Source organism: Opisthocomus hoazin, chromosome 2, assembly GCF_030867145.1.
Source record: "Opisthocomus hoazin isolate bOpiHoa1 chromosome 2, bOpiHoa1.hap1, whole genome shotgun sequence".
NCBI classification, from domain to species: Eukaryota; Metazoa; Chordata; class Aves; order Opisthocomiformes; family Opisthocomidae; genus Opisthocomus; species Opisthocomus hoazin.
Genome location: NC_134415.1, coordinates 33,418,754 through 33,560,733, shown reverse-complemented (window position 1 = coordinate 33,560,733; position 141,980 = coordinate 33,418,754). Strand labels below are relative to the sequence as shown.

Genomic DNA, 141,980 nt, shown 5'->3' with positions numbered 1-141,980 from the left:
ACCAACAGCATCCTGGGGTGCACGAACTGCAGCGTAGCCAGCGGTCCAAGGCAGGGGATCCTTCCCTTTTGCACAGCACTTTTGAGACCATATCTGCAATACTACGTCCAGCTTCAAGCTGTCCAGTGTAAGAAGGACAGTGAAAGTGCAGCAAGTCCAGCAGAAACCCACTAAGATGGTCAGGGGACTGGAGTACACATGAGAGAGAACAGGCTGAGAACCTGATTTCAGAAACCTAAAGAGACCGAACTGCAGTCTTCCACAGACTACAAGGCAATTACAGAGAAGGTGGAGCCAGACCCTTCTCAAAAGTGCACAGCAGAAGGACAGAGGCAATAGGCACAAGCAGCAGCAAGCGAAATGCATCTGTGTAAATTAGAGCAAAACCTGCCCCAGAGAGCAAAACAGGTGCGGTTTTCCTTTAAGAGCCATTTTCCAAAACCGCTACATAAATAAAAGCTGATTGCACTAGAAGCAGGGAGCAAAGATTTCCTTCATTGCAGGAAAGGAGCTCTGGGGTGATAAATGCCAGTGCTGCTAGCTCATCTGACAGCATGCATGCTGTTAATCGCTTCCTCTCTGGGGAAACGGCAGGTATATTCCCCTCCAGGTATGGTGATTCATTGTCTGGAACCGATATCTCTGCTTAAATAGTGGATTAACATGATTTAAGAAATATTCATTGCAAAGTTGATTAGAAAGCACCATCACCAACCTGGCAGGGGATTTCAGTTCTTGCAGCATGACACCATTTTGAGATTGCCAGCTTTTCGGCAGAAGGCTGTATTGAGGTGTCCATTTTCACAGTGGCTTCAGAGAAGGAAACCCACAAGGTTCAGGGATTCATGCGCAGTAATGAGCCTTTGGATTATTCGCTCTCCAAAGTGTTTGTGGAATCCTGCAAGAAAAAAAAAAGGCGTTTGAGTGAAAAGCCCAGGGCTGTGAACTGGGAGAACAGGGGTGTTTTCAGCTAGCGGCACCCTGTGAGATTGTGGCAGGTGCAACATTGCCCTGACTTGAGGTTTGCTTTTGCAGAGCGGCGACAATAATCCACCTCAGAGTAGCTATGCAGTTTAATCTATTCATGAGCAGAAGATGCTGAGGGACCACTGGAAACTCACAACTGCTTCTATGCTGTCAGCTACAAACTCAGGGCTGTTAAACACACTGATAAGGGAGGGCCCCTACACTTAGGGCCAACAGCTGCGATCCGTTCCTTCCTCTGGTCCAGCAGGCACTGGCACCAAAGGGCAAATGCCAAGAACTGCTGCTGAACCCGTGTTTTCTGTGAAGCGAGCACGGCTTGCAAGGTCTCAGCTGGCACCACAGAATTTAATGTATTTTGAGATTTAATGAACCTTTTTGCCCTGGAATAAAAATACACAAAAAACGCACAAACTCGGGGCTTCTTTTAAAGGAGATTTTAAACTAAATATATTTTTCTTCCAACTCCTTTGCCCAGCTTTCCTCAGGGCACACTGTTCTGCATAGCCAGCAGCCTCTCTGAAGCAGTGAGTTTTGTGTTATGCTTGAGGGGCCAAGGGGGGGAAAAACAGTGTAATTTTGTCCAAGTACTGGTGGAAGCTTTGGCATTAAGAAAGGCAGCTCTCCTCACTCCGCCCACAGAGCTTATGTGCTGAAGTATTAAGACTGCTACCTTTTGCAACTTTTCAGACATGTGTCTTCAATCCTTACTTCCGCTGCTTTTACCCCTGTGAAGATCACACTCTTTTTAGGAGAAATACTCCTAATTTACACCAGGGAAAATAAAAGAAACAGGCTTGGAATTTTTCCAAGGTAGTGAACACAACAATGTTTTGCGTAAAGGAGGAATCTTCCTTCAATCACCTTCACATTTCCTGCAGTGATTGGATGTCCCACTGTTTTCACATTACAGGATTAATTGAAGAATGCTATCAATCCATTTTTTTTTCCTCATTCATAATTTTGTATGTAGGTCAAGTGTTACCATTTATTTCCTTCTCTTAGACAAGATGCAAGGACGCTATGAATAATATTATTCATAGACAATTTCCTTTGCTCTAAGTTTTTGCACTCCTATTTCTGGCAGGACCTGCCCTTTTAGAGCACAAACTTTTATGACTGTATAAACTGTTAGGCAAATAGCAAAGTCCTACTTCAACATCTGTTTTTACCCAGTCCTCACCCACGAGCTGCCCCTCAGTGCAAATTCACCATGAGTTGCAGCACTTTGCCATATTCACATATGAATAATTTTGCTCACAAATGAAGTACAACTGCTGCTGGAGTGAAATATGGCAGCTGTTTAACAGTACATAATGAATCCACACAGTTAGATCCTACTGCCACTTGACGGAGGGGGGATTTGGTGTGAAAAATATATCTCTCTGAAGCCCTATTTTCAGAATAAATATCCACCGACTTCAGGACTAGAGTGGGAATTCTTGAAGAATAAAAATACAAAGAATAAAAAATCCCAGACAGCCTGCTACCAACACCCATATTAGCACTAGAATTTCCCAGTGGAATATTTTTCCTTCAGAAAAATGCCAGTCTGTCAAACATGAAAGCCATTAGCAATGAATTTTCACTATGAGAAAAACACAATGCATGCCACTAGGCTCCATTTTGATTTCAGAATGGTCTTATTTTTTGCTTATGAAAAACCCATCACTTCTGGATCATCTCAGCATTATCCAAAGGGTTTACTATTGCAATGTAAAAAAGATTCCAGGTGTTACTGCAATAGCTCACCACATCCAGTCTGACATTGTTTTTCAGAATGTGGTTACCCAGGAAATTCAGACTTTGTTTTTCATTCGAATGAGAAACAGAACATGAAAGCACTTTGAATGTACTGAACCTCCACAAAACTGAAAGCCCAGTTTGGCCCACAGGGGCTAGCACTGAAACTCTCCATGAGGATGATTCCATTCCACCATCATGAATAACAGAATCATCACAGAATGGTAGGGGTTGGAAGGGACCTCTGTGGGTCATCTAGTCCAACCCTCCTGCCGAAGCAGGGTCACCTACAGCAGGCTGCACAGGACCTTGTCCAGGTGGGTCTTGAATATCTCCAGAGAAAAAGAATCCACAGCCTCTCTGGGCAACCTGTTCCAGTGCTCCGTCACCCTCAGAGTGAAGAAGTACTTCCTCATGTTCAGATGAAACTTCCTATGCTCCAGCTTGTGCCCATTGCCCCTTGCGCTGTCACTGGGCACCACTGAAAAGAGTCTGGCCAATGAGTAACTTTGGAACATTTTTTAAACAGAGCCGTCATGACATTATCCTTGCATGTGACATGGATATCCTTTTATCTCATAATAGCACTGCTGTTTTGCTTTACCAGACTCTGCTGACAACTGCTCAGTAAGGCCAGGAAGTTCACTGAGCGAAGGAGCTCTTTCCCCCTTCTTGCCATGGCATCCCTCATCTGCCTCTTCATACACAGGTATTGGGTGCCATGAAACAGCAGGCACTTCGTTAGCACCAGATCTTTGTGGAGTTCACATCAAAATGAAGTTCTTGTTTTCATCAGCATACTAGCCCCTGTTTAGCATTTCTGCATCCAGCCCTTGTTAAAGCCCTGTAGGCACGAGATAATTTATTTCACACTTTTTTGTTTTGTTTTTGTCTTAGTGTGAACAGATTGCGACAGTCTCACATTTGTTTGTTGTTCAGAAACATTCCTGCCATCCTCTAATGAAGAATCCTTGGCCTGCAGATCATTCACAGACAGTTTACTAGAAATATTTGCAGTTCACAGTCCTTGGCTCAGTCTTTGCTGACTAGTGGCATATATTGCACAGAGCAGCTTCTTCTTCCTTGACATCTTTTGTAAGGTACCAGCAAGGATGCGTTGCTGGTATTCCAGTCAAGCAGGCAACTTGCTGTCCACCTTTCCTCCTTGCTCCCACAAGACATCCAACACCTAGAGATAGTAAAGGCTGCAATTTGAGATAAGACAAATATCTGCTCTGGTATTCCATGTTCTTTAGCATATACTCAAAACCTGAAAATGGGGTTACTATCCGAATTAGGGCAGGGGAGAGGAAGTGTTGGGGTCGATGTAGCTTGAGAATTAGCACGACTAGGCCGTTTAAGTAAAACAGCATAACTGAACAGGCCGCTGGAAAGGGCAGCTAAGAATAGCAGTTGATAAAGTGCTGAGAGTGTACATGATGTGGGTTAGCAAAAACAAGATGTATTCAAGGACATGGAGGCACTCTGTTGCTATTAGCATTAGTGCATAGTTACCAATCATAAGGGAATATGGGGTGCGTGAACAGTGCGTGATTTACGGCTGTAGCCTATCCGAATAAGCGTGATTGCGTGTGCAGGTATGAAAAATGTATATAACCATGCAAGCGGAGCAATAAATCAGATCGACTGTGCATTGTATCAATGTGTGAGAGTCATACCTGTCCCTGCATGGATGTTGAAACTCAGCAAGGAAGGATCTGAAGCTAATTGTGGCAAGCCCTAATACAGTCACAGTGGAACTAAGACCATGAGGTGGCTAGAAGTCACAGACTTAACATTTTAGCCTTGTCCTGGGAGAAGCCCTCATGGAGCTTCTCTACCACACAGTAAGTGTGTTTTGTGCAGACAGCATTCATAATTGTTGGAATATATTGGTTCCATGAAATACAAACAATTCAGTTTCTCCTTCTCCTTTACTAATTTCTCACAATAGCACTCCCATCAGCAAATTCCTGAAAATTTAAAAGATGAAAAAGACCAGCAAGCAGATGTTTTGGATGACTCTGGCTTCATCTTCTCTTGATCCAACAGAAACGACCTTGTCTAAAGCAATAATACGCAAAGTTACATACCTGCAAGGTACCAAGAACTTTAAAAAGCAAATGGAGAGCATGCCAAGGAACAGAAACCTGCTGGTGATGTCCGAAGAAACCATGCTCATCTTGGGTACCGTTAGGTAAGACGGGCACAAGTCTTTCTGCCTCTGGGACAGGGCGGCAGACAGTTCTCCTTGCAGCCCCAGGAAGCACAGGCGCAAGGCTCCCAGGATCATGCTGCATTTTCCCTGGAACACACAGGGTGCCTAAAACAGGTGTTTGTAGCATTTAGATAAATTCTGAATGTGCCCCACTGCAACCAGGAGTTGCTCTTGACAACTGACACTCCACAGTTCTTCTCACATACACTGAGCCCAAACCCGCTCCCATCCCACAGCAGCTCCTGCTCGGCAGAAGATGAACTGCAGCACAAGGTGGATTGAGGCCACTGTCATAGCCCTGCATTCAGCTGCTGCTAGAGCTTTCTGTGGAAAAAAAGCCATCCACGTTCTGTATCCCCTCTCACTAGAGACCCATTTCATCTCTCTCTAAGAATAATTTTGGCCAAGACAAGAGTCATATCACAGCTTTTATAACAGCATCAGCACTTGCCAGCATCACAGGGTTAGACGGTTAAATGAAAATCTAAAGTGTTACCAGCCTAAGTACAACCATGTTCCTTCATCCTAATGACTTTTTAGGCAGATGCCTCTGAGCTTGCTCATCTGACTGACAGCAAGTAAAAAACCACTGCCCATAAAGAGGGCAGGTCAGCTTATTCTTGAGGCTATACCTGTGTAACACTGCTCAGTGGTGTTGCTTCATCTCAAACCAAAGGAGAATATGACCCATTATTTGAAAGGTACAGGAAGGGTGGCAAAGCCATAGAGAAAAGCTCCAAACAGAAGCAGGCTCCTCCAGTTATCGAGACAGTTCCTCTGCTGAGGGTTGCAGTCAAGGGAGGAGGAAAAAAGCAAAAAGAAGATTTTGTATAGAAAGATTTCAGGGATTTACCTGGGTGAACATATAATACTAGTACAGCCTTAGAAGGAAAGAGTCTTTGTTCTTTAGCAGTATGGCTCTGGTGGGTGCTCTAGTGCCTAGGACACAAGAAAGACTCCAGCCCATCCAAGCCGCAAAAGAAGAAAAGACTACGTGGTGAAGGTCTACAGAGCAAGTACAGAATTTAAGGCACAGAGTCTAGCGATGACCTCCCTTGGGCAGTCATCCTGAGCAGCACAGCGTCAGGACTCAGCCTGGGTTCAGACATTCAAATGGCTAAATGCCTGAAGGAGAAAACTGTCCTCCCCAAATGCCACTTTCCAAGAACCGCAAGGGGCCAGCTGTGATCCGCATGAACAAATATATCCACATATGTCACTGCAGCACCCTTGAAAAGAAGGAGTTCACGTGTTTCCTCTCATTTCCCAGCTTGTTGTCACATGCCTGTGCTGTGTCAGGCACAGTGGCTGGCATGCCGTTTCCCACGCTGGCCCTTTGCTGTAACCTCTTTCCCCGCGCTGCGCTGGCAGCAGGCTCCCATTACGTGCATGAGCAGCTTCAGAGCAGCTCCAGCCCTGAGCTCTTTTGTCAGGATGAAAGTCTCCTCTCAGAGCTGCATGACATGATTTGTTAACTCAGGTCTGCTCCCTCGGCTCTGCTCTATCAGTATGCAGAACAATGAGGATAGGTACTATACCTCAAGTATTAATTAAATACCTTAAATAGATAGATAAGGCATTTAGCTAGGGCTCCGTGCACATAAGGAGAGCAAGATATCAGTACAGAGAACAGCATCTGGCACGTAGTGAACATTTCTGACACTTTTCATTGACATTTCAACTAATGTTCTTCCCTGGTTACATATATTCTACAATGTATTAAGGAAGTGCATCACAGATTGCATTTAATTTCTCCAGCCAAACTGCACTATGTTTCTGAACACCATCTTCTTCCTGGGGGAGAAGGAAGCGGAGGACTACACCCTAAAAAATTTCTGTGGTCAAGCACAAGAGGCTATGGGTAACAGTCACAAACCAGGACAGAAACAGGGTCAAAATACAGAACAAGAATGTAAATAGAAAGGCAAATTCTCGGATGTTTTACAGAGGATCACTTCTGTGATATTATTCCATCCAGTAAAAAAAACTGTAAAATGCAAGGCAATGCCTGAAAAGGAAGAGGGACACTGTAGGAGCAGCAAGGCTCAGCAAGACTGGCTCCAGGGTGAGACAGACTTGGAAATAGCTGCTCCTCATTGAGGTGAGCAAAACTGGTACAATATCGTGCTAGGAAGCACCTAGGAGTGTCTGAAAGTAGACTAGAAAACAACAAGATAGCGCCTCAATTCCTGATGCATTTTTAGTTTTAACTTTTTCTGGAACAGAACACGTTAATTTTAAATTTGGTGAGCTTATTAGAAAATTCCAGATCAAATTACGAATGTCACTACACCAGCACTAATATAAGAGAAGGTTTAAGATGAAGCAAGAGCTGGATGAGACGCTGTCACATCCCCCCCAGCCCATCTAATGAGAAAGATCTTGTCGTCCTCCCAGTTATCCAATTTTCTCCAGCTACTCTGACACTGGTGAGCCATGCAGAGATGCAGAAAGGGAGTGAGCACGGAGCAGAGCTCAGCGAAGCAGCTCTCCTCACTCACTAATGGAAAAGAAAGGGCAACACCATCCCAGCAGCTCCCAAAAACAAGTCAGGGACCTTGACTCCATTACAGTGAAGTATCAAAAGTTTGTTCTCCTGAGGAAGAATATGAGACACTTCGAACTTAAAAACAATCAATGCTGGCACCTCTCTGTACTGTCACATTTTGTTCACTAATGTGAGACAAGACTTTGAGGCAATACTGAATCCAGCCCCTTGTTTACTCTGTCCAAGAGAAAACTCTGTATTAGCATGTGTGAGATGTGCTGAAATGAAGAGTAAGCTATTTCCCTCCTGCAGTCTGAATTTCAATTACTGTGCTTGTTGCAGCATACTGAGACCAGGCCTCGGCAGCCATTAGCTGGAGAATCAAACTATAACGTGTTTGACCCAATATATGTCCTAGTGAGTGACAGAGAATGGTATTGAGGAGAAATACTATGGGCTGTGATGGATCGGATTCCTAGAAAAAAGAATTACACTCCTCCACTCCCTTTACATCTTCCTTCCAAAGCACCAGGGATGGTCCTATTAACTATGGGCTGGGGAGAGCTTTGCAGCATCTTGCAAGGAAGTCATAAAGATGGGTTTCATACTAAATAACTGGACTGTCAGAGAGAGAGAGAGAAGAGGTCACTACATTGCTGGGACACAAAACCTGAAAATAATGTAGATACCCCAATTCTGCAGCTTCTCTGGGGCCGCAGGCTGCTATTTATTCTGTGTGCACAGTGCCTCACACAATAAGACTTTGATCCCCGACTTGAGCTTCCAGGCACTCTGTAATCCATACAATAATAACAAACAATTACTCCATGTCAGAATGATGAATGATTAACAACATTTTATTGCGTTTTAACAATTGGGTACATAAAAAAAACAAAGAGAAGTTTTAGAACAGTTAATCTTTAATTGTTTTTTTATTAACCAAACCGGCTTAATAAATCTCTGGGCATTTTGACAATAAGCACAGTTGCGTGCTGTGGAAAAGCCAAGTGATCATCATAAAAGTTATGCTTTATGAAGATTTCTATGCCTTTGTTTTACCTGCTGTGTTACCAGGCCAGCAACACAGGCCACAGAGCTACAGTGTGCATATACAGTCAATTTTTTAATTCCCCCACCTTTCAAGCATGCATCCTTTGCCCTTTTACCACTACCACTGGTGGCAGTTTAGAGGCAGGTTAGATCCTGTTAATGCCATTCAAAACTGTGCAATAACTGAAGAGCAGAGTTCAAAAACTCCTCATCGCTACTTACTGCTACTGTAAGTGGACAATACTAAAGTCAGTGGCTGGGACTGCCAGGGCTGTGCCCCACCTTTTGTCACCTCGCCACCACGAGGTGTGCTTTATACCCCTTTGCATTTGTCAGAACTCCAGAGAGAAAAATTTATGCATGAAACAGAGACATCTAAAGTGAAATCAGAAAGCATTTAATTGGAAAATGAACTCCCATTTATAATTCAAGAGTCCGGCTCAGAAACTTACCTGTAATTCTTGTTCCTCTAACCAGGGATTAGCTCAAGGCCTGGATTTCCCAATAAAACCATGCACAACTGCCTGCTGGCTTCAGGATCTAATCCAAAAGCCATTGACTTTGACAGCATGATTCAACAACCTCAGTGTGCCTTGAAGCACATCTTTTGGGACAAGGCAGCAGCACCCTAGCCCTGCCCGAGGTCAACGGCCACATCATGAACAATCCACAGACACTGAGGTTTCATCCCTACTGTTAAATTCAATGGGAGACGCCAAAGGCCTGAGTCCGGCCTTAAGGCTGAGTGGCATGTGCCCATACCACAAACGTACTTTCTCCTCAAAAGAAGGCAGTCTGATTCAGGCTGGCAGGCTATCAGCATCTGCAGAGCAGACTGCCATATGGTAAATAATAGTGCTTCTTTGCTGGCCAGCAAAACCAACCTTTTTGGATTGGTTTCAGACCTGAAGAAAAGCCCATATGCCTGAATGTTTCCCTGTTTCTTTTCATCTGCATCTATATCAATAGATGTAACACAAGATGCTACATCTCCCTGTTAGCCTGACCTTGCTCTTCATTTTCATTTTTCCTCTCCGGCACTTCCCTAATGCCTGCCCTCACACCTGCATCTGCCCAAAGCCATTTGTCAAAACTTGTGTCAAAAGTGCTTGAAAAGTAAATACTTGCAAAGACCAGGCCCACTGACTCTACCTGCTGACTATTACCTGGGGCTGTGTTCCTCACAGACAGCAAGTTGGGTGTCACCAAAGCACAGGGAAGTTGACTTCTGTTGCTGTCGTCACCTACAGTAGGTGTTAGAGCCTGAACCGCGGTGGCCAAAGAAGAATTATAGCTAATGCAACACCCAGAAAGCCTCATTAGCACCAAACCAACACCAGGCTTCAGCCTGAGCTCTGATTTGACTCACACATGGATCTGTTTACTCTTGATTAAACCACTTACAAACACCTGCAATCAGCCCTGTAGCCTAGAGAGCAGGGCAGAGCCAGGCCACAGGGTGCTCTGCCCCAAAGTCACACCAGGTCTGAACTCCACCCTTGCAGATAATCAGGCATCTCCCATTGATATCTCTGCCTCTTCCCCCACTGACCAAGAGGACACATTGCCAGGAGCTGATCGGGTGGTGGTGGCAGTCTGAGCGTGCCTTTCATAATGGCAACAGCAGGGTAGTTCAGCAAGGCTGTGGACATCCCTGTTTGAAAGATAGGTCAATGGAATGGCATTCAGTGAAAGTGACTTCTAACCTCTGTGTTGTTTTTTTCTGAGGAATTACATTTCCTCTTTTTCAAAGGCTTTGTTTTTTCCAGGTTCCTGCTACTTTCATGTTACTCTTCTACAAATATGCTTCTAAATAATTTTACTGGCAAGAATCTGCTCAAAAATAGTATCCTGAGCAAACCTTCAAGTCACAGAAAATAGACTGAGCATTATGTAGACTGAGTCACTGAAAACAGACTGCATTTCTACCATATTTGGTGAAGAAGACACAGAATTTCCACAGACAGACTAGTGCAGTGCCTAGTCTGTAACTAACCAGATGCAGAAAGCTTTGCTAGGAACAGTCCTTATTAGAGAAGGCATCCATACCAAAACAAATCATCCCATTCCACCTGTTCTTTTTCTGGGAAAAGGAAAGAATTAATATGACAGATGTTGCTGACTTCACTCAGGATGCTTCTGCAAGATACTCGGATATGGCACGGCCATGCACGGATCAAAGAGCTATCTCCCTCGAAACAAGCTGGAGGAAAGTCTATTGCTACCATTTGTCAATAAGCAACCCACAGCTGTTTCTTCCTAACTCTGGATCATATTCTTAAGGCATAGGCCAGCTACTAAGGATTTTAATGACTTATTATTTTTAGTAGTAAAAAACATTTAAAGGTCACACTCATTTTAGTCAGCAGCTAGAAACACATTGAGTACCTTAATGCATTCAGACCAGCTAATCAACACATCTACACAGCCAGAATTTCGAATCTCAAATACCTTACTTTGAGCTGCTCACAGACTGAAAAATTCATAAATCAGAAGTGACTAATGGTCGTATTCAGCAAATAATTTCAGACAGCGAATGCATTTGAGAAGCCCTCAATCTGTCCATAGGAAGATTAGAAATTATAAGAAGAGGCGACTTTGGCTGTCCTCCTCTGGGAAATGATTTACTCACAGAAAACCCAGGATGTCTGGCTCCCAAGACAACAGCCCTGAGGAGCTGAGCAAGCCTGGGCCAGCTCAGGGCATGCTCTTGGCAGCAATAGCAATCACTCTACAGAAACCCTCAGGTAAAAGTTTGCAGAAGATCTCATATTTATTAAAAACGAAAAAAGAAAACCAAAAGGAAAACCACACCAGGAACTCTATCACTCCATCGCCTGTGTTGGCTCAGTCCATCAGGAAAAGAAACATCTGCTCCTGCAGTGGCTGGCTGATCTCTCTGCTGAACCACACGCATGGCAATAACAAAGCATTGTGAGGTTTTAAAATTAAATTTGCTATGAGATTGAAATCGGGCAGATCTGCAGCAATTACTGTAAAGCCATATATGCCCATTTAACAGCCAGCCATCAGGCAGTCGCAGCATGGGCACCACAAAGTGACTCCAAACCAAGGGGCCCGTTCCCTGGCTGTAGAAGAGCTCCCATTTGGGTGTCCACACCACTACTCCCCTAGACCAGGCTGGTGGCTGGACTCAAGGCATCAGCCATCCCAAGGCACGCAGGCTCAGGGTATCAGCTCGAGGATTTCACCTTTGGCGTGACAGCACATCTCTGCTGCATCAAGAGAAGTGTGGCCAGCAGGCCAAGGGAATTGATTCTGCCCCTTTACTCCGCTCTCATGAGACCCCACCTGGAGTCCTGCATCCAGCTCTGGAGCCCCCAACATAAGAAGGACATGGATGTGTTGGAGTGGGTCCAGAGGAGGTCCACGAAGATGATCCGAGGGCTGGAGCACCTCTCCTACAAGGACAGGTTGAGGGAGTCAGGGCTGTTCAGCCTGGAGAAGAGAAGGCTCCGGGGTGACCTTACAGCAGCCTTCCAGTACCTGAAGGGGCCTACAGGAAGGATGGAGAGGGACTTTTCACAAGGGTGTGTAGTGATAGGACAAGGGGGAATGGCTGTAAACTAAAAGAGGGCAGATTTTGATTAGACATTAGGAAGAAATTCTTCACCATGAGGGTGGTGAGGCACTGGAACAGGTTGCCCAGAGAAGCTGTGGATGCCTCCTCCCCGGAAGTGTTCAAGGCCAGGTGGGATGGAGCTCTGAGCAACCTGGTCTAGTGGAAGATGTCCCTGCTCATGGCAGGGGGGTTAGAACCAGATGATCTTTAAGGTCCTTTCCAACCCAAACCATTCTATGATTCTATGATAGACACCAGCCACGCGCATGCCGAGTAACACCGCTCCAGACACCTCAGCTCATCTTCCTGCTACCCTGGGAGGCCTGCAGGCAGCTGAGAGCAGAGTTACAGCTCCCAGCTCCCTCTGACCCAGGGGACATCACTCTCTTCCCCCATGCAGTGAGTGCCTGGGGTAAGGTGCTGGTGGCAGGCGGCCACCAGCCGTGAGGAGAAGCTGGGGCTGCTGTGAGGAGAGGCCAGGGCTGCCCCGCAGCAGGGCCCAGCCCTGCTCTTCAGCCATGGTGGTGGCACCCTGGGGAAAATGAGCTTAAGGAAGGGCGAAACACCACAGAGAGGTGTGAGGAAAAAAGTGAGAGAAGTGGCCCCACAGAAAACGATCAGAAAAGGAGGAGGGGAGGAGGTGCTGCATGTGCTGGGAGCAAAGATGCCCCTTGTCTTCACCAGCTCCCCTTCTCCTGTCCCACATCACTCAACAACGAGAAAGCCTTTTATCAGCCAAAATCCAAATCCCACCAGCTCTTTCCCTGGCTCTCCAGAAGGGACTGTCCGGGAGGAAGGGAGGCCATGGCACCCCCACCACAGGGCAGCTCAGCACCCAGAATCCTCCTTGTGGCTTCCCCCTCCGCCCAGGGCAGCCCCTGCAAACTGCCACGCACCATATCCCTTCCTGGGGACAGAAAATGGCTTTTCGTTTATGCATGCACGTGACTGCACAATTAAATCCTACTGATGTCCGTCTACGCCGGTCACAGGAAACCTGCCTCTTGAAGCAAAGGAGATTGCGCGTGCAAGAACATGGGAGAGCCAAAATGTGTGAGAACATGAGTACCACAGCACAGCCACCAGTGCCAGCTCTGAACACCTTATTCTTTGTCAAAGCACACGCCAGATCCACTCACTTTTTCCCCTCCTGCACAGATCTAATTAAAAGTAAAAGAAGCTGCCACTCACGGCCAGCGGATCAGCCGAAGCCAGCCGTGCGGTTCGATGATGGGTATAGACTTTACTGTCAGATACTCTCTAATCAGTTGAGCTGTTTTGCGGGCTTTTGGGGTTTTTTTTTCCCCTTTTTGTGGTTGTTTTGTTCAGGGCTTCGCTGTGCTGGCAGACTTCTGCCAGGCTCCTGGGCAAATCACTCACACTGCAGTCCGTGCATGCCACAGACAGAGGGTTTTCACTGGAGTTCAATGTAATTGCTAGCATTTATCACTTTAATAGCCTAATGAAGGTGAGATGTAATTAGAAAGGGTGTCAACTGGAATACGGAGTTTGTTTTACAATTATCTATACAGCGGGTAACCACTGGCACAGAACAGTGCCTTTTAAAAAGCTGGCATAAATGTTCATCACGGGGTGACTTAAAGTGACCCAAAGCCACATTCTGTAATTGCTGCCTTTCTTCCTAAGTGCTTGAAAGCAAACACGAAAAGATTGAGCCCCTCCCAAGGCGGTTTTTCCAACCAATGAAGATAGCATATATCCACACAACAGAGCCATATAACTGTCACTTCAACATCATTCCCACTTGCAGAGTGATCAGCAGTGATTTTGCTTGAGTGATTTCTGTCTGTGTAAGCAAACTCAAATGAAATGAATGCAACAATAACAAGAACTCCCAGCAGAGCCATTGCCATTGGAAAAAAAAGGTTTCCAGAAGCAATACACAGCCTTCTCATCACACAGACAAAAAAAAAAGATATTAAAAAATAAAAAATCACTGATAATTTAAAGTAGCTCAGGAAGTTGCATTTGTTTCTGTTTTACTAAGGTTCATATAGTTTGATAAGGTTCATAAGGTTCAATAAGTGTTCACACTCAGGGTAAAGTGGGTTTTATGCAGTTGGCAGGATGGCTGACCCTTATTTAAGGCAGAATGTCTAAAGGCACGAAGAACACTTCTCCTGGATAATGATCTCCTGCTGCTAAACAAATTCCAGGGTTTGTTGCTTGATGGATGTTGTGCAGTAAAGTAATGATGGTTGCAGATAGCTAAATACTGAGTGGGAGACTGGAGATTCAGACAGTCAGAAACCTCCTGAGCCCAACAACGATAGTACAAAGTATAAGCCTCCTTAACGAGCTAATCTTGTTTCTGAATAAGAGAGTGTAGTTTTAATTTGTATCATCTCTTAAGGGCTGGTCAGATTATTGGGAGAGCAGTTACTTCAGAGAAACAAGCCCTTTCCTCTATAGAATGGAAGCATGGGCTTTGGTAGTTGGCTAATTATCATGAGTGTACTCTAGCCCCAGTAGCTTTCTCCAGATATTATAGAAGGATTAATAACCTGTTGTACTGGCATCCTTCTGACATTATCTAAAATGGATTTTAGTTTAGTGCAGAAGACTGACAAGAGATAATGTTGAAACTTATAGCTCAAAAAGTCAGTAAGACTGAAGATGCAGCCTGCAGCTGTAACAGTTTGGATTTCACCCAGTCCTGCTGTAAGATGCAAGCAGAGGGTCTCATGCCTGCCTATGAGATGCTTCCATTCAGTTCAGCATGACAGGGTTGCCCCAGGTCTTACAAATCCATAACTGGCTCTGCATAGAGCCTCCCCATTGCAGTGGGTTAGATGAGGGTAGATTCCCAAAGCACTTGCAGATGACACCAGAAGTGTTGCTAACTATTTATCAGATGACACTCCTGTCACTAGTCCACCACTTAATGTTTTCACTAGTCAGTAGGAAGCACTCAGGTCTTCCAGAAGCATCATTCTAGTAGCTATGAACTGAACTGCATTATGTGACCAGCTATAGAGCTTTGAAAGCATGTGGTCACACTCTTAACTAAGCATTAGTCTGCCTCCTGATACACACTCGCAGCCTGGTCTTCATTTCCTAGCCTAAACCACATGCATATCACTTCTGGGTGGCACTTACTCTCCTGGTGACATACAAATTGAGTTTATGAAGCTCCTTAAAATTCAGGTTGAGATCCGATTCCAGCTTCTCTGTACTTTGCGTAGCCGTCTGAAGCTACTCAAAGAGAACATGAAAAATGACCATTTCAGAGAGGCACCATCGTGCACTCACCTTGCAGGGGTTTAGGTGCCTTTATAAAAAAGAGGTGGCAGCTCAGGTACTCTCTTTCAGTCAATTGAACACAGTTCTTTGATATCCTCAGAAATAAGTGTTCCTGCTTACAGTTGCATTGCAGCAGATCATCAGACTTATCATTTGGGAATCATCTAGTTATTTTCTGTGTGGACATCCCATACATGCGAACCAGCATAGGCTGCCCCAACAGGTGGGAGCCTGCAGAAGTAAGAGCCTGCTATAATGCAGAGGCCATATGATGACAGTGATGGCTCAGAGAAGGTGATGCTGCTAACAGCAGCAATTAAACAGTAATGATATAATTAATGCAAAAATTATGCATGGCTCAAATCCAAGGTATTGGAGTGCAAGTGATATTCATCACACCTAGATGAAAATCATTCCTGTTGAGATGATATCAAATCTGCTTTTATGATTTGATCATGGATAATGGTTATGGGGAATTCAGGGAACAGTGACAGACTGTTCAGCAATAGAAGTAGCTGGTGGGAATGGTAAGGAAATACAAAACGACTTCAAATTTGATTGGGCAGATTGAGCTCTGAAGGTGAAGAGAACTGGAAAAGTCTTGCTGTAGTAAGACCATTCAGATCCATGCCCCAGACCATCAGCAGATATGCCCCACATCGCCAGATACAAAGACTGGTTTTGGTTTCCAACACATTCAAATGGACATTTGGCACATCCCCTTCCCAATGCATGACAAGAAATAGGACCAGAAAAGTCAACTAGTTCATTTTACTTCTTACAAAGCAACTTGTGGTGAAGAGCAGGTTTAAAGACCAGCATTAACTCCGAATGACCCACATCCCACGTTTCCAGTCTAGCATATTCACAAATCCCTAATATGTGAGATGAAGGAAATTAATTGTGACATGATGAAATTTTAAGAAATTTGTATGGTTTTGCTGAAACTTCAGAAATCAAGTATTCCCAGACAGCTGATATAAAAGTGTGAAAGTTAAAAGTAGCCTGTTGTGTTTGTTCCGTGCCTGCCCCAGCTCTCAGCTCATTCTGCAATTTGGCTTCTAAATTTTGAAAAACCTACCTTGTCATATTTCAAGGTATCTCCCATCAGGCCCTGTAGTAGGACATGTTAAAAATATGGGTGTAAAGGTCTCATAAACTGCAAAGAAAAGACTTTTTTAACGATGTTCAGAGCCAATTGTGGCGGCCCATGAATGTAGACAGTCACATCGGTCAGATGACTGTGTCCAGTAACTCTTTCCCACATTTAGGCCAAAAGACTATTGCCGTGATTGCCATTTGACTGTGCAGCAACAGCAGAACTGCAAAATGCTTAGAGCTGTTTGGCTGTGCTACAGGCTGAGAGTGTTGTATGTTCATTGGGCCCAACAGAAATGCTTTGGATTTGCAAAACTGGTCTGAAAATTTGGCCAGGCCTAAGCCTTTCCCACAAATCCAGCTTGAAATATTAATACTTTAAGTGGTAGTTTACTCAAACTATACTATTTACACTTCCATATTGCGTACCTTAATATAGCAGCAAATAAAACCAAAATGCTTGCTGTATGTTATCATACATCTTACTGATTGGTCTTCCTATGGACAAGGACAGGGGTCTCAAGGAAAAGGGAAGGACTCTGAGCAATTTCTAAGCTGAAATTACACACTGCATATTAGAAGGAAGCCTGAGTTGCTAGCTCAGAGTATTCTTGCATGTTTTTTTGTGCCATAGCCCATATGCAATCACTTTTAAACTTCCCCTCTCTCCTGAAAACCCAGAATCCTCTCTCCGATTTCTTTTCTTCACTGGGGCGAAGCCACTAGGGAGTGTGGAGAGTCAAAATTAGCATATGGTGTACAGCTTTGTCCTCCAGTAGCTTAACACATTTTGATTTATTTGTCTCTAGCTAAAGATAGAAAACCCTGAGGTCCAGTAAAGTGGACCCAGTATTTGTGTTCATGCAAGCGCACAATATATTTGCCATTTGGCTTTATGAACGTACCTTGTTTGGTGTCTAAGGAGGAGTAATGATTTTCCATTTAGACTGTGGAGTCTACTGCTTAATAATAAATATACTCCTGACATTGTTAAATGATAGCCTGCTTCTAATAAACCCCCTGCTGATCCGTGAGTTGGTTAGAGTGGGTAATTCATCTTTCTGGGCTGTTAAAACTTTAGCTGGGATTATACAGATGACATGAATCAGACACGATCAGCGTGTCCCCTGCTGGTTTGCTCATTTTCTTCCCGTAACGGAATACCGGCTATTTTTCCCTTTGCGTTGCAGATCTTGTTATTAGTTGATTTCATTATTAATTGCTCCTAAGGCTTGGGAAGCCTTTTCAAGGCACGTACATAAGGGATCCACACGGTCTACAGGCAAAGACCACTCTACTTTCACGCTCACACTTCTCCCAGGCTACTTGGTACCAAGTTGTAATCCTTTTGTGTTACTGAGTAAAGAGCCTGCAGCCACACTCTGACTTCACAAGAATGAACAGAGTGCTCCAAATTTTTCCTTCATTTGCTACCAGAAAGAATAAAGAAAGAAAGAGGGAAAAAAGAATGGAGGCGGGGGGGGGCGGGAAGAATCATATTGTCCTCAAATCTAATTATGTCCTCAATAGCTCCTGAGGGTTTGGCTTTATGAAGTGGCTCATAAAAGCCATCCTTGTCATCGTGCCCACTAATACCCTTTGGTCTCACACACTGATGAGGGCTTGCTTGAGTCATTTTAAATTGGCTGATAATATGCCGACAAGTAGTCTGCAGGATGCACCAGAGAGCCAAGTGCCCTAGAAAGAGCAGCCTCCAAGGAACAGCTCGGAACTGCCTGAACATGGCTTCTCACTCCATCAGGGTCTCACCAAAGGTAATTGGGCTCTGCTGAGGTTGGCATCAGTCCCCCCAAGGAGGAGGCATGTCATTGCAGGAAGGTATAGCATACTCAGGGCACGCACAGCTCACCACCAGTGATCCCACACAAGCTATCACTGTAAACCTGGGGAGACAGGGCTCCCCAGGCCCCAGCACAGCCCTGCACGCTTGAGCACAGAGGACACACAACTTAGAAAGCAGAGCTTTTAACTCCCCATTGCCTCATACTAAAACAGCTCAAGGCTGACCTTTTAAATCACAGACTGGATAGGCGTAATCCCTTCGCATCCACCCACCCACCCACCCACAGCTGCTACTATTACTATTTGCCACGAAAAGTTAAAGTCAGGTTAAGGACATGTTCTTTTTCTTCCCCCAATCCAGTTACTTCTTACAAAATCCAGTTGAGGCACCATGAATTTTTCCCTTTTCCTTCTGGATGCTTACGAACTCAGGCGCCTTTTGAGAGCTACCACTAATTATCATGATACATGAATATGGAACCTTTCATGTCCACAGCTGCATGCAGGCAAACCAACAGAAGATCTGTTTTCTGCCACCAAATACAGCAAGCTCAGCAGTGAATGTCACCCTGTCCCCTGCAGAATGACCAGTGCCTGCCCCAGATCTGGTCAGCCAGGATCTTTTTCCCTGTTGTCTCAGGGAGAACCTGAGTCAGCATCTATTGCTAGGAGTCCATCTGCTCCTGTTTGGCAATAACTTCTCAGTGTTCATGAGCCAGACTCTTCAGTCCAGCCCTGACACTCCTGCCAAGGGAAAAAGGCAATATCGGACCCACAAAATGTACCAGGTCTTTGCAGAACTGGAGCTCGCAGCCTTGTGGTGAGGTAAAAGAGGGGATGACTCCAGACAGGATTTGCACTGCAAATGCACCTCTATTTCCAGTACCAAGGTACCGTCCCAAGCCCTGATACCTCTCAGATACCCTAAAATTAGATGTTAGCACACATCAGGAAAACCTGTTACAACAGGCCAAGGGAGACTGGGAGGAGGGAGGGAAAGGCAGTGGTTTTGCTGTGGGTGTTTTTTCCTTATTGCTTTTCCCTTTAAAGCATACTCTCTGTTTTGCTGTTTTCTGTAGGTTGGCTAGCAGAGTACCTAAACAGACAGGCACCAGAGGAGGACCAGACTAGAAGGACAGAATCAGCCACAGGAGGGGAGAAGAGAGATACAAGACACTGACTCTATCCAAAGAGAAAAGCAAGCTGCACTCATGACCTTCCAGAGCCACCACTTACCTAGCAGCCCAGGTAGAACCTCACAGACCAGCTTGCTGTCTTCAGAAGGCAGGAAGAGAAGCCTGGTGTCTTATTTACAAGGCAAGTCTCTCAAAGCAGACAAAGCTGCCTCACTTGCCCTGGTAATCAGCTCTGGGTTACACCACCAGGCCTCATGAGGCTCAGTAATATGATTGGGAAATATGATACACCTGTCCTGAATTAGCGTAGATAGGTTGATCTCATTTCAGAGCCAGCTCAGGGATGGGTAGAGATCAGATCAGCTGTAAGAAATTCCTTTTATTGTGCAACTTGTTATTCATGGTAGGGTGAAAATGGCTTCAAAGGTGATCCTGTGCACTCTGCGGGATATCTTCTTATATCTAATGTAGTTTATACAAACCAAATTGGTTTTTGCTTCAAACATCTCTCCACAGAAAAAAATCAATTTCAAGATGCAATGGCTGTGATCTTTCAAGCTAAAGATCCATTGCAAACATACCAAGTGTTTAGCAATGCAAAGCTGCAGAGACAGGACAAGTAATACACATTATCAACGTAAACACCATGTCCAAAACAAGGTTTCACTTCCAAGCACTGAATAATCCACTGCCACTCTAACAACAGTTTCACTAACAGAAGCAAAAGTATGTAGTGACCAGATAAGCAAATTTGTTTTAACCTCTACAGCCTTGGGGCAGTCATTTCAAGCCACTGGATCAGTTATCAGACAAAATAAAAAAACCCTGAAAGTGCAGTGTGATGACCTCAGATCCACCCAGGCTCTCTGCACCAGAGACCAGGCATTTTCATTCTCAGATGATTCGTAACAACCCTGGTTACTCCTCAGTCTCACTTGCTGCAGCAGCATCTTCACAGCTCCACAACTTATGGAGCATCTTGTGAACACCCCTCACCTTGCCCTCCATCAGCTCTCGTGTCAGTCACAGTACCTGCAAAGTGCTTCCCACCACTGCCAAACCTCGAGAAAAACTCCCTTTCACCTCAGCTTGTGCACAAGCCTCTCCAGATCAACTCCCCAAGGATGAGTAAGGAAGTGAAAGCAGCCTCAGGATGAGGATTAGGAGCACTGTCTCCCAACACTGCATGCTCTTTTGCTTCTTGTGAAATGATCATTGCTGTGCATGCCCTTGTTGTCAGTGGCCCTGGGCAGCTGAAGTCCAGTAAAACTTGTAATAGCTAGCTAAATTGCATTGGCTTAGCCCAGGAGAGTCAGAGTTAATGTTAGTAATGCCCTTGGATCAGGTTGTGACTGCATGTAGTCTTTGGGTGTGACTCAGCGTTTAGAGAAAACAATCATCTCTGCTAGAAAAAACAGGCTGGATGTCCATAGGGGTGATCCAGGAATTGTCAGCAGGATCAGAATTCATGAAAATGCTCAAATTGCACTTAATACAGATTGATCTAAAACCACTTCAAATGCAAGAACAGCATTACTGTATCAGGATGCTGACTTACATTAAAATAGGCTCAGGCAACTTCTCCAAAGATAAGAGAAGGAGGCATGGCATTGTATCTGTCTGCTGCAGAGACACACTGATATGTGGATCGTTCTGCGTCTCCATGGTCAGAGTTAGTTGGGAGAATGTACCGTGTGTTTAATACCTGACCCAAGCACAGCTGCTCTGAAGGACCACAGGAGCACTGCAGAGTCGCTTGTTCTTTTAAGTAAGAAAACCGAGGACTGGGGGGGACTTTGCTCTGGTGCTGTGTTACAAACCTGACCCCATGGTGCAGCTCTGAGTCACTGGGGCTGAATTCGCAGCTTACTTGGACAAAGCACAGCCACTCCAGCCCACAGCCAGGAGGTCACGTTGCCGGTTTGCAGAGGGCCCTGCCACAGCATTAAGGTGCCTTGTGCCTTCCGAGTGTCCTGGCAGAAGACTCCCTGCTGCAGCAGAAACAGCTGCTTCCCTCTGGGGAAAGCAACCCTCTCCCTCACACAGGGTAGAACTAAGAAGTTTTGAAACTGTGAAGACTTGTATCAACTTGGCCTTTAGACGGGAGTTTACTTCTTCCCATTTCTCTCACTTTGAGTGGTGGGAACAGGCTAGCCAGGACACTTCTGACTGTAATCATCTCACAGCCCAAGGTAGGAAAGCTTGGGTTGCAGAAACTGCAGGAAAATGTATGTTTACAATCAGCAAATTTGTTCACATTGAAGATCTCTTTTTTCCATCCTTCTCTTAAAAGTAACCCTAAACATATTTCTACTGGTTTGCAGACTCCAAAACCTTTCTGCCTGGGAGCAGTCCTGATTTTGCAATACCCTTCTTTTATTACATGTATCACATTACATATAAGCTTTCAAAGCTCCTTTTCTTTTCCCTGTTTTTCCTTCCTTCGTTAGTTGGTTGATTGGTTTTACAAGGTTAGTTGGTTGATTGTTTGGTTTTAAAACTGAATTTAACCCTGTACAGTAGCAACATCTTGTCTGGACACTTCTTTCACACAGATCACAGAAAAATTAGAGAAAACAGTCATTGGAATGGGCAGTTGATAGTTAATTGCTAGATGAGTGATTATGCAAAACCCAAGCTTTAAACTCTGTCATGGTATTTTTTGTACATCACACACAACCAGCTTGCATTTCCTTAGTGCTCAAGTAATACCAGAGAAAACAAAACAGCCCCCTACACCACAAAAGCAGCATTCTTACCTGCAAATTTACACTTTGTTTTTTGTCAGCTCTAAGCTAATATGAAGCTCAACTCGAAACTTAATTAGATTCAGTTGGAGAGGTAACAGCTTGTAACAGGTTTTTATTCTTACAGCGTTCTGAAGGCACTTCCAGTGAGTAACAGAACAGTGGACATAAGGAGAACATCCATTAACCTGGAATAATTCCACTGGATTTCAGCTCTTAAGTCTCTATGTAAGCTGGACAACCGTACAAGACTTCGTTAAAATTTCCAGCCATCTAAAGCAGCCATGTAATATTAAAACTGGAGCTGGACTTATCATTCAAAAGTAATTTAGCCAGAACATTAATGAACTACAGTTTCCTCTGCTGTACGTTGATCATCAGCAGTTTGTAATCTGCTTGATTTTGCTTCATCTACCAGTCCTACAAACAGTTCTAGCCCACAGCTGTTCACCAGAGCTTTTAAGATCTGAAATTTGAGCAGCGCAGACCATATTGCACAGTTGTGATTAGAATCCAAGCCGCGAAGAATACCAGCCAGCTACGCTGCACGCCCTGGTTTGTTTAGGGCAGTGTGGTGGGTTGATCCTGGCTGGCAGCTAAGCCCCTACCCGCTTACTCACTCACACCCCCCTAGACAGGACGGGGACAAGAATCAGAGGGCAAAAGCAAGAAAAACCTGTGGGTCAAGAGAAAGACAGTTTAATAAGTGAAGGAAAAGGAAAAAAAAAAACACAAACCAAATAATGCAAAGGAATTTGCATCACTCACCACCTGCAGACTGATGCCCAGCCAGTCTCCAAGCAACACCTACTGTGGAAAAACTCCCCCCCAGTTTTATTGCTGAGCGTTACATTATATGCTATGGGTTATCCCTTTGGCCAGTTTGGGTCAGCTGTCCTGGCTGTGTCCCCTCCCAACTTCTTGCCCAACCCTAGCCTACTCACTGGGGCAGCAGAGTGAGAGATGGAGAAGGCCTTGACACTGTGCAAGCACAGTAAGAACTACAGCATTGTTGTGTGTTATCAACACTGTTTTGGTCACCAGTCTAAAACACAGCACCATACAGGCTGCTATGAAGAAAATTAACTCCATCTGAACCAGACCCTGTACAGGCAGATACTAAGGGACCATGGGGCTGCAGAGACTGCCAGTCCATTGCCAGTCCAGTACTGCTGGTATTCCAGGCAACAAAAACTAACACTTGGCTTTCTCTCTGTTCAAAACATTCAGTCTTCACTAAAAGTCTGGGAAACTGAGACAGGGAAATGAAGTAAGCTATCCCAAGTAGCTCCTAGAAGCAGCAAAATGGACTACCACTCAGGGCTGGTGCTTGTCTTGAGCCACAGTCCTCCAATCTCCATCCACCAGCCCCATTTTCACTGGGTGATCACAGATCTTTGAATTCAGTTTCTCTTTACTACTAACTTACTACAATGGTATGTTGTAAGCTGAGGTTCCAAGCATTGATGCTTTGTGTTATCTCATGGCACAGTGCTGGTACAGAGAGAAGATGAGAACAAAATACCTGGAAAACACATAAGCAGCAAGGTAGGGACTGCAAGACTTCTCCAGCCCAACTAAAACCAGGTAGATTTGTTCTCACTGGAACATGGATCTCCTTCAGGAGGTGCTGTTTTGGTTTTTTTTGCTTCGCCTTGGTCAGATCTTTAAAAGGCAGCAGCAGTTCTAGCCCTGAGTTTCCTGTTCTGAATCTAATTTTCCCAAGGCACAGGAAGTGACTTACCTGGAGATCTTAAAGGCTGTCACAAAGCTCAACAGCCAGGATTAGAACCATATTTCCTACTTTAGCTTCTGTCCTTTCAAGTCAGTGCAAAATGTTACCAAAAAGCATTAGTACCAAATGACACTAGGGCTTAAGAGGTATAGGCATAGAAACCCATCTAGATACACCTATCAATGTCACATATATCTGTTCGCGGCATGACAATAAATGTCTAGGCAAGTAACAAACACAAAGCAAAAAAGGTTCATCTGTCCCTAGTGTATTTTAATATGTAAAATAAACCTAGAGGTGCGAGTTGGATTTCAGCAGCAGTTAACCCTTTCCCTGACATGATGCAAGGTCTCCTTGCAGGGATACTAAGCAGATTTGCTAAATGTCATATTGGGGCTAACTTTGGCAACTAACAGTTCATTGCCTGCTTATATAAAGCTTCCCAGGAGTCAGGCTGCTACTCTCAGACTTCTCCAAAAACACTGCTGTTCCATAGGGCTAATCTCATTTCTTGGACCATGAACCCAGCTGCAGTCTAAGGGTTATGGCCAATGGATGCATGAGACACAGCCACCAGTTTGCCAAGTGGTTGCTGCTCCCCAGGTCTGTTAGGTTCTCTGTGGCTTTTGGGCCTGCAAGAACCTTAGCTGAATGATGCTACCCACTTGTAGGGGACACTATGCCTGATGTCACTTTCCCCACTGCCTGCCTTCCACTGCCTCCAAGCAAGTTCACAGAGATCACCTTAGCTCATGTTCTGGAATAGGAGGGGTTTGGTATAGCTTTTGGATTTCACCAAATGCAAGACACATGAAAAGCTGGTCAAATAACTTCTTCCTAGAACACGCCCCTGCAGGTCCCATGGGTCTGCATGCTCCAGCACACACATGTGTAGTGAGGTAGCTATTCTGCTCGAGCAAAGAAGAGCATTATCAGTTCAGAGAGCTTTGGCTCTCAGCAGAACAGATATTTTTGAGTTAGGTGGAACATAACAAAGCTAGATAGGTCTGAAGTCCTGGTCAGAAGTGCACCTGCCGGGCACCGATGCCAAGTTATTCATCTCTTTAACTTTTCAGAATTGAAGTGCCAGCAGCCAGACAGTCCTGGGCTGCAGGCATAGTGCAGGTATGCACATGTTAAGCTGCAAGCTCTTGGGAGCTGCATTCCCTTGTGAGCCCTAGACAGGGAATTACTACCACTTCCCTGTCATCACCGGTGGGAAAAGTAGGTGTGATATTTCCCGGTTCAATTAAACAGGAGCCCAAGGTCACTACCCTTCTTTGTGAAACGGCTCCATTTCAATTTAATACTTCCCGTTGTTTCCTGCGCAAAGTGTTGACATGGGAACAATGCCATCTCCCGCCACGAAATGACAGCTTACTCCTGCTCTTTCATAACAGAAGCTCTTGAGGTTTGCATCAAGTGAGCTTGATTAGGTTAGTAATTACTGCAGCACATGGAAAGCATTTATACCCTGTGACCTTTTGTAAATAAAGAGTTATACTGGTTCTGCCTCTAAAGCCAGGAAGATTTACACATACAGCTTTTTCCCAGAACTGAGGCAGGAGAAACTGAGGCAGAAAAATCCTGAAAGCCAGCAATTTATTCAAGAAGGGATGCTCAGAGCCCTTGAAGGCTCTAAGCTTGTGGTATTGTACCTATAGTTTGCAGCACAGGGAACAAAAGATAGATTTTTCATTAAACCCTAGCATTTTTAGACACACAGACTGTATTCTTTTTCAAGTCATGCTGACGGTCCTGCAAAAGTTCTCATCAAGAGCTGGTACTGCACCAGAACTGTGTGTGCAGCTCTTCGTGATTCACTGCCTGCTACCTGTTGCTGTGGTAGGATCTGCTCTGCAGAACAGGCTGGACCTTCCAGTCTTGTCCTATTCCTAAGACCCCTCCTTAGGCCTTCTGTCCTATTTTCCTTCGGCAGTCACCTTACTCCCACGTAGCAATAGCACTTGACATGACCTCTGGCTAATCACTTATCTCCAAAACCCGAAGAAATAATTTCTGCTAAGTCTGCCTATGCTAAAAGACTTTGGGAGAGAGGTACTTTGTAACCTAGGGTTCCCTGCTCACTGGCGTGACTGGGGGAATCCCAAACCTTTTCTTCAGTACTTCACATCTTGGGCTACAAGATACCTGGGAAGCAAAACCAGGTAATACCTCTTTCTCAGAGTGGTCTCTAGTTTTAAGTACCTATTCCATTCCTTCAGTAGCAGCACTTCATGGGAGTCCCCTCTTCTGTAGTTGGGAAAACAGGAAACACAAATATGATGCAATTACCTTCAATTACCAAAAATATTACTTTTATGGAAGAAAAGTGAAAATTTGGTTATTCCGGATCTGAAGCAGTGAGAGACACACAGTGAGATTATAGGGGAGTTTTCAGTGACCGAGGCTCACCCGTGGCCTTCAGAGAGGAGAGATAATCATGTTACTGCCTTTCCTCCCAGCTTCACAGCAGTTTATATCCTTTAATCTCATACACTACATCCTCTGTTTGCTTGGGCTTTGGAGATTCAACAACCCCCACGTGCAGTTAGTACAGAGCAGGACTCCCCAGTTACTTGCTGGTTTGATGCTGGCCACAGCCATAAATGACTGCCCTGCCTCTGTACACACAACGTGTACGTGGATCAGAGATAAAATCAAACGTGCAACGTGGCTCCACCCATGCTGTCTGCAGAAGACAAATTCATCCACAGCAATGAAAAGTGCAAAGGCAATTCAGTGTTTTCCACCTGATCCCAGGCGATGTTTCTTAGCATCCCTCAGCACATCCCTCCTTGCGCACCAGCCTCACCCCCCAAAAGCTATTGAGATGCTTGTTTTGCTGAGTCCAAGTCTCCTTTTCATCTCCAAGGCTCTTCTACCTGTGTCTCCAGACAGATTAATAAATATTGTGCACACTGAACTTCTCTAGGGCCCATCACAGGAGGCCCGGTATCCCTCTAAAACCTTTCAAGTTTGTTTTTTTGCCATCCCTTCTCTTTGGATGTATGACCGCCAACAGGCCAATAACAGCTGTAGGCCTTGCAGACAACATCCATTGTTCAACCTGGAGTGCCATGTCCTTATTTTTATTTGAATGATTCTTCTCCTGTCCCATTACACACAAGGACCCCCAACGGTTTGGCATTTGAGCTCCACCTGGTGCATCTTGGCTGTGTGAAGCAATGTCTCAGTGCCTGTTTCCACCATGTAAGTCCTCAAGCAGGTCAAGACATCACCATGTCCCAGCGCTGACTCATGGCTGTGCTCTCGCAAGGGTTGATGACAAGCTCTTTGGTGCTCTCATTCGTGTCCCCAATCGTCTCAGTGTCCAAACAGAAGCGTGAAGCTATGTGTTCAATGTGTGACCCAACTTTACCCCATCGCTGCAGAGAAATACACACATGAGAGGAGAAACAGGGGTGAACAAGCTTCCTCCTCATTATGCTTTTACTGCACTGTTCCAGCACCCAGAGGACAGTAATCACTAAGCCTTTGTGGCCTGATGCTGGGAAGTACAGGGTCCCCCAGCCCCCACCCAGCAGAGCACACGCTGAGCATTTCTCTCATCGGAAGCACACTCATTTAAGCTCAGCCTCTGCCTGGCTTCAGTAAGATAATATATTACTAACAGCTTTTTCCCCAGGTCACTGGTTCAAATGCCAGCTCGATGATTAACTGCAGAGAAACGTTAGCATCTGCTGGCTGACTGGCAGCCCGTGTGAAGTAGATTGCCAGTTTTGGTTTGACTTTTGCAGATAAGTATCCAGATCACCACCCGCACTAATAGACATCCCTATCAACACACTCATTTAAGAGGCAAAGGTCTGAACAGGCTGGAGTCTGTACTCCCAGATAGACTGTGCTACCCAGATGAAGTCAGATCACGCGGGCGATTTGATGTGCAGTAATACTATGCTGAAAGAAAGGGAATTTCAAAGAAAATGGGGGATCAATGAAAGGGTTCACCTGCTTGTTGTCACCTTCTTTGCAAGGGGACAGCAGCACTTGGGACCCAGGGAAGAGGGTGTACACAGACAAGCACAGCTGCTGCTGGCGGACTTGGTGGTTGTATGTGTATGTCCATTCCTGCAAAGAGGAAGAAAAAGAAAGCTGGTGAGAGATCAGGGTTGAATCTTGTTATTCTTGTACACTTTGGCTTGAATCTGACACCATCGGAAACCAAGCACAAACCTTAATGACTTCAAGAGGCATCAGAACAGTTCACTAGAATATTTCAAGGCTCCCCAAAACTGCAGCTGTCATTGGGGAACTGTAGGTACCAAAGAAAATGTCTACAAAAGCTGCTGGAAGAAAATGGTTCACAAGGCAAAGGACTTCATAGCCAGAACTGGGCTCTGGTTAGGGAACACGGGGATGGAGAAATGGCAGAAGAGGCAGAAATGTGCAACCGCACAATGTGCAATCCTCTTTTTATGAGGAAGAACAGCAGAAATGCTTTGCAGCTAGCAGCGGGAGAGAGGAGGCAATATACAGAAAATGTTTCCAATTTCCCGGATTCTGTTCCCAAATATCACAAAAATCAGGGGTAAAGCTCGCTTTTCTATCAAAGGAGTGGGACTGAACTCCAAATGTTTGCTCTACTGATTTGCTATGACCACTGCTATTCCTGCTTCCCTGGGCTCTCCCGGAGTTTTTTTCTTGTGCTGCTTTTGATGCTCACCAGTTTATTATCAGCTCCTCAGCCCAAGAACTAACCTTTGGGGGAGCAGAGACTCTTTGTCCTGTGTAAAGCTCTCTGGGATTATTATCTTTTCCACCCATGGATGTTTTTGTTGGGAGAAAAAGACAAGAGGCTGATAGTTTGACCAGGATTTCCAAAGGTACTGGACAAAGCATCGTAGCATTTCACAAAGGTTTATTCCAACCTTCATTGAATGCTTTCTGTCATTCACCTGTGCTCATATTACCCAAGAGCACCTCCTGAGGGGCTAAGACTGTCCAGGCAGGGACATCTCCCTGCTATTTGCATGTGGACACAAGCAGACAACAGCTGCTTTGGCTTATGAAAAACCACAAAACATACTTTTATATAACCCCGGAGAGCGACTTCTGGAACAAGTTTTTTTGCTTATAACTTTGTGAGAGTATTAAAATTTGGGCTTGAAGGGGTTTCTGAGGGCCTCTAGCCAGGGTGCAAAGCAGGATCATCTCCTGCTGTGTAAAGAGCTCTGAGACAGGAGTCAGGCGAGCAGCAGCAGGAGCACACGGAAAGCAGGCTGCTGAGCTGTGGCAGGGCAGGTGAGCAGGACTGGGGGACAAACAGCAGGCTGGCTTCACTAGCAGGGGGCAATAACCACACTGGAGACAGCAAGGCCAGGGAACAAGACGGTTTCCGCAATAGGCCCCAAGAGCCAAGGCAAAGGCTTTGGCAGGGTACAGGCTATGAGAAAAAGCTGCTGTGAAAGCAAAGGTGCAGAGAGAAAGCAAAACAGCTGAGAGCTCACATACGGAGTCAGAGCTCCAGGAGGAGTGAAGTGAGCAGAGGTCTTGGCAATAGAGTGGAAGGCAGCGCTCAAACACGTGGCAGTTTAGGCTGGGTGTGGAAAAATGAGGGGTAAGAGCTGCTCCTGGGAGACTGCAACCGCTTCCAAGTGCTGGAGGAGGAAGTGAAGAATGGCTGCTCTGATCTCAGTGCTGGGATGCCTGCAGCTCCCCCTGACTTTGAATGGTGGAGGCTTTGGGTTGTATTAGCATGAATTATTAGAGCAGGGAAACACTTCCACCCCTTTGGTATTTGTCACCGTCAGCAGCTTTAACTCCTCTCCCCAGCTTCAAAACAGACAGCTACAGGCATTTAAATCCTGGGAATATAAATCCCACTTCATTCGAGTTCTTAGCCGCCTGGAAGGGAAAACACGCTTTTGCACAGCAAACCCAGATCCACAAGGACTTCACACTGTGATCCTCACACCCCACGTTTCTCAGCCTACTACTCCCCACCAGCTAATGGAAATCAAACCTGGCTTTCTGAACAGCCTGCCCACAGGCTTTTCAGCGAGAGCTGCCCAGGATTTCAGCACGTAACAAGCACTAATTTTCAAAGCCGTAGTCTGCACTCAAAGGGCCTTCTGGCAACTACTTCTTTGTCAGATGGAGCAGAGTTTACCTGATCCTACATTGAACACGTTCCAGACATCCCAACCATGCACGCTGTCAGCTGCTGTGTAAACTACCAGCCTGGGAAATCAGGTGCCAAATTAGTCCTGCATCTGTGAAGAACCAAGCCCTACGGGGCAAGCTCCAACACCTGTTCTCCGTGCCAGCGCTGCTTTGAAAACCTGCTTTACATTTTTAACCAATTGTTTGTCATTTTAGTTCAGGACAAGGCCTGAGCTACACCCATGAGGCTCCTCAGCAGCAGCAAGCTAATCACAGAATCACAGAATGGTAGGGGTTGGAAAGGACCTCTGGGGATCATCTAGTCCAACCCCCCCTGCCAAAGGAGGGTCACCTAGAGCAGGCTGCACAGGACTTCGTCCAGGCGGGTTTTGAATAGCTCCAGAGGAGGAGACTCCTGTAACTCTGGTGTATGTTGGATCCCCCAACTAACTCAGGGAGTGGGACTTGTGACCTCTTAACCTCCTTACTTCACTGAGGCACTTCATGGAGGACTGCTGCTCCCAGAGGTTCTCCATGCTTTTTCCCCCAGCCAGGCTCCATTCCAGCCTTCCTGATATTCACATCCTCTCAAGGTAGGACCCTCCTCTCACTCTGCAAGTGCCATGGAATAGACATGGTGGTGTGGTCATCATCTCTCCTAAGCTGTTCTTCATCATAAGAAGGGAGGCCTACAGTGTTAGATATACGCGTCAGTTCGAGAGCTGACATTGGATCCTCCCCTCTTGCCCTCAAGCTGTCCTGCTACTGTCTTTATCTAAACTGACAGATTTTCACGCAGCTCTTCTATTTTGGCAGAATAGATTTTTATGGAAGCCAGTCTCGTTGAAAATGTTTTATCCAGTTCTAATCATGTCTTGATTCGTTTCAGCCCTAGATGAAAGCCAGAGAAAGTGATGCAGATAATGAAGAAATTCGTAGCCGGGGAGGGGGGGAGGCAGAGAGGCAAGTCACTTGAACACCACAGAATCCACAAAAAGCTTTAAGTTCAAATACAGGCAAATGGCCATGCAAATTTTTATCTTACCCCACCTCTTCCATTATTCCTGTCAGTTGGGATGAAAATTCCTGCTTTTTTTCCCATGAGAAACTACTTTATCTTCTAAACCCTGGCACACTGAGCACTCACATGGTGAGCATAACAGTAACAAGAGCAGAGCCTCGCAGTCCGGCAGTTGTGGTGAACAGGGCAGCCCAGGGTACACCTACAAAGGCAGACCTTTGAGGAGCTAACATAGTTTCAGGGCTGCAGACTGCCCTGCAGTGATGCCAACGGGATTGAGAGCTCACCCCTGGTACCAAGGAAAAACAGACACGTGGTGAAACTGAGGTCAAGATTTCCTGCCTTCTCAAAGACAAAGCAGCTCCTGATGAAGTGGTGACAGACCAAGGTGGAAGACGGTGGACTGGGAGAGCAGAGCTACCAGCTGTACACCACAGCCAGCAATCCCCCTCCTCCAAAGCCTCAGGTGACACTAGCCCCCATATGAAGCTTACAACTATTTTTCAAGGCTTAGCATCATTCAAGCAGGCACCTGTCACTGCTACTCCGCATCATTTTGAATTGAGGAAATTATTTTAAAATGTGACCTTTGGTTTGGTATAGCCTGGCTGGCAGAAGGAGAAAGGAACACCTCAGCCTAGCAAGGAGCAGCCCCTTGGGAGCCCAGTGTTATGTGACAGAGCTGTACATGGTCTGCTGCCCAGCAAGAGGTCAGCCATACCCTCAAGCCAGGGTAGCAGCTAGAGCAAAATGTTTCTGGAGAAGCCGGGAACAACCTCAGCCCTCAATTAATCTCTTTTTAAAATCACAGGGAAGGTTATCCCAAGGCATGCAACTGCATGGGTCACCTAAGGATACCAAAGCGCTTCACCCATCAAAAGGCCTTAAGATGCAGCTAGCTCTTATGCACGTCTTGGGAGAGGGAAAGCAAAATGCAAAAGGTGCCCACGGTGGAGGTGACAATGCTTCCAGCCAGTCCCTCTGCTCTGCCACCTCAGCCTGGCTCCCTCAGCTCCAGCTGGCCTACAGCTGGGGCAGGACATGCCCATGGAGAAGAATAAAGACTTTTGAGGGGAGAAAGGTCAGAAGAGAATTTTTATCGTTAAGATGTCTCAAAATGGACCCTGTCAGGTTACTTTGGATACGTGCTAAATGTTCTCCAAAGAAAGTGCAGATCTAGTCAGCCCACAGAGGTCCTCAAGCCAACTGGGGTAAGCTTCAATGCCACATCAGACAGATTATCACATTGCATTTCCTTCACAATAAGAGTCAAGCATATGCCACCCAAATGCAATGCCAGCCACTCAGCTTCAAGGCCCAGATATTTTGGGGTGCAGGCCTGGGAAACAGATGCTTCAACCTTCCCACTGTTTCCTCGCTTGTCTAGGAGATGACTAACTTTACATTCATCTTGCGGCTACTGCTTACATGTGTGTGAGTATCCAGGCCAAAGTGTCTTCTGCTTTTTTATCTGAAGTATGTCAGGTTTTGTGGAACTGGTAATGATTTAAATAAATCCCAGACTTAGATGTCTATTCCAAAGATGTATTGACTAATAGCAACTGACACTTAGTTTGAAAAAAACCCAACTACTCACACCTTCATCAGATAGACCAGGACAAAATTACGATCAATTATTTTCCCTCAGATGCATTTCTCTTTTGAAAAGCTCAATCAACCAGTTCATTTAGCAAATGAGATGCAACAAGAGTAGAGTACCAAGAGATACAACAAGAGTAGCATACCAAGACTCCGGCAGGCAAGAGAGCAGGTAGCACCTGTTGTACTCTGGGGATGGGCAGCACTGCACAAAGATTTCTGCCAGTCACTAACTCAAGAGCAAGTCCCTCCGAGAGCCACCCCAGGAGCCAGAGCCTGTCATGACTGCTGCCAGACCTTTTGGAGAGGGAAGGGGCAAGTAGATCCCAGGGATGAGAAGACAGAGCTCTCCCACATAAAGATGAGGGGTGTACTTGTGCTCCAGTGCCCCTTTTAGCAATTCAGGACTAACAGCAGACACCACCAGGGAGGGTTTGTGAGATCTTCTAGTGGTGTAAAGCCTGTCTGATTTCACTGCAGTCTGTGGATGTGGCCAGAGGGCTTACAACACCCTTCCTCTGCACTACAGATACAAAAAAACTAAAATAAAGAGCAATTGATTGCCATCTGACAGCTCCTGTTCTTCTCTCCTCAAACCATGGTGATGTATGACAGCTCAGATCTTCCCGTACCCGGTCCCAGGACTTCATGCATGTAATGTTGGTAAAGGGCTTGGGGAGCCGACTAGGGAGACAGCTACAGCATGGCAATCAAGCAAACAAATTAATGCTACTAACACTGATAATAAAGGATCTGGATGGCTAGGATATTTCCGTAGTACTTACTGAGTGCCAGGAAAGCACAGCTTTGATTTAGCTAAGACTATTTTTCAAATAATGAAGCCTAGGGTAAACAAGATGCGACTTCAGTATGTTAAAAGTGAAGATTATTGCTCTATTATGGTACACCAAATACAAAAATAAGCAGCATTCAGGACTGCTGTATAATCTATCCTACACAACCCGATGGCTATAACCCCCAGGTCATCCATAACTTCGGGGGTCCTGTAACAATTGTCTAATTAAAATACATGTTTCTATTCACAGCGAAAATTTAAATATCCTGCTTTCATCTGAAATGTTCTCCATGGGTACAAGTAACAGAGAACTATCCTAGAAAGACAGACAAAGATAAAAGGAAAAGGTTTTTCTCTGTTCCTGTCTGTATGTTGAGTGTAGCTATTCAGCAATCTGTTTGTAGTGCATTTTTCTATTGCCCTGCAGAGTTAGTCCTAGATGTGCACAAGAAATGGAGTTGCCATCCAGTGGGAAGTGTTGGCCTATTGCAAACTGCTGCAGAATCAGAATGGGAAGATGAAAAGTTTGAAGTATGAAAAATTCCAAAAAATTACTGCACAGAAATGTCAAAACAAAACGTGTTTGATGGGAATGAAACAATCCAACTTGTTGGCATGACATTTCTCATTTTAACCTATCACATCAAATTGGTATTTCAGAAAGACCAGTGCCATTTCATTTTGAAATGCTAGCTTGCAGCAGCATTTTCCATTCTGATTTTCCCAGACTTTTTAAAAAACTTCCAATTCATTGAAAGCTGCAATTGTCACTAAAACATTTTTTTCCTTCAGCAGAGTTGACCCTGCAAAACATGATGGCCTGTTCTCATCAGCTCGCTTCTCTTGCTGTTTGTGTAAAAAGTCCATGCAGCAGTGGAAGAAAGAAAAAGAAATCTAAAACCTGGAAACCAGTTAAACTGTAAGAACTGTAGCTATGTGGTACTTGCAGTTATATTCACTATATTTTCTGAACTGACTAAAATTCAAGTAGTCATTGTTGACTTTACTAGGCTATGAAGCAGATATTATTTTCCTGACTAAAGGCAGGCATGCAACTGCATGCAAAAGAGATGCACATAACGACATGCTTCATTTGCACATACAAATTAGGGACATTTTCAGCAGCATCTCCAGGCTGGGCCTTTTATATGCGTAGCTACCTGGTTTGAATGTGTAACCATGAGGGTTAAGGATGTACAGTCAAGTGGAAGTAAGCACACTGTTGCCTATTAAATTATTTCATGGCACCCTGAAGAAGTGAGTGATTGTTATCCTCCCTGTTTTATAGATGGGAACAGTGAGAGAACTTACTGACATGCCCAAAATCACAAAGGGAGCCTGAAGCAAAGGCAGGTTTTGAAGCCGTGTCTTCAGGGTCTTGATCCAGCAACTCCACTGCAAGGCACATGTGCCTGCTCTTGGCTCTAACATTTCCTAGAATATGCTTTTGAGAACACTGATACATGCAGCTTTTTCTCATCTCAGTGAGACTGAAAAAAAATGAGATCGAAAAAACAAGAGATCATCCTCATTAAATTCTCACTAGTTTAATGGGCAATCTAATATTGAGAGAATGCAGACTATGAAGGTATAAATATCATTGCGATTCAGTGCATTTTGGAAGAAATAAGGCTGAAAGATAAGAGGAAATTATAGTTCTCTTTGTCTTTCTCTGATCTCTGCAGATGAACGGCACGTGGCGTTCCTGAGCAGCAGTAAGTGCTCAGCGCAGGCTAGCACAGAGATAAGCGATCCACCCCGTACTGTGGCTCCTGCACCAGTCCCTGCTGCTGCCCAGGGCCTCCACTGAGGTAAGAAGGACTTACCAGGCTTTAACTACATGCTACCTTAGGAAAGGGGTTGGCAGAACAGGTAATCCTCCAACTGACCTTTGCAAACTTAGAAAATCACCTTGAAGCTGCCCCAGGGCCTATTCTCTAGCCAGGATCACAGGGATAGGCAACACATCTTACCTGTGCCGATGCTGCCGTGCCTTTGCTGCTGATGCAAGGATTTAAGCTCAGGACAGGGAACTCTTGGGCTTCAGACTTGTGCGACTCCAGGCAGCTCTGCCTTTGCCTGATCATCCCAGTCTGATAGAGCGATTCCTCGGGAATCCTGCAGGAACAGCATGAAAACAACATCCCTGCTCCCCCGGGCACATGGAGTACTCAAAGGGAAGTTCAGTGGGGTAAGGAGGGTGCGATTGCACCACTTCGCCTTCAGAAAATGAGAGCGGCAAGTTCTGTTACGATACTGAACCACTGACAGCAGCACACGGACAGGGACACTGCAGAAGCAGCACTCAGAGATGGATGGATGGCCTTTGTAAGAGGAAAAACTAAATAACACTGCACAAGGCAGACACAGGAGCAAGGAATAGACTGTGAGAAGGCTGAAGGTCAGCCTTCAGCTTACAGGAGTGGGGAACTTTATAATAAACTGCCACAGAGCCCTGGCATTCCCTGTGAATGCTGCTGTGCAATGCCACACATGGCAAAAAAGCAAGAAAACAGCTATAAATCATTTTCACACTGTGATTCTGCTCTCAGCCTTTGCAACAGCAGCTCCCTGGAGGTATCTCCAAAACTTTTGCACCCTTTCTGAGCGTGGCTTCTGACAGTGACTGAGGGACTGGATGCAATGGTTTCTGGAGTAATTTTGGTGACTAAAAGGGATTTGCACAAAAGCAGCTGTGGAAGTGCATATTAAGCCAAGCATTAGGCTAGGAGTAAGCCAGAGCCACCTGAATACAGGTCACAAACTCCTAGAGTGGATGGTTTCACAACAGAGAGGTCTTGAGTATCACAGAACAGCACCACAAATTTAAACGGCTTGAATGTGAAAGGACTGGAAACGAGGTGCTTTTCCATAATCAAGAATCATTAAGTACTGAAACAACCAAGGCTATGGTGCATCTTCCACCTTGGGAAGACTGGCTATTTCTCTATACCACCTGTCCCGCAGCGAGGGCAGGAGGATAGCTGAGGAAGCCCCAGATGCTAGGAGAAATAACTGGTGCTTTGCCCCACACCAGCGCCACAGAAAAGAGCCATGGAGTCTGTAAGACTGCTTAGAGGAAGCAGGATCACAAATGAACCATGCCACACTGAGAGCAAGCTGTGTTTAAAGCCAGCATAAAATTCACTATGTCATTCTACGAAGCCCAAGGGAGGGGGTGCCTGTGTCTCTGGGGCAGGAGGGAGGTGTGGGGACTGGCGGAACAGAGGAAAGCTCTGTGGGGCAGGAGGGATGGGGCAGCCACTGGCCTGCTAGAGACAGGTGGAGATCACATATCCGTACCGAAGTTCAGGATAAACATTTTCCAGGTACCACTTGAAGCTGCGGCATTTCAACCTCTTCCGCAGCTCCACTCTGCTCTGGATGCTGCGGGAAGAAAATGTTGTAGAGATACAATGGAAATCATGAAGGTAAGACCCAATGCACTGAAAAGGGAGGCTGGGAGAAACCAAACAGATATGCACAGACAGCAAACACAAGAGCATCAACAGCTCTATTTTCTACTATCTTCTGCATGAGCTTGATCAGTCACTTTGACCTCTCCCTCTTTGGCCGTCTCACTTGGTAAAACGGCATGATGACATGATGACACATTGCCACTTTAACAAGGAGTCTGGAGTTTGATGGATGAAAGGTTCATGGAAAAGTACAGTCATTTAAAAATAATTAGTAGAAAAATGTATGCTATCTACTACATGCAATAAGCATTAGTTTAATATATTCATGTACTAGGAAATTAATATATGCTATTACAAGTTACTCTTAGTTTACAGGACTACACAAGGCCTTGATTCACAAGAGCACCTAAACACACACTGAAGTCAGCAGAAGTTACTCACACAGTGAAATATTTCTTTCTTTCCCTAACCAGGGCAAAATTTCTGCTGAGGGATGTATAGTGACTTTTTCCAAACTTTAGCATCTCTCTGGGCCAGCCTCTACCTGTGGAGCTGTTATGAGCTGACATTTAAATAGCAGTAGGAACCCTCCAGTACCTTCCCTTAGCATAGTTCATTTTCTCTACACCCTCGTGTATTTAGCAGGACAGAGCTGTTACTTCATTCTATGCTGACTGATGGGGTGAGGGTATGAATTTAGTGCGAATAGATTAGTCACCAGGATTTCAATTTATTTATCTTAGAAATTTAAGAGTAGCCAGAAGAAATTAGGAGTTGGATTTGGAACCCATTGTGGCCCAAAGGAAACTTTCTAAAGAAAAGAAGAACACAAGAAAATGAACACAAATACGTACTGTCCTCCTGACAAGGAGGTATTTCTGACTGTTCACAGAATGAATGGCAAACTCCCTGCATACAAAGCACTTGCTCCTCTCCAGCAAAGCCTTAGTGGGCCCGAAACCTGATGATTTTCCTGCCCCTCACCTGCCAGCAAGACCTCTGGACTCTCCCCCCCGCCCCCCCCACTCTGGGACCATTCGTACTTGTAGCTAATGCCAAGGGCAGGCCATAGGCAGAGGGGGTTTTCCCCCACTTCGATTCGGTTCACTCACTGGGATAAACTAGCACAGCATATAAACTAGCTGTTTCTACATTTCATTGCTGTGCTCATAGCATCTGCCTACCATTAGCATTTAATTGAGCGTTACTACAGAAACAACGCAGGCGGGTTTCCGCAGCAGGGCCACGTCACTGTGAACACCCACTGCAGCAGGCAGGGCACAGGCAGGGTACAGGCAGCAGAGAAAAACACTTACTTTCCATAAGGCCTCCCTTGGGCTGCGGGACGAGCCGCGTAGTAGTACCGCTTGAATTCGTCCATCCACACCTCCGCAGTGCGCTTGGTGTTTCTGAAGGAGGCAACAAAAGACAGGTGAAACCAAGGAAACCTCCAAGGTGACATTTTCTAAAATGCACTGACTGATCCATCTTACTCTCTTCCCATCCTCAACTTGGTCTTTGGCTTCACACAAACTACCTTTGAGCTAGCACACCCCTCCCTACCAGAGAAGGTACTCCTCCTCCTCATTACTCCAGAGACCAAACACAACAGGCCAAAGCTTGGCTGAAGAATTCACCATTTCAAATTCAGCTGGATGCTTTGTATCCACCAGACTCAGAACTGAATCTTCTCTTAAGCATCATCTCCCAGGCAGGTGTGCCTGGGGTTTTGTTTAGCAGCTGAGACAGAGCTCTGAAAAGTGGTGCAAAATTTGCCAAAGATCGAAGGCAAATATTTCCTTTGTGTCAATCCTGTATGGACTCTCCAGCTTTGCACCACTGGATTTCACTGGGGCAAATCTCAGCCCTCCAAACTTAAGAGAAACCACCCTGGCCACAGTGCTGAAGCATAAATGTCAGTCTTCCACACCAGCCAGGTGTCTGCAGAAGGTTTATGAACCTCACGAAACCTTCTGTTGACTTCAGATGGCTCTGACTCTCCTTGCAAATTGCTCCACGCCTGTCCGCACATCCCTGCCCAGGTCAGGGCAAAGTCCTCCAAGCTCCTGCTCCAGGGCAAGCCAGTGCCCCCAAGATATTGCTGTCACTCCACTGGGCTGTGGGTGCCACAGGACAGGCTCCGATCCAGCCAAGTCCCACATCGCTGGAACAGGAGAGTCTGTACATGAATCCAGCACAACACTGGAGCCTGAGCTGTCTCTCGCACTGAAGATGCAGTGTGGAAAAAAATCAGTATCTGGTAGAAAGGTGGAGGTATTTTTTACTAACATCTCTGTAAACAGAGGTACCACATTGCATCATGTTGCCAGAAGCTGTTTCTCCTGTCAGTCTATATACTAAAACATTAAGTTTAAGGCTGATAGGTACCATAATGTTAATAAAATCCCATCTTCTAATGCCTACAGATATGTTTCTGCAGACTGCTTTTCAGTCCCCTTGCTGATTCATGTTGTTTATTCCTCTCTCTCTCTGGCCACTGCAATAGCCCAAGTGCTCTTGCTCAAGAGATGCCTACACCACAGTGTCTACATCTGTGCCTAACCTTCCCCAAAGTGCAGGATTTTTTTTGCCTGGCTTCCTGATCTCATTTGGGTTTCTAGAAAATATGGGGATAAATGCTGAGGCTCACACCTGGATGTTGATTCAGACCTGCTCAAAGTCCCTGTGCCCCTGTTCTCGAGGTGCAGCCAGAAGAGCCATACCCGTTCAAGCTCCCCTTGCTTCTCCTGCAGACGCTGCCTTTTCACTCAGGTTTGCAGCGGCTCTGGCAGCAGAGATTTTGCCACATCCCGGCCTCTTCTGTAGGAGTCTTAATTCACTACTAAAAGCAAGGGCCCTCCTTGTGACTCTCAAACTCCCCTCACCGCTGTCTTTTTGAAGCAAGGTGACAAGGTCCCCTTTCTGCCCCCCACACTGCGTTGCTGGAAATCACATATTAGGTATAACCGAGAGGTGTAATTTGCACTCCCCCAGTTCATCGTCTCAAGCAAAGTGTGGCGAAGCTGCAGAGAGCCCGGGTTAGTGGTAACCTTGCTGCAGGTGGCTGGGTCTTCACAAATACTGTTGGCTCTTTATAACACTGGGAAACCCACACTAAAAGGAATGCCTGGTGTGTAAACACTCACAAACACAGTTTAGCTGAGAAACAACGCTGCATTAAGTCTCAGTGCCTCGGCTGTTTTTCCCTGGCACTTACTTAATGGACAACCTTCAGCCTCATGCTCTGAAAGAGAAGGAAACCCTTCCTGACTTCACCAGCTGCTCCTATCATCTTTCCCATGCCGATTCCCACTTCTGGACCACCTCCTCCTTTGCCTGCCGTTTCCAGGATCTTGGTCCATTTCAGCCAGACCGGTTTCAGTACCCATTTCAGTACAGACAGTCTCTGTTCCTGCATGTGAGGACAGATCCCCTTCAGCTGGGACGCCCTGGTGGCCCCACTAGCGAGGTGTGGCCCTTCACTGTCCCTGTTTGAGAGACAGCACCAGCTCGGAGACAAAGCCACCCGCTCCAGCACGCTGCTAGGCTCCCCTCTCCGAGAGGCAATGGGAACCAAATTTTCTGGTTCAGCTGAGCCATGCTCAGCCCTCAGCTAAGGTCACTGGGTACTGACAGGCATTGCCGGCAGCCTGATTTCAGGTCATTATAAATGTGTTCTGGTGACCCTAAGGTCTAAATCATTTGTTGGTACGGTAGCTAGTGCTCAGGGAGATGTTGGGGCTGTCCCTCTGCTTCCGTGCTGATGAAAGGTACCATATAAGTGTCCTATTTCTGTCATATTCTCAACATTGTAGATATCCTGAGGGAGATAGTTGTACTGGCTTGCATTTTCTTCAGCCCAGGACATTCTTACCCAGGTATATTTCAAAATTTTCCAAACAAATTTTCCTCCCCATCTTCCTCGCTTCCCCCTCCCCACAAGGAAGCACCTTATTCCACCTCATAAAAAATAAGCAAGCACAAAACACCTACTTAATATACGTATTGGCGTTTCCCTCTGGAAAGACATATGGATGTTTCTTCCGGAAGACGTGTCCAACGCGGCTGCAGGGGATGATTTCCAGGCTCCCTCCACACATCCACACACGGAAAGAGATTTCTGGAAGAGAAGCAGCTTCAGCATTTTGTCTTTCTGTCCTAGAGCAGGCTGGATCCTGGTGTTACCTCTCACTTCATCCTCTGCCACATTAAAGTGGGGTAAATCAATTACCAGAGGGGCTTTCCTAGGCACAACTCCCTTAAAAGCGCATTTCAAAGCTTCTTGCGATCTGTTTGAAGTCAATGCACTAGAAAACTGCCTGTAGCACAGCAAGTGGTATCACAACGGCAAAAGCAAGATGGTAAGTCAGTCCCTTTTCATGCAGCCCCGCTTACATTGCAGAATCTTCTTGCCAGTTCTGTGCTCCCCTAATTACTTCTGCACTGCCTATTTCAGAGTCACTTCCCTCCAAACGGCTATCAAGTTCACCAAGAGAGGCCATGAATTCTGTTTATTAATGACTGTAATGGTCATTATCTTTATGAATCTACCACTGATTTTGCAAAGCGAACACAGAGCTGTGCATCCATCACCTGTCCCGAAATGGATAGGAGCTTATGCTGCCCAGCACTTACTCTGGGTCTTGAGTGCCAATGTTGTGACCCCACCAGGCACACACCTTCACACAAGTGAAGGTCAGTGGCAGGAGGGATTATCAAAAAAATCTGGATAAGCTATCAGTAAACAAAATGTCTCCTGGTTTCCCCAAGCCACTCTGGCTGGTCCATGAAGCCCTTCTGGAGGAAAAAGAGCTTGTGGCACAATTGACACCAGGAGTTACAGGGCTCTTGGCAGGGAGCTGGATGAAATCCGAGCTGGCGAGGTAGGATGGGTGAGCAGAAAGGCTGATCTAATGGGTCCATCTGGTCCTAACGGCTGTGAAGCTATGAATCTGCACCTATATTGTCAGACAGTCATGCTTAGACAGAACCAGCACGGAAAAGAGATGAAATTAAAAAGAAAAGGCTTCTACAGTTCTTTGCATCCCGTTTTAACATTTGTTGACAGTACAGAGCTACACATAACAAGTATTTACTCCAAAACTACAAATTCCTTTTCACACACCCCACCTTATTTAAGAAGCCAGACAGGAGGAGACCCATCATCTTTGCCAGCTCTTTCTCCCGGCAGTCCCCTCACACGCCAGCACAGGGATGACTCGTCCCCAGGTCGGACACTGGCAAAGCAAGCGCCTGGAAGGCCATTTGGGCAGTGTGGACAGCGGGCACTCCTCCTCCTCCAACAGCAGGCACTGCCGGCCTGCAAAGCTGCCATCCCTCCAAAACCAACTCACAGCTTCAGGGAGTGAAGGAGAATCGGAGCGTGGACCTCCAAAGCCACCTACCCTCAGCACGCGTGGCTCAGCCATAAGGTGCAGGTCACTGCAGAGGTGGGAGCTGGCTGCACGGCGCTCCCGTTCCCGCTCCCAGCATGCCTGCCTGCTCCTGAGCTGGTGGAAATGGGAGTCTGGCACAGCCGCAAAGCCCCTTCGCCTTGATGCTTGGGTCCAAACCTCAAGGCTTGAGCCCATCCCCAACAGCCGGCCCTGGCAGCAGGGGACAGCAAAGGCTGGGGTGGGAAAGCACAGCAGGGATGAGAAGCATTTTTTTCCAGAAATCCCCTCCTGTTCCCTTCACTGCTGTGTTTACAGGCAAGAGCTGCAACAGCAGCTGGAGCGTCACCACTTTCCCCAGCGCTGGGTATTAACAGGCCAATAAAACGTGCCCTTGTGCCGTGTCCTGGTGCTATATTGGGAGCAACCTTAATCACAGCTGCAGGGAAATGAGATTACAGCAGGATGCGGCCGCTCTAAGCTGCTGCGCTCAGTTCCCCTCACACGTGGCTGTTGCTCTCATTTGCTTGTGTGTCACAGCTCTGGCCACACTGCCAGCGCTGCTGAGTAAATCAGAAGGGTGTCCAGTAAAGGGGGACAACTGGCTGAGCAGCTGTGAACTACAGCGTGGCTGCTGCGTCCTGCCTTCCCCTCCTCTGGTCCTTCTGCTCAGCCTGGGAGAAGAGCAGCTCTCTGAAGTGCTGAGGGAAAGACCTGCACCGTTCAGTCCTCACCTGCTCTTAAAGTCTAATGAAGATGTGGGCTGAGGTGATCTCTGTGCACTGCAAACTGGAATGAGAACACAGTGCTGGAAAGGCAGGGGATGGTGAGGAGTCCGAGCTCTGCTTCAGACATGTTGCACCCTGCAGACCCTGCTCCAGTCTCAGCAGAAGCAATTAAAGCACAGGTTTCTGCAGGTAGGGATGCCCCACGGAGCCATCCATGGCAGCTAACAAACAAGGTCTCCAGACAGGCAGCCAAGAGCTAAATGCCTCAGGAGGAGGTAAACTGAGGCACCAGGGAAGGTATGGCACGGGGCCAGCTCAGAGGAGCCAGGGGAGCAGGAACCGCCAGCGTGCTTCACCTGACCCTCAAGGGATGTCCCCAGTGCAGGTGGCCTCTCCAAGTGGCTCCCAGGAGAGATGCGAGCAGTGTTGGTGTGCACTGGGCTTCGCCTTAGCTTGGCAAAATACCTTTAGTGCTTCCTGCTGGTCTGCAAGTCCTTCTGCCACTACTCATCAATTCACCTACAGGGGTGAATGGCCTCAAGTTGCAACAGGGGAGGTTTAGATTGGATATCAGGAAATTTTTCTTTACTGAAAGAGCTGTGAAGCATTGGAACAGGCTGCCCAGGGAAGTGGTGGAGTCACCATCCCTGGAGGTGTTTAAAAAAAATGTAGATATGGCACTTCAGGACATTGTTTAGCAGGCATGATGGTGACGGGTTGACGGTTGGACTTCATGATCTTAGAGGTCTTTTCCAACCTTAATGGTTCTATGATTAAGCAAATCTAAGAAGTAGAACACCTACAATGTCCTCTTCCTAATCCAAATACACTTGCTTTTGTTTTGCCTGAAGTCTCCAGCTCCCTCTAGCTGCCCAGGCAACAACATTAAAGGCAGCAGTAACGCTCCCCAGAACCAGAGTCCTGCACCCCCTCAGGACTAAGCTACCAGAAAAAGCACGGTTCACTGCAAGCGCCCAAAATGAGGAGCTGCTCCGTCAGCTCCTGCCCTCAGTCACCTGCCCAGGTGTGACCAGGGCCAGTAGGGTCCCAGCTGCCCTTGCCTGTGTGCAAAGGAGAGGTGGGACATGCTGCCCTTGACTGCTGCGCCTGCAGAAGATGCAGCTTTGAGCCGGGCAAGCTTCTGCTCTCAGGGCGATGGGCAAGACGGGATCTGCCCTGCTGCTATGCAGACCTGCACTTCTTTGTTGCAGCATTAACCTGTCTGGCTTCCCTTTGCCAGGCCGATGCCCTGAGGCAGCATTACAGCCTGCAGCACAGCCAGTGGCCGTTCGGTCAGGACCAGTAAGGGAAACACTGCAGTCTGTAGGACAGGCCACAACCACAGGTGAGGAACGCAACACCTGCCATTGCAGGGCATCAGACAAGCTGTGGGGACCACGCTTCCCCAAAGGGCAGGCTGCCCCATCACTGTCCATCTCCCAGGAGCAGCTCATGCTGGCTGCTGTCAGAGGAGAGCAGCAGAGATGGACAGCGGGTCAGGCGCAGGGCAGAAGTCCCTCTCCTCCTGTCTAGTCCCTTCTTAAATGCTTTGTTTGGGCTGCTGATTCATCAGGGGAGGTGGGAGGGCTGCTGCTCCCTCCTAGGTTTCCTCAGAGCCACCCCACTCAGAGGAGCAGACACTTTGGGTCAGATCGGTGGTAAGACACACACCCACAGAGAGAAAGCATGAGGGCAAGGGATCCTACTGCATAACAAGATATAAATAAATAAAATATGCTAGAGGAAAAAGGCATGTGAAGGAAACAACAGTGCCAGGCAGCGGATGGGTTATTGCAAGGCGGCAGCATCTGTTCCCTTGGATGACTGACAGCATCGCTGTATGTGTTAAGACACAAGAGCCTTCCTTCCTTGCTAGCCATACTCCCCAGAGGTGTAAGCTATTAAGGCCAGGTTCTGATCTGCCTCCCTGACATCAAGCGCCTCCTCCTCCTTTCACGGATACAGTCTATTGCTCTGATCTGCAGCATCGCTGCGGCTTCAAAGAGAGAACAGCCCAGCCTGATCCAGCTCCGTTTGACGTGGGCGACAAGGGACAGCCTGTTACCTCTTTCATGTGCCCTCTCAAGTTTGCATGCAGGAGATTTCTTAATGTCCGTCTTGCCCCGTGATAATGGGCACAGGTGACTGAATTTTGATCAGCTCTTTTAACACTTTTTTTTCCATACAGGAAAAATGGTAGTGTCAAGGAGAGCCTGGCAGCGCTCAGCCATTTAGCCATACAGGAATGGATAAGCAGCCATGTTGCTTTGCCATCTGCTTGCAGCAAGCCGATGGAGCCACTGTTTCAGGCACTCTGCAAACTCAGGGAGGCACTGATGTCTCAGTTCATAGCTTCAAAACGCTGCCGTCAGACAATGGAAGAAGACACGTCTTTGCTTTATTAGCAAGAAAATAAGATCAGGAAGGAACAGGAGGGTGCGTGTGGCGTTCTCTCCTCTGTTGGTAACACCAAAGCTGAAAACTTGGTGGTTTAGGGTATCTACCTATAGAAAATCAAAGCAGTGTGGAAGGCTGGGAGTCCCAAGTATCACCAGTTGCTCACTTCCCATCATTCATGGTTGTTGGATCCCTTACTCACCTAAGACTGTAACCTATAAAAGTAAGTGAGGGTAACCATGCAGAGAATTCAAAGCGAAGTCCAGACCGACCTTGTAGCCATCTGGCATGACTCAGGGAGAGAAGCCAACACAGCAAGGTGTAGGAGGAAGAAGAGTGACTCACCAAAGTTCTCCCCGCCCCAGATGTCCATGGCACTGTCGTACTTCCCCAGGTGGTTGAACCAAGATTTGTCGATCACAAACAGCCCCCCGGCAATGATGGGAGTCCTGCAGAATGGGTAAGGGAAGAGGGGACACACTCTCAAACACTGCTGCAGCCCCTGGATGCACAGAAGCAGCCCTTCCCTTTTCCTCCTCTTCCATCATCAGGACATTACCTATGTATCTCCTTCTCACCAAACAAGGACGACACACCTCAAAAAGCATCTGAGACTTTCTTTCAGCTGCTTTGGTATTTTTCTGTCAATCATAAATTGCCTGGCACTTAATGACTGGCTAACGCACCCGTCAGCACAACTCCTACAAGCCCAAAGTTCACAGCCCTGATTGTAGGCTTCAGCATCAAAAATGTACTTAGCGCTCGGGGGGGTTATTCACTCAGACGGGCTTTTTGCCTGGAGCCAGCCTATTAACAGCACCATTCCGCTGGGAAGAGGAAGGCAGAGCCAATTCAGAAGGGCTTTTTAAAAGCCATCACTAGCTGTGTGATCTTTATTTCAAAACAGGGTTATTTTTCATTCTTTGGATTAGCTAAGAAAACTGCACAGAGAAGTCCATGGAGGAGGGGAAGGCAGACCCAGAAGATAGCTTGAGGAGACTCGCCATTTACTGGCACAAGTCCCATCTCCATTCAACTGCAGACAGTGCGGATGCCTTAGCACAGGCTCGGCAGGAGCTGGGTGACTGCTGCGCCCAGGCAAGTCTCCACTGTACCCTACATGGCGGGACAACCAGGAACACGAGCCTTCAGGCAGCCAGCGAGAGCTCCTGTTAACAGAATCCTAAGGAGAAACAGTGCTTTGCTCCCCTGCAAGCTTTCTGAGGCCCTGAGCTTCCCCCAACACTTGGTGTCCTCCATGCCACACACCCCAGCGCTTCATGGCTGGGGATGCAGACAGCAGCACTCGGCTTGCTGTCAGGAGAGATTTTCAGCAGAATAAGGGACTCCCTCCATCCCACAGCATGAGGACTGATGGCATCTCTCCCATCCAGTTTTGTTGTCTCTTGTGCACATCCTGAATTCCTGAGGAGCCTTCAGCGAGGTCCAGAAAAGTAGTGCTGATCTGGAAAGGCCGGACTAGACACCACATTTTATCAAACGGGCTGAGGACACTGCTAATTTTTAAGTGATAGCTGAACTGAGAGAGGCAGGAGTCTGGAGCACTGGGTTTTTCCCCTAACCATATTCAGCCTCCTTAGCACTACCAAAACACAAATAACCATAAATATACCCCTTCTACCTTTGTAGCACCTTCAGGCTTCAATGCTGGTAGGTGAAGCTGTACTTGAAAACCCAAGTGAGCCACGAGCTCGCCACAGGTATTAGTAGTTCAGAGCTGTCCTGGAAGGAATATCACACTGCTGTGGTGCATGGTGACACACATGAGGTCAGAGGAGACACCTGTCCTGCCCCACACTCCTCAAGTGCCTCATTCCCCCTCTCGACTTACTTAATGGGTTCGGTGGGATCAAGTCGTTTTGCTTTCTGCTCTGGGGTAAGCTGCTCCCATTTGAAATGCAGACTCCAGTCAAAACCTAAAACCAAAGTAGAGAAGTACCATGGAGAAATTAGAAATGGGTATAGACTGAAGGCAATGCAGGCTGCAGAAGCAGCGTTTGATGGATTATTTTCCCCACTTTCAAATTACTTAAGCCATGGAGACGCGGCTCTTGGGAGAAGAGTCAAATCACTAACACATTTTACTACTGCATATGAACAAGAAACAACATATTGCATTACAATTGCAAAGTCAAGCACTCCAAAGTCAGGAAAAGTCAGAATTAAAGCTGCTGCTGAAACCTCACTTTGTCCCCTTGTGCACACAGATACACGGTCTGATGGATATTGCGTGCTACAAATAGCACAAGCATACTAATAAGCGCCACAGTCGCATCTTCGATTTGCTGTGTAGACATTCCCCATCTCCTCTTGTCGGCCACCCAGCTTTCAGTGCTGCCAAGGGTGGCTTTACCATGACCCTTCTTTCCTGCTTGACCGCCTTATCCACTGTAGCAAACACCAATCCTCACGCCACGTTTACCTGTCCCTGAAATCGCCTGAAAACAGCCAGCGGGGAGCACTGAGCAGTGCTAATGTGCTTTTTGCAAGATAGCAGGAGCCAGCGGTGTGTTGCAGAGCCACCAGTTCCTTGGGCCAGTGCAGGTTCACAGCATAGGACAGGTCCCTACGGGGCATAAATGTGGCTTGGACTTACCTCCTCTGAGGTCTGAGGAAGCCGCCACGTAGGCAAAAGTGTCCAAGTTGATGATGTCAATAACGGGGCTGACCACTCGGGTGGGATCCTGGAAAGCAGAAGAAAGGGGACTCGTGACTTCAGATCACACTGCTCAGACCAGTCAAGAGATGCTCTAAACTCCTGGAGACAGCAGGTGGCTGGAAATTCTGGTGTCGTTCAGGTTTGTCAGGGACAAGTGCCCATCGCTTCTTCCTCCTCCTCAGCCATTGCATCATTTCATCTGAGGAATTAACGGTAGCAGCACCAAGTGGCAGAGGTATTGCTGGGAGCCTGGGAAGGCAGGCACTGTCTCTCCTGGGAAAGAGAGCTGTGTGCTGCTGGGCCGCTGAGCTAGCATCCCTCACCAGCTTTGGCTTCACCGGCAGTCTCTCCCTCCGAAGGCTGTGGATGTACTCAGCGCTGAACTCGGCTGGAGGCAAAGCTCTGTCTGCCTTTTGTAAATTCACCAAATGTATTCCCTTTTTACCTCCCTTAAATACTTTTTACTGCATTTCAGAAGTCAGACTACAAACAGGCAGTTGAAACAATAGAGGAAAAACATAGACAGTCAAGCAGCTTAAATACAGGCATTTTTTAAATGTACAAACTAAGGGGATACAGTTAGAGTTTTGCCAAAGGTGTGAAAGGGTTAAAAAAAAAGACCTGAATTATTTTAAATAGTTGATGGTGATTCAATTAACATCTTGTTATGGGCAAAGAGATTATACAAACAGTTATGAACAAAAATATCTACAGGAGGAAGAGACTCTGACAGCTTTGACTGGTCTCTTATCTCCCTTTTTCTTTTCAAAAATCCCAAACTCCAATTATAGCTCAAACTTCAAGCTTTTACCCTGGCCAGATCAAATCGTTTTTCACAGCCATGTAAAGGAAAGCATCTGAGAACACACGGGCTTGCTCTCTTGCTCCAAAAAGACGCTGTTTTAGAAATCAGTCCTGACAAAAAGTATTCAAATGCAGCTGTAGGAAGAAGCAACCAAAGGCCATGAGCTGGGAGCTGGACTAGAGCTCAGGTTTCTCAAGTGAGCATGACAAATACTTGGTATTTCCATAATAACATCAAGTCAGGAGTCTTAACATGACTTTCTGCAAGTCAAACATTGCCCAGAAAGGGCAAGGTCTGCTGTACCTACTTCCTGCTTGGAGAAAGTCAAGTCACATACCAGATGGGGAAATTTGAGTCACATCCAAGCTCAAGGAGCCTTTCATACCCATCACAGCTTCTGCATAGTACCCCCAAAACTGCCACAGCTCAATATACCTGAGCATCCTTTGGTTGCCTGAGGGTAGGGGAAAGGTTTTAAGAAAAGCATCTGCTTCGCCTGCTGAACAGTGCAGGGAAAGGATTGTATCTACTCATTTGAAACTTGCCTCTCAAGCATCTTACTGGTGAGCACTTCTAACTAGCCCACACTTGTCCCCAGTTTCAGTCTCACACCTATACTCATTGCACAGCACAACTTCTTGTAAGAAAATCCCCCTTTACCTCTTGGTTGAGCGTGCTACTGCAGAGTGCTAGCAGCCTTCAGCAGTGCAACCTTCTCCCTGCCTCACTTTTGCTGCCGTGTCATGGGGACATCTGTATTTACTCAGCTTTCAGGAAGGTCTCTCTGACCCTCAATAGAAAAGCACAGCATGTTTGAGAGCACAGTGCTGTTGCTATGATTTATTTTGGGTCGAGCACCAGATCTTATTATAGGCAGCTTCACCTTTCTGTGGTTATGATACCCTCTCATGCCAGGGCATGTTAATATTAACAATACCCAAATCTTCAATCCTCTTTCACTTGAAATTCTCAAAAACCTGCAAATGCATTTCTCAGACACATTTCTCAAATAAACCAAATTATGGAACTAAACCAACAGGAAAAAAATCCCTGAAAATGGCCCTGAAGACAATGGATATGTTTCTACCTAGGGAAAAAGACCTTGATTCCAGTTTGTCTCCCAGCCTCTACATCATGACTTTGTAATGGACAACAAAACAGGCCACAGTTGCTCCTCTGGCCCCACAGCAGTATCAGGCAAGGTGAGAGGGCCAGGCTGCCCCTCACCTGCTTCCCCCTACCCCAGGGGAGCACCAGACTGGGAGGGAATGCTGGAATTCAGGGGTCACCATCCACTGGTTCATCCCAGTGCCATTTGCAAATTCAGTTTTGGGGCGAGCTTGTTGAATCATGATGTAAAAAAGTCTTGGGCTGGATAATTACATTTTTAGAACAGTTATTCAGTCAAAATGCACCATTAATGCACTAGAGATATTTGTTCTGTAAGTAAAACACAGAGTCCGTGTGCCCACGTGCTGAACAGTCATACACTCACAAACACGCTGGTGCAAAACACCCGCCATCGCTGCCACTCCCTGGGACATGCACCCTCCCAGGCACAGGTCTGAGACCCCCTAGGTCCCCTCTCTTCCCCCCTGCACCTCTTCACTTGCTCTTAGACTCCCTAGTCCTGCTGGTTTCCAAACCCATGTGTGGGGCACACGCTGCCCACACCCAAAAGGGAGTGTGGGTCTAGGGAGGGGGGGGCGATGCCATCGGCTGCTGGGACAGCTCGATATGGGGCTCAGGGGACACCTTCATGTGGGTGCACGGTGGCAGACACAGGCTCCGGCGTTCCCCACCATGGAAAGCTGCAGGAATGGCTGCTCTAGCCAAGAAAAAAAGAAAAAGAGAAGCAGTGTGCAAGGTGGCTGGTGGTCGCGAGAGCACCGGGTGTGCTTCGAGGCAATCACCGCTTCTTTGCTTGAAAATTAAATCACATTAGCTCAAAGTAGACTGTTCCCAGGAGTAACACAGTAAGCAAATGCTCTTTCTAGGCGTCTGACCCTCACCCGAGTGATCGGCCAGGGAAGATGGCTGTTAGCACAGCCTGAAGGTGGCAGCAGTAACATTTCAGACACTTCATTGATCAATATTTTAACCCTGATGGAAAGGGGAGGGGGGGGTGCTGGGAAGAAGGAAACCGAGGACCCGTTGCCCTTACCCCGCAGCTTTTGCGAGCAGTTAAAAAGCAATCAAGCGAGACCCCGCTTTGTTTGCAAGTCCCTCAATCCTCTGCACAGAAAGCCTCCCTCGCTGCCTTCAGCTGGGCTGCAGCACGCTGGGCAAGACAAATGCAGCATGAGGAGAAGCACAAGCTTACCAACTGCCCTACTTCAGCCAGAGAAAGACCTAACCTAGGAAAGCAAGTGAAAACAAGTTCACAGAGGTGATCGGTGCATCTGGTGCTATATTCAGACCATGACGCAGTGAAACTCCTGTATCGATGCTGCACTTGGCATCCACAGTCACCTACCCCACAGGTACTGAATGTGGGGCACAGTCCCCGAGCTGTGTGGCAAAGCAGCTCTGCCTGCCCCTTCCTGCCACCACTGCTGCCCTTCTCCTGCCAAAACACCTCAAAAGCTCTGCCTGGGAAAGAGGCAATTGCTCTGGATATTCCTCGCTGAAATACATCAGGGTTTCAGCAGAGAATGAGGAATGCCTCCCTCAAAAAAGCTCAGAGAAACAACTGATACAGTAAAGTCTAGTGGTGAATCCCACCCGGAGGCAGGCCAGCTACAAGGCTCAAGTGGGGTTTCACAGCACACATTCTTGTAATTCCACCAGACCCGCGATCGATGATACGAAAAGGCCGTTTTCATTATGTTACCATTTATCAGCAGGGCTGTGGCCCAGTCTGCAAATTGAGGTTGGGGCCCCTCTGGTGCTGGCTGTGCTACAAGCACGAGCAGCACCGACTGCCCTTGCCCACAGTGGAGTGAGCTGACCCGGTGCTGCGTCCCCCTTCCCCCCGTCCCATCGCTGCTGTGCACAGGGGATGATGCACAGCCCAGCCAGCACAGCTATCACTCATTTACTAAGTAATAGAGTGAAACTTGTCAATGAACTCTGTAAAATCACATTCTCTAGGTTTTCAGTAAGATCTTTTCTTGCAAACCTTTGAGTGATCATTTAAGTGACCTAACGGCTCATTCGCGACACACGCATGGAGGCGTGCAGAGCAGGACACCCGGGATGAGGGGCACCACGAACACCAGCCGAGCAGGCTTCCCCATAACCCACTGCCTTGGCTTCCCCTTGCTCCTCAGCTGTCCCATTTCAACTGAAATCAGTAGTTTTAAAATTAATGAGTAATAAATACTAGCAACCAGAGGCATAGCAAGGGTGGGGCAACAAGGCACAGCAAAGGGAAAGGACCACGCGTCCGCAATGGAGCTGAAGGCTTCGTCCCCCACGCCGGGCCAGCAGGTCACCAGCACAGAGCTCCCTCTGACTCGAGTGACAAGGCGCCAGGAGCCTCCGTGTGCACGTCTGGCGAGAGAGTCGCCGCCGGCGAAAGGCGAATGTCATTGTCTGCTCCGAAATCAGCAGAATTTAAATCCTATTAAATCAATTTATTAGCGCTTAATTTGCATGAAATTAAATTCGGCCCCTATTCAAGGAGCCGTCACTCCCTTAAATCATCAGCACTGAGAATTTTACATCAGCCTAATTAAAAACTCTGCTGGAGCACTGCCCACCTATTCCCCTTTCACCACTCAGCCTGTGCTTGCCAGTTAGAGCCCCACTGCCCTGTGAAGCACCTCCTCCCACTCTCCCAGTCACGGAGACAACCCCACCTGGCTGCTGGGTGGAGGAAGACCAGAAAAGAATGCTTTGCACCCCAAAAGCTCATCGCTTTCTCACTCGTATGCCTGCATGCAGATGGTTACAGTTGGGTGGTCATGCCCATTGAGAGGGAAGGGGAGGTGGACATCAGCAGCTCATCCCCTGAGGATGGCCCTGGTCTCAGGAGCACTCACCTCTTTGATCCTCTGCAGCAGAGGGAGCAGCCAGTCCTTATTCACCTCGCAGTGACTGTCGAGGAAGGTCAGGACTCCTGCTTGCGCCTCATCTGCCCCTCGGATTCGGGACCGGATCAGACCTGTTCAGGGACACACCACGTCAGCTGCCGCCCAGATGGCTGGGCAATGTCCCCAGGCTCCTCCAGCAGAGTCTCCTGCACTCTCACATCTCCTGGGTTGTGGCCCATCTAAATCCCATTCGGATAAAACACGGCTTGGGTTCACTGCCCCCTTCCCAGTGCTGCAAGGCATGCCAACCATTTCCCAAGGTCACCGAAGTAAACAAATGGCTTCACCGAGATTAATGATTTATGGCATTTATGCCAATCCTTAATTTGTGCAATTATTTCTGCTGTCACCTTCTGGGGCAAAACAGGACTCGAAATGTTTCCATAACTCCCCGCAAGTAATAAAACTAACGTAGACCTAAGTCCGCAGGGAATAAGCCAAGGGAGTCGAGGGTGGGTTTTCTGTGGGAAACCACCTATTTATATAGGAATCAGCTGGCTTTGCAACACTCTGTCTGCCTATGGCCAATGCTGAACTGCAACATGAGAAAGAAGATGGCCCACTAGCAAACAGAAGGACACACACATTGCTCAAGGGGAGCAGAGCTTCTCGATGAAGGAGAAACAGCAGTAATACAAGAAGAGATAGGGGCAGATAAAGAGACACAAAAGGGTTTTGGGAGCAGCTGCGCCTGGTCCACACAGGAGGAGGTCGCTGACTTTCCTGTCAAAATTCCCTAGAGGAAAGGGGTCAAGGAACAGCCTCTGGGCAGGAGGGAGAGGGACAGGAGAACAAAGCCTGGAGCAATCCACCATTTGGCAAGGTTGCCTCCTGCAACACAGGTTGTCCCTGTATCTCTCTGTGCACCTTCTAAGATCTTGTGGGTAGGCACTGTCTGTTGTATCTACCCCAGCACTCCCCAAATCTGGGCAGGTCCTGAGGGACACAGCTTCAGTGACCTACTAAGTGAGATAAGCCCTCTAGGCTGGGTTCCCAAATCCTGACTGTTTTACAGAGCACGAATACCTGCAGGTCCATCCAGGGCTGGGGATGAGCATGTACATATGCCCATAACAGAGGGGACAAGGGTGAGAAGGAGATGCAGACCTATGGAGACTTCCTCTACCCTCTTGCCAACGCAGATAAGTCTCTTAGCCCTGCAGAGGGTAATGCCACCCTCAAACCAGACCTGTGGAGCTGAAAACTTCTGCAGAAACAATCCTCAGACTAACCTTCTCTGCTCCTCCATCTCCCCAACCCGACACACACCTGGACTCACACCTTAATTTTCAGCATGAAAAAACTTACTTGTTTGTGTTTTCCTAATAATGCAAAGCAGGACTTGAAATGACCCATTCAGACTATGGGGAGCTGGAAAATGTCTCAAAAGGTGGCCAGCAGCAGCCCAGTAGGGCATACGTTCATTCTCCATATAGCCCTTCTAAATCTTTCAAATATAATAAATTAATTTTTTAAAAGAATTCCCACAGAAGCAGCAAGAGCAGATCTCTCTTTCATTAGAGCAAACATTTTTAAAAATAAGACCCGGGGCTTTGTTTTGCCTGTTCTAATTTTCTGGCTAATAAGCTACAGCTGAGCCTCATTGGATATCTTAATACTACCATCTTTTTCAGCAAAAAAAAGAGGGGGGGGAAATCCATTTCAATTCTCAGCTCTTTATCACATCTCCTTTTATCAGGGCCCCCAGTCCCCAAGAGCCACTGACCTCCCTCATCACCCACTCCACTGATGTCTCCCCCTGCTCCATCACTTTCACCCTCCCAAAATCTGGCTTTACCACCTGGGTCCTGGACAGGCAGCTCTTACCTTCTCGCCGTTCGTTCCGCAAGCACTTCACCTTGGGGAGCTTGCCCAACAAGCGGCAGTCGTCAGCTTGGGAAACACAAAGGGAGGAGATGTCACCCTCAGCCCTCACGGTGGCACTGGCAGCAGAAATGGTCCTAGGGGGCACTGGGAGCAGGGAGAGGACCCTGTCCCAGACTGGCTGATGGCTTGTAAGGGGGATGGCACTGCTGGGCACAACAGTCTCAGCCCTTCTCTCATGCAGCGTAAATCAGGATTGGCACAGCAGCAGTTTTTGTAAAACTAGTGTAAACCCAGTGGATTTACACCAAAACCAGATGAATTATCGTACAAAGTCAGCATAGAAGAGCCATGGTTGGGGTCAGAGTCAGAGCTTTTGCACATTAATGCAAATCACTATTTTTGGTAGCTGCAAAGCGACACATAAGCCATTTGATGCATGTCTGCGTGGCAGGGCCGGACCATCCTGAGGTGACCTGTGAGCCCTCAGCAAGGAGAAAGTAACGGTCAGAGAGCCCTGTGGAGCAGCTGGGGGCTCCTCATGCCCGGGGCAGCAGCTCCACGGTGCAGAGAGGCCCCACAGCCACTCGCACCCGAGCTAGGGAGGTCCCGCAATCCCACACGCAGTTGCTGCCATTGCTCTTGCCCTGGTGCTGCCTCCAGCCCCAGGATCCCTCCCCACCTGGATTTCTCCCAGCAAGAGCTGGGTCCAGAGGCAAGTGCACCCAGCATAGCCCCCTCTACCTCCACACACCCACGCCGTGACCTCCGCAACCCCTTCATGCCTCTCACTGCTCCACGTCATCTTCTTCGGCACTATAAACGCACACGCGTGTGCCCCATCCCCTCCACCTGCCCCCTGTGCCTGCACACATCTCCGGGCGCTTTCATCCCCTCCAGCAATCTTTGCTGACAAGAGACATCTTGTACCCATATCACTAACAAGTCAGGTACAGAGCTGCGCTGCTCTGCGCACACCAGGGGAGCTGAGGTGGCAGGGGCTGGCCACGGACCTGCGATGGAGATTTGCTGCGAAGAGCGGGAACCCGCGCACAGAGCAACTGCATCCCAGAGAATAAAAGACCAGCGGGCAGGGAGAGGTGAGAAATGAGACACAACTGGGAACAAGATAAAAGCACCAATTTCTTGGGGTGGGTTGCAGGGAGAAAACTGACCGTGTGTGTATAGCGTATTATGCAAATACATGTATTTTATGTAAATACATGCAGAATAGATGCCAGCAGGCTCAGACTATCACAGGAAAGAAGATGTAAGACAGCTGAGAAGCGCTGATTTCAAGTAGCTGAGGGGCTACTCTAAGTTACACAGGAAACAGGCTCCCCCCTGGTGCCCTGGGATGAGTTGAAACCCAGCCCTGCTCCTTCTCCCAAGCACATGCTACTGGGCACGCTGTGATAGGGGAGCTGCATCTCTACAAACTTATCTCCTTTCAGGAAGGCAAGCACTTTGTTTAGCCAAATATCTGGCATTTACTTCCTCCACCCTTCAAAACGCCTGCTCTGTTGTACACCAGGGCAGCTTGAGTCCTTGCCCCTGCTCCTTTTCTCCGTCGCAGCCACTTTGCTGGTCCCCAGGCTTGCCTGCCCTGCCCTCCGTGCACTGGAGTGGCCCCAAAGCTCTCCAAAATCACTGCAAACCCTTCCCCTGGCTTCAGCAACTCCCCAGCGAGGCATCGATACCAAGAAGCGGGTCTCGTGTGAAATCTGTCCCTAACGCTCACTGAGGCATTGCCTATATATAACATCCAAGAGAAAAGCATAGATCTATTTTTTTTAAAACCTATCTGGCTTTGTTTTCACGTTTCCCAGTAAGTGGCTACTTTTCTCATCTCCTTGATATGTAAGTGCGATGGACCACGCAGCCTAGGTGTACTTTATCATCCTTTTTACGCCTGAGAGTTCTTTTGAGCGCTTACTCTCAGCACCCGGATCTTCCACTCGCCCATCTCACTGGGCAAGGTCCTTAGCTGGGGTAGTTCCCTGGGAGCCCCCAGGGCTCCAGCTATCAACTTCTGCTGAAGATCGGACCTATCGATTTCCCTTGAGTCACACTATTACTGGAAGAGAATGGCAGGAGGACATGGGCTGTCTGTGGTGTACAGCACTGTTTTCGGTGCATCTCAGAAATCGGCAACACATGCAGGAAATCCTCTTTACATTGGTGAAAAAGAGGGTGAAAAAAGAAATCAGTCAGGAGTTGCTGACCACCTACGTAAACGTATGCAGAACATATGCATACATTAGGAGGGCCAGACTATCATTATCCTGTGCAATTCCAGCGGTGTCAACCCAGGATTGCTCCTGGCTACAGCTGAAAGCCAGATCAAACATAACACAGTTGCGGCAGGATACAGCCAGGTAAGGACTGGATTCATGTCTATTAGGTATAAAAATAATTTGCCATGTGCTTTTCTTGTATTATTTTCATAAGAAGAGGTTTGATCATTTGAAATTTGAATTCTCCATGCAGCGATGCAAAGCTGGCACAACGTGGTTTGCTCTCCACACCTACAGAGCTTTATGTTCCCTTTCACTTTGACAAACTCTTCCCCCTTCTCTGCGTAAAACCCAGCCTCTCACAGTCTCTTTCGGTTTGGCCCCTCGCTTTTAAGATAAAAAGGGTCACTTACGATCATCACTGAAGTCATCCACTAGTATGATTTCACGGACGAGGTGCACCGGGGTGCGGTTCAGCACGCTAAAGAATGAAGAGAGAAAATCCATGACAGTGCTTGACCAACTCAACAGCCTGGCAAATGGTGTGGAAAAGCCTAGGAATTGATCCTTGCCAAAGCACAGAAGACCAGGCTTGGACTTGCAGAAAGGATATACGAGAGAAGACCCAGAAACCACCACCACCATCCCCCCAGTAACCTACAGCTCCTGGCTTTCAGCTCTCTGTAGCCTGATCTGAGAGCTGAGCACCTGGAAATCCTGGGAAATAGCTGAGATTCACCCTTTCCACCTTTGTGAGCAAAAGCAGAGCGGCACGTAAAGCCAGGAGAAACAGGCTTCTCAGCAACATGCGTATTGCACCAAGTTTCCCAACAGGGCTTACAGCTCTGCTGCCGTCACCCCACCACCTCTCGCTGGGCTAATGATATGGTGTCCGCAGACAGCAGGGCCAACACAGAGAAAATTACCCAGCTCAAACCCATCTTTACAGAGCTCACAGCCATGGCAGGACAACTCCTGTTTTTATCCGTGAGCTGATTGCGTTTCAGAGACTGCCAGGAGGATAAGAGCAGGGTTGGAGCCCGCCTATTTAATGAGAGAGAAAGGCTGGAGGATGTGGTTCACAGTTTCCTCCAGGTGGACAGACACTGACAAACATGGCTGAAAGCTACAATCTTCCCTTAATTAAGCCACTAATGGTTTTATTATTATTATTATTAAAAAGTCTAGACCTGTTCTTCCCCTTTCTCGCATGACTCAGAGGTTGGCAGAATTACATGTGCTTAAAATCCTGCCCCAGCAAAGGGTCAAGGATAACTTCTTGAAGCAGAAACCCCCAGGCATCCCAAAAACCTAAGTGCTAGATTTGGACTTTGATAATGCCAGTTGGGTTGTAGGGGCTTTTCCAGCATTTAAACTTCTTTGCCTTCACCCTGAGCGTGGTTCCTTTTTCACACAGGATTGAAAATTCTCCCAGATATCACACCTGACTCTGCCTTCTGGTCTGGGTTAGAAAAAACCTTCAAACCTCCCGCTGACATAAGAGGACAGACACCCTGCAGGCAAACAACCTTGAAGCCCCCGATACCTCCAGATCCTTGCTGACAGGTTTCCCCGGTCTCTCAGGCTCCCAAAGCTCCAGCAAAAAGCATGGAAGTCTAGAAAACCACATTGCTGGCCCAGAGCCTAGCCAAGAGGGCTCTGAAGGGCAGGATCTCTGGGGGATCTGGCTCCTCAGGAGCCACCAGCCCAGCTGGCAGCAACCCAGAGGGGTCTCACGGTATCAGCCCCGATATCTGAGGACATTCAGCTGAAGGGCTGCATTTCTCTGATGAAACCTTCCTGATGAGAAACCGCAAGCCCATCCCACTCAGGAGGGCTTGGAGTACCTATGCCTGTTGCCAGGTGCCCGCTGCCTGCACTGGTGTACCCCCACCCCACCAGGTGCTGGAATTACAACCCTCCAGAGAGGAAGAGTTGAGCCAGATTTTTTTGGAAGAAGAACAGGATATCTCAAGGCAGTTGCTTGAAATGGATACTCCCTCCACGTTTTGTGTGGTTGTTTTGTTTTTTTTTTTCCCCCCAGCAGAAATCCTGAAAAAAAGGGGGTTTTATCTCAGACCAGAGTGAGTAAGGCTGGCACCTCCCTTGTGGAGCTCCTCAAAAATCACTTCCAAGAATTACTTTCCCTGGAAACACAATCCCTGCCTCCTCCAGTTTCAGGATCTTGGCAAAAGCCATGATTTTCCCCCCACTTCAGATGCTTTGCATGTTAAGGTTGGGGTGGGGAGGAAGAGAAAGCCTCTGTCCCCTAAGCAACAGTCACGGTGGGAGCCCTAACAGCCAGGAGTTGCTGTGGCCACCCCAGCATCACTAAGGCTTGCACCAAGCAGGGTTAGACAACACCGCCTCGCCAACGCCCACAGCCTGCACAAAGTATTAGAAAAAGTGGCTGAACGCCTCTCCTCCTGCTGGGGCACACAGAGCAATTTAGATGTGCTGTTCCCACCTGTCAAGTCTTTTTTAATTATTATTATTAATAGGTTTGTTATTTTTAAAAAATCCCCATATGCGAGAGCTGAGTTCAGCAAATTACCACAGCTGAGCATCAGTACAGAGACAGGAGAGCAATATCATGCTCAGTGGAATATTTAACAAGCGCTGATTGCCTGGAAACCTAACTTGGTGAAACCTGCAGGAAAGAAGCAAACTTGTAAAAAAGCCAGCAAAATAAATAACCCATCGAGAGTGGGAGGGAGGGAAGCAGCGGGCAACTTGAATATTCAAAGCCGGCCTCTGCCCAGCGTCCCCTATAGATTCAGCTGCCAGAAGTCCAATGCAGGGCTCAGCTCTACAGGAGAGCGGTCACAAAGGGGCTGTTCCCTTTTTTGCTAGCACCAGCAAGAATAATGTGATTGAAACTGCTGCACTGGGCAGCAGACTCAGACCTGGGCTCTAAGCGGTACTCAGTGCCTTGGAGGAATCCGCCCCCAGGGCACCCCTCATGGAAGAAAATCCAGCATGGACCATTTTCAAGGCCCTGGGGAGCTGTGCAGCCCAGTCTCAGCTCAGCTGCAGGCTCCCGCTGCTCCCAGGTCAAGCCATTTTCTGTCAACTGTGTGCCTCAGCTTGCTACCCCATAAATCGGGGATGGCGTCTCCCGAAATGCCAACGATGGCCACCTGTGGGATGCAGAGGGTTGCCCAGAGCAAGGGGGAAAGAGCCAGCATGCTGACTGATGAGGGAAGGACCACTCCAATGCTTGCCCAAGTTGTACAAACCATCGTCCTTCCACTGGGTTAATGACAGGTACCACCATGGGTAATGCAGCATCGCCCAGCACCAAAAGCATCCTCAACCTGCACCATCGCAGCCCTCTCCCATCATTCCCTTGTGGGACTTGGCCACCGTGAAACACTTTCCCAAATCCCAAGTGAACAAAGCCCTGCTGAGGGCGGTCCAAAGGCTGGGTCTGCCACAGCTCTAAGGGACCTGACGTCCACTGATTTCAGCAGGCTTTGAGCTCATTATTGCTCTCGCGAACCTGTGCACAGACACCTGCAAGCCCCAAAATCACCGCTAAGCTACGGGCCACTTGGTACCGGCACAAAGAGATCTGCAGCAAAGGCTGCAACGCCGCGACCACAGTGCACTTCCCAATGCAGCGGAGCGCGAGCGCGCTGGCTTATCAGCAAAGCCAAATTCATGTCTGCAATGCATTTTCTACTTGGGTTCTATTAATCACACGGTAACACACCCATGCCACTGGAAACATAGGGGATTATAAACACCCCTCCTGCATTGCTCCTCAGGGAGGATGGGAAACAGAGGCACTGAATCCTGCACATTTTCAACGTTACATGGATTTTTTTTTTAAGATAGACTATGAAAGCAATTTTAAAAATTCAAAGACAGCTTTTCTATTTCTTGTGCCTTTGCTCAGCTTTGATTTCTTTTTTATACGTTCTTTTCTGTGTTTATGTGTGTGCATGGCTTTTTTTCCTTTTATACGGTTAAAATCAGAAGATAATTAATATTACAGTGCTTTGAAGTCCCTCTGTTATTTATAGATTTTTTTCCCTGAAATCAAACAGAGGTAAATGTACTGCAGTGATGGGCATATCTGAACAAATCAAAACAGCTTTTAAGTTCTGTTGAGGCAGAGATCACAACACTTTGTCCCTTAAATCACTGAAAGACCTGTTACCATTGAAATGAAAATCCTGCATCTAGTCCAGAAAGCGCTTACACTTATTCAACCCAAGAAGACCAGATTCACTGCTGAAGTACCTTGAAAAGTTAATGCTGAAATTATCATTGTTTCAATGGATTTAGCAGACATTATGCAGATGTAACCATTGAGAACTTCAATTTGCATCATAAGGTCCTTCTTCTGTCCTTCTCAACAATTTGTTGGGACCCTTTTCCACCTACCCAGAGGTAAGCATTGGACCCAACAATTTTCTCGCCAAATGAATTCCAGTGCAAAAGTCACCCTGACATGTAATAGGATTTAAGCAAAAAGCAGAAAAAACCAAAAAGAAATAAAAAAATAGTCAGCACAAAGTGCTAATTATACAGTTTCTGCGCAACACCTGGCTTGTTTTTGCTTCTTTAATCAGGCTCGTTTCAGTTATGGCACAGACTCTATACGGTGCCGCTGCTGCCTAAGGAAGGAGGCGTGCGGCTTTGTTGTTTCTCTGCCTCATATGTGTCTGGATGCAGACAAGGTAGCGGCACGAGGGGAAAGTGTGAGGTGCTGGCTGTCCGGGACATCACTCCTCTTACTTGCAAGCATTAGAAAATGAAAGGCATGATCTAAATAATTGATGTGGTATTCACAGCACTTGCATCAGGACTTTTGCTAAAGGATGTGTTTTGGTTTGTCAGTGAGAGGTAAACAACTAACTTTCCTTATTCCTGTTCTGAGCTTCGCAGCTGCAAGTCTGAAGAATAAATAAAGAACACTCAGCAGATTAAACGGGATTTTCTCACCCTCTGCCTGGCAGGTTGCTGGCACGACAGCCTCCTACGCTCCTCTCCTGCCCAGCCTGCACCAGCACTGACTGGCTATCAAGCTCCCAAAACTGCCTTGCTGGAGAAAGTCACAGCATGACGGTGTCTGACTGTTGGGGAGCAGGGCATTACCCCAGGCTGTCTGCAGCTCTGCCTCCCCCAGCCCTGACTCCAGGGCAGGCAGCGTTTCTCTCCCCACCACTCCCAAGGATGCTCCCAGGGATGGGGCACACACCAAGTCTTGCTCCCCGTGGACCTTGGCAGGGGATGCCACACTGCATCGAGACCTAAAAGCACGACTACCCACCCAGTGGTGGCCGCACCTTGGCATGCGAGTGTGCCAATGCCTGCAGAGGAGGGATGGGAAGGAAAGAGGATGATATTCTCATAAGCAAGGCATGGAGCAAATCACCCTAACTACACGGGATTACATGATGGGGAGGCACTATTACCCATCACTGTCGAGAGTCCCAGCACCCAGCCCGGCCCCGGGTGATGAGGAGCACATCTTTGCCAGCCATGCTGTTCCTTCTCCTCCAGTGACCGCTGTGGCCTTAGGGGAATCCATAAGCCCTCACTCTGGAAGAGCTGAGCAGCTAGAGCTGAGAAATGAGCTTGATTCCTTTCCTAAATCCAGGCTTGCACAGGATGGAAAGAGAGGAAAGAATAGATCCGTATTGCTTATTCTCTCTTATGCTTCTGCCTTCCCTCCTTGGGTTTACTCACATGGTCCCATTCCTGTAATGCTGGACACTCTCACCATCTTTAATGCACTGAACAAGCCTTGGAGTTTGAAATACATTAAACCAAACTGCGTGGCAAAAGAAACTTGCCCAACGTCATTCAAAAAGTGAGTGGCTGAAACAACACCACAATGGTAGTTTCTTCACTGTCTGCACAGTAAAAAAAAAAAAAAAAAAATCTCAAGAGCTACTTTGCTGTTCACCAGCTCCTCCTCTCCAGCCTCTCCTCCCCTCTTCTGTTTCCCTTTCTCATGACACCCATTCCCTACTACCTGGACACTTGTACATATTCACAAGCCTAGTTAGATAAGCATTTATAAATGCTGACTACATCATGTGCAGAGATTTGGGTATTCGATTAATTTAGCTTTTCTTTCCCCTCCCCCCCTTTTCTTCCAGCTGGCAAATGGTCAGAGAAGGGATCATGAAACTTTTGAATTAATTCATTATTCAACACAGTCCACTAGCTTTTCTCAGTAGCTCTGACAACGCAAATTCTTCATAAATGAACCATCCCAGATGCTCACAACATGATTTGCATGAGGGCTGCTGTGGAGGCCATGTGTTGGTGCTGCTGCTCCACAGGTCAGAGCACTCACATCCTCGCCAAAAGCCACATGCAACACACTGAGCCTGCAATACAGCTCTCAGCATTCGGTGAGTATTAAAGCTCTCAAGCACCTAGGAATAGTGCAGGAATAGCAAAATCGCTCCTGCTTATCATGTACATGGTCCCTTCTGCAACTGCTGATTTCATCCCCTGCTAGAGGGTGCCTTCACCAGCATATCCCTCTGTCACTTCTCCGTGTTTACATGGGGTCTTGTAGGAAGTGCTCCATTTGCGGGGACAGTGCCCCGTCACCCATGGCTTTGGATAAGCCAAGCAACGTCCCTGTTTCTTGCTCCTGCCACGATGTTTAACTGAGAACTTTCATTTTGCAATGGGGCTGGAAAATCCAACTTGTTGGAACTCGGAAAACCAGGTCTATAACCCAAAATCTTCCACTATCTTGTCCAAAGACAAATCACCCCTCAGTCTGTCCATCTGTCACCTGGGTTATACCAAGAGCACACTGTGGACATGTACTGGTGAGAACAGCGTAGAAGAGATACCCGTTTTACTCACCGCTGCACTCAAAGTGCTTGGAGACACTTGGTCACAGACTGCTCCAAAAGACACAAAGCAGTGTCAGGAGGACAGAGTTTGCTTTGACTGGCCATGGAAAACTATCCATGTTGTTACAGCCATCACGGGATGGAGTTATCTGGAAGATCTAATTAAACTAAGCATTTGCCAAACGAGGAGGGGGGGAAACAAAGCAGTCAGAAGGCACAGCAAATTAACCTACAGAGGCTGAAGAGGCATATGAGCTCTCAGCTGTGTCTAAAAACTGGCAGGGAGATGCCAATACATGCACAATCATGGCTGGAGTGGAGAAGAGCAGGAGCCACATCACCAGCACAACTTGCCACCAAGAGCTGGTACCCCTAGAGCCAACTGGATCAAAGCAAGCCTCTAAGTACTGCGTCCAGGAGGAAAACGGTGAACCCTGATGTCAGGAGGCCACCTCCAAACCATGAGAACCAGAAAAAGGAGGGTCAGCTCAGGAGAGCTCAAGATCTCAGCCCAGAGAGAGACAAGCGAGGTGGAAATCCAATGCTGCCATCTCAGTTCCTCACTGCCCAGGCTTGCTTCTGCACTGCAGCTCAGTGGGATGCTCCACGAGGCTCTAGCAGCATTTGGAGATCAGCCTACAAAAAAGAGGGCTCAGAAAGGGTCCCAGAGCTGGGGAAAATCTTCCCACAGACAAAACAAAAGCACTGGAATCACTGTGGCATCTGAGTGGGGAGGAGTAGTGTATGGGGGAAAAGCTGTGGTGGAAATCACACACAACCAGGTAAGCAAGGCAGTAAAGCCAACTAAGTCAAGAGAAGAAAAGATAAGGAACAAGGAAGGAAGTCTTTTTATAGCCAGAAATCAGAAACTTCAGAGGACAATATCCTAGAGGAAGAAGGAAAAATTCAAACTACCTGTATTTCTAACCTTGCCATCATTGCAATGAACAGTTCTATCATGAAGCCAGATATGGGAGATCCAGGCATAACAGCCATATCATGGGTCTCCTGTGACAACATCACTCATGATTGTACCTGCTAGGACGGTCAAGTGGTGAGTTATGGGGAGAAATGAGATTAAAGCCCATTACTGCACTTTACTTATTCTAAGCATCCTTTGTCTCAGGGGCTAGAGGACTTCACTTGGCTTTGCTTTGCCATCTCTGTTACAATGGGTTCTGGAGAATGATAAACCCATGCAAGGCACTGTAAAGATAAAAGGGAAGGTCCGGGACCAAGGAGCTGGTACACAGCACAAAGTGTCAGTGCTATGACGCCCAAAATCCACACACCCTAGAGAGAGAAAGCGGTGATAGATTATTAAGTGTGAAGCGAAGGAGATGGGATTGGGCATGAAACCATAAAGCAAAACAGGAATTCAATTTCAGGACTGTCAAACTCACTTGTGGCAATGGGCGCATTCACCTGAGGAAGGATGCTGTTTGCAGAAAAGAGCCCAGCGAAAATGTGACAGTGAACAAGGCACAGCTGAAGTCTCGCCCCAGCCAGTAACCCCAGTCTGACCAGTACTGATGATGGCAAGTGGTCCCTGGGGATGTTGGTTTAACTGACAAGGCTTGCAGCAGGGCGCAAACATTCACTATGTAGGCATGAAACACACCTGCAGAACACTTACTGCACAGAGCAGAGCACACCCAAGCTCACTGCAGAGGAACCCACCAGCTGAGACCTGGGGACAGACCTCTCAAATGTCACAAAATCTTCCTACAACAGGACTTGCAGATTCAAGGCACACACTGGGATTAAATGCTGATTTCAGAATCCTGTGATAAAAAGTGAAGCCTTTAGTCTATCCACTATAGGAAAACACAGCCAAGAAGAAACCGACAAATGAAGGAATGGCCACGTGCCCAGAGTGCTCCACCGCGTATCCAGAGGTGTACAGAAACTATCCTTGAAAATCTAGTCTGCACGCATACCATTAGGGCTTCTCAATTAGCAAGCCTTTCTGGCACTCTGTGGGGCACCGCAGAAGCTCAAACAGCAGTACTGGAGCAGACATCTGCAGAATAATAGCTGTCCCTAAACAACTGGGACAAAATACAGCTGAGCACTGATACCCAGCTGGATATAAAACCTCTTATCCCAGATGCTGTCTCATCTTCTGCAGCTCCCTCCCAAGAGTGCCCCGTGCTAGACCCTGAAAAGTGAGCACAGCTACTTACTTTCCTCAGCACCCCTCTGTAAAACCTACTTCTCGGAGACAAGCTTTCACGCTAATTTCTCCTGGTAATAATTTGAGACCATAGCTGGTAGGTCCCCTCCCTTTGCTGCAGCAAGTGCAAACAGATTCTGCCTTTATTCACAAAAACCTCTAGCCCGCTCACCCTTTTTTAAGAGTGTTTATCAATAGGAGTATTCCCAGCAGACTGGCAGCTCTTACCTCCGAATCGTTCTTAGCAGGGTCGACCTGGCCTCGTTGTGGAAGGTGATGATGACGCTGGTCGGCGGGAGGTCCTGGCGATAGCGCAAAGTCGTGCACCTGGGGAGGGGGGAACAGGAAAAGGCCCTTCAGGCGCTGGAATTCAAAGTGGGAGCTCACTTTCTTAACGCAGGCAGCAGAGTCCATCAGTAGATGGTCCTCCAGCCACTATTAAAAAAAACCAAACTACAAATAAGAGTTTTTCTGAGTGATTCCTTTCTGAAGGAGTCCAGAAACTGCCAAGTAAGTCACTGAGGATTAAAGCAGCAAAAAGAGCTTAACCGTCATTAATAGGAAGGGATGAGAAGGGAGGCACCCAGCTTGCAGGCCTTTTCTTTAGCCATTATTCCCAGCTGGCACACCTTCCTGGTGCCACCAGCCCGTGGGAAATTAAAGGCTCTCCCTTTTTTTATTAGTTAGGGCAATGCCACCTTCAGCAATAATACTCCTTGCTGATGTTACCACAATGGGATCAGAAAGGGGTCCTTCACACCAGAGGTAAGGCACGGGTGAGGTGCTTACAGAAGGCCAGCTGCAAGTCTTACGCTGCCTTGGTGGCATTGTGAGCTTCACGGGGCTTTTGGTGTCATTTCAGAAGTACTGGGTTATCATGATGAGGTTTTTTTCTTTCATCGTTTGAGGCAGGGGACTGAGCACTCTCGCACCCACCCAGCTGGTGGCACCGGCAGAGGTTAGAGCATCGCTGCAGCTCCAGCTCTGAGCCACCTCACTCCCACCTCCCGAGACAGCAATTTCCACCAGCCGGCTGCAAGGTAAGCCAAGTCCTGTTTCTAAATTGATTGTTTCCTTATTCATTCTACCTTAATGGCATCGCCTGACTACAGGGAAGATTGGGATTTAACACGTTCCAAGCCAGCCTGCAGAAGGTAAAAACCCACAACTGCAACCACAGGCCCTGCTGCCTCCTTCCCAGGAGGAAACATTGTAGACTCTGTAATTACTTTGACCTTTAGCTGATGAATTTTGTGGCTTTTCTAGACCCACGCCAACATATTCCCAGCTCAGGAAATCCAGATACACCTCTTACATCTGTGCTGCTCTTTCCAGGTCCCTGTCAGCCCGTGATGGCCTGCAGATGGCACACCAGTGGCAGGAGGGCACCCCGTGCCCAGCCTGAGGAGCTCCTCATCACAGCCATCATGCCCCTTCCCATCCACGCACCACCCGCCTGCTCTGGCATCACTGCCCACATGCTACCACTACTCTCCTTAAATGAAGCAGGAAAGAGAACTGAGCAACCACTCTTCCAACAAACCATCAGTTTGCTCCCCCAAAGCTCTAGACCACAGTACCTGCAAGGCAAAGTAAAAACAGATGGAAAAAATAAGGTGAGGGTGGGGAGGAGAAAGCAAGTAACAGTAGCCAAATGTTACTGTTTTAGGCTATCAGCACTGCATGTTGCACCTCAGAAATGCCAAAATGCTTGAGATAATTCTTTTTAATGAGGTTTTTCACCTTTTCATTTTGAAATGGCATTTCTGATTATTTACAAAGTGATCTAAATAAAAGGAAAAAAGAGCACGCAGGAGGTGAAATCATTCCAAAGACAAGTAAAAAAAAAAAAAAAGACATCTTGGGTGCGACAAAATAGTTCTAAACTCACACTAAATTGGTTACTGCCTCCTCTCATCAAAACCTTTCCAAAATCCGGCCTCAACTTGACCAAAGCAAATTTCTCATTACTATCCTGTTCCTTCAGCATGGTCACCAACCCCAAAATTCATTATTCAACCAATTCTAATTCTAGGTCCATCCTCAAAGGACGCTAAAGTTGCATGGCCACTCCACAGGCAGGAGAAAATTTAGTGACATTGCCCCGTGCAACAACACCCTCATTCACCAAAGTTACATGTCAGTGATGCTAAAAGGAGAGTGCTTCTGAATTACCAAACAGCACCAGGTCATACCCTGAGCTGCTCAGCTGGTCACTGCGGCCCTTTGCATCGTCCGGTAACAAACTTCAACTGAGCTTTCCTAACCTGATATGATGAGAAACAAGCTGCTGCTGCTGCTTGGTGACTGGTTTGTCGCGCTCAGGCTCAGCTCTTGCTTACTTTGTGGAGCTGCAGGGACAGACTACGATGATTGCTCTCCCTGTGCTATTTATACACCATTATCTCCTAACTGTTCACAGATGCGTGTCCTTCCACCCACTCCCAGCATGGCATCGGGAGGGGTTCTGTGGAGCAAACAAGGGAAGCTATTTCTGGAAAAGAATGAAAGAAGGTGGAAAATACAAAGTCATCAATACTTTACTTATGTTATTACAGTAGTCAAGGAGCTAATAAATGAAGCCGCAGAGGCTGTACGCTGTATCACCCACCAGTGGGAGTGCCGGAGACACTGCACGCTGGCTGAGCCTGCCAGCGGTGCCATGAAGGCTCCTCGTGCATGACAACAATTTGTTTTTAAAACTCCAGATGTCTATGCACCAGATCAGCCTAACTAGATGACGTGCACATGGGAATCACTGAAATGTCACATACGAACACCTCCAGAGCTTGGTCACTGGTTCTGCGACTCACCCCTGACTTCTGTCTAATGAGGCTCATCAAGTCCCAGAGATGGGACCGATGACTGCACTGCCACCATAGAGCAGGCAGGGACCTGGCAGGGAGCTGGCAGCACCCCCAGCCTCACTTCATCTCTGTGACCAGCACCGCGAGTGGGGCTCACCACCCCAAAAAACAGCCTGAAAAGGGTTAGGCTAAACTGCTGCATCTGCCAGGGCTCCTCTGGGGTCCCTGTGTGGCCCTGACTCTGCCCTTGCCCAAGATTTTACCCTCGGGCCCTTCTTCCAGGAGCCCTCCCAAACTTTCCTCCTGTTGGTCCCTTATCTTTTTTTTCCCTTCCACCCCAGTGTAACCGCAGCTAAACATCCTGGCTCCCCAGAAGGCAGATTTCAGTTTAAGTTGTTGACTACAAGTGGTTTTTTGGCACTTGCTTGGGTAATAAAAACCACAGCTTGGAAAAGCATTAAATCCAGCATGTCCAGAATTATTTTGTGTGACAATTACATCTGGGGTAATTTCAATTTAATACCTCACTGCAAGTGAAAATTGCAGCACGCAGCCCTAAAATTGCTGTAACAATGAAAATAAACCCACTAAGAGCTGCCTGCGCTACCTCAGGCTGTCACTGGATAAATGTTTTCTGCTGCTTCTGGTATTTCATAGGTCACCCAATTGCCAACAAGACAAAAAACAAAGCAACACCCACAACATTTTCAGGAAACCAATGAAAGTTTGAGGGGTTTTTTTAGATTGTTCCCCCCCCAAAAAAAGTTAGAAAAAAAAAAGTAATAACTGCATTGCTTATATTTGCAGTGTGTTGAAACTCACTGGTCGAAATAACTTAAAGTTTCATGCTTTGAACCCTTGCAGCAGCACCGGGGAGCAATGTTAGCACAGCAAGTGCTAGCAGGAAAGCTGCCAGGCTGAACTGCCTGCAACACGGGCTGCTTCACCAGCTCACAGCATCTGGGGGGCCAAGAGAAGACAGAAGCTAGGCTGGCCTGCCCTAAAAACCCCAGAGAGAGCATCCAGCTGGAGAAACAATTATTATTTCCTCCTGCAAACCCAGATGTCAAACTTTCACTTGATATGAAGTTTGACTTCTCTGTTTTAAGGTTAGTTGCCATTCAATTTTGAAATAATTTCAGAATAAGAAGGTTATGAAAGGGGCATTCTAGCTGCAGACACCTTAGCAATCACCCTTGAAAAATCCCAGCCTGGACTGGTGGCTCACCGTACGTCCTTCAGGAGCAGCACATCTCATCTCCGTGTACCCAACATGCCACCAACAGTTCAGGAGTAAATTACAGCACACCCATTTGCAGCGACAGGGAGCAGACAGACAGAGCCCTGCACTTGTCCCAGGAACTGCAAAGCCCTCCCACAAAGTCCCAAACTTTGGACATTCCAGTGCTCCTCACCGGCCTCTGAAGTCCCTTACTCTGAAGACTTTTTTCTTGGGTTGCTTCGATCCTTGTGCTCCTGGTGAGTGTTGGGGTATCACTCCCTGGTGGCCTCTGCACACAGCTGCCCCTGCATCCCTAGAGGTCCTCCTGATAGGGCAACACACACCCATTTCCAGGGCATTTCAACCCTTTTCACAATTAGAATGGCAGACTTCACTCATAGTGCCCCTCAGCAAACCAAAGCCCACCTTGAAAACACTGCTACGCAGCACAATGGTAAAGACTAATGGTATGAACAGAGATGGACCATGTCCCTCAGCCCCTCCTGGTCCACTCCTGGGCTCATCCAGAGTGTGTTTTCTCCTTGACATCTGCCATCACGTGCCCACAGAGCTGCACCATGTCACCCACCTCTCATGCTCATCCTCTCCTGTGCCTTGTTAACTTCCTTCAAAAGATGATTACCCTCATCCCGCTCCCCCAGCTTCCCCTGCCAGGCTTCTGCTCACTCCTCTTTTCTGCTTTGATGGCCATCACTTGCCAACAGTTCTGCTTTGAATTTTTAACATTTTCCATGAAGTCCAAACTCTCCCTTAACACAGCTCACCACTTCCAAAACACTCTGCATATTTATGTTGAACAGCCAGCTGCATCAGACAGAGCTACACCACCTTTCAGCTCCCTCCTGGCTCCTCTCTTCTCCTTGGAAACACGTCTCGTCACCACACATCTAAACCAAGAGTATTTGGGTTTGTCTCCACACTGTGCATTCACAGGCCTCTTCCTCTCACATTGACCCAGAAGACAGAGACCTGCCATCAGAAACGGTATGGGTTCACACCACCACCGATGGACACACCTACAAGCACTTTTGGTTTCAGATGACATTCCTTCAGTCTAACTAGTTCTCCAAGCTTGATGGCTCTCTTGAGTGAAGACATGTGCAAGAGTCATGTCACAGCAGTGCAACTACCATAAGCTGCATGTTATAGAATTGGATGCTCCACCAGGAGCAGAGAAGAACTTGGTGGAGAAAGAAGAAAAACATAAAAAGTCCTTTCAGCTCACAGAAAAAGTGAACTAAATTACACAAATCTCCACAGCAACTTCGAGGAAGAGTTAATATTAACATCAAAGCTCTCAGCTCACGCCCATGCTGGAAGAAGAGATCTTGCCAGCCTCATGCACACCTCTGAAGGGATTCAGCCAGTCAGGACCGGAGCAAGCCTCTGCTGCAGCCTGGCTTTGGGCTGGACCAATTCATCCACACCTGGGAGAAGCCTCTACAGCTTTGCTCAGGCTACACACCAGTCAACGACTACATCCCAGGGACCTTGCCGTCACCCCACACCCAGATGGAGAGACACAGCATCAAGGAAAGCAGAGGAGAAAGACGAGAGATGGTGAAAACAGGTCTGGATCTTACCAAAGGGACAGGAGACAGTCTGCTTCTGGAAATGGGTGGCAGTCCAGGAAAGAGAAACAAGGAGATCTTTCTTTTATAATTTTTCTTTCTTATCATGAAAACTGTCTCAGTCCTTTCTGGTTTGAGCTGCTTCACCTAGCTATTGCATCCGGGCTTTCTTGGTGTAGTCACTGCAGTTCCTCCCTCCAGGACCCTAGAGGAAACTGGAGCGAGTCTTCACAACCAACCAGGTGTGAAAAGTGACTCCCTCAGAGGAAAATGAAAATTATTGCCCTAGAGAGTGAGGAAGCCACCCATCATAGGCAAGCAAAGAGTCATCGGTGAGAAGGAAGAGTTTAGAGCCCCAGATGCCTTGCCCTGGCCAGTAGTGAACATGCCTGGGCTCCACACGCCTGCAGTCACAGCAGGACATGCGAGCACCTTGGTCATACCTCTCAGGACAACCTCTCAGGGTGGCATAGCCCCCAAACAGTGGGAAATCATTGTGCCAAAACCCTGTCTTTGAGCTGGAGAAAAAATTACAGGCAACTTCCACAAAAATACTCTAAAAATAGGGACCGCAGACATGTAGCAATTTAGAGCTATATAGCAATGTATGTATCAACTCATATGGAAGCTAAAGAGTTCATAGAGCTTACTGCTGGACAGAACTGTGCATCATCTCAGCTGACCTCTGGGTAACACGGTCTCTGGCATTTTTCCCCATTATCTGTGCATTTCTCAGTTATCCATGCATTAAGGCCAGTGACTTGTGTCTGACTACAGAGTACCTTTCGAAACATCATTCCTTCACGCCCTCCAGAGATGGAAAATCCAAGAAGCATCAGTCTCATATGACACTATAAATGGGATACAACAATTCAGTATTTGCATCACTGGAGCACATGGAGGGGTCAGTGGCCTTCCTCATGACATTCAACTCCTGCCACTACCTTTGGTTCTTCTTGGCTCTCCCCAAGTCATCTTTCCTGCACATTACCTCAAAATATTTTGTCAGTTAGCTTTAAGAGACCTTCAAAATCCTGCTTTGTCTTCCCAAGATATGCCAGAATCTCCTCCTACTTCCATGTGCATGCTTTACACCGCCTCAATCAGGATGAGGCTCACAAATGGAGGGCTGACCATGGTCTGCCCTGCTGCACGTCTCCAGCACCACCATGCACCATGTACACTGGCTGGCACCCAGGGCCATGCCAGCGGATGGCTGCTAGCAGCAAGCAGGCTGCCTGCACATCCTCTGCTTGGGGTTGGGTCTGCGACAAAGATCTACTGAGAAAGCTCTGTGGTTTCCCCCATAACACCAAGAGCTTTGATGTTGACCATTCCACTAGGACACACCACAATCTGAGCGTGAACGTCACTGCTCAGAGCACGTATGTGACCTTTGTATCACAGTGGTTGTGGGGATTGCCACCAGCTACAGACCCTCTTGAGTCTACCCTGGTCCTGCAGGTCCACCTTGGGCTGACCGTAACCGTGGGCAGGATGGTGCTAGTGAGACACCAAAAGGCCTAGAACAAAGAGAGGCTGAAAAACCAGCTGGAAGGTGGAGGACTACGGAAAGCAGCCGTGCCAAAAGGAAAGAAGAAGGGATGAGGAGTCAGATGTCAGCTGGCAATGCCACGTGATTGCAGGGAACGCCAGCTGAAGTTTGTTTGGCTTGCCAAAGTGAAAAAATACCCTTGAGAAAGGTCGGTAGGATTTCTCTGTGCTGGACTGACATCCACCTCAGGTTTGCATTCCCAAAAAGGGACAGAAAAATCCCCAAGGTGGCATGTAACAGCCTCAGTGGCTGCTGGGGCTGGGAGAAATGAGGGCAATCCAAAGAGAGGAATCCCCGGTTGAGCAGACGACTTGAGGGTGTGCAAGGGCTTGAGCAAGGGTGAGGACGCACATCTGCAACAAATACTCAATGATGGTTGACATCAGAGCTGACAAGGAATTATTTAGCAGGCTTTAACTAGACGTAATTGGCTAAAACTGTAAGGAAGACCATCACAAAAACACTGCCAGGGCGCTGAACCAGTTGTGGCAGTAGATCAGACTCCCAGAGGAATCTGTCCAAGTCCCCACCATTCTCCTCCCCAGCACATGCTACCACAAAAATACTAGAAAGTGAGCAAAAGAGAAGAATCCTCCCAAGGACAGGAGATGAAAAGAGCTGATGAAAGAGGTCTTCTCAGCGTCCATGTTCTTCTGAAATTGATGTGCTACCATGAATGTGATGGTCACAGCCAGTGCTTGCCTGAAGACAAGCAGCTCCAAGCCTTGGCAGGAGACCATCACACATGCTGCCAACCAGGGACCTGCAAATGAGAACCCGGGTTCAACTCAGCTGCAGGTTGACCTGAGAAGGTCAGCCTTCTTGGGTGGACCAAGAGGGACATTTTTCTACACAGTTTCTGGAAATTGAAACAGTGCTATATTTGGCTAGTGCACAATTAGTATTTCCTCTAACTAACTGCCTCTTTCAGTCTCTTTCTTTCTTTCTTTTCCCTGCAAGATAGATATCTAAAAAATTAATCAAACAGCTAATTTCGAAGAAAGAGGGAAATGCAAGAAGGCAAAAATAACCTTCTGTGCACATGACGTGCTTCTGCCTGCAAACCTCAAAACTGATGAGATGATGCGTTTATGATTCATTAAAAATTCACTGGATTTTTGTCTTTGGAAAAGGGGAGGGTGAAAAAAAAGAGAACCTACTAAAAAGGAAGGAGAGAATAGCACGGCTGCATTAAAAAACAAGTTAAACCAGATTGTCTGTCTTGATTTTCAAAGCAGCTCATGAATAATTCACATTTCTAGGGCCCTCCACACAGACTCAGGGTCTGTCTTGCTTCTTCACTCCCTCCACTCTTCCTTCCTCAGAACTGAGGCAAAAACAAAAAAGGAGCCAACAAAAGTGAAAACCGAAAACAAACAAACAAAAAGAACCTTCGTTTTCAGCAGAATTTTAAATCATGGCCAAATTTCTGATGCCAGTTTTACTGGAATACTAGAGCTGACATCAAAGGTTTTCACCTGGTGAAAGTAAAACATAAATCTGTCACCTTGCACCTTCCTGGAAAGCCACCAATCCTTTATTAAAGATCTTTAGAAACCAGGACAACCTGAAACTACATTTCAGAGGGTCAGAACCACAGATGCAAAGATTCGTTGGGGAAGATGCTTTGTGAGCGTCCTGGCACCATGTGGCAAATAAAAGCAGGGAAAGTCCCCATACCCACAACGCTACCTTAGTCGTAGGTGGAGAAGCACAAACCCCACTGCACACTGTGATATCTCAAAAACACTAAGCATGCAGAGATTTGCAGCACTTCCAGCAAAAATCCACCCAAGTGGCCTTGAAACATTGCCTGTATTTGCCCTTTCGCTATAGTTGATGGAGTAGGAATTCAAGGTACTGGGTTGCTGAAAAAACAAACGAGTTTAATGGAAGAAACTGTCTCATTGCCTTAATTATCAATAGTAGTGAGCCTTGGCGAATTAGTTCTATTGCTTACTAATACTTGACTTCGATTTCAGCCTAAGCAAACTTATTGGGTCAATAGAAATACAGAGACAAGCACGAAAGTTAAACAAACAACTTCATTCTGTCAGAATTACTTGGAGCAAGTTATCAAAGTAATCGATGGCATGTAATAACTATAAGACAAGTGGTCAATACGTTCTAGCAGTCAAAGGCAGAGGATGGCTCTAGCAAAGAGTGATCAATGGCACTCCAGGAAGGCTGAAGCACTTGGTGACGAAGTGATGTCCATCATGAAGTCATCAGCGCCCCCTGGTATGGTTCAGGTGGGTGCTGCATCACTCCCTGCAAAGGGCACCAGGACAAGTAAGGCTTTCTCTTCACGAGAAAAACCAAAAGGATGCTCTCTGTCCATTGAAGGGAAGGAGGCATTTGGAGTTCAAAGAGGAGACCTGATGCCTCCATAGATTGTCCAGTTTTGGTACACCCATCCTGAGGGCCATGGCCAGGGCTGCAGTCGATCCTGGTCTATCAGAGAAGCCCATCCCTCCCTGTGGTGGGAAGAACTCCCCTCCCCAGCACAGAAACCACTGTGGCAGTACCACATCCTCCCACTGGTGGTTCCTGCAGCCGCCGACGCGCGTCGCGGCATTACTTCCACTCCAGTACATCGCTTGTTCCAGAGGAGCCCAACCTGTACTTTTCATCTGACACTTGAAATCTCTTGCTTTTAAATATAGCCTGTCATTTTTAGATGACTACAAGTGTCAAAAACATTTGAGATCTAAATGAAATTTTTTCCTTTTCAAGATGAGAAAAACAGATCCCTTTCGCCTTAAATTTTCCTGTATTTTTACTTTTAGACTCACTGAGAGCTTTGGCTCTCTTCTTGTGCCCTGGCTGCCAAGAAGGCCAATGGGATCCTGGGGTGCATCAAGAAGAGTGTGGCCAGCAGGACAAGGGAGGTTCTCCTTCCCCTCTACACTGCCCTGGTGAGGCCTCATCTGGAGTACTGTGTCCAGTTCTGGGCTCCCCAGTTCAAGAAGGATGAAGAGCTACTGGAGAGAGTCCAGCGGAGGGCTACAAGGATGGTGAGGGGACTGGAGCATCTCCCCTACGAGGAGAGGTTGAGGGAACTGGGCTTGTTCAGCCTGAAGAAGAGAAGGCTGCGAGGGGACCTTATAAATGCCTACAAATATCTGAAGGGTGGGTGTCAGGAGGATGGGGCCAAGCTCTTTTCAGTGGTGCCCAGCGACAGGACAAGGGGCAATGGGCACAAACTGAGGCACAGGAAGTTCCGTCTGAACATGAGGAGGAACTTCTTCCCTCTGAGGGTGACGGAGCACTGGAACAGGCTGCCCAGGGAGGTTGTGGAGTCTCCTTCTCTGGAGATATTCAAGACCCGCCTGGACAAGGTCCTGTGCAGCCTGCTGTAGGTGACCCTGCTTCGGCGGGGGGGTTGGACTAGATGACCCACAGAGGTCCCTTCCAACCCCTACTATTCTGTGATTCTGTGATTCTGTGATTCTGTGATTTGCTTTTGGTTTATCCTGAAATTGCTGTCTCCTGGCTTTTCTTTTTCTTAAATAACCAAAGAACTGAAAACACAGTTATTGTCTCAGCTCTGCTGAGCCCTGTCCACCCGTGTAGCCTGCAAATTCAGGTTCCAGAGGTGTGACATTGACAGCATGGGCATAACCCAGGTGTGGGAAGCAGAGCAGATCCCACCACCCACTTGGTCTCCATTTCCAGCTTCAGCCTCCCGAATGAAAGCTGCAGTGCACGTGTCTGCCCGGACATCACTCACCTCGAAATGGAGCGGTTCATCCTCAGGACACAGCGACTGGCAGGTCATTGTCTTTTATTAAATTCCCAGCTATCCCCCCTCCCCGTTCCCCATCATGACAGGGACATGCAGAGAGATCACTGCGCCACAGACAGATATGTGGGGAATGAGTTTTTATCTCCGGGTGAATGTGTCACAGAAGTAGAGCTAATTAACTGGAGCTCTGTTTTTGAAAAAGGTTAATATTTTATCACATGTCTTCTGTCTTGAGGAATAATGAGCCCTGGCAGTACTAGCTCTGCTGTTTCCCAAGGGACTGAGCAAGAGACTGGAGGCTGGTGAGAGGCACATGGTATTGATGGATAGACAGTATCTCAACTCTGGGCTAACAGTACATCTAACTGCCAGTTACTTCTCAACACAGACTAACCTGTGGAGGAATATTAACCGAGGCAAAACCCTGCTCCAAAGGCTGTACATATGCTGCTCATCCTATTCTATGCCCTCAGGCACAGGGGACACTTTAAACCAAGGCACTGTGACTCAGCCAAGAGCTTCACAGCTCCGGGGCACCAGTCCAAGCCCTTTTCCCCAGGCACCACTGCTGGTGCCAGCTCTGGGGCAGGCTCTTCCCTCTTTGCTCCAATGCCCCGGTCTGCACAACCCCAAGGGTTCCCCCAACTCTTCCATCCCAATGACAAACCTGTTGTCATGGGGAGACTGACCGCTGAAGCAAATTCCTATGGAGACTCTGCACAGCAGTGCTCCTCGGGGGGTACAGCACGCTGAATTTCCCCATGAGGCTGCTAAAAACAGGGCTGGGATGCAAGCAGGGTGAATGGAGGATTTGGAAAAGGACAAGGGAAGAGCACTTCAGATCAACCCAGAACTATTTTGTGTATGCATTTTTTTGGCAAAATGCAATGGACGAGTGGGTGGGGAATTTCCAAAATGAAATCAAAACTGTCTCAAGGGGAAACAAAACCAAAATAACTTAGGTGAAGGAAATCCACCACTTGGAGAAGGGGGAGAAACTGTTCTCAGCTTTTTTTCTCTCTCATACAACAATTTTTGGCAAGCAAAACATTAATCTAACCAAAATAAAGGTGTTCTCCAGGGAAGGGACAGCTGGGATGGAGGCTGTGCCTGCTCCTAAGTGAGTTCTTCGGAATCTTTTCAGGAGGATGCCTGTCCCGTGCAGATGCTCTTCCTACCCAGCGAGGCACTGTGGGGGTAGGACAGGGAACAACTTGGAGAAACAAAACACAGTGCATAGGAAATTTAATGTTACACCATGGTGTTTGCTGGAACAGTCCAGAGTCACCCACGCTGCCAGAAGCCAGGCTCTGAGACACGGAGGTCCTATGGGCTCCCCCGGTACCCACACTACTGATCCCCTTTGCCCCGCAGACACTTATTAGCTGAGAACACAGCTCAGAAATCGTTTCTGCTCGCTGCGCAGGCAGGTGCCATAACTCACGCTCCTAGCACAGCTCTTTCAAATATAACTAGCTTTGCCCTCCAGAAAAAAATGAGTAACACAGCCACTTAACTGACACATCCTCCTGCATTCAAAACACCCGCCTATACATTTCATTCAGCTCCTCATACAGTGTAGCTCACTCCTCAGCTCCTTCCCAAGAGTCGCCCTCATCCTTCTCACTCAAGAAAAAGAAAAGCAGGGGGAGGAACAGGGCTGTAAATCCACTGCTGCAGAATAAGCACTGTCACACTTGCCATTTCCCTACAGAATCCATGATCGAGACACAACCAACCCTGCTCCTGAAGAAACACCAGCCTCCCCCTGCCCCAGCATCCCTTCCCAGCACCTTTTTTAATTAAAGCCCCCCGGCCTGCCTTGATCTAGGCAGCCCCTGGAGATGGAAAACCGCAGCATCTCACGGCACTTCAGTTCCTGCCCCCCTTGGTGGCCAGGAACACCCAGCACCAGAGCCCGTGACTCCAGTGCACAATTTGCAACCTGGGATCAGCTGAACTGTGGTCCAAAAACCTGAGGGGAGCCACTGTGTTGCCAGAGTGAGGAAGACATAATACCTCCGAAACCAGCAGTGTGGCGGTCCTTTCGCTGCGATGAAGGTAGCTGGGCGGTAATGATGACCCTCCATCTCTGCCTACAAGTCACTTTTCGGCTGACCTGACCCACCACCTCCAGCTCCAGGGAGTGATCAGGCAGGGGCTGGAGGGCAGAGCGGCACTGTAGGCTGCCTCAAAGATCAGAGCAAAACCTGGGGTTGGGTTGGGATCTTAGCACTTGGATGCCTCTCTCCTCCCCAGGGAGGTCTACGCAAGTCATGCCAGGCGGTTTGGATGTTGGTGGTGCCTGGGGAACATATAACCCCCAGGACAAGCACCAGCAGAGCCAACAAGAACCGCAGCAGAAGCCCCATTGCATCTGAGGAGGGAAGTACAGGCTCTTCATGGGGAAGAACAGGCTCTTCATAACAAGTGGATATTGGGATGATGGTCTGGCCAGCAGCATTGGCCAAGGACAGTCCCCACCCCAGACACAGGCAGCCACCTCAGGAGAGACATGACCTCTCTTAGTTCTTAAGTCCATCAGAATCCCATTTCACACAGCCCCTTTTCATCACTACTTCCTTCCCCTCACGTTAAAAAAAACAAAAACTTTCAGAAAAGGGCATTAAATAGAAAGAGGTATTTGAAAAAGATCATCGCATTCATCAACTTTCATCCCCTGAAGCCACCAGTACCTGTCTCAGAAGCCACCAGGTCTAGCTGACCTGCTCCTCAAGGCCTCCACCTCCTGGCAAGCTGCCCCACAGGCCACCAGACAACAAACATGAGGCAGCAAACATCACAGATGCTGTCATGCCTTGGGCTGGCCACAGCCATTTCTAGGATGGGGACTTGGACACACACCAGCCGATTCTCAGGACTGTGCATTTCCAGCCCAGTTTGCAGCCAGTGAGTCCCCAGAGAGACCCATCCCGCTTCTTGTGTGAGCTCTCCAGAAAGAGTAGATGCAGTTATCAGAAAGAAGCACCTTACTGACTTCTTACCAGGTGTCTCCACATCTGTGCAAGATGCCTACTCCAGCAGAAGCAGGAGCACATGAAACATTGTTTTTTTGCAGCACTAAAATGGTCCAATGAATATTTTTCTCCACTTTCAGGCAATGTCATGGAGTGGAGACTCCATGGCATTTTTGTCTCTGACTAAGTTTTCTCTAGCCTTAGGAACAAAAAAATTTTAGGAGTTATGTTCCAGCCACTTATTTTTTTCCTATTTTTTCCCTAATGTTCTCTGAGCAGAGCTCCAGACAGATCGCAGCCCTGCAGTCTAGGCAGTATTTAGGCAGGACCTTCCTCTCTTCTGTGAAGAAAGGCAAAGGAGATGGTCACGGTCAGTTCTCCAGTGAGTTCAGGCACCCCTAGCAGGAAACACTTCAAATTATGGGTCCTATTCTCTCAGAGAAATGCATATGAACAAAGAACCTCTCTACTGGAAGAAATGAAGTGCTTTTGGAATTACAGAAATGTAAAGGAAAAAAAAAAATGTGGAGTTCTGTGTGCACAGCATATTCTGAAATACCAGGGACTAAGAACCACATGGAAACATAGGGAAAACATAGGGTGCTGCCTACAACCCGGCCATTAAGGCTTTCTGCTTTGCTGGTGTGGCTCTGGCCAGCTCACATGAGAAGACTGTGTCTTTACAGTGGCCTTGGATGGATGTGGTGGCTAAGGCCACCACATCACGCACTGGATGCACTACAGAGGATGCACCGTGGAAAGCAGGGCATGAAAACAGCTGCAGAGCCCAAGCAGCATGAACAGCTGATACCGAAATGCTGTGGGAACTGTGCTGGAGTCTAAGCAACCCCAGCACTAGCAAAGCCTTTCAGTGTCAAGCCAGAAAAGTGACGGTAGTTAAGTGCACCAATTTTAGGTGATGAATCCCAAAAGCGAAGACAAGACAACTCCCCTGACCGCTGTCCCACCAAAAATGACCTGAGGCCACCAAACATGTCAACGTTGCCCGAGCAGCAGCACACACTCCTGTTTGTTGATCACATGGACAAAGGTCTCCAGTCACCTCAGCAGTCTTTCATTAGGGCAACCGCACAGTGGTACACAGATTTGAAACACAGATTTGCTACTGACATAACAATCAGTCCTGGAAAAGATGGCAGGCAGCGAGGACGGGAGGCTTTAGCAAGCATGCCTTGATGTGCACCTATCCCTCTCCTCATTTAAATGCACTCGCTATGAGTGACTGGAGAATTAGACTCAGAGTGTCTCAAGACAGGAAAGATACGGGTAATGCAAGTGCTGCAAGGACGGCTACTTGAGCAACTTCAAAGCTTGTTACACAAACACAGGCAGCTGGGAGAGAAGAACTACAAATGATGTGTGCTGCATTCAAGGTTTGTAAATTAAATCAGCACTCAAGGTTTGTAAATTATGTCAGCTCTTACAAAATGCTGGGCCAAGCCTGAGAGGCTCAGTGGTTTCTGCAACTAGAGAAAACCTGGTCTGTTTTTGCAGCTGACCCTGCTCCGAGCAGGATGCTGGATCAGAGACCTCCTGTGGTCTCTTCCAATCTGAATTATTCTATGATTTTATGAAGCACCTGTTTCTGATCAATAGGTGTCTTGGTTTCCTTGCTTAGCTGCCAACAACTGCAAATCTCAGTACTCCTTGTCCTCTGTGCTACCTGAAAACAATCTCTCTGAGTTTTGATCACATACCTGTTCCTCAAACAACCTTAGAGTTTCAAGTTCAAATTCACCCAGAAAACCAGGTGTAAAATGCCACTGTGTGGTGAGCACTCCAGATGGACCAAATCTACAAAGTACAGAACTGAGCTCTTTTGAGCAAAAGACTCCGATTTTGGCCCATCTATAGTTATAGGTGGGTCAGGTTTAGCAAATAGGCACACAAAAGCCAGTGTTGGCCCAGGAGAGGTGGGGAACCAACTGGTCGTCACAACCATGAGATGCTGGTAGAGCTGTCTGACAGGGGCTGGGAGGCCAAAATAACTAGTGCGTGGTAGTCTGGGGGGCAAAGCGCACACCCTTACTCACACTATGCCTCACCCTTACGTCTTTGGCCAGAGGTGACCTTCCCAGGTTGCGTCCTCTAAATTGCACTTTGGGCTTCATGCTTCAGTTCATTCAAAAGCCTCTGCTTTCCAGCAGCACATAGGTACAAACTGTGAGTGACAGCAGGTATCAACTCCAGCAGAAATCCATAGGCAGTGGGTTTTGGTAAGGGGAGCTCTATACTGGGTCTTTTGTTAGCAGACAGCAAATTTTCCCAGCTAGGGGAACAGGCTGCATTTGTAACCAACCCATATAGCAAAGGTCTGAATTCCTGGAGGGCTGAAGAGCTTCAAAACAGGATAACTGTAATGAGAAGAGATAATAGTGACAGTTCCTTAAAAAGTAAAATAAATCCCAGCATCACATGACAACCCCCTCTTATACGACTGGATCTCAGATCACTGGTTGGCAATAAGCATGTGGAGAGTGAGCTGGCTGCCCAAAGGTGTCTCTCTCACTTTCAGCTGCCCAACTGCGTTAAGAAAAGCTTCAAAACATATTAAGACACTTTCCTGACATCACTAACCCATGCTAGCTATTTCTACCATTGCCAAAGGGTTACCACCTTGCACAGAAGAAGAGGCACAAGATATTCTCTCTCTTAAGATGTTGTCCAGCCCGTGAAAGTTCAAACTTAGGCCACAAAAGCCAGCTGATTGACAGCAGACACAAAACCTTGGCCTCTTTGGGCAGTTCCAGTTTATCCCCAAGACACATGCCAACCCTTGCTCTACTTGATGGACTGTTCTCCTATCTTCATCCCCAGAGATCACAGACTAAGGAGATGATGGAAAAACACAGTGTTGAGCACTAACCTCTTGGGGTCTGTGTCCAAGAGATGAAAGCAATTGTGCTGTTTCCTGATGGAGATACTTTCATCTCAAATGTGTTTCCCACTATTCACTTGTGTAACTGCTTGCCTGCAGGGTCATGCTGTGCTCTTGCCTGTCATTCGGAATAAGAAGGATACCAAGACCAAAGGCAGGAGGATCTCTGATCTCCTCTTAGACAGCTAATTCAGCCTCAGAGATCTAGGGACAGCGCTCACCTGCAGGATTTTCTCCAACTGTGATAAATCTTACTTTGTAATGAAATCACACATGCCCTGACTTTGCCCAGAGAACAGAAAAGCCCTTCAGGATATTGCTGGCAGTCACATAGCAGCTAGTAACAAGCCCCAAAAGCAAGAAGAGACCTGTACCCCCTTGCATCCAGCCACCCCATCCCACACAAGGCACTGCCAACCCGCTTTCCCCTGGGCAGCACATACTTCTCAGCGGGGAGCGCCCACTCAGGGACTCCCCGCCCACATGAGAGGGTGCAGGACAGAGCAAACCCAGCAGCACACATGCATGGCAGTACAGGGACTCCTCCACTTTTTGCCAGTGCCGAGTCCAGAAATGAGGCAGCATTTGAGCGCTCCCCCTCCCCCATCCTCCTCACCGGGCTCCCTCCTTCATGTCTTAGCCTGTACAGCTCCATCCATCCTCACGGACAGAGGTCCATCCACCTGCACCGCATGCAAGGCACCTCTACTCGGACGTGCCCCGCTCCCTACTGACCCACCACCCCTCTGTCCCAACCAGATGCACCTGGCGGCATGAGGTCCTGGGAGACTATGTGCACACACACCCGTATCCGCACCACTTCTTGCCCTGGTCTACAACACAGCGCATCCGGAGTCAGCAGCTCGCAAGACACTGCCTGAATAAGCAATATTTAAAAATAACAGAATCCCTTGGGACTTAGTCTGTGTTATGCAGGAAACCGGATTAGCTCAGCTACAACCCAGAGGCCATAGTGAGAAATGTACGGAGTCAGCAGTGGGAAAGGTAACAGCAGACCAGCAAAACCCCTAGGTTCGGTTCCACTCAACTGTTCGAGGTCCGTCCGAGTAACGTCACAGCAAACCTTCCCTTGAATTCAAAGAGGTTTTCGCCACCTGCTAGGCACCTACCTGCTTCTGCATGTCTAATGTTCAGGTACTGCTGGGGACAGTAGAGCAGAACCCCACCTCTGTCCTGCCTGTGGAATAAGATGGGCTTTTCCATACATTTTGTTCTCCAGAGGTTAAGTTCCTCTTTGCGAACTCTCAAGAAACCAGGCAAGAAAGAGAAGATGTCTAAATGCCTATGTGGGGTACAGAATGTATTTCTAGCTGCTGACCCAGCGTTCACCTCGATTCATCTCAAAGTGGTTTTGGTCTAGTGAGCAAGGAAGACAAGGCAATGTGAGAAGTCCAAGGGGATCATAAACACGCTAAGCCAAAGGCAATGCTGTCAAAATCTACTTCTCTCCTCTTCGACTCTTCATTTCCAAGAAGATACTGCAATATGCTCAGTGCACTTGACTGCTTGCCACTCCTGGGATGCAATCATCAGCTCAGCCAAAACCAGAGCCACTTCCAAGCCTGCATGCAACGCAGCTGCCCTCACGCAATCTGCACATGGACATCTACGCACACTTTCACGTGCTGCGTGCTAAACGCATTTGCATGGGACATGGGGACACGGGGAAGCTATGTGGCAGCAGAGATGCCTGCTCAGCCCCACATGCCCATGCACGCAGGTACCACACCTGGTAGAGGCAGGACCACCCTCGGGACAGCATGTTCCTCCCGGTCATCCCCATACACAGCACAGTCTGGTATTTTCAACTACCCCAACTAGAGCTGCTCCAATGTAACGCTGAACGTGCAGCCTCTGCACCCTGGTGACGCACACTGCAATTAACAGGTCAAATTAACACTGCAGTGTGAAGTGCTTCGGGGCTGGAATCCTGACTTTTCTGGACCTTGAGCTCTCTGCCCCAGGGTAACATCACAGGCGTCACCGCTTGCCATCCCTCCACGAACTGTCCCCACAAGCAGAGCCACCAGCCCTGAGCAGCTCTCCCACCCAACAGACACTCTCCAGCTGGCACCACACTGCAGTCTGAGTGAGGAAATCTGGAAGAAGTCTTACAGCATGTGTTGTTCCCCGTGAAGGGAACAGGGCAGGCTACCAGGGAAGAGCTTTTCTAGGGGCATAAGTTGGCATGACCAGGCCCGCGGGCTGCCAGGATGCTCTCATCTTCGGCAGACGATGCAACGCCTGATCTTAGTATCTGCCAGTACCCCTGCCAGCCTCACATTTCAATTGTAACTTGATTTTTGCAGCTGCTTTCTTTCTCTCAGACACGCACATACGCACACAAACGCACCCCCTCAAGCAGCTGTAAAATCCAAGTTTAGCTGGGTACATAGGGCCTCTTGTGAAGCACTTGGGACTCACAGAGGGAGGGAGCTTCAAAAATTCGGAGGATTATTGCCTGATGTCAGGATTTGAGAGGGCTCCATCCCTGGCCTCCTTGCTCTACCAGCTCTTGAGACAGTACTACTAAACTCATATTGGCGCTGCGGAGGAAAAAAACAAGAAAAATAGAGGAAAATAGGCAGCAGGGGATGCTTCAGGCCAGCTGATGTGATTTGCAACAACTAGAGAAGTCTGCTGGAGACTCCTGCCTCTCCTCCAGCCACTACCCTCTCATCTACTCTCCTTGTCCCTGATTTCACCCCTCTGCGTCACCGCCATAGGCAAGCACAAACCCCAGCTCAGGCCAGTGCTGGCTGCGACTCACGGTCCCAGCCTAGCCTGGCAGCCACAACAGCATCTGCACATCTATTAAACCCAACGGAGTGTTTGGGAGGCGGAGGTCAGCCTAAGCAGCATATGGAGCAACCACATGGCGAATACCGGCCTCCCCAGGAGCCGCCTGCCACAAATGGAAAAAGCCCAGGAGCCATCATGACAAAATCTTCTGGCTGCGGGCGACGCATCTTCTCTGTCGGCTTTCCAAGCCGCTGAGCAATACTGGAAACCTCAGCTCCTCTCCTCACACACGCACGCCTGGCACTGACTCACTTGCTGCCGTTTTGGTCCTGCGGCTTGCCGGTGGGAGTTGCAGAGGGTGGGATGTGGCGATGAGGTAATCCCAATGGCATGTGGCTACCACAGCAGAGGGGGACTAGCAGCCCACTCCAGCGGCATTAGCTGGCTGTGCATGACGTGGACATGCCACCTAGATCCGGGTCCAGCTGGCTGCTGTGGTCACAGGGACTTTTTAACCTTGATTCCTGGTGGGGATGTGATATACCACCACAGGACTATACGTGGTCCTCTGCTGGAGAAAGACATCCCTTCACATTGTCCAAGGGCTTAGTCAACGTGCAACTAGGAACCCACTCTACAGCAAGGAAATGCAAGCAGGTCACCAGGAGTGATGCTCCAGCTGTGAGATCTTCCAGGGTGGGGGACATGACGCGGTCCACAGAAGCCATGGCACTTCCCTGGCTGAAATCACCCACAAACCGAGTGCAAGGTTGCAACAGCCCTGTGCTGGCTGGAGGCAGGCAGGGAGAGATACCACGGTTTCTCCAGCTCCGATTCCTCAGAACTCTGAAATTCCTCTCCATCTGAAACCATTCCACTGGCTGCAATTTAAAAACAAAATGAATCCAGCAAACATTGCTAAGCAACTGTCTGTCAGTGCCATATCCCACCCTGCTGAAAGTATTTGCCCTCTCCATGACCTTCTGGCAAGGAGTTTGCTGCTCAGCCCTTGCCAGATTTTGTACATTCAGCTATTGTTGGCAAGTGCAGATGCTTGGCTGGATTAGCAAAGAAAACTCCAGGAAATCTTCAGCAACCTTCCTGGTGGAAAACACCCCACAGAGAGGCTGTAAGGAGCAGCACTCCCATGTCCTGGGCACTAGGATCAGGACTGTGAGGGGCACTACCATGGTCTGCACGTCTGTGAGTCTTGGTGCTGCCATGCATTGTACAGATGGGAAAAGATATGGAGAGCAAACACATTGAAAACCTGGTCAGAGAGCAGAGCAAGCTGCTTTGGGCAACAACACCTGGCTGAGAAGCTGAAGGAGAGCCTGCTTGCCCATGGGGACATGCTCAAAAGGTGGGTAAGACCTCTCCAAAGTCTACTGACCCTCATGCAAACTTTCTTTGGGAATAGCAGCTGGGCAGGATCACCTCAGCATAGCTCCCTGGCACAGTGGTGCCCCTTCGTGTGGGGTCCACGCTAGGACTCACCTTCCCCCAAGGGTCAGCTGGAGCAGAATCAAGGTCCAACTTCACTATCATACAAGAAAGCCTAAGCACTTCCAGTCTAGCTCACAGAAAGCAGCCTAAGCCAAGTTTGCCGTCGAAACCAAGTCTCTAAGCAGAGCCTCCAGCAGGTCACGCAGCATGAACCCTGGGGGTTTCCCATCTCTCATGCCAGCCTGGTCTGTGGTACTCTGCTCTCCTCTTCACAGGAAGGAGCTCTCCTAGTCAACCCCATACTGGACTCACTTTACATGTTCTTCTTGCACAGCCACCAGCAATTTCTCCCTGCTACAAGAGCAGGTCATGCTCATCCACGTTTTCCCACCCAGCTCCACTGGGCAATCCAGGACATGCTCCCAGGTTGCACAGCAGTGCCAGAGCATCACCTGTGGCAGCTCCCCAGACACCTCCACCATGTGCAAGGATTTCATTCCAGAGAGGGCTTTGCAAACTCCACACCCTCCTCTCCCCCTCAGCCTCCATGGCCGGACCCTTCTCCCTCCTCCATCCCACCCATCAGCGCCTGCCTCCCCCAGGTCTCCCGGCAGCCCCATTTCCTCCGTGGCCACTCTAATGCTCGGCTAATGGTGCATCATCCGCAGCATTGTTCAGACATATTCAATAAATCAGAATCCAATTACCGGGTTAAGGAAATTGGAAGCAAATGCAATTAGCCCCAGCCCCTCCCACGTGCTGTGCCCTCGCTTCCTGCTTAATGAGAACTTTTCTTTTGCAGGAGCACTCAGTGCCGCATCTGATCGCCTGGGAACAAGGTGGCTGCCATCGCGCAGCGGCGGTACGGCGAGGGGGCAGCCGAGTCGATCTTCCCTTTTAATAGGGCAGATGGTTAATATCCCTGGCATTAATTCTCTCCAGGAATAGCACACTCCCTCTCTGCTCAGCTATAACAGGCGTCCGTCAGGGCTGACAGCTCCTCTCCGGAGAAAGGAGCATCTGGTCCTTAATACGAAAAAGAGCTAAAAGAATAAATAAATAAATAAGCATGTTGCTTGCTATAGGGCTGGGAAACTGGTGCTGTTTCAGCATTTCAGCCTAAGTGCTGCATTTGAACCGGAATAGGGGAAATTTAGAGTTGGGTCAGATGCCGGGTGTCGGGTTGCTGTGAATCACAGAGCTTCAGCAGGAAGGGTTGGATTCGGCACAGGGTTCCCACCAGAGCAGGGCTCCCCTCTGAAGGGCCCATGGGAGAAGGTGGGAGAGAATGGCTGCTGCCAGAGGGCTGGGATATACTGCCAGGCACAGCTCCTTGGGAAGGGCTTGCACTGGCTGTGGGCTGGGGACCGCTTGGGGGGGGCCAGGCATACACTATGTCCTGAGAAGACAAGGAGGAAAAAGGGTGCCGAGGGAACCTCAAAGGTATTTCCTACCCCAGCAGGACACCCCAGCATCACTCCATCCAGCAGACCAACAATCCACCCCACCAACAATCAACAACCTACAGCCGCGAAGGGCAGATTTTCCCCAAAGACTTTGGAGAGGCAACTGGAAGGAGGCTACAACTGCACTCACAGCAAGCAAGGGTGCACCAAAACTCCCACCCTGCCCTTCTCATGCTGACAGCAGCAAGGGAACACAGGTACCACAACGTAACCCTTGCTGCAATCCTCCCTGCCTTTCCCAAGAGCTCCTTTGGAAGCCAAAGGATATTTTTGACCCCGATGGTGCTGGAGCTGCTACTAACCCAATGAGTTCTTACCTTCCCTTCCTCCTCCCTCAGCAATAGTCCCACATTCCCCACATCAACTCCTCTCTCTACAGAGCAAAATAAGTGCTTAACAGCGATTTTGTCCCTCTTGCACCTTCTCATTGCATCTTCTGCAGAACAAGAGTTCCCAGCACCAGTGAAGACTTCGCCCACCGTGGAGATGCACTCTCATACATCCATTACTTATCTGAAGGAAAACAAAATGCTTTTCTTTCCCTATGATCTTGGAATAATTTATACAGGTTTTAATGAATAGATTTAGGACTGCCAGACATGCCAAGAAATCAAGCAAAGTGAAAGATTCAATCCTAAAAATACAACCCAGGCTGAACCAATCCCAAGTGCACTCATTGCACTTTGGTGAATGGCCCACACCCACCTAGCATCCCAAAATCACGGTCCTGAAGAGGAACAGGACTATCCACCCATATAATGAAGTTTCATGAGGAAGATCAGCAGAAACCCGGGGAGGGGGAGGCAGAACCTGTGATGGCGGGTGTCACGGACAGCGCGGTCACTGGGGATCCTCTCGCTTTCCCGCTGGTTAAAGGCGTGGAGCCGGTATGGGTCCTCGCCGCCCTTCCACCTCCGGGCGCTCAGGTACCTCCGCTCTTCAAACTCATCCCAAAGGTCGTCCCAGTCCACGTCCGAACCCTGCGCGCACAAAGTCAGCCCCATTAGTGAAAGGAGAAACCAGAGGACACCTGACCCCATTCCAGAGGTCCTCCAGAGCCCCAACGGAGGTGAATCAGCCCTGCGGCATCAGCAGGCATCACAAGAGCAGGCTAACAAGGAGCCTCATTAGGTCTTCAGGCTTGGTGTTTTTTTTTCCCTAGGTCTTGAAACAGCATGTCAAAGACAGCCTGCCAATTTGAATTTAAAATGACTAATAAGAAACCAAATTCAGGTCTCTGGTGGATCCCTCCTCTCAAACAGCATGGTCTTGAGAAACATAAAACCGCAAAGGTCTTGTTAGGATTTTAATTTCTCTCCAGCCAAAAAACAAAGGTTTACACCACATGCCCCATCGCCCCTGTAACCCTTCAGGTGAGAAAGGGCAATCAGACAGCAGCAGTTTCATCAAGCACAATCCCACACTTCCATGGCCATATCCTGGTCCCAGGGCCAGCTCCAGCAACGGGACCCTGGAAGAAGGGGGTCATCGTCCTCCCAGCCCAATTTTGGTCCATCTTTGCCACAACATCTCCCACTGAGGACTTCAGCCCTACTGTGGAGAGAAGAGGAGGCAAGCATGTGACCGTGCGGTCCCTCCCCTTCAAAAGGATAGAGGAACTGAATTTCGGGGTTATCAGACAGCTCAGGGGGGTTTAAGCATCCCTTGGCAGCTTGGTGCCATCAGGGGATTTAAGCATCCCTCAGCAGCGCGGTTCTGGAGCTGGCGAGCACAATGCAGCGACGATAAGATCTCATCGTTACAGCAGCACAACCTCTTTGATCTCAGCCTACATGTAACACGGAGAGATGCAAACATTTACAGACATCTCAGCCTCAAAGAAAATTGTGATCTTATCCAATAATTGATCTTTTCTACTTCTTTTCTTTTTTTTTCCCCTCCTTGGTTCACACCATCTCAAAGCCGATTTTGCCTGCTAATAGCGCAAAATGAAGCTTTTGAAACGGGCAATTTTTATCCCATAATTGATTTTACTTGCATATGGCAGCGCGTTTTCTCTAGTCATACAAAGGGGAGGAGGGAGCACCAGGTCCAGCAAGTGAACCATGGCAGGACCAAGCCGGGCACCTCCAGCCACCCAATGCCCCACACTGCCCTGGGTCACAGCGATGTATCCCCAAAAAGCCAACAGACCACAAGGATGTAGGGATTTCCAGATACAGGGTAATATTCATCCTCCCCCGTGATGTATGACCCTGTAGCCTTCTCAGGCGCTCCTCCAACACTTACCCAGTACAGAGAAGATCAGCAGAAACCCCTGAGCCACCACCCATACTGGGAGAAAGTTATTCAAGGCTGGGAGAAAGTTATGAAACCAGGAAGGTTGCTGCAGGAGGTGTACGAGGAGAATGTACATAACCAGCCTGCGGGCTTTCGGGAGGACTGACGTACACAGGGTGATAAATATTATTTATGTTTTTTCTAAGGCATCTTACAAAACGTGATTTACCGCCGCAGTAAAACATCAGTGAAAAGTGAACCGATTGCATCTCAGAGACACCAACAGCGTGATGTTTATAAGATTTCATGATGACCCTGGGGGGCCTGGTACCGTTAAAAAAACTGCTGCAGAGTTGCAGTCCTTAAATTTTAGTGCTGTGAAGAAAAGTAAAAGTTGATTTTATCAAACTTACGAAGAAGGGAAATAACTTTTAAAAGTGGTCACATACCTCTTAAGAGTGTTTGATGTATATATATATTTTAACGTCAATTAAACCTAAATAGCCTTGGACCAGGTGGAAGGGGAGCAGTAGGCCAAGCACCCAATGGCTGGAGCAGGAGGGCTGGCGGGTTCCCATGGCCAGCCACAGCTCCGGGAAAACCGGAGCTTCTGCACGTGCTGCAAGGGCAGCGAGGCTCTAGCCAGGCCAGCAGAAGCAGGGGGTCAGCACATGGGAGGGTCTCAGTGCGTGCTTCAAGGTCTGCAACAGCATTTTGCCAGCATCGATATGTCCCCACTACCATCCTGCCACGGGACGATCCCAGCAGTAAATGGATATATGGACAGATACCAGTGCCTTATCCATGGCATTTGCTTCTCATCCTGCCCTGGATATACCTTGCATCCAAGGACTGCATTCTTGGTTCCCACCACAGGGAATAACTACTACCCCCATGAAATCTCTACCTGAAAGACAACAGTTCACCTTGATTCACCCAGGCTTTCCTTTCTGGGTCAAGGAGTACTATCAGTAGGATGGTTCCTAAATATCGGGTAGTTAAATACACATCTGAGATCAAGAGCAAACAGATGCCAAATAGAGATTAAAGAGTTATTTTAACCACTATCTGGTTAAATACTGAACACAAAACAAGTCCAGGGATTGAGTTAACTTTCTCAGCCAGAAGTAGATATGTGGGTTTGGTCATTTGCCTTCAGTTCACATCTCCTGCCCAAACCTTCTGGGCATTCTTCAGCTTTCCAACCCAAGCTTCCCCGTAAGGGTAACCAAAATTGGAGCAGAATGCTCGGACACAGGCATACACCCACCTCTCAAAAAAATATCTGCACAAAGCTATGAGGGAAAGCAAGGCAGCGTCCTCGGATGAAAAGCTCCCAGCGACACAAGCGGTAGGAAGCAGCACACCTCCCCGACCTGTACATAGGGGCTCGCCTGTTTCTTGGCATCTGATCAGGGATGGGACAAGCGAGTTAAAGCGGAAGGAGAAATCCCCTTCACTCACCCAGGGACAGCACATCAGTTACAGGTTACTGGATAAGGTCTTCATTATAATATTTCCGCCATGTCTTATCACCTCTTCCTCACACCAGAATTCTGTCTTGGGAGTTATTTAACTGATGTGCAGAAATCTAAATTTAATTTATTATGATCTAACTCACTTTAGAAGCCAAATTACCCTGCACTAGAAAAGGATCAAGTCAATACTCCACTCGCCTTTCTATTTATCTTCTACAGGGCTTCTCTCTCCTAGCTTCATATTCATTTTCTCTCATGTACTAGTAATAAATTTTCATTTTTTTTCTTGGAATTAGGTAATTTCTCTTTCAACATTGCAGTTTAATGGCTGGTATTAATTATAGGAAACACAGTCAATGCTTAAAAGAGTTCGAGAGACTCAACGAGTCTGCAGGAAAGAGAGTAAAAAAATATCCAAGGGGCATCCGACCACTCTCTGCAAACAAGTGCTGCCCCTTCCGACATCACATTGGGGGTGGTCCCAGGGGGTCAACGAGAGGGATCCCCCAGGCAAAGAAACATGGACAAAACTCATGGCAGAGAGCAGCTCCCATCTCACGCTAGCATCCAGCCAAGAGCAGGCCACGCCAAGAGCCTTCATCTCACTAAAAGCACCCCCCAAAACCACCCGCTAAAGGCACCCCCTGAAAACTGCCTGCTGCCTCACTGGGGAAGGGTAAACGGCAAAGCCCCTGAGCAAGCACGGAGCCAGCTTTTCACCACAACTGTCCATTAAAGATCGAAAGCTTCTCGGTGCAAAGATGCAATTTGTCAACTGACTCTTAAATCACGGCTCAGAAACAAATAAAAAAAAAAAAGGGGGGGAAATATTTTTTTTAAAAAAAAGGAGTGGTGGTGCGGGGCGAGAGCAGGTCATTAGCAGTAAAACTACAATTTTCTGGCAGTTGCTAATGCCTTGTTGATGTGGATTTCTGCGAATATGACATTTTAATGGCACAATAATTGTGTGATTACAGTACAGCAGGGATGGCTGGAGTGGGAAGGAGGAACACGCAACCCAGCCGGCTGCTGCTGCGGGCCCGCAGCGTCCCCACGGAGGCCATGCCCCCTCCCGCCTGTGCCCGCAGGCCGGCCCCGGCACCCCTTGCCGCACAGGAGGCCAGGCCAGCATGGACGCCGGGCACGGGGCCTCGGCCGTGGTGAGGCAGCCCCGTGGGGAAACAGCGTTTTGGGTGAAAAGCCCGGCCCAGGCGGAGCCAGCGGTGACCGGGGACCGGCAGGTCACGCTGTCCCCAGGGCCAGCCTCCAGCGGCTCAGGAAGCAAAGGTGTGGGCCGCGCGAGCCAAAAGTGGACTCTGATTCACTTTCTTCTTTCATGGCACTATTTTAAACCAGAGAACTTAAGCCTTTGCTAAAATAAAAGCCATTCTCCTTTTGGGGATGCTGAGCATCGCCATCAGACCGAGGTGAATCGGACCGGCACCACGCACAGCCGCTCAGGAGGCAGCGAACCCAAGCCAGCCCGGCGGGCAGGCAGAGCTGCTAGGGTTGGCCACAGACCCCCAGTCTTTGGCCAGCCAAAGGGGTTTTGCCTGTGCAAGGGCAGTGATGACCCCAAGGGGGTCTGGCAGTGCCCATATATGCCTGTACAGCCCCTTGCTCCTCCTCACAACCAGCTTTCCCTGGCAAATCTCATCCCTGTATAATCCCTTGCCACTGAGCCTCCATCCTGCCTTTCCTGGGGCTCAGGCATCAAATAAAGAAGGGGAAGGGGAAATTAAAAAATACATCCGCTTAGCACAAGCAAAAACTCTAGACACTCAGGTGCCCCGTGGCATGTCACTGCCCGGCCTCGCCCTGTCGCTCCTCTGCTTGCGGAGGGTTGGAGCACGCGTGTGTGCTCGGCACAGCTCGGGGCCACTGGAGGCGGAGGGCAATCTTTCAGCAGGAATTGCAACCAGGCATTATACAAATGAGATTTAAACGTCTCGCTGAAGCGAAGGTCCCCTGCAAGCAGGAGGTTCAATTATAGAGCTGTTACTGGCCAAGGCACTAATGCCATCTGAAAGGATTACAATACTTCAAACAGAGCAGGGCTCATCCCTCCTCGTCCCCTGGTGCCAGTATATGCACTAAGAGGGTCAGCAGCCCCAGAGGAGAAAGAAGTGGGACAGCATCGCGCTGCCTCTGTCCTCTTTCCTGTATCCCCAAACAGCCCAGACAAAGCATCAAGGTACAAGATCCTTCTGTCATGCTTTGGTGTAGTTTTCCTGACCCCAGAGCCCAGCGGCTTGGCTTAGCAGTGCTGTGCATCCCGATGGCCTCATCCCCAAGATACAAGGGGGAGACAGACAGAGCACCATGGCCACACTCTTTGCACTGTCCGAGGAGTGCATGGCGGTGCCAAAATCAGGCTCTTGGTCTCTGGAGAACAGGCTTCATATCCATCCTGCAGCACATCTTCCAGTGTATCAAGTACTGCTTAGCAGCAAACCAGCACGGACCCTGGAAGGGTCATGTCCCACACCTCCTTTCTCTTATCCCCCTTCCTCAAATTGCACAGCCCCCAAGCCATTCAAGCACTTAAGTACAAACTTAAGCAACTCCAGGCATTTGGAGGAGCCCACAGAAATCCCGGTTTAAATGCTTGACGTTAAGTAGTTGCTTAAGTGCTTCATTGGTTCAGTGCCGCCTTCTCCAGCTTTGTGCTGACACCAACCACACATCCGAAACCGAAGTAGCTCTCAGCCGCAGTTATCATCTGCCCTTAATTAGTCTTCTGCCCCGTGGGGATTTTAGCTCCAGTTCCTTTATCTGAGGTTGCACCGGTACCTGGGCACAACACGTAGGTGCACCTTGGTGGCAGCTCTTCCGGGACCTCACAGGGATGCACAGCAGACTCATGTCTGCCAGGATCCCACCCTGCCCCACATCTCCCACTGCTTGGAGCTGATGTACTGCCTCTCATGGGAGACTTGCAGATCTGAGTCTGCTCTGACCTCGCTGGGGGAAGAAAGAACAACAAAAAAAATCAAATAAAATATTAATATGGATACCTAATTAAAGAAATGCACTTCTCCAGCAAAGTCTGTCCTGCAGCTGGGGTCCCTGGAGAAGCTTTGAGCACTCACTATTAAGCTTCTCACTGCCAATGACCTTTTCCTGCTCGTGCACATCCACAGGCACGCTGCTCCATCTTCAAAGGATGGAGCATCGCCTCCTCCTCTGCTAGCTCAGCAGAGAACATGAGTCCCTGAGGACTTTCCAGTCAGTGTCTCACTTTCTCTCTTGGCCCTCAGGCCAAAGCCACGCTATCACCACCTTTGCTGCCCTTCCTCGCCACTGCCCCGTTGTCTTTACCCATCTCTCTCCAAACTACCATGCACCCTCTAACACCCACTGTTGCATGGACAGTGTCTGGACCACTCCTGCATGGCACACGCACACATTTACGCAATTAAGACACCTACTGCATCATGCAACAGGACTGACAAAGGCTGGAAAGTGGCCATGGAAGAAGACTTGACCTTCAAGAACTACACCTGCAACCACTGCCTGTACAGTAACATCCCCTTTCAGGCCCTGGAGCAGACTCTCCAGTGTCCTCCTTTGATCCCCCCCATCCTCATCTAGCACCAGCACAGGCTGTTGGCCACTGATTCAGTTCAAGGAGCCATCCCAGGGCTAGGGCAACTGGGGCATCATTAAGTCGATCACAGCTAGAACCAGCAGCTCTTTGTGTATCTTCTTCTCCTGATCTGCAGTAAACAATACACAGGGTCCAAAACACCCTCCAGAGGTTTAGATCTGCTAAAGTCTCCAGCCAAACATGACAACATGAAAGGCTGCCGGAGAATTATTGATGCTTCTTCCAGTAAGGGCACCAAAGCTTTAATTTTAAAACAGATGGCCAGAGCAGCCACCAGAATGGGGAATTTATTTGCAAATCAGGAGCACGGGACTCTGACCTGCAAGAAGGGAAAGATGACAGATTCATCGCTTTGATGAAAGGCCAAATTTTGTTTCCAGGTCTTCCCTTAGGAGATAGCAAGTCAGCTCACGAGTTCAGGCCACGCTTATCAGCAAGAACTCACTGCACCAGCAGCAGAGCCAGGTTAAAATATACCCCCAACTCCTGCAGGCAGCCTGGGCCTGAGCTTCATGCATGGACAATGCTCCTATCCGCGGGCTGTAGCATCAGGCCACCATCCTGCCTCCATGGGGAGAGAGGCAACGCACACTGCCAGACGGCATCGCAGCCAGATCCCAAGGAATCCCCATGGTGACCCCCATCGTCTCGGATATGCTGAGGAACCTCCTGCCTCTCTGTGATGATGGAGAGGAGGGCTGGATGCACGTCACTGACCACTAGAAACAGCATCCAGCTATAAAATTCCCTGTGTTCCCACTTGGAAAGATGCTCTTCCTTCTTGGACCCCCCATATCAGGTGCATACAGAAGTGCCCTGCTGTGTAAAGAACACATACTTTAATTCTTTAAAATGATAAATTAGCCCTTAGGATAGCCCGACACATGAAGACAAATCCTGTACAATTAAAAAGGAAAGGAAGCCGATTATATCCTCCTGGAGAATATTGCTGCCTGCTTCTGTTTTATTTATACGTTACACTGTGTAATGAGCTGAATATTTAGGAGGTCAGCACAAACCAAGCTGCTGACTGGAGAAAAGAGGAGACCCTGCTCTGTCTGTGCCAGAAGCCAAGCAGGTGGATGGAGAGGATTTTTGGCCATCTCCTCCTGCCTGCAGCTCCCTCGAGATGCTACGGGACTGCTTGGTTTAACTGCTCACTCTCAACTGTTTGCACTCAGGCTGCAACGGTCTTCCCAAGCCTCCATCAAAAAAGGTCTTCTGTGGTCCCCCAATGCTCCCCAAGAAAGGAAGAGCAAGGCCAGTCCAAGCCTGTTTGCACCTCTGAACTCTTCTAATGATCTGCATACTGCAATTCTGGACAGCAAACAAGACCAAATAGGTTTTAAGAGTCTACAAGAGAGTCTCTGCTTCCTGAGAATTTTTTCCTTTTTAGATTTCAGGGTTTGGGTTTTTTTTTTAAAAAAAAGGGTGGAAAACCACTGGTCTGGCAGCAGCTCTGCTCCATGCTGAGCCCCCCAGGTTGATGTCAATAGTGCCCCACCGGTGCCCCCACGGCTGCTCCCACCAGCAGCAGGACACCTGCCCTCACCATCCTTCGCTCATGCCAGATCCCCCAGGCACCTTTGCCCCCTGCCAGAGGGAGTTCCTTTGTCACCCTGCCCTGGGCTCACCAGGGTGCCGGGAGATGGCAGCGAGCTTCTCTGTGGCGACTGCGCCGCATTAACCGGAGCACCATGGGCAGCCTCTCCATGGGCCGCCGCTGCCGCTCAGTACCACCATCCACTAGCTGCACTGCGTGGGCAAGCCCAAGAGCTGCTCCCCTGAAAGTCAGCAGCAATTACACAAGGCACTAACTGGGAAAGAAACTAAGACAGCATCCCGTGTCCCCTCCACACCAGCCAGGTTCAGCTCATTCCCAGGATCCTCAGAGGTCAAACACGTTGAGAAGAACCCAGACCCATGGTGGGTAAACAGAGTAGCGACAGGGAGCTCCTGTGTAGACAGACAGTGTTTTGTTTTCCTTCTGTGCCTCTTCAGGATGGACATGAGCTGCTTCCCAGCCATGAAGGTCAAACCAGCCTTCCCAGGCTTCAGCAGGAGCAGCAGATGATTTAGTACTTAGGAGCCCATAGCTGCACTCGGTCTCCAGCTGAGCTTTGCTCATCCTCCTGCGTAAAAGCCAAAGCTCCTACAAAACCACAGAGCTTGAGCATCTCAGAGGTTGGAGAAGGTCTCCCCCTTCCCCATGAAGCTGCAGGTCCCACGCGCCAGAGGACAGCCTGGCATGGGGCGCATCAGGCGGAAAGGGAGGGGGAAAGCGGAGCAGGGAACAAAGAGTAAAGGAGCCAGTAGCCAGAGTCCTCCTCTGAACCCAGTCCTTTAAAAAGCAGGCGGCTGATCCAAACCGCACTTCTCGAGCAAGGAAGGGGTCGTGCTGTTAATACACTTGGCACCCTTGACCTGACACAGCCTTTTTGCAGCAGCAAAGCCAGGGGTAATCCACCTGGTAATTGCTTCCATGGGGATCTTTACACAGCTTTAGAAACTAATGCTACTATCCTTCCCCCAGCAGCTGCCCTTCCAAACCGAGCAGCAACAAGGGGCGATGGATAACAGTGGTGTATTAATGTGAAGGGAAAAGTGCCTCCAAGGGAGGGAAAGTTCAGCATTTTTTTTACCTTGGTTTATACCAACAGGGGAGGAAAAAAGCCCAGAGATTAGAAAAAAAGATATTCAAGCAAAATAACATAATTGCATTTACACAAGGCAGTCATATGTATGGCTTTAGTTGTCGTCAGGAAGCCACTAGCTTGCCTTTCCCCCTCCCTCTGCCAGCTAACTGCTTTTGAGGAGCAGAGCTTTACCAAATAGGCACCTAGGCACAATCTGCTCCAAGGAAGGAGCTCATCAAGGACAAGCAATGCTGTCAGTCAAAACTCCCCGCTCCTGCACTCCATTTCCAGCTCTGGAAAAGCCCCGGCCTCAGCCCCAGTGGTGCCTCAGTTTCCCTGCTCCTACAATTAACTCACAAGGCTCCAGCTTGGTGGGAGGCTCCCCAGGAAGCATCACCTGCCCTGAGAAAGCTCCAGCACAAGGGCTTTTCTTCTCTTCCCATCTCTCACTCTTTGAAGAGTGGGAAGAGTGGAAGAAAACCCTTGCTGGTGACTAACCAAAATGCCCCAAGCCCTCTTGGAGGGCTTTCCTGGTGGATGCACACCGTGCAGTGATGTACTGTGGACTAGCGCAGCCCAAACAACGCCAAGCAGCTGCCCTGGTACCAGTGGGGAAATTCTTGGTCAGAGCATGACCTCTCCAACACATTTAAAACCACCACCAGAAAACATGTGGGCTGCCGTACCGCACACCGAGAAGATGGAGGAGCCAGGGGCAGCTTTTCTGCAGCTGGCAGGGGCAGCACAGGCTGTGGGGTACCGATCCATGGGGCACCGACCTGTGGGGCATCCTGCAAACCCTCAGTGCACGGCCACAGTGCAGGACCCGCTGGTGCCTTCCTGTCAGACACCATCCCACCATCCAAAAGCACTGGTGACCCACCTCCTCATCTCACACACACACATTTTGCAGAGGCAGGCGTTTCCGTAACTCAGAGCTGGTCCTTAACATGCAGGCGGAGGGAGATGAAGCTCAGGTCATGGTGCAGATGCTCCAGGGCGCATGTACTACCCAGCCGCCAGCCCATCCTCCCCCCAACTCTCCTCAAGGAGAAATTAGATATAAAACATTTGTGACAGCAAGAACTGATCTAAACCTTTGATCCCTAGGTACCTGCTGCTGGAGTGCCTGCGAGATCCCGGGCCTGGGAGCAACATGACTGACAGCACCGGAGATACAGCAGCATAATTTAGAACGTATGTGTCAGCCCAACCTTCTCCTATCTCAGCTCAGTAATAGGAATAAAAAAAAAAACTGGCTAGTAAGAAATGCACCATAGCAAGGTATGGTGAGTTAGAAAATAAACAAGCCTGTTGAGGAAGGACTGCAGGTCCCTGCTGGTCGCAAGCACAGGCACTGCAGGAGCCTCAAAAAAGTGCTGCACCTCGGGATGACCCTGGGCTTAGTGGGGATGGGGAGACCAGAGGCAGGACACGGCCGGTGTGACCTGGCCAGGCAGATCACAGGCAGATCTCCGGAGCCTGGATGCCTCCCAGCAGCACGGTGCTGCTGCTTGCACGAGCAAACCCTGAGCAGAGCTGTGACTGGGCACGGGAGCCAGGGCATGGGAAGTGCCAGGTCCACCCAGCAGGGACAGCCTGAGGACAACATGGGCCAAAGCTTGTATCGAGCCCTGAGCAGTATTTTTAGGATACTTTTGCCCCAAAAAATCATCCCCACAGGGAGAGAAGAGATGGTGCTGGGAAAAACCACAGCTTCTTCTGGAGCAAAGAACTCCTTCTGCCACTGCAACAGCCACCTGCTTTTCTTGAGGGACAGGCTTAAGCAGCATCGTCCTTCCCAAAAAGAGAAGTGAGCAAACAAGCGTGGAGACACCCACCCCACTGCCCCCTCCTTCTGTGCTCATGTGACAGCACAAGCAAAGATCCCCACATCACTGGAAAGGTCTGAGATGCAAAAGGAAAACAGAAGCAGGGTCAAGGGTAAACAAAATCAAAGCTGTAACTGGGCATGTAGCAAATGACAACAGCAACATCAGTGCTCAACACAGCCATGGTTTTACTGGAGGAGAAGGAAGAGCAACCCACTCTGGGATCTGGCAACCCACCAGCTCCGCTCCAGCAACTCCGTCCACGAGCACCTCAAACACATCAGAAGGAAACCAGGCAGAGACAAGGTTGGCAACATCTCCGCAGCTCTGTAACACCATCGCCTCTTCTCTCCCCTCCCTTGGCTTCACACGTAATGGAAGGGCAAACACACCAACTCAGGGAGGAGAGCAAAGCTTGAGTTTCATCACTGGTGTCCCCAAGCCTCAGGTCCCTGGCCTGTTGCACTTAACAACAGCCACAGAGGAGAAGCCTCTAGGTCCCCATTGGTCTTTCTGGCCACTGCTCAACAACAGATGCACATCAAACCAGAGGTCTAACCCGCCTCCATAGTTTGGAGGACGGCTTTGTTACAACCAAGGGCCCATCGCTGGAGCTCTTGCACCTGGGAGGATGCTGGTTCAAAAAGCACTGCTTTGTCACAGTCTGGAGACACAGTACCAGCCTCTCCTTCCCCCTCTCCCTAACACATTGACAACATCTGATCAATATTTCTGCACATTTCTAGAAGCCAAAAAAAAATTTTTTTTAAAAGAACCCCACTCAAAATAAAATTAAAAACCAAACCCGCTGCTAAGTCACTCGCTGCAGCAAACTCAAAACTCCTCTTGAGAGCATGGAGATCTGGATGGAAACCAGCAACCAGGCACTGAGCTTTGGTGTTATTACTGGAAAAAAACCAAAATCTGCATTTGGCACCGATTCTCTCTCACACATACACACACACTCCATTGCAATGGAAAAGAAGATTTTTGGAATCATCCGTCGCAAAAACATAGCATGGAAGTCCTTATGATGCTCCTGCCTGGGCATGCACCAGTCCCCTTGGCTGATGCTGGAAGATGTTTCCTCCAACGCGGAGAGGCAGTCCAGCTAACAGCTCCCAGCACGCTCCTGCTTGGCTCCACCATGACTTCACACACCGTGCCTAACCCACGCCTGGAGGCAGTGAGCCTTGCCATGTACCTCAATGCATCAAACCCCAAAACCTCGTCCTCTTCAATGCAGACAGCAAAGCGCTCCTGTAGATGGTTTTTTGTATCGGTGTACGATGCAAGGAGGCACCATGCATGCGGGCAAGCAGAGCGAGCGTGATACAACCCTGTGTCAGGGCTCAAATCAAGGCAGAAATCAGATCCCCTAAATCTGTTGGCTCTTGATGCTTCAGTGGTATCAGCTTCAGAGGGGGTCACAGCTGCGGGTATGGTACAGCTTCTCACAGGGCAGCTGGGAGGCAAGTCAACACATGCTCCACTCGCTGACCATAGCGGCAGGGAGGTGCCACCACCCAAGGCTTGCCCACCCATCTACCAGAAACAAGGTGACAGGCAATACCTCCAGGACCTCTGAACTCAAAGATTCAGCACTGAAACAGCCCGATGCTCTCTCAGACAAAGAGCATTTTGCACTGGGTGAACACGGTAGCTCCACTAGAAGCTGTACAATATCCACCGAAGGCAGAGGTCCTTGCTCTCGGAAAGGTGTGGGGGGAGAGGTAAAATGCCCCACACGAGGCAAGGAGCAGAGAGCAGTCTGGACGCAATTTCAGCCAGCCCCACCAGCCAGCTGGGCCACGGTCCATCCCGCATGCCTTTGATCGCCCTTGCTCCCACAACGACACGCTCCCCTTGCCGGCAGCGCCCTGCATTAAGGATTAGGTGGGATCAGACGCAGGATAATACAAATGAGGTCACGTTTGCTGCTGACAGTAGCTGCAAAGAAATGAGGAGCCAGTCTTCCCAGCCAGAGGGAAGTGAGATGCTGATAAACTCTGGTCAGGCAGAGAGGAAAGGAGGGGTACGGCTGAGACTGGGCTAACACAGCTTCTCTGCCCACAGGCTGGGATATGCCACTACAGTGCCCAATGGCCTCCGGCTACAGGGGGAAGGGACTCTCCTTGCAGAGGAGCCACGTCTCCAGCCAGGCTTCCCAGTGGAAAGCAGGGGGCGTGGGAAGTGGAAGCAGCAGGGAGGCTCCCCACAGCCGAAGGAAAGTCTCTCACACCACCCCTGCATGGGTCTGCATAACTGGAGATGAAACAAAACCGTTTTGTTGCCTGGATGGTCCTGAAAGCACGTGGAGTTGAGCCCCAAAGTGTTGATGCCATTTCCCTTAATGCTGGACATCCACTGGCTCATTTCTCCATCCTCATCTCCTACTGCATCCCTCAGCAGCTCTCTCCTCCCAGCCACGGGCATGCCTCTACCTCCCCTTGCTCCTCGAGCCCTTGGTACCAGCCAGGACCTGCGTTCAGAGGGGAGAAGATGGCAACACAAAGGGCTTGGGGGTATGCTCAGGCTTTGATAGGCACACCAGAGCAGCAAAAGCCACAACACCTTGTGGAAGGAAGGGTGAGGAGCAGAAACCCTGTGGATGGAGAAGTCCTGCCTAGGAGCAGACATTCTACTCCATGGACCCTTCCCACAAACACAGCAGTCAATGCAGACACCCTATCAGCCACAGAGCAGGCAGGCTTCAACATCTCAACATCTCAACCATCACCAGTTCTGATGGCTCTAAAAAAACCCCATCTGACTGCCTTTTATATGTGATTTACTGCTTGTAAAGGCACCTCTGGAGCACAAGCTCCAGCTGAGCATTTTCATACTCCTTCTGCCCTTGTTGGAGCCCAAAGAAGAAACACTTGTGAGATGTGAAGAGCTCTGGACACACCACCGCAGGCTGCCAGCTCTGAGCTGGATGACCTGCCGCCGTCTCGTGCCCAGCCCCCGGGAAGGCAGGGACGCAGAGCCCCCCCAGCACAGCAAGCCTGTGTGCAGATGGCAACGGGACCGGTCCCTCTGCAGCCGGCAGCATACGCTGCTGCTGCCCACATCAACGCAGACACCTGGAGAGACGCACCAGAAATAACTGCTTACACAAACCAAGACTTTTTCTCCCACGCAGGCAAAGAGAGTTTTAATTCCAAACTACCGGGTACAGTTGAGCATCTGAATGCATCCTCCCCTTTTTGGAGTGGAAGAAACGACATCTCAAGGGCAATGAAATGGACGTAAAAATGTGCCGAGACAAAAGGAGGCCTGCGGGAGGTACCGGTGGCTTGTGACAGCTAGGCTGGTGCACATCTCTGTGGCAGAGAGTTTCTGTTCCTGGCCTGCCAGCGACCTTTATGTCTGCTCTGCAACAGGGGCAATAATGCTCACTTATAGAGTCTCACGCTGAATTAATCATTGCAAAGTGCTCTATGGTTCAGCTATGAGAGCTAGGAAGGCAGCGCTACGTACAATCATAGCCGTACTCAGCAAGACCAACGGCGTGCGCTGCGCTACGCCGTCTCTAGCACCGCTTAATGCTTCAGAGGGGGATGCACCGCAGCCCCCGCAGCAGGGCTGCTCCCTCCTCCCTGCCCCGGCTGGGCACCGGCACATCTGCCCAGCTCCCTGCGTCAGCTGCAGGTCTTGTCCCAGCCAGGCACAGCCGCTGCGGTTGTACCCCCTTGTGTCACCCTCCTCTAAAACCGCTGAGCTGTGGAACATGGTGTTCAGAGGAGCAGGGAAAGAGAAGAAGAAAAAAAATTAAATCTAGTGATGCTAAAGGAAACAAGTTATTTTAAACGGCTTCCTTCTCTCCACTAACTTCTGACCTGCTCCTGGGCTCTCTGCCCAGCAAGCAGCATCAGGCAGGGAGAGCTGCAGGCAGGGGTTGGTATTTCTTGGGTGAGGGCCACCGCGCAGACTCAGTGCGGTGTAACGCAGCCGGCCAAAGTGGTGCCAAGCAGGGGATGAGGGCTTTGGTCCCCATCCGGCCCGAAGGCAGACTTCCCTCTTCACCCCACGTGGAAAGAACCAGCGTGCCTGCAGCCCCCTCCCCGCTGAGCTGCTTGCTCCCACACCCATCCTCAGCTTTCCACAGTCCAGCCCAGTTTTCTTACAGGGAAGTGGTAAAATAAATATGTCGGTGTCCATGCATACATATGCATGGACGCCAGGCTTCTCCTGCTCATTTTCACACACTTCCCTGCAAAGAGCCTCCAAGCTGAACTGCCAGATCTGCCCCAGGGATGTGCTGGGGTCCTGGAGCGGGAAATCTGGCCCCTGGGGCATGGGGCGACAGCCATGCACAGAAGGGCTGCTCAGGAAGGCAGTGGTGATGGGTGACATATGCCAAAATACTCCCTCTCTGATGGCAGTCTTGATGGAAAAGACCTGGGGAAGACTACAGGCGGGTGAGCAGAGGGACACCTCTTCTGAGCACCCTGCTGCTGCCAGCACACTCCCATCTTCACGTTCAATGCCTGCGTGGACCTTTCTCCCGTGTATCTGTCCAGTCACCGCTGAACCCACGCAGGCTTTCAGTGCCCAGAAGATGCTGTTGCATGGAGCACCTTGCATCCATCCACATTGAACCAGCCCCTGTCAGCTTCCTCTGATGACCCCAGCTTTTGTCTGGGAAGAGATGGGAGGTATTTCCTATCCACCCTTTCTCTGCTATTAATGATCTTCCAGATCTCCAGCACAATCCTCTGCCTCCATTCCAGGTTAAGCAGCCCAAGCCTACTTCTCGCAGAGAAGCCATCCTGAGGCCTCAATCACCCCATGTCCCCGCTCCGCACTGTTTCTACCTCTCCAAGATGGCAGGGAGCAAACAGCAGGCAGGATTTGCTGGGAAATCACATGGCAGCTCCCTGCTTTCCCTTGCCCCTTGAGGGGCAATGGTTGCCCATGGTTCATCAGCAACGCAATCGACCTGCCCACCATGCTTCGGTCCTCAGTGCTTGCTACGGTGCTGGCTGCACTCCCCGAGCATCCCTTGCCTCCACCAGCAGCTCGGTAAAACCCAAGCACGTATCAGCCGGGAGAGCCTGTTCAACAGCCCCGTCCTCTGCCTCGCTACTTAAATATCTACAAAAAGACAAGCAGCAAAAGCCTCGTTATTTTAAAACATAAGTCCAGCCTGCTAAAAGGCACAGGGGTTGTGGGAGCAAGGTACATCAGGACAAGATGCTCTTCCACACGGAGACGGGAAACAAAACCACAAGGCATTTGGCAGGGGCTCTGCTATTTCCAGCGCTACAGCTGAGCTCCAGCCCACTCGCTTTGGCTTATGCCTCACACCCTGCCTGGCACCAGCGATGCCAAACAGGAATGGGCAGCCAGCACCACTGCAGCAAGGCTCTGCCGCTGGAACCAGGCTAATCCCACCAGCCCCTTACTTTCCAAGATAAAAGTGGTGAACTCAGGAAATAAAATTAAAACTCTTATTTGTGTTTTGATTTAACAATTTATCTGTATTGGAAGCAGTGGAGAAAACACATGGGAAATGTGAAGCGAGTAACCGCCCCGGCTCAAGAGCGGGAGAAGCCAGAAGAAACACTAGCGCATCTAGGGCGAGCTCTGCAAGGCTCATTTTAAAATGTTCTCTCCGCCAACACAGATAAATATTTGACCAAAAAATATTACAGAAAAATTCAGTTGACTCACAAAGAGCAAGCACGTTAAATATAGAAAATAAAATAAATAATTAAAGGGCAATAGAAATCGGATCTGAGCCCTGCTTTGAGCATAATTCTCATTACAGCCTTACACAGGGAGCTACCAAGCTGCTTCTAACCCTCGGAGTGGGTGAAACAGGTGCCAGAGTGAGCTTTTGTCACGCTCCAGGGCCATATTTCCCCCCCGTCGGGAAGCGCAGAGCAGTGGGGCTGGAGCGGGGAGCTCCCCTTGGCTGCTGCCCTGTGCCTCCAGCGCACAGCACAGCTTCACCCAGAGCTCCCCATCCCTTCTCCACATCCTGATGGGGCAGCTAAAGTGCAGAGACAGTGACTGCCTTGCCCACAGCTTCCTAGAAACTCTCTGTGGGATGTAAACCCACCAGGAATGTACTACAAACTGTTAATGCAACCGCTGGGCTCTCCCAGAGCTGTGGGTATGTATGGCAGCTCTTTGGGTACAGTCCAATTCAAGCTTAAAAAAAAAAAAAAAAAAAAAAAAAAAATCCCAGCTCCAAACAGACTCAAAAACCTTGGGAGAGGCTGAAATTTAGGCTACAGATGTTACGGCCAGATCATGTCATTGCCAGGAGCCAAGCCTCGCAATTTAAAGCTGCCCTGGCACTAACCCAGCCCAAATGTGGCTCCTGGCCTCTGCTGCACTTGTAAATGACACACGGCAAAAAAAGACAAGCTTGAAGTGCCCGCACCGCTTTCGAGAGCCCAGTGCTGATCTGGCTTATCAAGGCTTTTACCGGTCCCTAGGCAGTGCCAGGGAGCTCCTCGTTCAGACTGGTGGGCAAGCCCGAGGCTGCCCAGGAATAGAAGAGCCATGTGCTCCTCCAATCCCAGACACTATTCCCCAACACTGAGGCAGGAAAAAACTCGTGGCAAGGCTGTGCTGGCAGGTCAGGCATCACTGTCCACCCTGATGGCTCTCACCTTCCACAGCCTGCAAGAAGCATGTGAGCAGTAGAGTAAGAGCCAGGGAGAGCATAAGCTCAGAGCCAGTCTCCTTTACTGACGTCCCTCTCCTTTCTTCCACTCACCCCAAAAAAAGGTCCTTTTCTCTTTCTGGAGTGACATCCTCAGAGTCTCCACTGCAACAGCCTCGATGCAGGGGTGACCTGGGCAGCCCACAGAGGTGAAACAGGAGAAATTACTTTAAGACCCACTTGTGTGCCTGTGATCAGGAGGCTGAACACCAGCAGCATCAGCTCCCTAAATAACACACAGCGTTTGAAGCTACACCACTGATCTTAGCAACAACCCGCTCCCTCTCAGCTACAGAAAACCTATATATAGGAAAATATACATTCACACATATATATAAAAGACTGATATTATTTTGTCTTTTCTATACAGTCTGGTGAAGCATCACAGATTCGCTTTTCCCAAGCAGGAGTCCGACGTGCCCATGGCTAAGCAGTGTCCCCCGCTTGCTGTGCCACACTCCTCTCCATCATGAGCCCTGGTCACCTCTTCTCTACCAGTGCTGCTGGAACTGGTGGAGAGGAGTATTGAATCACTACAGCAAACCAATTGAAACAGATCTGAAATATTCCTAATCTTCATCAGGTCACCTTCTTTGTATTTATCCCAGCATCATCTTCACAGGGATGGAAGAGAGAAAAGTACATGCCTAGGGCTGCCGGGGCCACAAAAGGTGCAGCCCGAGTGGCAGGGACAAATTCAAGTGGTTAATAACAGGGTTGTGGTTAATGGTTTGCAAACGTTTTATGAAGGGACTTGTGTCTTCCTCGGTCGTGAGCAATGCCTGTTGCTCACAACGGGCTCCACACCGCTATCGCACCCACCAGCGCTACTGATGTCCTCTCCAATATGTCCGTAACGTACTGCACTTGCAGCAGGACCCCAAGGAAGAGGAGGTGATGCCGGGTGGTATCAGTCAGTCCCCTCCCGGCAGAGTGAAGCACCAGGATGCCACTCTGGGTCCCAAGGACCACCGGCCGGCCGCTCCAGGTGCCCCCTAAAGCACACCTCCCCCAGCTCCCAGGGTAGCCCTATTCAATCCGAAGCATCAAATTTGCCCACTTTTCCCCAGGCGGTAGAGTGACCCTTAGAAAACTTAGTAATACCGCAAGTGTTAGCCTGTTGCTTTTCCTGCCTCGCTTCAATGTGCGCAGCTCAGTTTTGGTTTTAATTGCAAACTGAAAAGTAAAACCACCTATCGACGAAAAACAAAGCGCTGCACTGCCAAAACCAAGCGAGATGCACAAAGCAGGGAGCTTAAACAGGGAGGTGAAAAAATGGAAATTACATTAATAGCATACTTTCCTTTGTAGTAATCTGAGAGAGAGACTGGTAATGACACTGGAAGGTGAGCTATCCTCGGCCCAAGGAGACACGGCTGTTTATGAAACCACCTGGCTGTCAGCTGCTTGAACGCCGTGCGAAGGTAAAGTGTAAACGGCCACCGCGTCACGTCACTGTGCCAGCTGTGGTCAGGTAGAGCCAGACTGGCAGCAGCCCTCTGGGAAGGGAGCGGATGCTCCCTCCTCCACCTGGTGGTGGGGGGGAGGCGAAAAAAATCCAGAAATCGTCTGCATTATGGGGAGGAGTAGCAGTCTGTGATTTATAGGGTGTTTTTTTCATTGTATGTAACTTGTTTATTTAGGAAGAGGTTTATAAATCATGGCTTTCATAAAAGCCGGCAGCAAGTAACAGCTACAGGAGAGTATTTCTTTGCTTTTAAAAAAGCATTCCAGAAAAATCATCAGACCTATTTAATGGGCTGTTGAAACACTGTAATGCCAGCCTCTTACGTACCCTGGTTCCCAATGCTTTTATTAACCAAAGAGCTGGAAGGAGATCGGCTTGGCATTCCCTGTCTCTGCAATTATATTCTACTCAGACACAAGCAGGAGCTATATCCAAACAGCAACAGGTAGGATGATATTTAATGCCCACCTCTTTCCTTTGACATTGTCTGGTTTGAAATAGAGTCCTAGTTCCATTTACTGGCAGTGAAACTAATAGGATTCTGTAAAAATCAATCCGTAAACGTACAGACGCTAAAATGAATGGTTTCCTTTCTGTTCCGTTTACAGGAGGGCTCTTTTATAGATATCTTTACGCCGGTGTAAAAATTTCAGGAACAACTTTTCTAAGTCTTTATTAAATTCGAGGGGACTTTTGTGGAGAAGACTGCTTTAAAGGAAGCTGCTATTTCACAGGGCAGCTCGTTATTACCCACAAATCTAGAAGAGCGATGCTCACTCATGAAAGCAGCCCTGACCGCACCGTGTTCCTGATGGCCACGCAGGAGCCATGGAGGGAGGGAAACCAAGGTCAAGGCTAGCATGGGACACTGAGCCCCATGCCCAACACAGGAGCTATCGAACTGAAATGCTGTGCCACCGTCCACCAGCATCCTCATCCCTTCAAGAGCGGCTGCTGCACCCACAAAACAACACTGCCGACGACAAAACGCCATCTGGGCTCTTGCCCAGGGAGCCAAGGAGCACCAGCACCAGGGTCTGCTCCGCTGGTAGGGGACCGCTGTCGGTGGAGGGTTTCCAGACAGAAGTAAATTCAGTAACTAAAACTGAGTGCTTTCCGGCAGGCCAAGGTGAATGTTTCTTCATAAAATATTTAATGAAGGTGAATGAAAAAAAAGAAATATTTCTTCCTCGCCCTACCCACCATGTTAACGGCAGGGTGTGGGTTAGGGTGGTTTGGGGCTTGGCCTTTTTGGAGGAAGCAAAAAGACTGTGTGACCTGTTTCTCGCTTCTGAAAACTGATATTCACATTTCTGCCTCCGCAAGGATATTTCTTCTGAGACCAATTTCCTGAAAGCGCCGCAATAATTCCTGCCCCAGAAGTGAGGTGGCGATGCCGGGCAAACCCTGCATTGCTCACCGAACCAACTCTGCATCCCCTTCCCAGCTCCCAGCGGTGCAGGCTCTGGGGTTAGCCTGAGCTCCCATTTTGTGGTCCCCAGCCCCGCTGCTGCAGGCAGGGACGCTGCCACGTGGCCTCCCCTGGCATCAGCCCACCTGACCGCGAGTTCATCAGTACTGCTCAGATACAACGACTCTGCCAGCTCCAAGGGCTGAAAATAGATGGATGCATAAGAGCCAGGCCAGGCACACAAAAGCCATGTCTCCAATCCCTCCTGGTCCACGGGGGACATCAGCTCCCCAGCTCACCCCAGCAGAGGAGGAGGAGAAGATGGTGACCCCACAGACTGACTTCGCCACTGCCGTCCAGTAACACTGACACCCCTTGGTTAGTCCACCAGGACTGCCTCTGGGAAATGCCAAAAGGCAGAAAAGTGCTAGCACGTTGCCAGATCCTCTGCTAGGAATAATTTTCCATGGGGCTTACAACTATCTCGAACATAAATTGGGATAAAGGGAAAAATGAACATCCAAGCCCTCTGTACATCTGCAGTGATCCGTCTTGTCTCTGGCAGCTTAACATCTCCAGAAAGCTATAGCTCTGCTGTATGAAAAATAGCTTCTAAGTGCTCCTGGTTGTGATAGATCCCGAGTTGCATGGCAGAAGTTCACCACAGCCTCCTGGCTGACGGCCAGGCTCGCAGAATTGAATTTCTTCTTACCCTCTTTCACCTCTTCCTTAAGCCACAGAGGCTTTTCTTCATCTCTCCTTCCTCACTTTTCACTTCCAAGGGCACGGGACTACAACAGTGTTGGTTTTTCTCCACACCCAACCTCAGAAAACAAATCATTCCCAAACTGTCTGACCCGACATCAGACAAGAAGACACAAACCTTCTCATGTTGGTTAGCTACACCCAGTTCCTTTACAAGTCATGCTTGTCCCCAGTTTTTTGCCAGCAAGACACCATCCCAAGTCACAAGATTTTTTTTGCCATCTCTTTTCGTCCTCTTATAAAAGCTGTGGCTGAGCATGGCGATGCAGGTGTTAACTCCTCCTGCTGCCAGCTTGACCCTGCAGATGCCCAGTGGCAGCGAGGTCCACTGGTGAAATCCCTATCTCTCTCCCTGCAGAGAACTTTCCATAACTCATCTTAATTTCTTCCAACCCAGGACCCATCCCAGCGACATGCCCAAAACTCAGCAGTGCAGTCAGGGCACGAGCATGTTCCTGAATCACCAGCCAGTGTTAAAATTTCATCAACATTACTAACTCTTCGGTTTCACCTCCAGTTTCTGCTTTTTCCCCATGAAGAATGACAGTTCTTCAATGATTTTACCTGAATTTAGCTCATTTTTAGTTAATTCGGCTAGGATTTTGCTAAACTTAGCTAAGTAGCTAATTTTACAAAGCATCTTCCCATTAAATCTTCCCGTACCTCGAAATCCCTGTCTATAAAAAGCGAATCATTATCACTGGTTTGTCTCCAGATGACAGAGGCTTTAAATCACTGCCACCTGACATCTGGTTTGTGGCCCACAGGGAGCTGCCGGGCTCCGTTCAGCTCCGAGTGGATAATTACCCACCGGCGGAGATGCCACCGACTCAGCTCCAAACACCCTTCTCCATCCCTAAAGCATGGGCCAGGGCTGGGGGACACGGTCTGGGCAGCCCAGGGACCCAGAAACCAACACCACCTGCCAGAATCAGTAGAAGACTTACACCTTGGGGGCTGTCAGACTTTCACCAGCAGGAAAGTGCTTTAAAACTCGCGGGGGGTGGGGGGAACCCAGCTAAGGCAGGCTGCAAATGGAGAGGTGGCAACCTTAAGTGCTGCAGAGACATTCAAACCATAGTATCTGAGCTCAAACCTTCCCCGCAGCTGTAGACAGCGAGACTATAAATTGGGCTATGATTTAGCTCCGTTTGGTGCCCTCCATTCAGCCCCGCACCTCGGTGTATGCTGTGCATACCGGCTCTCACCCTTACCTCTGCCGCCCCTGAGCTGCTGTCGGCAAGCGAGGGGGGGAAGGAAGGTGGGATGCCAGCCCAGCTCTGCTGTCCTGTTGGGGCACCCACCAGGTCAGCACGTCATGCACACACGGCAACCCCCTTCTCCTTCCCCAGCAGGTCCCATCGCGGCACCTCGAGTTGTCACCAGGACCAGGCTGCTCTGCCGAGGGACCTTGGTCGAGGTAGACATTCCATTTCATAGCCCATCTGTTGTTGAGTACACCATTTTTTTCTCATTTTTCTCCACTTTTTTTTTTTTTCTTTTCTTTTTTCTATCTGCTCCCCCTCAGTTCACATTACAGCCATCATTTATCTCCACAGCACCAGCAAACTGATTTACTGCCTCGATCAGCACAGCTCCAGCACAGCTCCAGTGGATTGAGAACTGGCTGAATGGCAGAACTCAGAGGGCTGTCATCAGCGGCGCTGAGTCTAGTTGGAGGCTGGTAACTAGTGGTGTCCCTCAGGGGTCAGTACTGGGCCCAGTCTTGTTTAACTTCTTCATCAATGACCTGGATGAAGAGTTAGAATGTACCCTCAGCAAGTTTGCTGATGACACCAAACTGGGAGATATGGTAGACACACTGGAAGGCTGTGCTGCCATTCAGAGTGACCTGGATAGGCTGGAAAGTTGGGCAGAGAGGAACCTGATGAGGTTCAACAAAGGCAAATGCAGGGTCCTGCACCTGGGGAGGAACAACCCCATGCATCAGTACAGGCTTGGGGTGGACCTGCTGGAGAGCAGCTCTGTGGAGAGGGACCTGGGTGTCCTGGTGGACGACAGGTTAACCATGAGCCAGCAGTGTGCCCTGGCTGCCAAGAAGGCCAATGGGATCCTGGGGTGCATCAAGAAGAGTGTGGCCAGCAGGACGAGCGAGGTTTTCCTTCCCCTCTACACTGCCCTGGTGAGGCCTCATCTGGAGTACTGTGTCCAGTTCTGGGCTCCCCAGTTCAAGAAAGATGAAGAGCTACTGGAGAGAGTCCAGCGGAGGGCTACGAGGATGGTGAGGGGACTGGAGCATCTCACCTACGAGGAGAGGCTGAGGGAGCTGGGCTTGTTCAGCCTGAAGAAGAGAAGGCTGCGAGGGGACCTAATAAATGCTTATAAATATCTGAAGGGTGGGTGTCAGGAGGATGGGGCCAAGCTCTTTTCAGTGGTGCCCAGTGACAGGACAAGGGGCAATGGGCACAAACTGAAGCACAGGAAGTTCCGTCTGAACATGAGGAAGAACTTCCCTCTGAGGGTGACGGAGCACTGGAACAGGCTGCCCAGGGAGGTTGTGGAGTCTCCTTCTCTGGAGAGATTCAAGACCCGCCTGGACAAGGTCCTGTGCAGCCTGCTGTAGGTGACCCTGCTTTGGCAGGAGGGTTGGACTAGATGACCCACAGAGGTCCCTTCCAACCCCTACCATTCTGTGATTCTGTGATTCTATGAGCTGCGTGAAGAAGGGATGCATCAAGCCCAACATGCAATGGGGACCCAGCCGCAGGAGCCTGGCAGGACAAGAGGGAGAGACAGGGCACAAAATCATCCCACGAACCAAGAGCACCAACAGTACAACTTTCCTCACTCTCTCTCATTGTGGCAAATCTGCAAGGATGGAGTAATGCCAGGACAGACGGACAGATGCCCTGCCTGGAAGACAAGAGGTTCGAGGCTGAGTGCTCTAGGAGAGGAGAAGATTCAGGTGAGGCAACTTTTTCTCCCTCCTAACCAGGCAGCAGAGAAACCTGCTCCATCGGGATCAAGCTGGAGCATTTCTGCTAAGCACCTAATTCGCTCTGCCTCTCCTAATGAACAGCGTGACAAGCTCAAAAATCAATGGAGGAGCAGCGAACCCTGAGCAAAGCCTCCTGCCAGCGCCCAGCCAGGTGTCCCCACTGCGCTGCTCTCTCTAACTGAAACCGACGGGGGAGCAATTAACTGACAGGTTCGTTAATGGCCACCCCGTCAGGACTCTTCTCATTGAGGCCTCGTGAAAACAAGCCACATACAGCAGTCATCTGCAGAGGTGTCAGCCTTCTCCCTGGCAATGCCGGCGCAGAAGAGAGGGGCTGCTGAGGCCACTGTGGCCAACTTCAGGAACCGGCCTTTGAAAACCTCCCCACAGACAAGGATGTCCAGCTCAGCGCTGCTCTCCCAAACATCCATGGGCCTTTCAAAGCCCCACAAGCTAAAACTGAGTCTTTATGGCCAGACGGATGCTGGACATCTTGGGGCAGAATGGGAAGCACCAGGACACCTCCGAGACAAGCCACCCGCTTGCGGCTGAGTGGAGAAGTGGACAGGGTAGAGAGGGCACAGCCTCGAGGGACAGAGAAGGATTAGGAGCAGCCCAATGAGCGAAGCATGGTACCAGGAAACTGCTTTTGGCTCTTTTCCCCAGAACACCTGGCAGGCTGAAGCCCCCTCTGTGGCAGCTGAGGCTGCGTGCGAGGAATGAGGCTTTGATGGGGAAACGGCTGTGTCCTGGAGCCAGTCAAATAAACCCGGGAGCTGGGATGATGGCATGGGCGTGGCAGGGAATGGACACTCCCCAATCCAGCGCTGACTGACCCATAGAGAAAAAAACCACATGGACCAGCTTTTCCCCAGCACCCAGAAGAGATTAGGATGGAATGGGGCTCTTTCACCATAAGCAGCTACTGGCTTCAGCTCCAAAAGCCTCCCCATGCCACCGCTGTAGCATCCTGTGCCTCTCCCCCATTCGCTGCACTACCAAGCATATATCGGTATGTATGCACATATGTGCATAGAACTCAGTTTGCTGCTTCTCCCATCCACGCCTGACAAGAGTACGAGGAGAGTCGGCATGTACAGCATCGCTGCATCAGACATGCATCCCCCTGACGCCCTCGGCTCCTCTCCCTTGCAGCGCCCGTGCCCTGTTCTCTTAACCTCTCCGCGAGGGGCTCGTTTCCCGTCTCATTTCATGGCTCTGAACCGTTCCCTCTGTGTTTTGTTTGCTTAAAAAATTTCATTACTTAAGAGACAGAGAAAAAAAGGAGGTGGGCAAATGGGAGGGATTTAACTCTGCCTTGAATCTCCTGGCTGGAGGGGCTTCACACACTACTCAATGCAGCATCGGTGATTTAATCATCGGTGAGATGCTATTGCAAACAGCAGCAGACAGCAGAGCCTGCAGGAGTAACGCTCTCTAACAGCATGAATATTAAGGGCATTTAACAGCCCTTGTAATCACACTGTGGCTCCATGCAAGAGCACAGCCAGGCAGCATGAGGGAAGGCACTAGACCACACTGCTAGGTTATCAAACTTCGCCGTGCTCCTTATGGCATCTGAAATCAGCCCCAGTTACAGAAAAGCGAGCATTGGCTTGCCAGTACGTTCTCACAAAACCAAATCCCACACGGCAAACGCACTTAAGCACACGCTGGGATGAACCGGGTGGCTTTAAAGACTCCTTCAGTGAAAGCTAGCACCATGTGGAATTTGAGTCCCTGTAACACAGAGCAAACATTAAGACCTTCAGCAAATTAATCTCCTGTACCTGTGTTTGATGCACTGGGAAAGGATTACTGGGGGAGGAAAAGAAATCCTGAGCACAGCATGACTTTAGCTGCACCTTAGAACTGGAGATATATCCTACTTTTCAGGTCAAGCATTAGCCCATTCTCAAACGAAAAAGAACCCCAGCTTTTACACTTTAAAAACTTTCACTTTTTTATTGGACTAGCACCATTCTAAAAAAACTTCCTGTGATTTCGACGCAGCAGTGGCCAGTTATCTATTGCAAGTCTGCTGTAACAAAATGCCTGTGAGGGACAGCCACTCCGGGCCTACGGACTTGATTTCTGAAAACAAGGCAAAAAAGTGGGAACTCATCTGCTTTATCTTTCAGATACAGTAATGGCTGCTAGTTCTCTTGAAGGTGGGGAGAACATCTTGAGCTCCAAGCCTGCATTCAGAGAGAGAGATGCTGGCTTGCCCAAGGCCATATGCATGGCTGGTGCTAATGCCCAAACCAGTGTCAATACCAGGAGATATGCATCAAAAATTAGTTGATGCCAGTTGATATTTACCTATAGAAACTCAGAATTGTTTGGTTGTGAGATGGTGCAGGCAGGTTTCGGCTGGACTAACACCGGCATTGCTGGGTGCTCCCACCTCCACATTATATCAGTGCAGCCTGCGCACCAGAGGGAAAGGAAATAACTACCTGGCCCTTCATTCATACCTTTAATTATTCAGTTTATATTGATATAAAATTAATTGAAACAGAAGAAGATTTTATCCCAAGGAGAGGTGCCTGCACGCAGGCATCACTGAGATTAAAAGGTACAAATTACGCTTTATTGAACAAGCTCTTTTCCTGCTTTTGCACAGGCAAACCCCTGTGCTCGACCTGCATGTGCTGCTGAAACTGCAGCAAGTGTCTTTACAGCAGCTTCTGCCCTGGTTCTACAACCGTGGTCTAAGTACAATGCCCTGGTTAAACCGCAGATATAAAAGGGTCTGGTTAAATAGCAGAGATGTTCTTCACTGCTGGGACGCATCCAGTGCCAGGATTTGGCCACGATGCCAGCAGTGGGACCTGATCTCCAAAGGATGCACTAAAGCACTGCAAGCGAAGAAATCCTGTTTTGCAGAACACCACTCGTGCCTGTTGGGGAAGGTCAACCACACTCTTCACCTCCCAGCAGTCAGTGCCCTCGAGTGTCGACATGTTCTCCTCCTGCCTCACACTCACTAGTGGAGCTTCTGCTTCTGAAGGCCAAATTGGAGCTGACTTTCCTTTGCTGGCATTGCCTCCAGAAGGGAAGGTGTCCTCACCTCCTCAATGCCCGTGGTGCCTCAGGTGAAGAGCAACATCTGAACGACCTTCTTCAGTATTCAGATGCCTGCCAGAGCTCACTCTCACATTGCAAGGTAGATTGTGTTTGTATTTTACATTTTATTTTGGAAATGTCATGTTTCTTGAATGTGCAGGTGCATCCAGAAGGTCCTTGTTGAGGAGATCTATCCATATCTGTGCATAGTAATGCAGGCCACACCACCAGCAGCAGCGGGGACCACAAACATACCGCTGTTCTCAGCATACAATTCTCTTTTTTTGCCACTTGCAAGTCTAATTTCAAATTTCAGCTGTTTCACTCAAAAATGTCCTGGCTGGTTTTCTGCTGCAGGGGGATTGAGGGTTGGGCAGGGAGAACCAGACTCTCTTTCAAATAACAAAACCAGGGAAGAAAAAGTTGTTTTGGTCCCTTTAAAAAATCCTGGTGAGCTCTGTTTTGACACGTCCTTCCTTCTACAAGCTTTCAGGCTGGGACTTCAAATCAGGCAGACGACAGCCCCTCTAATGGGCTCCGACATTTCACTTTTCCCTCACAAAAGCCACCAAACCAGGCAAAGTGAGAAGCCTCTGCAAAATCTAATTTTGCACAAATACCTGACACTTCCTAAGACCACAGCAGCTGAAGCCTCAGCAGATTTCAGGCTGTTTGTAGGCTTGACCTTCTCACCATTTCCAGCAATGACCAAATCCTTCACGTATTGCCTCTGCAAGGGGGATGGACATTCTTATTTATCCAGGAGCTGTGCAAATACAATTATCACTGCTCGTGAATCCCCTGGATGCACGAGCATCGAGCATGACAGAACAGTCTGTGTGGAAGTGCATAATGTTGCCCTCTATCCATGGGCTCCAGGCTCAGCAGGGAGCAGTAAGGAATAAAACAGAATAGTTGCTTCAAGAGGGAGCAGAGACCACGCAGCACGCTGGGTGGTTACTTTTGTACGTCATCGCTTCGGGAAGGATTGAAGCTACACCCACTTGAAGGGGGAAATTAAAGAGGGAATGGGTGCAGCCGCACGCCCTGCTTTAAAAACCTCAGTCCCACTCTTCGAACCCACAGCACAGTATCTTTGTGGGTATTTAATTATACAGAAAAAACCGTCAAAACTTAAGAAAAGAAAAAAAGGCAAATTGATTTTTCTTTTCAGTTCCCGGGAATTTCAACCCCACAGCAGAATCACTGCTAACGGCTTCCCAAGGCATGTGCCACCCCTCTGCCACAGCGAGCTGTCTGCCCACCCCTCCCTTGCTCCATGCCATGGCAGCAGGGCAGGGACTGCTGGTCCTGGCCAGCCCCAAGCCACGCTTGTCATCTCCTCCACCCCAAAATCGGCTCCTCCGGCACCACTGCCAGCAGACAGGACTGCCGGGGCACCGCTGGGCTGAGTGGCCATCCCCAAGGGCTGCACGGTGGTTGCTTTCGTTCTTTTTTTAAGAGACCTAAACCAGAGATCTTCCTGCGGGACGGGAGGGCGGGATGGGAGGGCGCTTCACGAAGCGTTTCACAATACCACGAGGAGCGTGCCATATGCAGCCTACATGCCGAACATGGTTTAACTCTGAGCATTATACGGATATTCATCCGTTTTGCTCCCAGTTGCAGGAGCAGATGGCTGGTTAATGCATGTTTGAGTCTCTCTCCCCCCAAATTACACTGTATTATCGTGCTGGGAAAATGCAATGGGCATTATAAACGCCACAGCTCTTCCCTGCTCCCTCCCCATCCAGCTCCGCTCTTGCTGAAAGGCAGGACCGTGCGACACGACAGCTTCCCTCCCAGCTCAGCTCCCACACACCAGCTCCAGCAGCGCCCCCCCTGCATCTTCCCACTGCTCACTCCGCTGGAAAAGCCACCCACCTTCCCCAACCAGACCCTGAGTTTTGCGTCTCAGCTGGGCAAGGCCAAAGAGCAAAGGAGCTGCATCTGAAACATCCCCTGAGGCAGACCCCAAAGGATGTTAGAGGGCATTATTCCATCCTGAGTCCACCCATCCGGTAGAGCAGATTACCCTGACTCGGAGGAAAAAAACCCACTTTTTTTAAAACAAAACAAAAAAAATCAATGTTTAATAAAAAGAACTGACCCAAGCCGTTGGAAATGAGCCTGCTGTCACCTGTAAGCCCTCCCTCCTATCTTTTCTCCATCTCACCTAATAGCAAGCAACTAAAAATTCAATGCACAAGAAATAAAAGATGCACACAAACTCTCCCCGGCCCAAGGGGGCTGCAACTGAGGTCCGCGCCACTGAACATACTCGCATCTTATTTGTGAGCCGCGTGCCTCCATAATGTGTTATGAGGTGTGTTTGTAACTGGCGGATGCCGACAGTGGTCCTGGAGGAGGCAATGGTGTGTGTCTAAATGCAGGCAAAGCTATTTAGAAAGCCAGGATAAAGCAGCCTTGCTCTCCTTACTTGGGCCAAATTACATCCTTTGGACTTACTCCTTCAGTGCCTTCAAAAAAAAAAAGAAAGAATAATTCGTCTCAATTTCCTTGGCTCCGCGAACAATATTTAGAGAATAGGAGGCGATTTCGGAGCTCGTTTGTTTTTGCACCACAGGAACCCTGTTCTCCTCGTATCACTTTCCAGTCAGGTTTATTGTTGGTGTTTCCACTTGAAAACCAAGGAGGGGGAAAGGCTAGAACCCTCAGTGGCGCTTGAGACAGAGGGGGAAAAAACAGAAAATAAAATAAATTTAAAAAAAAAAAAATCTATCTTTCCCTTGTCTTCCAGCCTGATCTGAAAATGAACCTGTCTGGTTGCTGAATCAATTCTCTTCTGGCACTGCACTTCCCGCATTTCTTTCTGAGACGCGATGCAATCATTAGCTCACTTGCTCCTCCAGATCATATCACAAAGCCGGAGCTCAAGCTGCTTTGTAGTAAATCATCACTAGTTTCTGCCTACGTGCAGCAAGGCAGGGTTTGGTGGGGAGGGGAGGCCCCCTCGGCCCCATGGCTGCCACAACCAACCTCTCCGTGTCCCGTCTGGCTGCGGACAGTCCCCAGCCCAGCGTGTACCCCCCATGGAGAGGTGAAACCAGCACCGTCCCTTCCCGAAACGCTTCTCGTGACACGCAAAGGACTGCCGCACCTCTCTCGCTCCCTCAGGGCTGCAGTAAGGGTTAATTAAGGCTCATAAGGAGCTTCCGAACAGCGGGATTGAAGGCAAACCATGAGTACTACTAATGCTGCCTCCATAAACAAAGCGGTGAACTCCTCCTGAACCTGTCACCGCTGATCATTTTCCGAATGCACATGAGGAGAAATCCTCCTCCTCCTCCTCCCAGCACTCCGTGCCACGGGCACCCAGAGCCCCAGCCCCCTGAACCCTTATCCATCCCACAGCGGGCGGCTTCCCGGGTGCCCTATAGACTGAGTCAGCCGGACCCAGGGCTGCCTGCCGCACCAGAGCAGCAACTATACAGGAAAACCTAAACCTAGGCAGCCCAGCTTCCCCAGCTCCTGTGGAAATACACCGGAAGCGTGGAGCAATACTGATTTAGACAGGCAGAAGATAGGGCCCCAAGATCTCCTCCATGGCTCACTCTTCCCGTAGCGATGACTCCTGCTGAGATTTTGGAACCAAAAAGGGGAAGGAGGGTGGGAAATCAATTTAATTGCAGCTTAGTAAGCAACTGTGCTAAGTGTTGCTGGCAAAATCTGAACATTTCACTGTGAGAGAAAGGGGGGGGAAATGGCATTTTCATTGCAAGGGAAAGGGGATTGAGAGCTAAACCCCCCCTATCATCTGCTCCTCACCCCTTCCTTCTTTAAACAGGAGGAAGCCAGCAAGAAACACACAGCTAACGCCAGCAATCTCCCGCTCGCGCTGCTCCAATTAATAGTCAATCCGCTGCACCCTTTGTCGTTAGGCTATACGTAATTACCCCTTCACGCAAACGTCTTTCTTAAACAGATCCTACTTCTGCTTTCTCTGCAGATACACTCCCCATAATTGGTTTTATTGCACCAAATGCTGGGCTGCCCTCATGGAAGGGAAACGGTTATAACTGTGTTTCTCTCTCCCAGCTGCAGTAGGTTGCTTTCGCATTTCCACAGCCTCTCACAAACTTGCTTTTCCCACCAACAAAGAGACTAGAGCACCCAGAAGCACCAAACTGGCATCCCATGGGCAGCACGAGCTGGACACACACATCCACGGACTCAAGGAAAACACTCGGCTCACAACACCTCTGCTCAAACCCCATACTCGGCTACCCGGGGATTTGCCAGCCTGGGACAGCAACGCCGAGTCTGCGCTTACATGGGCTTGTAAGACAGTGCCAGTTGCACGGCTGTCCCTCCCAGCGCTGCCCTTCCAGCCTCTGTGCTCGCCCAGCGCCTGCTAAACCGCAGCAGCTCGGCAGAGCGTGCCCCACGTGCTCTGCCCTGCTCCCTAACCCTACAACCAACCTCTCAGCTTCAGGAGGGAAAGAAACACTCTGGTCTCGGTACTGTAACATGCTCCACGGACCTGCCTTCTGCAGGCACAGTATTTCCATTTACAGCCCTCACGCTGCAGCCATGCCGTGTGCCAAGTGCCCCTGCCCAGGGCCAAGAGACGTCTCAGCAGAGCCCAAGAGGAAGTAAACCCAGCCAAGACAGGCCCTGGGCGACGAGCATATCAAAATAAATCAGGATGATGTTCTCTTCTCATGGAAAGGAAGAGCAAGGAGGAGACAACAGCGTGATTTTTTGAGTAAATAATCCACCTCTGTACATATCTGAGGTGGAAAAAGGATAAATAAGAAAAAATCACCTTCTCCTGGTAGTCAGCATCTTTCTCAAGCGTGGCGATACTTCACAACATACATGCTGTGCCTACAACACCTCGGCACCCAGACACAGAGCTGATTTTGGAGACCTCCCTGCTCAAAAGCAGGACTTTCTTTTGCCAAGCCCACCCCTAAGGGTCACCAAGGGCTCAAGGGCACGAGCGAGAGCTGAGCCCTCCTAAAAACTCAGCTGCAGGGGCGAGGGCTTGGACTCCTCCCTGTCACCTACAGAGGGGCTGCTGGCACGTCGCACCAGCTGGCGAAGGACGCTGCAGCCCAGAGCGATTCCGCTGGCAGCGTGTAGCATGCTCCGCAGGGAATTTACCAGGAGAAGCGGATTACAAGAGACACCACGACACTCCTGAGCCCAGCGCAGCCCAGGAGCATCACCACCTCTGACACCCCTTCGGAGCGCAGCAGCGGGATCTTCCCAGCTCTTTCAGATCAGAATAAAAAGTATTTTTCCTCTCCTGGTGCTCAACACCTCTTGTCAACAAGACACATGCCAGCTGCATAGAAATTTATTTAGTATCTTACCAGGAGAGAAGCGTAATCTTTGCACCCCCTCCCTCCTTCCCTTTTTTTTTTTTGAAGCCCCAAGCTAGGAAAGGCGCCTGGACATCTCAACGCTCACCGTTTTGCAAAGCGAACAGGTCCTGTTCAATCAATATTTATGCCCCCATCAGTCACGGCTGCAGCACGGAGCTCTACCAGGGTGTAATGGGGGTAAAATTCATGCATTGCAATTACCAGTGAAAAATTAACAGGGTTTTCATTGACTGCTTATTGTTTCACAGGTATCTCGGAGAGCACGTTGATGTGTAGTCAGTAGATTAGTTAAATGAGACATACGAGGCAGGCTGTTGGCTGGTTGACTGGCCGAGGTGCCTGGGTGCTCCACGAGGACACAGGTGTTTGTACAAGGAGGTGGCCATGCTGAGAAAACCACTTTCCCAAGCCCACCAGAAGGCAGACAAGCACCTGAGAAAGGGAACCCATTGATGCACCAGATCTGCCCCATCTGTTCCCACAGACAAGGACAGCTTGGGCATGGTTTTCTGTTTTGTATTTCCACATCTATCACTAAATACACTGGCAGCAGACAGCAACTGGGTTCCACCCCACCTCCTGCACCATCAGAGCTTTGGACATCCTAGAAAGCCTGGGTGGACATCGTAGAAAGCCTGGGTTTGCTTCTGGAGATTTCAGGGTGGGATTTCACCAGCAAAGTATGACAGAAGTTTCCTCTTCTCTCCCATCCTGGACCTACCCATGCCCCCAGCCAAGCCCCCAGTCAGCACGAGCATCCTTGCTATTCAACACTCTGCCGTTCTGTTCCTGACAGCTTCAGCACTTCAATCCCTTAATTGTTAAGATCTGAATTTTTGCAGGATACACAGTTATTTTAATCTGTTAAGTGGCTCTGCTGCTATAAAACTGACATGAATTTAATATCTGGAAACTGTCAGCTGAGCTCCAGGTGCTGCGGCTTTCTAGACGGCAATGGTGCAGAAGGAAGCACAGGCTGGTGCGAGGCACACAGACGCAAAGCTGGCAAGCATCCCTTCGCATCGAGGCCCAACCCTGCAGGGTGCTGAGCACCCCACGGCACTTTGAGCAGGCAGCGAGGGTGCTGAGCTTCTCATCAGCTCCCAGGAGCCATCCCCCAGCTGCATGTGAACACACTTGAAAGAAGCTGTTGCATTGCAAACACTGGTACAAGTCAAGTACATCAGGTCACATTTTTAATAAAAGGAACTTATCCTCTGTAGCTTCTCTCCTGCAATCCAGCCCACAACGGACCCGCTTTCCATCCAGAGGCTGTCAGCTGTGCTTCAGCCATTTGTCAGAGCGAGCAAGCCAGCATGCAGGAGGGAATCAAGCAAAATAAAAACCCCAAACCCAACAAAACCCATCTTCCTGCCCCTCCTGCGTGCACTGCTGGTCCTGAGCATGCAGCCTAGATCCTCCACCAACCCCTCACTGCAGCAGGGCTCTGCTATGCCACCTCGCCACTTCTGTCTGATGTGGATTCACCAGGTGGAGAAGATGAGATGACCAAGGGGTTGTCACCTACCCTTCTGCTCCCTCCTCAGCATCCTCCAGGGCTGCGCGGCTGCAGCGTGGCACAGGGCACCAGCATGGCCAGGGGACCTGGCGTGCTCACAAAACATCCCTGCAGAGCCAGCTACACGTACTCCTCACAAATCAATTTGAGAATTTGCTTGTAATTAATCCTGCATATCAGTTCCTCTCATTATTTCTTAATGTAATTAAGCTATTAATTTATATGTGTGTGTCCCCCTTCCCAAAGCAAAGCAAAGGGCCGGATGAGCGGGAGGCAGCAGAGATGCCGGGTGGTAGTGGGAGGCCGTGAGCCTGGATTACCAGAGCACGTGCCAAACCCCGACACCGCCTCCCTGCGTGACTTCAGGTGGGTCACCAGCAGCCTGATTTTCCAAGAGGGCTGAGCAACTCCAGTTCCTCTGGAGTCAAGGAGACCCAGAAGGATACAAAGTTCAATTAACCTCTCCGGGTCCCAGTTTATCCAGCCGGAAAACTGCCAGGGCAGGGAGACAGGCTGGAACTAATTAATGCTTGCAAAGTATTTCGAAACCCTCCGGTGAAAGGCACGGAGGGCAGGAGGCATCCACGAGTCCCAGCTGATCCACAGCCCCGAGCAGCCCCACGTCCTCACACCCTCGTCCATCAGACTCAGCTTTCGTGCAGGCTGAGCCCCGGGCTGCTAACCAGGCACCCGGCCGGGCCACGCCGGCAACGCACCCCGGCAGAGGCAGGCACACCGCTGCGGCTCCCTTCTCAGCCGATTCATGGGACTTCATAAAGGGCAGGGAAAGGGCAAGGGCGAGTTCTGCTTACTGCGCTCATAGGGCTTGATCTGCCTTTTGGAAAAGAAAAAAAACCCAAAAGCCAAGTGACAGCGGTAATAACAGCACCAGAGGGGCCGGCAGGGGAGTTTATCTCAGGAACAGCTTCACGGTCCTAAACGGAGCAAGCTACGTTCTTCTACACGCTACCAGCCCTGCAAGGTTTCTACATCCCACACCCAGGAGAGAGCCCCACACCCTAAAATCCAGCCTCAGCCTGCTCCGGCCGCCCTGGCACGTACCGCCAGCGGCTGCAAGCGGCAGGGAGGAGGAGGAGGAGGAGGAGAAGGAGGAGGGAAAGGAGGTGACAGGGATTGAGGGGAGCAAGGGCTAGCAAGAAGTGGGGGCCCTCTGAGCCTGCCTGCCATTGGGCAGCGGTGAGAGATCCACGGAGACGGGATCAGAGGGGAAAACAGGAGAAAAAAAAAAAAAAAGGAGGTGAAGCCAAGTTAATTACAACAGACGGCTGCGCCTACCTCTTCGGACACGAGCAGCTCAGGAAAGCCCAGCTACTGCTGTCAGACCTGCCCTGAACACCCGCCTCTGCCAACAGTGTGTTTTGGGGGTAGGCACGACTCAAAGACTGCGGCGGACCCATCACGCCGAGGACCTGCTCCTTGGAGACCTTGCCAACCCCAACACAGGGTTCTCCAGCCATAGGAAAAACATCACAAGCCTTCCTTTGGGAAGCTGAGCGCTGGATCTGGCACAGGATATGGAGTAAAGTCGGGGGGGGGAACCCAGACCAAAATGACAGCCATGGATGGGCAAGCTCTCCCAGAACCAAGGGCGGCAGCTCTGCGAGCAGCAGCTCTGCCGCTGGCCCTTGGCAAGCCACCAACACGCCATGGCCAGCCGGCCGGCAAGCTCGGGCACCGCGGCCTTCCGGCATCGGACGCGTGCCATGAGCCCTGCCGGGAGGTGGGCACGGGCAGGAGGAGGCATTACCAGCTGGAGCCTAACTAGAAGGGTCTAAAGGTTAAATCCACATGAGGAATGATACATGGTGTGCATATGGCTGCAGAAATTAAGCTCAACTGAGAGACTTGGCAGGGGCGGGGGGGTGTGGAATAAAAGAAACACGTCGGAAAATGCTGCCAGGAAACTTGCTGTGGATTTTCTCCATTTCTCCACCGTAGCTGTGTTTCAAAGTTTGCACAGCCGTTAGCAACCTACTACCTCCACTTTCTGAAGGAATTCGGGAGGACTACTCCAACTGCTCAAGTTTTCATCATCGGCAGCCAGTGCCACGGGCCAGGGGAACAGGACATGCTGCCAGGCTCCTCTCGGGACCACAGCATCCCTGCCGCTGGTACCCAAGTCAGCTCTGCAGCCGTGCAGAGGGGTTAACTCAAGGGACGCCACATCCCCGTGCACCACAACCAGCTTATAATTCATACTGCTCAAAAGCGGTTTCCAAAGCCAAAAAAATATAATGCACTAAAGTAAAAAAACGAATCTGCACTCTATGGATCTCAAGGGGATGCAACTGTTTTGATGGAAAATTCAGAGGAAATGAAGGAGAGGCAATTTTAGCAGTCAAATTGCCGGAGTTATGGCAACTTGGCAGTTGCAGCTTTGAAACTCGGGGCCTGATCCTACCTGATGGGAGAAGTTCACTTCGTCAGCTGTGGGAGCCCAGCCCAGCCCCTAACAGCACCAGCAACCTGCAACCTGGGGTGGGAAGACCACTGAATGGGAGCAGAGAGTCCAAACGGGCTGCAAAGTGAAGCAGCAACTCAGATGCAGCTGGTGCCAAGCGAGAAGCAAGGTTCATTTCAAGGAGAATATAGGAGCTCGTGTCAAATTGGGGAGGTCTCAATTTGCAATTTTTAAGAATGCAGTTCTGATAGCAACCTACTGACACCAAAGCATAGTTACAGTTAGGAAAGCACTTGTCTTCTAACTCTGTTTTCAGTGACTTATTACCTTCCTCCACTCAAATAAATAAATAAATGTGTATACAATTATTTATTTTGGGGCCTGAAATTGCATAGATTCATTCCCCTGTGCTAGGACTGAAAGATTTCTGAAAGCCTGAAAAAAACCCCTCAATCATTTTTATTTAAAAAACATGGAAAACCTATAACTCCTCAGAATGAAAAAATCAAAGTAAGCTTTATGAGTTCCGACTTTTTTTTTTTTTTTTCCAGTCAGGCCGTTAATTCAGTTGCAGAGGTGACACAGACATGAGATTCTCCTGGCCAACACGTCCAGTTGCCGTGTGTCACGGGCCAAACACTCAGCTGGGTGTGACCGGTGCAAAAAAGGGGCTGAGGACTCGCACCCTTCCTCTGCCACCATAACCCTGAATCTCAGCAGATTTTCAGGACCCTGGGCTCTAACCCCAGTTAATTCATTCAAGTTTTACAACAGTGTAACTAAGAGCAGCATCTAATCTGCGTCCTTTGGCAAGCTAACCCCCAGCTATGCTGGGGCCGCTGGAGAGGAGAGGACACGGGACCTTGCTCAGACGCAGCCGCTTGCAGCTCCCCGCTTTTCGCAGCGCTTGGGCAGCGAACCTCCCGCGTTTCGCTCCCCGCCTGTCGAGCCGGATGCTCTTGGCATCTCTCCGGCCCTGTCGCTCCGCTGTGCTCCGGGGTCTCGAACACGACGTGGAACCGCCCGGTTGCACACGCACCCTTCTTCCACCCGGGCTGAGGCTCGGAGGGCAACGCTCCCACCAGCGCCCCGACTTCCAACAAAACCAGTAATTTCAGGGCCCGGCGGTTCGACCCAGCCGAGGCTCCCCACCCGCTCCCCCCTCCTTTCGGCCAGGGGACAGGTACGAGCCCTTCTCGTTTAGGGGAGCGCGCAGAAACATCGCATGACCCACGGGGCGGGGGGGAGGGGGGGAGGGAAGGAGTCGCCCGTACCCCACGCGTGACACAGACCACGCGCTTCGTTTTCTTGGGGCGCGGCTGTCTCCCTGCGGCCCGAAGCAAGGGATGCTCGGGGTGGGCGGCGGGGCGGAGGGCTGAGACCCCCGGCGGGACCCTCGACTCCGGGACCCCCGATGGCTGCAGCCCCCGCTGAACCGGGGGGGCACCGCGACCGGGGGCTTTAATTCACTGGGGGGGTGGGGGGGGGGCAAGGAAAGGGGCCGAGCCCCACCGCCCCGGCACAGAGCCCTTGCAAAACTTTAAGAGGAGCGCGATTGGGGGGGGGGGGGGGGGGGCGTCCCGAAGTTCTTGCCCGGTCTGCCGCGCCCCCGGCCCCGCCGCCCGGCCCTTACCTCCGCCGTGCGCCCCTCGGCTCCCGCCGCCTCCAACTTCCTCCGCGCCCCGAAGAAGAAGAAGAGGAGGAGGAGGGCGGCGAGCCAGAGCACCCCGAGCAGAGACAGCGCCAGCCGCCGCGTCGGCCGCCGCATCCTCGGCGCGGGCGGGGGGCGCGAAGGGCCGGGAGCGGGTGGGGGCGGGCGGTGGGCGCCTGGGGGGATCGCGGGGAGGAGGGTCCCGCCCGCCCGGCCGCCCCGGCGCCGCGATGCGAGTCCCGGGCTGTGCGGGCTCTGCAGGGGAGGGGAGGGGAGGAGGAAGAGGAGGCGCCGGGAGGAGTGGGGCTGGAGCCGGAGCCGCTCGCCGGGGGAAGCGGCTGCGCGCAGGCAGCCGGGCTGGCACCCCCGGCTGGCACCCCGCCGCCCCCCCCCGCCCGCTCCGCCGGGGACCCGGCCACCCGGGGAAGGGGCTGTAACGGGGGACGTCCCTCTCTCCCCCCACGCATCGTGCGTGGGTGCGGGCCGCTTCCCCAGCGCCCCCGAGCCGAGCGTGAAGCGAAGCCCGCGGCCGCTGCGAAGTTGGCCCGGTCCCCGTCCCCATCCCGGTCCCCATCCCGGTCCCGGGGCGAGGAGAGGCCGCCGTTCAACAACACATAGAGGAGGCTCAGACATGACGGGGAGATTAATTTATCCAATTGAAACAGCAGGGGGAATTCAGGTAGGTGGAATTTAATTACTAGATTTGGAAAAGAAGATGTGGGTCTCCGGAGCTGTCAAGAGCACTTAAAAAATAAAATCATAATCATCAACGTGGAGCACGGCGGCTGTTGGTTTGCCGGCAGCAGCTCGGTGCCGGGCTCTGGTCCTGCAGGGATGGCCCTCAGCCCTCATCCTTCATCCCCGTCCCGTGGGGTGTTCCCTGTGGCTCCACACGCCGCCCCGGCACAGCAAGCGCGTCCACGCGGGGCAGCCAAAGTGGGAATTACAGGCATTACTAAGGGGGAAAAAAAAAAACCACAAAACAAAGTAGGACTCTGGAAAAGGGCTGCCTCATCCAGCTGTGCCTGCTCACCTGCCTGACTCGCTGCTCTTCTGATCCTGCCACTGACAAGTATTGAACAAGCTGAGCAATCCCTTGCAGAAGACATTAGAGAATAAATGAAGTATTGGAGCAGATGCGAGTCATTCATGTTAGTACAAAAACTATAGAACAAACCCCATAAAAACAGGAATCCATGCATAAAGTAACATATGGAATGAATCGGAGATAAGATGTCAAATGCTGGAAAGTCCAATGCGCACGTTGTAAACAACCTCTCCTACGCATTTCCCACACACTCCTTCTGATTTTATTATTTCCTGCAGTTGTTTTCTGTCACTTGCTAATTTATCATTTGTGATCTTCATCCTCTATCCTCTTCTGATTTATTTCCAGAGCTCGGTAAGCCCTTCTCCCCTGACATAATCCATGCCTCTCAGGCCCAACATTCACAGAAAGATGCCCAGATAAAAATTTCATTAGCATCCACAAAAAGGGACATTTCTCTTTCTTTGTTTTAAGGCCATCTGACTTTGAAACGCCTTTACCAGCATGACAAAACCCAGGTCCAGCGGGTAAGCTTAGGCTGAACTTTGTTTTACAACAAGGGCAGCAGCGCAGCCAAGCAGGAGCAGAACCAACCGGGCGGGAAGAAAGCGGAAAGCCCTCAGGCCATGGTGAGCTGCCAGCCTGATACTGCATGGAGGCCCATGACAGCCTGAAAATGCCACCTCTTCCCATGGTGTCCATAATTTGTCATGCCAGTTAACCTTCCTCAGGCCCGTGCTCGGGCTCTGCCACCACAGGACATCTCTGCCCAAAGCAGAAGGGACCTACAGGTGGATGCAGGTGTTGCTCTCTTCCCCACACTGTTGCTTTAGGCTTTCTCCTGAAAGCTGAGGTGAAGCACCTGAGCAACTTCCAGCAGCTGAGGCACATCAGTGGTGGCTTTTCACATGGCTCATAGTTGCCTTCTTACTTTGTGCCCTCCCCAGCTATTGGCACAGGCTGGTTGCTGCCTCCCACATACCTCCCTCTAACCCCTTTGGAGCAGGAACAGCTTTCTGACCAAAAAGATCACCTTGCCACAAGTAGAAAGTTGCCACTGGTGTTTTCCTGGCTGGGATGAAGTGACCTCGGCTGCTGTAACACATCATTCCCCCGACACACGCTTGCAGAGGGTGCTGAGCTTTCCCTACCAGACCTCGCTCTATGCTGGGAGAGCTTTTCCAGATAAAGGCACCTGGGTGTTATCATTCAAAGCTGGATTAAAAACCTTGTCTTTTTCGTAGGTCAGACTTTCAGCAGAAGTTATTACAAAATATAGCAGGGAAATACATTACAAATTAGATTACAGGTAAGGTAATAAATAGGACAGACCTGACAAAAATGCAATCAGATAATGCTATCTTATTACCTTGAGAAACAACTCCCTCTGCCGAGGGAAAGTTTTACTGGCAGTGCTCGGCAGCGTGATGAGTAACCCGCTGTGCCCGGCCGAGATAAGGGGCGAGGGCCTGACCCTTCCCCGCTGGCTCCATCGTTCCACCAGCGAGGAGGGTGACAGCACCAGCATCGCGGTGACACCGTACAGGTCCCTGCCTGCTGGAGCCCTGCGGCTGCTCTGTGCAGGGGTCTCGTGATGGAACAGGAAATTTGAGGGGCTCTAACGATGCATATGACCTCCAAGAACATCTGTTCCTCCTGACCGTGTCCATGCGTGCTGGGACAGGTAATATATCGAGCAGATGATGGTAACAGCAGTGTAAACCAGAATGAGGCAAGGGTACAAATGTGTAGGTTCAGAGTTATCTGGAGTCATAGACTTTCAGAGATCTGTATAAAAATCCTCCTGCAATTGATAGAATGGTTTGGGTTGGCAGGGACACTATAGATCATCTGCTTCCAACCCTCCTGCCAAGGGCAGGGACACCTTCCACTAGACCAGGGTGTTCAAAGCCCCAACCAACCTGGCCTTGAACACTTCCAGGGAGGAGGCACCCACAACTTCTCTGGGCAACCTGTTCCAGCGCCTCACCACTCTCATTATAAAGAATTTCTGCCTTATATCTACTCTAAATTTCCATTAAAAGCATGGCAATCAACAAAAAAAATCTTCTGTTGTATTATTGATACCCATGTTCCCCATTTTTCACCTGCCAGTCTCAGGTGCTTCACAAGTGAGGTCCATAAGAGAGCAAAACTTAAGGCCAGCAGCACAGCCCAAGACAGGAAAAAAAGTCTAGGAAATGGGTATTTAGCATTTGTTGGTATCAGCATCGCAAAGTTGATGAAAGTGATTGTTTTGTGAGAGCAAAACTAGAACATCATTTCTGAGTAGTAGGGGGACTCTTCACAACTGCAGCCTCAGGCAACGGCCCTTCAGGGTCCTGCCTTTAAGGAAAGGGTGGTAGGAGAAAGTAGCACTCTTGCTATTTCAAGGGCATCTGTAAAGCACATTTCAAGGGAATTTCATCTCACCGGGTTTACAAACTGGCTGGGCACTGCCTCAGTGCAGTTTATACTAGGAATGCTCCTGGGTTTGGGTTCAGTTCACATCCGAGATCCCATCCACAGAGAAAAAACACATTACTTTTGGAAAAGAATCGCAAACAGTTGGCAGTTTGTTCCTGGAAATTTGAAAGGAGGACAAACAGATACACTTGAAAAGTGATCTGAGGAAAGGATAAAAATCTGCCCTTGAATCTGGATGCTGGGGTGTCCCAGCAGAACACCACAGCTTCTTGTAAGATTGAGCAAGCCCACTGAGCTCTGGCAAAAAAAGGGAGATCTAGGACACAGAGCCCCGTTGCCAGGGGCAGACATCTGGTGCAGAGCCAGTGGTTTGGGGCAGCCCAGCTCTCACTGCTGTTTATGGCAGTGCAGCTCCTCCACGAAGTGGTGCTGCTTGCAGGAGCAGATACCTCAGAAAGAATTTGTTTGCAAAAATAGGAGATTGAAAAGGTCAGCACAGTAATATGTGGTCACACAGGGAGATGGATTTCATTCAGTGGCCAACAGTACCCTTGTGGTCCCTGCTCCATGCTTAGGGAAAAAAGTCAATACAGAGGTTTCTCTCCCTCCCCCTGGAAGGGGGTGTGCTATACTTACTGAATTTAACCATGCTGAGGACAGGGCCAGGAGAGGAGGGCGAGCACATCAATCTGCTCCCAAATGGCTGTTTTGGCAAGTACTGAGCATTGGCATGTTTCACAAGTAGCCCAGCTGGCCCTCACCACCCAGCAGCCAAGGTGCCAGCCTGTGTGCAGGGCCTCCAGGAGAGCAAGCCAACACGTGCCTGGGGCCCCTGCACCACCCCAACAGCTCCAACCTGCTCCCAGCAGATGACTCAGAAACCATTTGCTAGTTGTCTATGGGTGGAGCCATGCTTTGAATTCAAACAGTCAATTCAAACTCTTCTAGGTTTACATTTAATTCCTTTTTGGGTCTGCATCTGTTCAAAAAGCCTCCAGGTCACTTGGTCTGCTCCTAATCCAGCCAACACAGGCAGAAGAAGGGGAGAAGCCAGCAAGCCCTTTACACAGGAGCAAGGGGCGATCATCACTTTGCCATGGGGGTCCACCAGCTCTGCAACACTTGTCACCACCATGCCTTGGCCCCATGGCAAGGCGCTGGAAAGGTGCGGGTGTGTAGTGAGACAGTGGCTCCTAGCTCCTACGCATGACTACCATCACACACAGCCCTCAGGGTTGTGAACAACAGCGAGGGCTCGCTGCCACCTCAGACAGTACCCTGCTATCTCAAAAAGCAGCTACCATGAAGGCTGTTGAAGACACTGAACATTATCCCACATTTTTGTGACAGGTAAGCTGTGCCTTTGACTTTGTGCTGTAGTGGGAGCCAAGACCAAAAACGACTAGTGCTTCTGCTGAACAATGTTCTCCCTGCGCACCCTCAGAGAAGATGTGTTAGAGACAGCTCTGGCCTAATACCAGGAGAATTGTAAGTTGAAGTTCTTTAAAAAGAGTAGAAGCTTTATAGTTGACTGTCTCCTTTCCCTCGCTGAGGTAACAGAACTGTAGGTTGTCCTGCACCTGCAGCCTAAACCAGAGTGTCAAATATGAAGCTGTGAAGCACTCACCTGCTCCATTTGGGCAATGATATCGCCCTGCACCGCCTCACCTACTGCTGCAATCAGAAAGAGAAATGGAGGAATTTCTGCAGGCTTTTTGCCACTGTTGGAGTTGCAAGATCTTTTTCAGTAACCATAAAGGATTTTTTTTTCTTTTTAATTAAACTGCAAGTGTTCTTCTCTAGCAAACTTTCTACGATGGCATCTCCAGTTAATTAAAGGTTTAAGCTGTCAGGAAATGCTATGCATAAAAAAATAAAATAAAGAGGAGAGCTACTTTAATAGCATTTGTTAATTGAAGTTCTCATCAAGTCAGCTGCAGGAACACAAGCTGTTCCCCAAGTAGATGGGCACCAGCATGCATCCAGACATTTGCCTGCAGTTCCTACAAGTCAGGCTCCCACCTTCAGCCTAGCTTGTGCAGCACGGATGAAGGAGGCAGTGCTGAGCTCCCTCACCATTGGAACAAAAGCAAAGACTTGTCCATAGTAGGACCAGAGGAAGGTGGGGGAAATTCTTGTCTACCACAAGGTATTCTATCTTCCATCTTTAGCCACTGCAATCAAATGGCCACCCACCAGCACTTGTGTTTAATTCACATCCTCCCCAGTCTCCCTCTACTGGAGAACAGGTTCTTCTGGGTTACATGCAGCCTTTTTAGCAGCTCCCAGCATTTCCGGGTGCCCAATGGTGCCAGTATGAGCAGGTGTGGAAACAAGGGCCAGATCAATGGGAGATTTGAAGGGAGACACATTGACTTCACCATGTGGCTGGGAGACATATTAGGGAGCACAAGAACAGATCCCCTGGGCAGTGCTTTTCCACTGTGACCACTTCCAGTAGTGTTGACTGGTTGCCTTTGACCAGCCCCACTTTTGTGTAGTTTATTGCCACGATAGTTAAGTCTTCTGGGTCCTGTATGTCTCCAGTGGTTGACTGTCTCTCCTGATGCTCCCCAACACAGGCATTTTCTGGGAAAATCCCATGGATAAGCAATGGCTGCTGATCCCACAGCCTGTCTGGGTTTTTTTTCCAGTGTTTTGGCCAGGGGGAAGCTGTCTCGCTCCAGATCACTGCATCAGCAGCCAGTGGCAGCCACTGCACCTGGCCACAAAGGAGCTTCTGAGACAAAAAGCAGTAGCTAGCTTTATGGGCCAAGTTGCAGCAAACGATCAATAAGCAAACACAGCACAGGGCAGATGAATCTTTACCAGCAGCACCTGAGCCTGTGAAGGTTCTGGGCCCTGCAGACCTCAGCACAACTCTGGCAGGCACCCAGGCTCCCAGGGGACTCCAGTGCTGCTGTATCTCTACAGGGGAAGCGGAGCTGCTCAGCTGCCTCCCAAGGAGATGTGCTCCTGTGTGCATGCACAGGCACACCCCCCAACCTCCCCATCCATCTGTAAGAAAGCGGAGAACCCTGCCAAAATTCAGACCAAACCCTTTTGTTACTTTGAATATGCCAAAGCAGTCCTTCTAGTCAGCTGCAGGACTACATCCCTTAGACACATTCCAGCCCAAAACTGCTGTTTGGACAGGTGACGCTCAGAATAAAGAACAAGGCAGGTGACAGGTGAGACAACACATTAACCACAATAAAGCTTTGTCCTTAAAGCACCTTTAATGCCTCTGTCCTTTTGTGCACAGGTATTTTAAGCAGACTTCAGAGCCAAATCTCTACTGCTGTGATATGTAAGTATGGCCCAATGCCAACCAGGATTTAGGCATCTATTAACACAGCTGGCAATATGTAATACTGCACCAGGTATTTTGTGGGAAGAAGCGTTTTCACAGCTGGATGAAAAGTTTTACCCTCGTCTTCCTTTTAGAAAATTTTTCAAAGAAAAAAAAATTCTTGAGTGTTCATCCCTCCCCTCTCCTGAGGGATCCAAAAACTGCAGAGAGTGAGAGACACACCACTTAACTTCTTAAGATTTCATTTCCATTATTTAGTTGAAGTGTCTAGGAATACACATTGCTTCTATATACAACCCAACGCTTTAAGTATAAAGATGGAGTGATTTATATTAGATCAGGGAATCTTCCGCTCTCAAAACAAGAGCTCTGAGGGGCTGACAGATGACCCCACAGCTCCTTGAAAAATAGTTAAAAGCAAGCAGTTGCTCTGTGCAAAAAAGTGCATAACATCAAGGTCTACGCCTGCTCCATGTCAATCTTTTCATAGGATCCACTGATCTCCTACAGGAAAACACACACGGTGCTACAAATCCTGTCTACCTACAAGGGACCAATATTCTACCCTGAACTCGCCCAGGTGGATTGACATCTCACTTTCCATCACCAAATCATTGCTGTTGGTTTGAAAGCAGGGCAGCAGCTCGATTTCCCCACTATCAGGAAAAAAATTCAAGGTGGCTGTTTAGAAAACAAAGTAATGTTTAATTGCGCACATTTGTTTTGCTGTTATTGAGCAAGAACAAGTTAGAAGCCCAACAGCATTATTTTTCCTTCCCTGCATAACACCTCATTAATGCATTCAAACTTGTTAGAATTTGTTAGTCCCGGAGGCCCTTGTTGAACCAGAACAATCAATAGATGCAAACAGAGCAGGTAAAGAGGCAATCAGGGTCCTAGAAAGTTGAAATATTTTCCATTAGGACACCATAATAACTTCCCCTGAACAAGAATTTCAACAGCTAGTGCTACGAGCAAGGGGACAACCCAAGTAGGAGCAACTCAGGCAAGACATGTAAGGGAAGAGACATCTCAATTTGACCACGCAGAGCAGAACATGCTCTGAGCACCCCGGGCTATTCCACACAGGAGGGGCGATTCACAGAAAATTCTGCATACAGGAGATAATTGGAAGAAACTGCTCCAACCTTTCGGATTCTGATCTCCTCGCAGTAATGAGCGCATAGGCAGATGATGCATATGCATGAGAACATAATTAAGAGTGGTAAAACCTGGAAGATTTTCAAACTCCATGGCAATTACCAACTTAAACACACAAAAAATTAAGATAGCCTTATACCCAAAGGAAAGTTATCATTCAAAGTGCCTTGCCTCATTATAGTACGCTCGAGCTCAAACAGCAGGTTGGCGAGCAGGGGAGAGCTGCCTTCCATTCGCAGCAGGTGCTCTCCCCAGGACAGAGGCAGGATGCTGACATCCTTCTGCTCTTGCCGAGACATCTCAAACAGTCCCAAAATGCTTTATCAGAACAAAAATAGAAAGTGGAGAGCGCACACGACTGGCAGCTTGGACTCCCCTGTTGCTCTTTGGGCCACTCTGGGGAAGAGCGTTCATGGACAGAGAGCTACCCTGTGTAAATAGATTCACTAAATAAATGTGGTAATTATACTGAATATTATCCTCAGTAGAAACAGCAGTAAGGAAATGATTTGCATAAGAAATGTGGATTATTCATGTAAATGAATGTGTTATTTGTTTATAGAAAGATTAAGTCTTGTCTAAAGACCTAGAACTCAGATATACTTCAAAGCCAACACTTAACCGGTGTCTCATGCCTTCACTCTGCCCACCTCTATTAAATTCATCTTTGCAGCACTAGCTAGGTTTTTCTCACCAGTCCATTTTGCTAAAGCTCAAACTCCTCTCAGTCCAGAGCATAGTTAATCTTCTCTTGAGAGGCTGGTTTTGGCTGCCGTTAAAGTACCTTTACAGAAATTCAGGCTTTTAATCTCTGTTTCAGCAAGCTGAGACTAGCAGCAAGAGAAAGAGGAGCCATTTCTAGGTTTGAAGAGCTGAGCAGAAAGCCTGACTTGGGAGGACGGATCTTTTCAGTTTCTTCCCCAGATGCTGGATGCAAGGAGGAAGGAGCTCAGGTCACAGGCTAGCTCTGCCCTGCACAGCCCAGAAACAGCCAGGACTATCCTCAGTTTTCAGTGGCAATGGTAACCAGGGCAGGCTAGCACAGCCTTGCGGCCCTTGAGAGCTGGGCTACCAATGGACACACTGTGTGGCCTCCTCCCACTCTCTGTACCACCCCATGGCACACTCAAACCTGGGGTACTTTCCCCCTGCTACTTAGTCAATGCAGAAAGGGCTGATCTCATCACAACACCCTCCTGCTAGCATCAGGACAGCCTCATCCCTCGTCACAGCAATCCCAAACCCAGGGTTATTTAGCAAGAGAGAAACACTGACTTCACACAAAAAGCAGAAAGGCAGCCTTAGCTGATGCTGCAGGACCTTTGCCCTGCCACTCACCCCTGTGAAACAGCCAACTCAGCTCCTGGAGCCATGCTGGGAAGGGCACAAGCAGCCAGCACAGCCTCTTTGAAAGGCAGCTTCGCTAACAATCAGAAAACCTTCACACCATGCTTCACCCTCCATAACTTACTACCAGAGGCAGCTCTTCTTACACGCCAAGTTACTGAGGCAAAACACTCTCAGCTGATCCTAACTTTCATGAGCATGCAACAGCCTGGGCCACCTGAGGGTCTGTGGCCTCTCGCTTTAAATAATTTAGGAAGGATGGTTGTTTGCCTCACAATCAAGTGGGAAGGGCTTGATTTGCTGTCAAGGTAAGCTCTCCAGTGACAGCTGTGTTTGCTGCTCAGGTTTTGGCACCTTAATTCAGCAAGGCGATGTGGACTTCGCAGCTTGCTTCAGCTGTTTCAGATAGTTGGAGTTGATAGAAGTTCTTTGACATTTTTCAAATTCATTGCAGCATTTTAAGTAATTTAAAGAGTAGCATTGAGGAATGGAACCTACACATGGCCTTTCCATCAAATTTCTCCTGAGATTTTTTATTTCCAAGTATTTGTGTACCATTAAAAAGAAAAAAAAAGAAAAAAAAGAGTTCAAGAAGAAATAGGGGTTCCTTCTACTGGACTCAGCAATTTATTCTTGCAGCATATGAATTATTTTCTGTTAATTCTTCCCCTAAATTCTTTATGTGCTTAGCTATGTGTTAGTTTGATAGAGTATCCCTTTCTTTTTGCATTAGATACAATTAAAGTTCTGCAAATCTCAGCAGTTTAAACTATTGGAAACTTGTGCACATTGGAAAATATTGATCCAGATGATGGCTGGGAAGTGCCCAAAACTTGCTTCCGTGCTCTGCCCTGCACAAGTAGAAGAGCAGGCTGAAGTGGAAATTGAGCTCGCAGTAATGCTCATCTCAGCTGTTCAAAAATCGTGAGCCCTTCGGATCAAACTACTTTGGAGATGCTCAGGGTTGTTTCTATTGTCTGTATTTGCCTGATGAGCATTGAGAAGCCAGGAGTCGCAGATCTCCACAGACCCCAAGGATGAGCATCATGACGTCAGGCTAATATTTCTCCAGTATCACCAAAAGGCAGGTAGCACAATGCTGGTAGAAGTTGGCCACAACAGATGTGCTCAGCATGGGCATCACCTGGGTTTCAGATTAGGGGTCTGTGACAAACATGGCTCCAAATGGACCATAAGACCTCCAGTGGTCTGTCCCACCACTCTCATGGATGCGGTCAGACCCCATTTTTGGGACACGTGGTCCAAAATGAGCCAGCTCCTGCATGACTTCAGACATCAGCCTGCAGAGCTCAAGCTAACGAACAACTGAAGCTAATGAACAACTGAAGCTAATGTTGGTCAGGGGATTGGGGGGAACACCTCAGCCCTTCAGTTTTAAACTTTTGGTACAGGTGCACCCATGCCCTAAGAGTAGGAGACAGTTTTTAAGACTAGTATTATGACTCTTCTGAGAAGTGTGTAAGATCAAGGAGCAGGTAGGAAGAGTGTGTGATGTTGAGTTGGTTTTATTTTTCCTTTTAATAGGGCACACATTAAATGACAATAAACATCCCGGTTACAGAGAAGGGGCAACATGAAATCTCATACCCAAAGATGTGCGGCACTTCAAGATCTTCACGGCATCCAAAATGGCCTGTGGCCATTTCCATGGTCCTTTCTCTGGAAGGGGCGTGCTTGCTGTGTGTTCCAAAGCTTTGCATTGCCTGCTCCATTTTCAGGGGAAACACTAATAGGGGGCTGGATCTAGAGACTTGTGGAGCAGGCATGGCCCCAGTTTCTGGAGCAGTATTGCTAGCTGACACTGGTTTTGAAGGGGGCAACAGGAAGGGAGAGACAGCAGTAACGAGGCTATCTCAGACATAACCCTGCTCCTCCCATTCTCTGGAAACTCAGCGTTCAGCACAGAGGCACGAGTCTTCTGCAGCCTCAGCCCAGGCAAAAAGCACCGTCGCCACTGCCAGCAGCCAGGCTGAAAGCAGCCGGGTCAGGGCTGCTTAAGACCCAATTTCTCACTCCTGAGCTCCAGCTCTTCAGCAGTGCAGAGCTGCTTTCAGGCAATAAGTGGTTTATGTCTAGCTGCAGCATATTTATGAGAAAGAAATCCTGCTTTTACCTGAGGAAAAAAAGCTACTTTAGAGCAACTACCTTTTTCATTTCGCCTCGCTTAATGAGCACCAGTTATAGACATCCTTCTTGCAGCCACGTTTTCAGGAGCGTGAGGATCGTCTCATGTTTCCGCGGGGTGCTCGGCTCTTAACCCTTCCCTCCATGAGACGTGTACATGACTTGGTAGAAAAAAAAAACAGGTTTCTTTAAAATATGGCTGGCTCTTCATAGTAATCCACTGCTGGGTCTTTTGAATCTGAAAATGTAATTTCCATGTTTGTACATGGCTCGCTAAATATTCCGTCAAAACGGGCTTCAGGAGAAAACAGGAGTTTTAATTGCATGCATTCTTGATGGAGATCCCCTGTGCTAGATTACAGGTGCAAATTTTCCTACAAAAACTTGTTCCCTTCAACAGCAGTAGCAAAGCCATTTCCATTGTCTCACAAAACAGCTGAAAATTTCTACAAAACCCAGCTTTGTTTTCAACCTGACTCTTCCTATGAATTTGGACTCCAAGGACCAACCTGACCATCCAGCTGTAATGTTATTAGTGATAAAGGGGACGTGTGCTTCACCCAAGAACCATTTTCTATGGCACTTTCCACCACTTCTTCAACAAAACAAAAAGTCGGAGATAAGCCCAGGCGGAGAGCACTCCTTCTGCCTGGTATCTGCAGCCACCATAGCGTCAGGTGCGTAGTCTGCAAGCGGCATCAGTCTCAGCACTGCCAGGCTGGGTAGAATTAGTCAGGATTTTGTAGGTTTTTTCCTTTATCTGTGGAAAGTCAGCTTCCTACATTACATAGTTGATCTGAGCAAAACAAAGGTCTGCCTGCGTCGGAAGGGAGTGCGATGGAGACATTCATTTCCCCGGAACAGGTAGTGTAACAAATCAATCCTGACTGCACTGATAAATTGAACTTCAAGCTTGGTGATACTGCTTTTCAGGTCTAATCCAGTGTAAGACGCAGCAGGAAGGAAAGGCAAAGGTGCTCGTTAGCATTTCATTCTGCAAGGAGCTGCTCCCCGAGCCGGAGAGAAAAAAAATAAAGGTCTTCTATTCCCCTTCTCTTTTAGCATGGTATTGCAACTATTTTTGAGGAATGTGACATGGGGTGCCTGGGTACGTGCGAGGGCGTGCGTGCAGATAGTGAAGTGCAGAAGAACTGCCCAGCAATCGTGACTATGGCCAAGCCCCAAACCTTGGGATGGCATCATAACTTGAGCTCCTGGGTGCCAGCTAGAAAGAAGCGTTGCTTATGGGAAAAACCCGGTTCATGGCAGTATGAGGATTATTGAGTAGCAACGCCCTGGTACGCAAAGGGAAAAGGAGCTGGTGGGCTGGGCTTCGGGTGGCTGAGGTTTAGATCCAGTCTTGACTACAGAGGCCCATGCTGAACACAGATCACTCCCCCAGGCACTGCAGAAGTACTGCTTTTTCTGAGTATACAGCAAGTCCTGCTCCGGGTCACGCAGCAGCCAGCCCCTGGGGACGTGATCTTCCTCCCCTCAGCACGGAGTAACTGTAAATAATAACAGAGGGGATTTTTGCCCTTAGCCTTTCTGAATCTGGATGCAAACATCATATATGCGGGAAGCTCCAGCTTGTCACCCCTCTTCCACATTGGAGTACAGGGTTGCATTCAGCCAGAGTCCAGTAGGACTGATGTTGGGAGATAAGTCTCCACAGCCCCTCCTGTTTGGGCAGAAAGCATGAAACATTGACTCACAAAGGAAATAAAAAGAGACTCCAGGTCTGCAAATTTTGAAATCTCATTGTTTTAATTGAGTCTTTTGGTGGGGTTGCAGGACTGTGGAAGGGGTAACGAGGGCTGGCAAACACTTGGATTTGGCAGTGGCTTTGACTCCATGTTCCCACATTGTGTCTTCATTCCCATTACTGCCCTGTGCAAAGGTTTGCGCTACTGGGACACCTTGCACCCACTCAGCTCCATGGCCAGCCTTTGGGTACTGCCTGCCCCGGGAAACAGGCTTTGCCTTCCAAAAGCTTCAAAGTCCTCAATTTATGGCTGCGGTGCACTGACAACTCACCCTTTAGAGATCCCTTTTGTGGGTCATGGAGTTAGGAGTCCATGTACTGCTTAATAATTAAAAACAAAGCAACATTATTTATTCTACACAGAGCATCTCATGGTATGGTCAAGGTCCACTGGCACAGTCGGCCAGCCACGATGGTGGTTTGCATAGTAGCCACTTAAATGAATATAATACCTCCCAGCAAAGGACTGTAACATGCTTATAGGTAAGGTAAGAGTCTTGTTGGCCCCACCGTAAAACTAGTGAAAAGGAGAGATGTGACCTCAGACAGAGGTCTGAGTGTCTCAACACTGCAGTGTCTCAACAGCACGTAGACCTTCACATTTTAATGGATTGCCCAGAAATAAATATGCAGATAGGCAGAAATACTCCATCTCAAACCCGGACCAGCTTGATAGCTCTCCGAAGGTGATCATCCCTAGCTGTCCAAGGGCAAGAGCCCCATGATCTTGGGGTGATTTGCCTTGGGGTAATTTGTCCCCAGAGGGCAGCTCTTCCTCTTTTGCCTGAAGCCAGATGTCAGGTCTCTGCCACAGCTCTTCGCCGAGGCCACGAACACTCCAGCCCAGTTAGTTAAGTTTTAGCCCCTTTTTGAATCCTGTTAGGCTTGAGAGTAGAGCCTGTCCTGTTGCCAGCTGGACAGAATCCCTGACGATGCAGAATGCACGCAGTGAGGCTGACAGGTAGCTGCTGTACCCTGACTGCATTGTAAACGTGTGCACCAACTACATCCAGGAAACCTGAAATACTTTCAGTTGTGTGCGTGTATCTTGCAGCAATAAGCTCTAGCTGAATATTTTGTTTGCAAAGGGTTGATTACTTACTTTCAATTTCATCTCAGTCTTACTGTTACAGCATACCTCATCACCCAGCTCCTCTTCGCACTCCAGCCATTATTTGCTGTTCTTGTTATCTGCACCTGCCTTTTCCAAAAAGAACCTTTATTAGCAATACTAGTCTCAAGTCTCAAGCCGCAACCCCACTTTTCTTTCATTTCTGCTAG

At 49.0% G+C, this 141,980-nt stretch overlaps 1 protein-coding gene across 1 annotated transcript; it reads right to left on the bottom strand.

Annotated features, from left to right (window-relative positions):
- Positions 1-25,490: 25,490 nt before the first annotated feature.
- On the bottom strand, positions 25,491-127,610 carry GALNT14 (polypeptide N-acetylgalactosaminyltransferase 14). Its single transcript, XM_075445965.1, has 15 exons — positions 127,476-127,610; positions 89,207-89,376; positions 66,149-66,247; positions 57,325-57,392; positions 54,678-54,743; positions 52,800-52,921; positions 47,946-48,033; positions 47,181-47,265; positions 45,674-45,777; positions 40,804-40,930; positions 38,127-38,219; positions 36,695-36,778; positions 35,365-35,509; positions 27,822-27,941; positions 25,491-27,238 (listed from the first exon to the last, which is right to left on the bottom strand). Exons 1-15 carry the CDS (start codon positions 127,608-127,610, stop codon positions 27,080-27,082), a joined length of 1,665 nt encoding a protein of 554 aa, XP_075302080.1. The 3' UTR covers positions 25,491-27,079.
- Positions 127,611-141,980: the final 14,370 nt, after the last annotated feature.

Coding starts and splice junctions, on each gene's coding strand:
- GALNT14 (XM_075445965.1), bottom strand. CDS start 127,610: ATGCGGCGGCCGACGCGGCGGCTGGCGCTGTCTCTGCTCGGGGTGCTC. Junction 66,248..89,206: donor CGTGACACCCGCCATCACAG/GTTCTGCCTCCC, acceptor CCCCCTCCCCAG/GTGCACGACTTTGCGCTATC. Junction 57,393..66,148: donor CTGCTAAGAACGATTCGGAG/GTAAGAGCTGCC, acceptor TTCATTCTTTAG/CGTGCTGAACCGCACCCCGG.